The following is a 144,179-nucleotide window of genomic DNA, read 5'->3' as shown; positions in this document are numbered from 1 at the left end:
AATCCTCAAGAGGTGGGTGGACAAACGAAACACCACAAATTCTGACAATTTCCAAGCATTGATTAGGCAAGAATGGGCGGCCATCAGTCAGTATGTGGCCCAGAAGTTGATTGACAGCATACCAGGGCGAATTGCAGAGGTCTTGAAAAAGAAGGGTCAACACTGCAAATATTGACTCTTTGCATAAACTTAATGTAATTGTCAATAAAAGCCTTTGACACTAATGAAATGCTTGTAATTTTACTTCAGTATACCATAGCAACATCTGACAAAAAGGTCTAAAAACACTGAAGCAGCAAACTTTGTGAAAACCAATACTTGTGTCATTCTAAAAAATTTTTTGCCATGGCTGTACATGTGAGTTCTTGCCAGGGTCGTAACTAGGGGTGTGCGGCCGGTGCGACCACTCGGAGCTTAGGGCTCTGTCACCATCCCATGATCCCTGCTTCTGGCTGGAGGCTGCCTGGAATGGCACCCTATAGCCAGCACCATTGGATGCTACAGGCACGCACCCTGCCATAATTACAACTGACCGAAGATGCTCTGGGCACTGCTGCAGCTTCAAGTGCCGACGGCCCCATCCCCTTATGTGCTTCGTCATGACGTCACACGGGTTGGCACAGGGCACTCAGAGCCCTAGTTACGGCTCTGGTCCTTGCTATCTTATCATTTGTAATTGCTAACCCTGTTCTATTGCTTATCCAACTTGGATGACAAATGTATCATTACACACACAGATTTCTAAACAGTCACTCTTGCACAGGAAACCCTGAATGAGTTGGAGGATGGGATACCGGCACTCGGGATACCGGTGGTCAGAATCCTGATGCCGGCATCACGACAGAGTTTGGAAACCGACACCTGGCGCGTAAGTATCCTAACCCTACCCCAACTTTCCCCACACCCTAAACATAAGCTCCCCACCAGTGCCTAAACCTATCACTACCCCCTAGTGCCTAACTGTAACCCTCCCCCCCAGTGCTTAACAACTACCTTCCCCTAACCCTAGTGCCTAACCCTACCCCACTACTTACTGTTGGGATGCCAGCGCTGGGATTCTGATTGGTGTCTGGATTCCGGCACCGGCATTCTGAGCACCGGCATCCCAACAGACAGTATTGCAACTGCATCTCCCCTGAATACACTGTTATGTAAAGACAAATACAAATGAATTACACACGCATTTAGATGCAAAGTAATAAATGTACATTGTATAACATATATTACAGAGTGGAGTATAGATGATTACAACATATACTGTACATCTATGAAACACACAGGTTTTTAATGTAGCCAATAAAATAGGTGAGATCCAGATCATATACATATTCAATTACCTGGGGAAGTGGCACACTGTGAAATATAGAAACAGATCACACATGCTTATGGATGCAAAGTAATTTATGTGTATCATAATATGTTTACCATAGAGCGTGGATGCTCTGAGACTAAATTGTGGGAGATGTACAGTATCAAGCCTTATATAAGGTGAAGAAATGGACAAGTGGAGTGGTTTCCCAACCACTCCCCTTCCAGCTAGTATTTATAAAATACATTCTATAAAATTATAGGTACACGCTTATTGGTTGCTATGGGCAACTTCTCCACTTACCTGCTTAGCCATTCTTTAGAATGCTTGATACATCTGCCCTAAAATTTCTAAGATGAATCAAGATACAACAATCGGTATTATTACATGTAACTAGTGGCTATAGTGCTTGAAATGGTACATATATTGTCCAAGCAGCCCGAATTTTGGTACACCATTTATTCTTATTCAACGTAACAATGCAGATACTAGAACAGACAAAGCGATTAGGAAACTCCATCCGGCATCCCTGACAGACACTATTTTAAGTGAATAATATTGGAGGAAAACCTGTGGACTAAGGCCCTGATTCAGAGCCAGACGCTCTGACAGAGCGCTCGCTCTGAATCAGGGCCGTCCCTGCTCTTTTTTGGAGCGGCCTCCTGGCCGCTCGCATACCTGTGAGTGACCACCCACAACTATAGCGAGTGGCCAAAATGACGGTAGGGTCTCACTGCCGCAAGCCCTGGAGTGCTTTTGGCTCTATCAGAGCCAAAAGCACTCCCACTGACATCACTAGTGATGTCAGTGGGGCCCATGGGAACGCCTCCATCTGGGCAGCCACGCCCCCGGCACGCCCACCAAAGGGGGCATGCTGTCAATCACCATCGACAGCACGCCCCCATTGGTGCGAGACCCATACGATGGCTTGGCCATCGTTATTCGGGTCTCGCGCATGCGCACGACGGACCTGGGTCCGTCGTGCGCATGCGCACTTGGGCAACATCGACCCACTTGCGAGCACTCAGCGCTCGTGAGCGGGTCTGAATCAAGCCCTAAGTACCTTATTCGTACTTGCCGGCAATCTGGCAGCCAGGTCAGCAAGGTGGGAGGTGTGACGAGGGGCATGTCACTCGATTGGGGGCAGAGTGAGGGGGCATGACTGCGCGATTGCGTCATTGCTGCCCCTCCCCTGCTACACAATGCCGAGATTACCAGCATTGTGAAACAGGGGGCGGGGCCATGATGACGCAATGTAGCACGAGTCACGTCATTGGCTCTCCCCCGACCGTCCACTTGCATTCTAATAGTGGGCAGATGTGGTGGGGAAGTGGGTGGCGGCCAGCCGGGAGTCTTGCCCACTCTTCCGGGAGCCTAGGCAAGTATGACCATAATTAATTTTATTATTCTCATTTATTTATATGGTGCCATGTGTTCCGCAGCGCCTTACAAAGTACGTAAATAAATAGGTGGCCAGTGACTTACAGTATAATAGAATGCAGGACAAGAACATGGATAATATACATTGCTACATTAGCAACCTTAACACCCACATAGCAGCAGAGCAACCAAGTGTTAGGTGCCCTAGTGAGGAGTAAGAAGTAGATGAAAGTGAAGTAGAGAGAAGCAGAAGAGGGTAGAGGGCCCTACTCATGAGAGCTTACATTCTAAAAGGGAGGGGCAGGTGTGACACAGATGGGGTAGATAGGGAGGAAGGAACATGTAGCAGCAAGTTAGGATGAGAGCTGGAAGGCTTTAATGAAGTAGTGGGTCTTGAGAGCCCGTTTGAATGATTTTAGTGAGGTGGAGAGTCTGATGGGGAGAGGGAGAGAGTTCCAAAGGTAGGGAACAGCACGGGCAAAATTTTGGAGGCGGGAGTGGGAGGAAGTAATCAGTTGGCATGAAAGGCGGCGTGCATTAATTGAACGAAGAGCGCAGGCAGAAGAGTGAAGGGAGATGAGATTAGAGATGTAAATGGGAAAGGTTTGGGTGAGGGATTTGTAGGCGAGTGTGGGAACCTTGAATTGGGTTCTGAAAGGGAAGGGGAGCTAGTGGAGAGCTTGTAGAAGAAGGGAGGCAGATGTAGAGCGTTTGGAGTGGAAGATGAGCTGAGCAGCAACATTGAGGACAGTTTGGAGAGGAGAGAAATGGGAATTGGGGAGGCCGGATAGGAGGAGGTTACAGTAATCCAATCTGGAGATGACCAGTGAGTGTACTGTATAAGGGTTTTAGTAGCATCCTGGGTGAAATAGGGTCATTTGAACGCTGTTACCTGTTGCAGATATGTCAGGGGCGTTTCAATAATGGGTGCAGAGTGTACGGTGCACCCGGGCCAGCGCTGTAGTTCAACAAAAATCACTGGGAAAATGGCGGCGGCGCAGTGCTAATGTCTCTGGGAAAATGGCGCAGGTGCAGTAGATTCTGGCCGCTGTATCGCTCTAGAGAGTAGGGGGCCCGCACTGAGGGCCTGATTCAGACCCGCTCGTGAGTGCTGAGCGCTCGCAAGCGGGTCAATGTTGCCCAAGTGCGCATGCGCACGACCCGAATAATGATGGCCAAGCCGTCGTTATGGGTCTTGCACCAAAGGGGGTGTGTTGTCGATGGTGATTGACAGCACGCCCCTTTGGTGGGCGTGCCGCAGGCGTGGCTGCCCAGACGGTAGACGTTCCCATGGGAACGTCTACCGTCTGGGGCCGGCCCCACTGACATCACTAGTGATGTCAGTGGGAGTGCTTTTGGCTCTGATAGAGCCAAAAGCACTCCAGGGCTTGCGGCAGCGAGACCCTACCACAAGGGTCTCATCGCAAGCCCGATGGTCGCGATGGTCTTGACCATCGTGACCATCATTTTGGCCGCTCGCTATAGCTGTGGGTGGTCACCCACAGCTATGCAAGCGGCCAGGAGGCCGCTCCAAAAAGTAGGAGGGACGGCCCTGATTCAGAGCGAGCGCTCTGTCAGAGCGTCCGGCTCTGAATCAGGGCCTGAGTCTGCACACAGGCCCCTTCCTCTCATAAAACGCCCCTGAGATGTATCCACATACACCTTTGCTCAAATCGTGCCAAATAGCACAGTTAGGGATACCATGGACTTTGCAACTTAAATACGAGTCTTATTCGCATTGCGAATGCGACAAAAGTCGGAATCCTCTGTGAAAAGGCAAAAGACAGGGGGCCTGATTCAGACCCACTCGCGAGCGGCTGTCCGCTCGCAAGTGGGTCGATGTTCTGGACTGAGCATGCGCACGACAGAGGGAGCTCCGTCGTGCGCATGCGCCAGACGCGACGAGCGAAGGAAAGTCCTTCGCTCGTTGTGTCTGGTCAAAGGGGGCGTGCTGTCGATGTTGATTGACAGCATGCCCCCTTTGGTAGGCGTGCCGGGGGCGTGCCTCCCTGACGGGGGCGTTCCCACGGGAACGCCTCCCGTCAGAAGCCGGCCCACTGACATCACTAGTGATGTCAGTGGGAGTGATTTTGGCTCTGATAGAGCCAAAATCACTCCAGAGCTTGCGGTTGAAAACCTCAACCGCAGGCTCCGGCACGCAGATTCGATGGTCGCGATGGTCACGACCATCGCGGCCATCAAACTGCACGCTCGTATAGCCTGTGGGTGGTGACCCACAGCTATACGAGCGTCCAGGAGGACGCTCTATTTTCATGGAGGGCGGCCCTCATTCAGAGCGTGCGATCTGCTCAGAGCGTACGGCTCTGAATGAGGGCCAGAATTCCAATAGGAGGGGACTGTGCCATGCCTCACAGCACATATCGTTATGCTTAATCTGCAACTTTGTACCAATTCCTTTGTGACAAAAGTAGTAAACTTGTGTCCCTTGTGTAAGCAACCTTGGAATGCAGCCCTGATGTGAATACGTTGCCAAATTTAGGAAAAAGTATGAATTGCTACCCATGGTGGAGCATCTAACTGATACCAAGCGTCTTGTGTCATATGGCGTAAATTGCTAGGTGAAAGAGGACACATCTGTACATGTATACCAGAAACTGAAACACATACAGGCCCTAACTATATAAGACAATTGATAGTGCCACACTGATACCCAGACCATTTCAAACCACACTTTCCTTTCTTACTTTGCACTCTAATTATATTACTTTATTTGATTATATAATATTGCTAAATTATATGAATGCTGTGGTGTACAATTTTAAGGTAAATTAATAGATGTGATTTTGTAAATGTTAACTATGGGCCTGATTCAGACCCACTCGCGAGCGGCTGTCCGCTCGCAAGTGGGTCGATGTTATGCACTGAGCATGCGCACGACGGAGGGAGCTCCGTCGTGCGCATGCGCCAGACGCGACGAGCGAAGGAAATTCCTTCGCTCGTTGTGTCCGATCAAAGGGGGCGTGCTGTCAATGTTGATTGACAGCACGCCCCCTTTGGTGGGCGTGCCGGGGGCGTGCCTCCCTGACGGGGGCGTTCCCACGGGAACGCCTCCCGTCAGAAGCCGGCCCACTGACATCACTAGTGATGTCAGTGGGAGTGATTTTGGCTCTGATAGAGCCAAAATCACTCCGGAGCTTGCGGTTGAAAACCTCAACCGCAGGCTCCGGCTCGCAAATTCGATGGTCGCGATGGTCTCGACCATCGCGGCCATCACAAAGCACGCTCGTATAGCCTGTGGGTGGTGACCCACAGCTATACGAGCGTCCAGGAGGACGCTCCATGAAAATGGAGCCCGGCCCTCATTCAGAGCGTGCGCTCTGCTCAGAGCGTACGGCTCTGAATGAGGGCCTATGTATTATACCTGCTCCCTTTTTCCCTTGTAAGGAATAGACAATGACAGGTATAATAGAGAACAAAATGTTTTTTTTTCTACCAAAAGGTCCTTGATAAGAAGCAGTTCTGACAGGGCAGGTACAAATCAAATGACTCTAAGGGCCTGATTCAGACCCACTCGCGAGCGGGTGTCTGCTCGCAAGTGGGTCGATGTTATGGACTGAGCATGCGCACGACGGAGGGAGCTCCGTCGTGCGCATGCGCCAGACGCGACGAGCGAAGGAAAGTCCTTCGCTCGTTGTGTCCGATCAAAGGGGGCGTGCTGTCAATGTTGATTGACAGCACGCCCCCTTTGGTAGGCGTTCCGGGGGCGTGCCTTCCTGACGGGGGCGTTCCCACGGGAACACCTCCCGTCAAAAGCCGGCCCACTGACATCACTAGTGATGTCAGTGGGAGTGATTTTGGCTCTGATAGAGCCAAAATCACTCCGGAGCTTGCAGTTGAAAACCTCAACCGCAGGCTCCGGCTCGCAATTTCGATGGTCGCGATGGTCACGACCATCGCGGCCATCAAAATGCACGCTCGTATAGCCTGTGGGTGGTGACCCACAGCTATACGAGCGTCCAGGAGGACGCTCCATTTTCATGGAGCCCGGCCATCATTCAGAGCGTGCACTCTGCTCACTAGTGATGTCAGTGGGCCGGCTTTTGACGGGAGGCGTTCCCGTGGGAACGCCCCCGTCAGGGAGGCACGCCCCCGGCACGCCTACCAAAGGGGGCGTGCTGTCAATCAACATTGACAGCACGCCCCCTTTGATCGGACACAACGAGCGAAGGACTTTCCTTCGCTCGTCGCGTCTGGCGCATGCGCACGACGGAGCTCCCTCCATCGTGCGCATGCTCAGTCCAGATCATCGACCCACTTGCGAGCGGACAGCCGCTCGCGAGTGGGTCTGAATCAGGCCCTTAGTCCCATATTATAAGCAGAGTCCAAAGGAGCTTCTGTACTGTCTTTCTTTATTAGAAATATGTGTGCCTTTAGTTGCAGAAATTCCTCCTCAGAGGAAAGTGTGAAAAATAGGAGCTTGCAAACTGAGACAGGCAGACATTTTATGCTCTTTTATACCTGTCCTCTAACCTAAGTGTCTGAATGCAAAGATCTGACTTATTATTACAAAGTGCAATAAGCTCCTCTAGTTGTGAAGGTAAAGCTTGATGTCATCTTCAATTTAGCATGTTCAGATAGTCATTGCCGTAGATGAGCCACTAGAGCCTCATTTTCCAGCTGATCTCAGGTGCAAAGATGTCACCGGCAACCTGTGTCACTGAAGACTTGGGAAAGTACAGACAAATAGGGTCTAATTTAGTTAGGAGTAAATCTAGATAGCAGCATACTTCAAATGTGTGGACAGAGGGCCTGATTCAGACCCGGTCGCAAGCGCTGAGCACTCGCAACCGGGTCAGTGGTGGCCCAGAGTGCATGCGCAATCCGTCGCTCCGGGTCTCGCACCAAAGGGGGCATGCTGTCGATGTTGAGTGACAGCACGCCCCCTTTGGTGGGCGGGCCGGGGGGGTGGCTGCCCAGATGGAGGTGTTCCCATGAGAACGCCTACCGTCTGGGGGCGGCCCCACTGACATCACAAGTGATGTCAGTGGGAGAGCTTTTGGCTCTGTTAGAGACGAAAGCTCTCTGGGGCTTGCGGCCACGAGACCCTACCACAAGGGTCTCGCGCAAGCCCGATGGTCGTGGTGGTCTTGACCATCGTGACCATCATCCTGGCCGCTCGCGTTAACTGTGGGTGTCAACCCACAGCAATGCGAGTAGCCAGGAGGCCGCTCCATAAAAAAAAAAAAAAAGCCCTGATTCAGAGCGAGCGCTCTGTCAGAGCGTCCGGCTCTGAATCAGGGCCAGATTTCGAAATGAGAGCATGTGCAACCCAGCATAACTCTAAATTGCAGTATTAGCATAAGGCAGACCAAAATGTGTATGCTGTGTGCAGAAGAACTGGGGGCACAATATGCAGCAATTGGCTTAAACCACAGGACTGGGGGGATGGCCCAAGTGTCAGTCATATATTGTGTAGCCTATAAGATTAAAAAAAAGGGTATGTTAACAGAGACTTTAAGATATCTTGCCTTACTGGGCCTAAGCCTCTTTGGCCCTGATTCAGACCCACTCGCAAGCGGCTGTCCGCTCGCAAGTGGGTCGATGGTCTGCACTGAGCATGCGCACGACGGAGGGAGCTCCGTCGTGCTCATGCGCCAGACGCGACGAGCGAAGGAAAGTCCTTCGCTCGTTGTGTCTGATCAAAGGGGGCGTGCTGTCGATGTTGATTGACAGCACGCCCCCTTTGGTGGGCGTGCCGGGGGCGTGCCTCCCTGACGGGGGCGTTCCCACGGGAACGCCTCCCGTCAGAAGCCGGTCCACTGACATCACTAGTGATGTTAGTGGGAGTGATTTTGGCTCTGATAGAGCCAAAATCACTCCGGGGCTTGCGGTTGAAAACCTCAACCGCAGGCTCCGGCTCGCAGTTTCGATGGTCGCGATGGTCACGACCATCGTGGCCATCAAACTGCACGCTCGTATAGGCTGTGGGTGGTGACCCACAGCTATACGAGCGTCCAGGAGGACGCTCCATTTTTATGGAGGGCGGCCCTCATTCAGAGCATGCGCTCTGCTCAGAGCGTACGGCTCTGAATGAGGGCCTTTGTCGATGCAACTTTAGAGTTGTAAGGGCCTGACTCAGACCCGATCGCAAGCACTGTGCGCTCACAAGCGAGTCGATTGTTAGGCAGTGCACACAAAGCACTCGCTCCGGCGCTCGCATCCAAAAGGGTCGGCTGTCGATGTTGATCGACAGCTTGCCCCGCTTGGAAGGCGTGGCGGGGGGTGGCTGGGCAAACGGAGGCATTCCTGCAGGAACGCCTGCCGTTTGTGGGCGGCCCTACTGACATCACTCGTGAGTAGGTGGAGTAGGTGGAGTAGGTGGACTTCCTGCTCTATTAGAGCAGGAAGTCCACTGGGGCTTGCGGCAATGAGACCCTACGGCAAGGGTCTCATCGCAAGCCCGATGGTCGCAATGGTCTTGACCATCGCGACCATCACCTGGCCGCTCGCATAAGCTGTGGGTGGTAACCCACAGCTATGCGAGCAGCCAAGAGGCCGCAACTAAAAAAACAAGCGCCCGCCATGATTCAGAGCGAGCGCTCGCTTTTCGCGAGCGCCTCTGAATCAGGGCCTAAGTTCAAAGTTGTATTTATAACTGTTTCCTTGTGCACTCGCCTTTGTGACTATTTTAGTGCTACACCACCTTTATGGGGGCAGCAGACACCTCCCATATTATATTTCTGTTTTTCTGTACCTTGTTGGTTTGTGCTCACAATGCATGTTTATTTTGTAGTGCATTGTAAGTTTTTGTTGTGTTCTTTTCCATCCTTTCTTGGCCACCATACATTTATTAATAAACGTCCTAATATTTACAATCGATTTGTTATTTAATAAATAGCTGACCCAATTTAATCCAAAATCTCGTGTCCGTGTATTTATTTTAGTTTTAGATTTATTGGTTTTAGTATCATCCCTATCAGCCGATAGTAGGTTTTTTGGGCAGTATTTTCCTGGCAAGCAAAACCTTTTTGCTTTCTTTGTATGGCAGCATCTTTTCTTCCAGGTGTAAATTTGCATTCTTTAACTGGATTTGCTTCTAACTCTAAATGGGGCCAATATTCTGATATCGACCAGAGGTGACTCTTTCTTCCACAGGAGATACCAAAGCCAGTCTTGGAGAGCTGCATTACATTATCTGTTCCAGATGGAAATGTTGAGACTACAATCTGCATTCCTAAAGCTCAAATTGGACGAAATGAAGGAAGTCTCTGCAGAAATGTGGTCTTCCAGCATGCCAGAGGTTCCAGTTGAGGGGCCAGGAACACAAAGGAGCATACTATCCAGATGCAAAACTCATCAAGGGCTCTGTCTCTCACAAATAGAGTGCTTGCTCTGAGAGGCGTGCCGCATTGAGGCTCACGTGTTGTTCTTTGGTAGAGACAAACAAAATATGTAATGTTGTTGCTCATTACAAACAGGAGATTGGCCTGCCAGGAATAGGTAGGGACTAAAACCAACCTGAACCGAAAAACTGCACCCTGCTTGATGATGCAGACCCAGGGGTATAATTACTAAAGTGAGAGTTTTTAGAAGTGAAGAAGTTGCCCATAGCAACCAATCAGATTCTACTTAACATTTAACTATCACCTAGAATATAATAGCTAGAATCTGATTGGTTGCTACGGGCTACACTTCCAGTTCTAAAAACTCTCACTTTAGTAAATTAACTCCCTGAGAGAGCCCCAGTTAGAGACTGGAGAAGGTAGGATAATTCAGGTTAAAAACCAAGGACAGAGGAGGATGTTGAGGCCATTAGCCAAAGTGAAGGGTAAGAGAAATCAGGGTGGTTGCATTTGTACAGCTATAAAATAATACCTCTTTTATACCAAAGTTCCGGGTCTGAACCGGGAGTTGGAACAGGGTTCCAATCCGGATCAGACCCGGCGTGGTACTAATAACAGGTGTCGAAATCCCGACGCCTGTCATTATCCATACACCGGAAGACCGACGCCCAGCATACCGAACGAAGGTAAGCCAGGCTCCGGGCAAGGACAGCCGCGGGGGGGGGGTTAGGTTTTAGGGCTCCTGGGGGGACTTAGGGTTAGGCACCCCACCTGGGAGGGTTAGGTTTAGGCTAGGGGAAGGGGGGGTTAGGGTTAGGCACCCCCGGGGGGAGGTTAGGGTCAGCCACCCCCTCAGGAGACTTAGGTTTAGGCTGCAGGGAAGGGGGGGTTAGGTTTAGGCACTTAGGGGGATTTAGGGTTAGGTACTTGGAGGGGAGGTTAGGGTTAGGCACCCCTAAGGGAGGGTTAGGGGGTAGAATTAGGTTAGTTTATTCTTACCTTTTGACGATCGGGATTTTCACCCTTGCCGGCCAGCGGTAATACCTACTACACCCGTCAAGTATGCCCTGTAGTAGTGCCCATTATGCAGTGCCTCCTTTAGTTGTGCCCATTATGCAGTGCCCCCTGTAGTGCCCCCAAATGCATGTCACACAAACATTACACACACACTTACCTTGTAGCAGCTGTGATGAGGTGGGACCTGGCAGGCTGGCACCATGTCATTAGGCCCCTCCCCCTAGCAAAAAAATGCCACAATTTGCAGGTCAATAAGGAGGGGCGGGAGCCAAGATATGCAATTCTAAAGGAATCACGTCATATTGGCTCCGCCTCCTCCTGATTGATGGCATTTTCCCGAGAGGGGGCGAGGCTTAAGAAGATGGTGCCTGCTCTCCAGTCTCTTAGGGGGAGTTTCTGGGTTTCTGGGTACTCAGAAACCCCCCTGCATGCACTAGTACACCCCCCCCTTAATCCGGCATCCATGAATCTAGGTTTGTTGTATTTCACTGGCTCCATGAGTTTGTAGGGCTACTAATGGCAGAATATAATATGGGTGTTTGGGGCAGTATACTAGGGCTGTAAGGGACCTCAAACATTCCTCATTCACACTTGGGGGGTGATTTAGAGGTGGATGCAGGGAAGATATCGAGTACAAGTGGCCAATGGTTTCCCTCTACGCATGCTTCCAAGCAGCATTGCGCATGCGTCCTAATGGTTTCCGGACAGAGTCACAGATCGAAATTGCACGCAGCACCAATGTGGTCATTGGGAGGGTGGCTACCAGATGCGGGTGTGTTGGTGTCACCGACTGCATTGACTCCGGCGGCCATGTTCAGTCGGACATTCTGCACCTGCCATAGGTGTGGCCATTACTGTGTTGATAGTGCATCTTTGTATGCACAGTGGTCCTGATTCAGACCCGCTCGCGAGCACACAGCGCTCGCAAGCAGGTCAATGGTCCCCCACTGCGCATGCGCACACCAGAGCCAGCTTCAGCATGCGCATGAGCGAGACCCGGCCAGCGACGGGCGCTCGGTAACTATGGGTCTCGCACCAAAACAGGGCGGCTGCCGATTTTTATTGACATCCTGCCCCGTTTTGGAGGCGGACAGGGGGGTGGCTACACAAACGGAGGCGTTCCCGAAGGAATGCCTGTCTGTTGTGGGAGGCACCACTGACATCACCAGTGATGTCAGTGGTGAGCTTCCGGCTCTATTTAGAGCCGGAAGCTCACTGGGGCTTGCAGGAACGAGACCCTACCACAAGGGTCTCATCGGAAGCCCTGATGGTTGCGACCATCGCGACCATCACCTGGCCGCTCGCATAAGCTGTGGGTGGTCACCCACAGCAATGCGAGCGGCCAGGAGGCCGAAACAAAACCAAAAAAAAAAGCCCTGATTCAGGGGGTCATTCAGACCCGCTCGCAAGCGCAGGACGCTCGCAAGCGGGTCGATGTTCCCCCAATGTGCATGCACACGACGGAGGGAGGTCCGTCGTGCGCATGCGCGAGACCCGAATAACGACGCCCAAGCCATCGTTATGGGTCTCGCACTAAAGGGGGCGTGCTGTCGATGGTGACTGACAGCACGCCCCCTTTAGTGGGCGTGCCGGGGGCGTGGTTGCCAGACGGAAGCGTTCCCATGGGAACGCCTACCGCCTGAGTCCGGCCCCACTGACATCACTAGTGATGTCAATGGGAGTGCTTTTGGTTCTGATAGAGCCAAAATCACTCCAAAGCTTGCGGCAACGAGACCCTACCACAAGGGTCTCGTCGCAAGCCCGATGGTCGCGATGGTCTTGACCATCGCGACCATCGTTTTGGCCGATCGCATATGCTGTGGGTGGTCACCCACAGCTATGCGAGCGGCCAGGAGGCCGCTCCATTTTAACGTAGGAGGGCACTGCTCTTTTGTTGATGCACGTGCAGCCACAGTGCACACAAGTCACAAATACAGAAAATATTATTTTTTTTGCTTTGGACTGGAGTGTACTTTGGGGGTTACAGCACCCTTTAACGGTCAAGCCACCCGGCCCTTTACTTATGACACAGGCGCACGCTTGGCACTACTTTGTTGATGCACGTGCGGCTACTGCGCACACAATTCACAAACACAGAAAATAATTTTTTTTTTGGTTTGGACTGGAGTGTACTTTGGGGGTTACAGCACCCTTTAACGGTCAAGCCAGCCGGCCCTTTACATATGACACAGGCGCACGCTTGGCACTACTTTGTTGATGCACGTGCGGCTACTGCGCACACAATTCACAAACACAGAAAATAATTTTTTTTTGGTTTGGATTGGAGTGTACTTTCGGGGGTTACAGCACCCTTTAACGGTCAAGCCAGCCGGCCCTTTACTTATGACACAGGCGCACGCTTGGCACTACTTTGTTGATGCACGTGCGGCTACTGCGCACACAATTCACAAACACAGAAAATAATTTTTTTTTTGGTTTGGACTGGAGTGTACTTTGGGGGTTACAGCACCCTTTAACGGTCCATCTAGGAGTGGCACTGCAGTGGCAGACAGGATGGCAGTTTGAAAAAGTAGGCCCCAAACTATACATAATGCAAAGAAAAAAAAGAGGTGCAAGATGGAATTGTCCTTGGGCCCTCCCACCCACCCTTATGTTGAATAAACAGGACATGCACACTTTAACAAACCAAACATTTCAGCGCCAGGGTCTGCCACACGACTGTGGCTGAAATGATTGGTTCGTTTGGGCCCCCACAAAACAAGCTGGCAATTAATCTGTCCCTGCACAAACTGGCTCTACGGAGGCAAGATGTCGTCCTCATCCACCGATTCCTCACCCTCTTCAGTGTTGTGTACATCCTCATCCTCACAGAGTATTAATTCATCCCCACTGGAATCCACAACCACAGGTCCCTCTGTACGTTCTGGAGGCTGGTCTCCCTGGAAGAGTTGATAATTCATTTTATGAACATCATCTTCTCCACATTTTGTGGAAGCAACCTCCTACGCCTTTCGCTGACAAGGTTCCCGGCTGCACTAAACACTCTTTCGGAGTACACACTGGAGGGGGGGCAACTCAGGTAAAATAGAGCCAGTTTGTACAGGGACCTTCAAATTGCTTCTTTTTCCTGCCAGTACAGGTACGGACTGTCTGACATGCCTACTTGGATGCTGTCACCGATGTAATCCTTTAACAGACAGACGCACGCTTGTCGCTGCTGCTTTGAGGATGCAAGTGCGGCTACAGCCCACACAATTCACAAAGACAGAAAAAAATATATATATATTTTTATTGTTTGTGGAGCGCACTTTGAGGGTTACACCACCCTTTAACAGACAGACGCACGCTTGTCGCTGCTGCTTTGAGGATGCAAGTGCGGCTACAGCCCACACAATTCACAAAGACACAAAAAAGAAGAAGAATATATTTATTGTTTGTGTAGCACACTTTGAGGGTGTCACCACCCTTTAACAGACAGACGCATGCTTGTCGCATGTTGCTTTGAGGATGCAAGTGCAGCTACAGCCCACACAATTCACAAAGACAGAAAAAAAAAGAAGAATATTTTATTGCTTGTGTAGCACACTTTGAGGGTGTCACCACCCTTTAACAGACAGACGCACGCTTGTCGCTGCTGCTTTGAGGACAGTATCATATGCAGTGACAGTAGACTTGTCAGAAATTGTTCGGCACGTCCTTCAGTCCGGACCAGATGTCCAAACCAGCCCTTGACTTATGACACAGGCGCACGCTTGGCGCTGCTACTATGTTGATGCACGTGCGGCTACATCGCACACAAGTCACAAACACATTTAAAAAATAGTTTTTTATTTTTTGGAGCACTTTGAGAGTTACACCACCCTTTAACAGACAGACGCACGCTTGTCGCTGCTGCTTTGAGGATGCAAGTGCGGCTACAGCCCACACAATTCACAAAGACAGAAAAAAAAAGAACAATATTTTTATTGTTTGTGTAGCACACTTTGAGGGTGTCACCACCCTTTAACAGACAGACGCACGCTTGTCGCTGCTGCTTTGAGGATGCAGGTGGAATCTAGATGGGATTTGGAACCGGGGACACACTACCTCCATCAATTGTCTAAATCCCACTGCACTAATGGCGGATACTGGACGCACGTCTAACACCAACATAGCAGTCAAGGCCTCAGTTATACGTTTTGCTTCAGGATGACTGCTGTCGTACTTCATCCTCATCGCTAGGGACTGTTGGAGGGTCAATTGTTTAGTAAAAGTAGTGATGTTCCTACTTCCTCTCTGGGATGATGAACAACTCCCAGCAGCAGCAACAGCACTAGGAGGAAGTGGTTCTTGATCTTTCCCTATTTTATTTTTATCGGAGAAAGTTTGGTCCTCCATTTATGTTATATTGATATATACGTGCGGCTAAAGCACACACAAACACAGAAAATATTTTTTTATTTTTGCTGGAGAGTAGTGCACTTTGTGGGTTACACCACCCTTTAAGAAATGAGCCAGCCGGCTCTTTACTTATGGGACACAGGCGCACGCTTGGCGCTGCTCTTTTGTTGATGCACGTGCAGCCACAGTGCACACAAGTCACAAATACAGAAAATATTATTTTTTTTGGTTTGGACTGGAGTGTGCTTTGGGGGTTAGAGCACCCTTTAACGGTCAAGCCAGCCGGCCCCTTTCTTATGACACAGGCGCACGCTTGGCACTACTTTGTTGATGCACGTGCGGCTACTGCGCACACAATTCACACAGAAAATAATTTTTTTTTTGGTTTGGACTGGAGTGTACTTTGGGGGTTACAGCACCCTTTAACGGTCAAGCCAGCCGGCCCTTTACTTATGACACAGGCGCACGCTTGGCACTACTTTGTTGATGCACGTGCGGCTACTGCGCACACAATTCACAAACACAGAAAATAATTTTTTTTTGGTTTGGACTGGAGTGTACTTTCGGGGGTTACAGCACCCTTTAACGGTCAAGCCAGCCGGCCCTTTACTTATGACACAGGCGCACGCTTGGCACTACTTTGTTGATGCACGTGCGGCTACTGCGCACACAATTCACAAACACAGAAAATAATTTTTTTTTTGGTTTGGACTGGAGTATACTTTGGGGGTTACAGCACCCTTTAACGGTCAAGCCAGCCGGCCCTTTACTTATGACACAGGCGCACGCTTGGCACTACTTTGTTGATGCACGTGCGGCTACTGCGCACACAATTCACAAACACAGAAAATAATTTTTTTTTGGTTTGGACTGGAGTGTACTTTTGGGGGTTACAGCACCCTTTAACGGTCAAGCCAGCCGGCCCTTTACTTATGACACAGGCGCACGCTTGGCACTACTTTGTTGATGCACGTGCGGCTACTGCGCACACAATTCACAAACACAGAAAATAATTTTTTTTTTGGTTTGGACTGGAGTGTACTTTGGGGGTTACAGCACCCTTTAACGGTCAAGCCAGCCGGCCCTTTACTTATGACACAGGCGCACGCTTGGCACTACTTTGTTGATGCACGTGCGGCTACTGCGCACACAATTCACAAACACAGAAAATTATTTTTTTTTTGGTTTGGACTGGAGTGTACTTTTGGGGGTTACAGCACCCTTAACGGTCAAGCCAGCCGGCCCTTTACTTATGACACAGGCGCACGCTTGGCACTACTTTGTTGATGCACGTGCGGCTACTGCGCACACAATTCACAAACACAGAAAATAATTTTTTTTTTGGTTTGGACTGGAGTGTACTTTCAGGGGTTACAGCACCCTTAACGGTCAAGCCAGCCGGCCCTTTACTTATGACACAGGCGCACGCTTGGCACTACTTTGTTGATGCACGTGCGGCTACTGCGCACACAATTCACAAACACAGAAAATATTTTTTTTTTGGTTTGGACTGGAGTGTACTTTGGGGGTTACAGCACCCTTTAACGGTCAAGCCAGCCGGCCCTTTACTTATGACACAGGCGCACGCTTGGCACTACTTTGTTGATGCACGTGCGGCTACTGCGCACACAATTCACAAACACAGAAAATATTTTTTTTTTTGGTTTGGACTGGAGTGTACTTTCGGGGGTTACAGCACCCTTAATGGTCAAGCCAGCCGGCCCTTTACTTATGACACAGGCGCACGCTTGGCACTACTTTGTTGATGCACGTGCGGCTACTGCGCACACAATTCACAAACACAGAAAATAATTTTTTTTTTGGTTTGGACTGGAGTGTACTTTCAGGGGTTACAGCACCCTTAACGGTCAAGCCAGCCGGCCCTTTACTTATGACACAGGCGCACGCTTGGCACTACTTTGTTGATGCACGTGCGGCGACTGCACACACAATTCACAAACACAGAAAATAATTTTTTTTTGGTTTGGATTGGAGTGTACTTTCGGGGGTTACAGCACCCTTTAACGGTCAAGCCAGCCGGCCCTTTACTTATGACACAGGCGCACGCTTGGCACTACTTTGTTGATGCACGTGCGGCTACTGCGCACACAATTCACAAACACAGAAAATATATTATTTTTTTAGCACTTGGGGGGAGCACCCCTGATGGACAGAGCACCCCCTGGACAACACTACAGCACCCCTTTAGGGCTGGGACACTGCACAGGACTTTGGAGTGGACACAGCCCCTATGGAGAACTGACTGCACAACACAGTCCAGCCAGCCCCTATGGACTTTGAAGTAGTGGACACAGCCCCTATTAACAACAGCAGCACAGCACAACACAGCCAGCCCCTATGGACTTTGAAGTAGTGGACAACAGCAGCACTAAACTACACTACACTACACAGCCCTAACTCCCACCCTCCCTCTTCACTGTCCACAGCCGAGTGAGAAAATGGCGCCGACGCGGGTACCTTATATAGGATCCAAAACCCGCGAGACTCGGAAGGCGGGATGATGACGTTTTGCCTCGATTTCAGATCCGAGTCAGGCGGGAAAAGTCGAGCCTGACTCGGATCGGACTCGGATCGGGGGGGCTCGGGTGGGTTCGGATTTCAGAAATCCGAACCCGCTCACCCCTATTTTAAAGTAGGGGTGTGCACCTGCCCCTTTTCGTGTTTTGTGTTTTGATTTTGGATCTGGATCTTTCTTCGTGTTTTGGATCTGGATTGGTTTTGCCAAAACCACCCTTCCGTGTTTTGGGTTCTGGGTTTTGTGTTTTGGATCTGTATTTTTTTTTAAAAAAGCATAAAAACAGCTAAAATCACAGAATGTGTTGGTTTTTCTGCTCCTATGCTATTATTAACCTCAATAACCTTAATTTCCACTAATTTCCAGTCTATTCTGAACACCTCACACCTCACAATAGTGTTTTTATGTCCAAAAGGTTGCACCGAGGTAGCTGGATGACTATGCTAAGCGACACGATTGGGCGGCACAAACACGTGACCCATCTAGGAGTGACACTGCAGTGGCAGACAGGATGGCAGTTTGAAAAACTAGGCCCCAAACTGTACATAATGCAAATGCAAAGAAAAAAAAGAGGTGCAAGATGGAATTGTCCTTGGGCCCTCCCACCCACCCTTATGTTGTATAAACAGGACATGCACACTTTAACAAAGCAATCATTTCAGCGCCAGGGTCTGCCACACAACTGTGGCTGAAATGATTGGTTCGTTTGGGCCCCCACAAAACAAGCTGGCAATTAATCTGTCCCTGCACAAACTGGCTCTACGGAGGCAAGTTGTCGTCCTCATGCTCCTCATCCACCGATTCCTCACCCTCTTCAGTGTTGTGTACATCCTCATCCTCACAGAATATTAACTCGTCCCCACTGGAGTCCACCACCACAGGTCCCTCTGTACGTTCTGGAGGCTGGTCTCCCTGGAAGAGTTGATAATTCATTTTTATGAACAACATCTTCTCCACATTTTGTGGAAGCAACCTCCTACGCCTTTCGCTTACAAGGTTCCCGGCTGCACTAAACACTCTTTCGGAGTACACACTGGAGGGGGGGCAACTCAGGTAAAATAGAGCCAGTTTGTACAGGGGCCTCCAAATTGCCTCTTTTTCCTGCCAGTACAGGTATGGACTGTCTGACATGCCTACTTGGATGCTGTCACCGATGTAATCCTCCACCATTCTGTCAATGGTGAAAGTATCATATGTAGTGACAGTAGACATGTCAGAAATTGTTGCCAGGTCCTTCAGTCCGGACCAGATGTCCAAACTTGGTCCTGCCTGCCCTGCATCACCGCCAGCGGGTTGCTTAGGATAGTTTTTTCCTGGCAGCCCCAGTTACGGGAGAAAATGAAGAAGGAGCTGTTGACGTGTCACGTTCCGCTTCAGCTGACAGTGCTTTCACCAGCAGGTCTTTGCACCTCTGCAGGCTTGTGTCGGCCGGAAAGAGAGACACCACATAGGCTTTAAACCTAGGATCGAGCACGGTGGCCAAAATGTAGTGGTCTGATTTCAACAGATTGACAACCCTAGAATCCTGGCAACGCGAATGAAGGGCTTCATCCACAAGTCCCACATGCCGAGCGGAATCGCTCCATCTTAGCTCCTCCTTCACTTGCTCCAGCTGCTTCTGCAAAAGCCTGATGAGGGGAATGACCTGACTCAAGCTGGTAGTGTCTGAACTGACTTCACGTGTGGCAAGTTCGAAGGGCTGGAGAACCTTGCACAACACGGAAATCATTCTCCACTGCGCTTGAGTCAGGTGCATACCCCCTCCTTTGCCTATGTCATAGGTGGATGTATAGGCTTGTATGGCCTCTTGCTGCTCCTCCATCCTCTGAAGCATATAGAGGGTTGAGTTCCACCGCGTCACAACCTCTTGTTTCAGGTGATGGCGGGGCAGGTTCAAGAGTGTTAGCTGGCGCTCCAGTCTTCGGCACGCAGTCGCTGAATGGCGAAAGTGGCCAGAAATTTTTCGGGCCACCCAAAGTGTCTCCTGCACGCCCCTGTCGCTTTTCAGAAAATTCTGCACCACCAAGTTTATTGTGTGAGCAAAACATGGGACGTGCTGGAATTTGCCCAGATGTAATGCCCGCACAATATTGGTGGCGTTGTCAGATATCACAAATCCCCAGGAGAGTCTAAGTGGGGTAAGCCACTGGGCGATGATTTCCCTCAGTTTCTCTAAGAGGTTGTTGGCGGTGTGCCTCTTACTGAAACCGATGATACACAGCGTAGCCTGCCTTGGAACGAGCTGGCGTTTCTGAGATGCTGCAACTGGTGACGCTGCTGCTGTTGCTGCGTAAGGTGATACATCTACCCAGTGGGCTGTCACAGTCATATAGTCCTTAGTCTGCCCTGTTCCACTTGTCCACATGTCCGTGGTTTAGTGGACATTGGGTACAACGGCATTTTTCAGGACACTGAGGACACTTTTTCTGACGTTTCTGTACAGTCTCGGTATCGCCTGCCTAGTGAAGTGGAATCTAGACGGGATTTGGAACCGGGGACACACTACCTCCATCAATTGTCTAAATCCCACTGCACTAATGGCGGATACCGGACGCACGTCTAACACCAACATAGCAGTCAAGGCCTCAGTTATACGTTTTGCTTCAGGATGACTACTGTCGTACTTCATCCTCCTCGCTAAGGACTGTTGGAGGGTCAATTGTTTAGTAAAAGTAGTGGTGTTCCTACTTCCTCTCTGGGATGATGAACGACTCCCAGCAGCAGCAACAGCAGCAGCGGCAGCAGGAGGCATAGCAATGCAGGATCCTCCGGAGGAATCCCGGATAGGAGAGTCAGTCATGCCAGTGACATGGCCTGCAGGACTTCTTCCGATCCTGACTAAGGAGGAAATTGACGAGGAGAGAGTTGACGGTGTGGTTTGCAGGCGCTTGGATACAACAGGACAACGAGATTTAGGTGTTCCTGGACTGCTTACGGTCTTAGCCAAAGTTTCTGAACTTGACAGTAACTTTTTATGAACGCGCTGCAGGTGCCGTATAAGGGAGGATGTTCCTAGGTGGTTAACGTCCCTACCCCTACTTATTTCACCTTTACATATGGTACATATGGCAAGACAGTTGTTGTCCGGATTTGGATAGAAATATTGCCAGACCAAAGAGGTGGAATGTTTGGTCTTCTGCCCAGGCATGACCGTGATGTGCTTTTTCATCCCACGGACAACAACTGTCTCCCCCGGAGCCTGATTTAAACAAACCACATCACCATCAGAATCCTCCTCGCCAACTTACTCCTCAGCGCCAGCTACACCAGTATCCTCATTCTGTTGTACTTTAACAGTGACATCTTCAATTTGCATATCAGCAAGTGGACTGTGGGTGCTCCTTTCAGCACTTGCAGGGGGCGTGCAAATGGTGGAAAGAGCCACCTCTTCCCGTCCAGTGCTGGGAAGGTCAGGCATCGCAACCACCACCACACTTGGACTCTCCTTGGGGATTTGTGATATCTTCTTAGAACGCACAGTTCTTCGCTGTGCTTTTGCCAGCTTAACTCTTTTGATTTTTTTAGTGGGAGGAGGGCTTTCATCGTCATGTGAAGCTGAACCACTAGTCATGAACATAGGGAAAGACCTTAGCCATTCCTTGCCACTCCGTGTCGTAAATGGCATATTGGCAAGTTTACGTTTCTCTTCAGATGATTTAAATGTTTTTTTTCATGGTCATTTTCCTGAACTTTGTCATTTGGGATTGTATGTGCCCTCTACTATGACATTGGGCATCGGCCTTGGCAGACGACGTTGATGGCATGTTATCGTCTATGTCATGACTAGTGGCAGCAGCTTCAGCACTAGGAGGAAGTGGTTCTTGATCTTTCCCTATTTTATTTTTATCGGAGAAAGTTTGGTCCTCCATTTATGTTATATTGATATATACGTGCGGCTAAGGCGCACACAACCACAGAAAATATTTTTTTATTTTTGTTGGAGACTAGTGCACTTTGTGGGTTACACCACCCTTTAAGAAATGAGCCAGCTGGCTCTTTACTTATGGGACACAGGCGCACGCTTGGCGCTGCTCCTTTGTTGATGCACGTGTGGCTACTGCGCACACAATTCACAAACACAGAAAATATTTTTTTATTCGGTTTGGAGTGTACTTTGGGGGTTACAGCACCCTTTAACGGTCAAGCCAGCCGGCCCTTTACTTATGACACAGGCGCACGCTTGGCATTACTTTGTTGATGCACGTGTGGCTACTGCGCACACAATTCACAAACACAGAAAATAATTTTTTATTTGGTTTGGAGTGTACTTTGGGGGTTACAGCACCCTTTAACGGTCAAGCCAGCCGGCCCTTTACTTATGACACAGGCGCACGCTTGCCACTACTTTGTTGATGCACCTGCGGCTACTGCGCACACAATTCACAAACACAGAAAATATTTTTTTATTTGGTTTGGAGTGTACTTTGGGGGTTACAGCACCCTTTAACGGTCAAGCCAGCCGGCCCTTTACTTATGACACAGGTGCACGCTTGGCACTACTTTGTTGATGCACGTGCGGCTACTGCGCACACAATTCACAAACACAGAAAATATTTTTTTATTTGGTTTGGAGTGTACTTTGGGGGTTACAGCACCCTTTAATGGTCAAGCCAGCCGGCCCTTTACTTATGACACAGGCGCACGCTTGGCACTACTTTGTTGATGCACGTGCGGCTACTGCGCACACAATTCACAAACACAGAAAAAATATTTTTTTTTAGCACTTGGTGGGAGCACCCCTGACGGACAGAGCACCCCCTGGACAACACTACAGCACCCCTTTAGGACTGGGACACTGCACAGGACTTTGGAGTGGACACAGCCCCTATGGACAACTGACTGCACAACACAGTCCAGCCAGCCCCTATAGACTTTGAAGTAGTGGACACAGCCCCTATTGACAACAGCAGCACAGCACAACACAGCCAGCCCCTATGGACTTTGAAGTAGTGGACACAGCCCCTATGGACAACAGCAGCACAGCGCAGCACACCACAGCACAACACTACACTGCACTACCCCTACACTACACTACACTACAACACTACACTATACTACGCAGCCCAGCCAGCCCTAACTCCCACCCTCCGTCTTCACTGTCCACAGCCGAGTGAGAAAATGGCGCCGATGCGGGTACCTTATATAGGATCCAAAACCCGCGAGACCCGGAAGGCGGGATGATGACGTTTTGCCTCGATTTCAGATCCGAGTCAGGCGGGAAAAGTCGAGCCTGACTTGGATCGGCCTCGGATCGGGGGGGCTCGGGGGGGTTCAGATTTCAGAAATCCGGACCCGCTCACCCCTATTTTAAAGTAATTAGAAGCCTTACTGTGGGGCATAAAATGGTGTCAGGGGCAAATATGTAAGTGGCACTTTGGTAATAGACATTACAGTGTGTGGCATAATGTGTAATGGGCCTCACGGTGTGTGGAATAATGTAAGTCACTATACCAGGGACGTGTGACTAGTGCCTTATGGATGAACATGGACAAAATTCAGATACGGGAAGGGAGGGGGCACAAAATTACAGCCTTGCACCGGGCGACAGATATCCTAGTTTCGACCCTGATTCTTCTATAGTTAAATGCTTTTGCAGGGTGATCCGTGTGATGGTATTTGTGATACTGTAACATCATCTGCACTATCACTGTGTCTTTAAATGCCCCACTACAGGTATATTGAAGGAAGAGACATTTAAAAAATAACAATGATTAGAAAAAATTCCGTTAATACTAGGGGTGTGCACCGGCCACTTTTCGTGTTTTGTGTTTTGGTTTTGGATCTGGATCTTTCTTCATGTTTTGGATCTGGATTGGTTTTGCCAAAACCACCCTTCCGTGTTTTGGGTTCTGGGTTTTGTGTTTTGGATCTGTATTTCTTTTAAAAAAAAGCATAAAAACAGCTAAAATCACAGAATTTGTGGGTTTTTCTGCTCCTATGCTATTATTAACCTCAATAACCTTAATTTCCACTCATTTCCAGTCTATTCTGAACACCTCACACCTCACAATAGTGTTTTTATGGCCAAAAGGTTGCACCGAGGTAGCTGGATGACTATGCTAAGCGATACGAGTGGGCGGCACAAACACGTGGCCCATCTAGGAGTGGCACTGCAGTGGCAGACAGGATGGCAGTTTGAAAAACTAGGCCCCAAACAGTACATAATGCAAATGCAAAGAAAAAAAAGAGGTGCAAGATGGAATTGTCCTTGGGCCCTCCCACTCACCCTTATGTTGTGTAAACAGGACATGCACACTTTAACAAACCAATCATTTCAGCGCCAGGGTCTGCCACACGACTGTGGCTGAAATGATTGGTTCGTTTGGGCCCCCACAAAACAAGTTGGCAATTAATCTGTCCCTGCACAAACTGGCACTATGGAGGCAAGATGTCGTCCTCATCCTCCTCATCCACCGATTCCTCACCCTCTTCAGTGTTGTGTACATCCTCATCCTCACAGAGTATTAACTCGTCCCCGCTGGAATCCACCACCACAGGTCTCTCTGTACGTTCTGGAGGCTGGTCTCCCTGGCAGAGTTGATAATTCATTTTTATGAACAACATCTTCTCCACATTTTGTGGAAGCAACCTCCTACGCCTTTCGCTTACAAGGTTCCCGGCTGCACTAAACACTCTTTCGGAGTACACACTGGAGGGGGGGCAACTGAGGTAAAATAGAGCCAGTTTGTACAGGGGCCTCCAAATTGCCTCTTTTTCCTGCCAGTAGAGGTACGGACTGTCTGACATGCCTACTTGGATGCTGTCACCGATGTAATCCTCCACCATTCTGTCAATGGTGACAGTATCATATGCAGTGACAGTAGACATGTCAGAAATTGCTGCCAGGTCCTTCAGTCCGGACCAGATGTCCAAACTTGGTCCTGCCTGCCCTGCATCACTGCCAGCGGGTTGCTTAGGATACCTAAGTTTTTTCCTGGCAGCCCCAGTTGCGGGAGAAAATGAAGAAGGAGCTGTTGACATGTCACGTTCCGCTTCAGCTGACAGTGCTTTCACCAGCAGGTCTTTGCACCTCTGCAGGCTTGTGTCGGCCGGAAAGAGAGACACCACATAGGCTTTAAACCTAGGATCGAGCACAGTGGCCAAAATGTAGTGGTCTGATTTCAATAGATTGACCACCCTGGAAACCTGGCAAAGCGACTGAAGGGCTTCATCCACAAGTCCCACATGCCGAGCGGAATCGCTCCGTCTTAGCTCCTCCTTCACTTTCTCCAGCTGCTTCTGCAAAAGCCTGATGAGGGGAATGACCTGACTCAAGCTGGCAGTGTCTGAACTGACTTCACATGTGGCAAGTTCGAAGGGCTGGAGAACCTTGCACAACACGGAAATCATTCTCCACTGCGCTTGAGTCAGGTGCATACCCCCTCCTTTGCCTATGTCATAGGTGGATGTATAGGCTTGAATGGTCTTTTGCTGCTCCTCCATCCTCTCAAGCATATAGAGGGTTGAGTTCTCTTGCTTCAGCTGATGGCGGGGCAGGTTCAAGAGTGTTTGCTGGCGCTCCAGTCTTCGGCACGCAGTCGCTGAATGGCGAAAGTGGCCAGAAATTTTTCAGGCAACCCAAAGCGTGTCCTGCACGCCCCTGTCGCTTTTCAGAAAATTCTGCACCACCAAGTTTGTTGTGTGAGCAAAACATGGGACATGCTGGAATTTGCCCAGATGTAATGCCCGCACAATATTGGTGGCATTGTCAGATATCACAAATCCCCAGGAGAGTCTAAGTGGGGTAAGCCACTGGGCGATGATTTCCCTCAGTTTCTCTAAGAGGTTGTCGGCGGTGTGCCTCTTACTGAAACCGGTGATACACAGCGTAGCCTGCCTTGGAACGAGCTAGCGTTTCTGAGATGCTGCTACTGGTGACGCTGCTGCTGTTGCTGCGTAAGGTGATACATCTACCCAGTGGGCTGTCACAGTCATATAGTCCTTAGTCTGCCATGTTCCACTTGTCCACATGTCCATGGTTAAGTGGACATTGGGTACAACGGCATTTTTCAGGACACTGAGGACACTTTTTCTGATGTTTCTGTACAGTCTCGGTATCGCCTGCCTAGTGAAGTGGAATCTAGACGGGACGGGGACACACTACCTCCATCAATTGTCTAAATCCCACTGCACTAATGGCGGATACCGGACGCACGTCTAACACCAACATAGCAGTCAAGGCCTCAGTTATACGTTTTGCTTCAGGATGACTGCTGTCGTACTTCATCCTCCTCGCTAAGGACTGTTGGAGGGTCAATTGTTTAGTAAAAGTAGTGGTGTTCCTACTTCCTCTCTGGGATGATGAACGACTCCCAGCAGCAGCAACAGCAGCAGCGGCAGCAGGAGGCGTAGCAATGCAGGATCCTCCGGAGGAATCCCGGATAGGAGAGTCAGTCATGCCAGTGACATGGCCTGCAGGACTACTTCCGATCCTGACTAAGGAGGAAATTGACGAGGAGGGAGTTGACGGTGTGGTTTGCAGGCGCTTGGATACAACAGGACAACGGGATTTAGGTGTCCCTGGACTGCTTACGGTCTTAGCCAAAGTTTCTGAACTTGACAGTAACTTTTTATGAACGCGCTGCAGGTGCCGTATAAGGGAGAATGTTCCTAGGTGGTTAACGTCCCTACCCCTACTTATTTCACCTTTACATATGGTACATATGGCAAGACAGTTGTTGTCCGGATTTGGATAGAAATATTGCCAGACCAAAGAGGTGGAATGTTTGGTCTTCTGCCCAGGCATGACCGTGATGGGCTTTTTCATCCCACGGACAACAACTGTCTCCCCCGGAGCCTGATTTAAACAAACCACATCACCATCAGAATCCTCCTCGCCAACTTCCTCCTCAGCGCCAGCTACACCAGTATCCTCATCCTGTTGTACTTCAACAGTGACATCTTCAATTTGCATATCAGCAAGTGGACTGTGGGTGCTCCTTTCAGCACTTGCAGGGGGCGTGCAAATGGTGGAAAGAGCCACCTCTTCCCGTCCAGTGCTGGGAAGGTCAGGCATCGCAACCACCACCACACTTGGACTCTCCTTGGGGATTTGTGATATCTTCTTAGAACGCACAGTTCTTCGCTGTGCTTTTGCCAGCTTAACTCTTTTGATTTTTTTAGTGGGAGGAGGGCTTTCATCGTCATGTGAAGCTGAACCACTAGTCATGAACATAGGGAAAGACCTTAGCCATTCCTTGCCACTCCGTGTCGTAAATGGCATATTGGCAAGTTTACGTTTCTCTTCAGATGATTTAAATGTTTTTTTTCATGGTCATTTTCCTGAACTTTGGCCCTCATTCAGACCCGGACACAAGTGACCGTTCGTACGTTCGGCGTACGTAAAAAAATATTTAAATTCAAGCACACGCTCGTATTTTCGCTCGCAGCCAAACATCCTCCCCAAACTCAAGCGACCCCTCCTCTAACTAACGAGTGTGCCAAATAGCGAGCGTACATCCCCGAAGTGGCTTGAAGGGAACGCACGCACTAGTACTACCAGGAAGTTGGACTGTCAGATTTCGATTAACTGCTCGTTTATTCTGCCTACCTCCCTCAATCGTAACATGCCAATCAATATATCAATTAGCTTAATTGTTTTTTTTGTTTTTTTTTAACACAATGCAATAAACTTTATTCATGTCCGTGTTTGTGTTTACCCGCAGAATACGTACGGCTTAAACATTCGCTTTTCATTGTCAAAATACATGTTAGCCTCAATTAAATAATTGTTCTATGTGTTTTTCAGGCCGCATATTTCCCGGAGTTCATTTCTTTATGTAAATTTGCTTACGCATGTCACTGCATCAAGCCTATCATAAGTCTCAACAGATTTCTGGCCCTGTCGAACACATGACTCATACACTAACCAATAGAATTGCTCCTGTTAATTATCCAAATACATTAGCCAATCATAAAATTTTGGTGCACTTTATCAAAAATGATTTTTATGAAAAACACCATTGCCATCATGAGAGCTTCCGCATTCACCAGGCGCGAGCTGCTGGTGCTTACGGAGGTGATGGATAGGCGGATCACCAGCCAGCCTCCACCCATCACCAACCGCGAGAAGCATTCCGCATATGCGGAGGTACGGGCCCGCCTGCGCTCCTTCGGCTCACGCCGCCATATCGGGCAGCTGGAGCGCAGGTGGTCGGACCTGCAACGGCGGACGCCCCGCTTGCTGGCACGCTTTCGCATGCAGATCGCAGAAAGTAAGTTTTCTGGATTGTGGTTTTCATGTTTGTCTTTGTGGCCCTAACTGCGTGTGCATGTTTTCCCTGTATTTCATATTAATTCATTCTCCTCATATCTGCATGGCCATGTTTTCCCTGTATTTCATATTTATTCATTCTCCTCATATCTGCATGGCCATGTTTTCCCTGTATTTCATATTTATTCATTCTCCTCATATCTGCATGGCCATGTTTTCCCTGTATTTCATATTAATTCATTCTCCTCATATCTGCATGGCCATGTTTTCCCTGTATTTCATATTTATTCATTCTCCTCATATCTGCATGGCCATGTTTTCCCTGTATTTCATATTTATTCATTCTCCTCATATCTGCATGGCCATGTTTTCCCTATATTTCACATTTATTCATTCTCCTCATATCTGCATGGCCATGTTTTCCCTGTATTTCATATTTATTCATTCTCCTCATATCTGCATTTTTGTTTTTTTTTGGGGTGGATTTGAAATTGTTTTGTGGCGCGGATTTGTGTTGAAAATAACCACAATTTGTTTCACATCTTTTAGGGGCCCAGCAAAGACTACGCCGTCAGCGTCCGGCCAGACGTCGCTCACGGCCACTCTCCCCAACCCCCAGCCAACACTCCAACTCCAGTCATTCCCCTATTCCCCACTCCTCCCCAGCCTTCCTAGACCCTCAGCCTGAAATTTCGGGCCTCCTTCCCCTCCGTCCCAATTCCCCCTCTCCTCCAACCACCCCTCTTAGAATGACCCCCTCCCCGGAGTCGGTCATTACCCCGCCCCGATCTTTGGGGAATGGAGCCACCTCCGAGGAGGACGATGGAGTGCCTTCCGTAGCTGGCGTAGGATCTTCCAGTATGTTTTTCTTTGCGGTTTTTTATCGACACAAACTGTTTGTATGTAATCATGTGTGGTTCCTTTTTTGGGGGTTTTTGGCTACACCTTTGGGGATTTTGGCGATTGCCTTTACCTGTTACTGCTGTTTTCCACATACACATATCACACCTGTCAGAATTTGTACATAGGCCTTGTATTTTTGGCCTACACCATTGTAGTTTGATGTTTTTTAATGCTGTTTTTTTTTTTTTTTTGGGTGGAGTTTGGTTTTGGCTTTTTTTTTAATGTGGTTTCACTATTGTTGTATTAATCCCCACACTTTTCTCACCCACAGAGGAACAGAGGCGTCGGGCCGAATTATCCGCCTGTGTGGCCCAGATGCGCAACAATATAATCGGGGTGCTGGTGGTCCTTGATTGTATGTCGGTCCTCCTTAGGGATTAGTTGTTTTTTTTTGTCCCATTATGTAAATAAATTGTTATTTTTGAAGTTATGTTCTGGCTCCTTCGTTTTTTCTAAAGCACAGATTGTTTACCCTGACATAAGTAGACTGTTCCTGCAAGGATTTCCTTTTTTTTACACTAAGAGTGTGTGTTGTATTATTATGTCAAAAAGCCACAAGAAACACCTAACAGTAACAATCTGATTTCCCTTTTTTGGTGTAGTCACAATTAGATATTTCTACATTTTACAGGTTCCTAGTTGGTGTGCAAGCTGCTTAGGCCAATCTTACGAAGCAAAATGATTGTACAGGCTTCCTTTTGGTGTTGGTTTGGACCCTGAATAAAAAATACATTTTTGCTCAACTGGCGTCAGTACTGGATTACCCCTTAGTCAAATGTAACGTGTGTGAACCTGGTTACACTTGCTGGTAACGTTCCAAAAAAGGTACAACATTTCACTCTCAAAACATTTATTATCAACATAACTGAAAAATCAAAGTGGTCACTCACAAACAAAACACACAGTGATAATCTCAAATACAACACATACCAAAAAAACCACATCACAAAGCAAAAAATCAAGAACTGGTTGACGAAGGACCATGCCAACATGATTCCACAAATATGGCGTTGCAATAAGGGTTCCAGAATATATCCCCAAAATGTCCACATACAGGTTTTGTAAGGGTAGCAGGAAGTAGTCATCGTTGGAGTGCCAAAGATTATGTTAAAAAACAGAAGATGGAGAAAAAAATAAACAAAAAATTAGATGTTCTCAAACAAACACAACCACATTAGGTATCAACACTGTTTTTTTTATAATAATTACCTAAAAAATCTGGCCACCACATCATCGCGTATGGCCCCCCCACATACTGACCTCCGACCAACCTCGGGGGGGCCATCCTCAGGTAAGGCATCCTCTGGCTGCATTGTGATACCACTCCTTATGGCGATGTTGTGAAATATCCCACACAGGACCACAATTTTTGAAACCATATCCGGCAAATACATGAGCTCGCCACCAGAGCGGTGGAGGCATCTGAATCGGCCTTTTAAAAGGCCGATACAGCGCTCCACCACTTGCCTGGTGGCTGTAAGTGCGGAATTATACTCACTTTGTGGCCCTGGTGTGGGAGCCAAATAAGGAGTGAGCAGCCAGGGTGTGCAAGGGTAGCCACTGTCTCCTGTGAAAAAGAATAGTCAACATCAGGCTCACTCTGTATGAAGCTTAACATTGTTATGTACTAAAGGTCTCCACTTACCCAGAAGCCAGGCATCACCAGCTTGTAGGTTGGTTAATTTGTGCCATATCCCTGATTGCCAGATGACGAAGGAGTCATGTGCACTTCCTGGTAATTTTGCATTCAGGGACAGGATCTGGAGGGAGGCATCACATACCACCATTACATTGAGGGAGTGATAGTGTTTCCGGTTTCTAAATATTGCCTCCAGCCGTGCTGGAGGCTGAAGTGGTATGTGAGTACCATCCACAACCCCTATGATGTGTGGGAAGCCAGCTATTTGGTAAAAATTGGCCTTGGCCACACTAAGGGCACCCATATCCAAATGCATTTGAATAAAATGATGGAGGTGCTTGAAAAGTGCCTCCATCACTGCCCTCAGGATCCGGGAAAAGGAGGATTGGGAGATGCCCGCCACTATTCCCACCGTTGTTTGGAACGATCCTGAGGCACAGAAATGTAACACCGCCATAAATTGCGTAAGTGGTGGTATTGCTGTAGGACTGTCAATTTGCCGCTCAAGATCACTCTCTATTAATGAGAGAGTGTCTATGATGATTTTTGGAGGAAGACGGTATCGTCTTAAAACCTCATCATCGGGCATTCCAAAAAGGGTGACACGTGTTTGAAATATCTGGGGCCTTGCACGCCTACGATGCCTACGCCTGGGACGAGATTGAGGTTGGTCGGCTTCCGGGAGCAGGGCCAGAACAATCCGACCCATATCAACCTGAAATGGCAACATTGGAATGTCAGGCTTTTTACCCCACCCAAAAATAAAAAATTTTACTTAGCTTGAAAATACCATCCATTGATGCTTACATGCCGGGGTATTGTCATGATATGTTGAAACTGGAAATAATCACAACATAAATATACATCATTTTATGCTGGCCATGTCATTTTCAAAAATTTAAGCAAGAAAAAACAGAAAAGGGGACACACACACATATTTGGGCAAAGAGCAAAACGACGTGGCGCACACTACGTCAAATTGAGGCCAAATGTAAGCAACCAATGCTCCCGAAAAAACACAAACAATTTTAAGGGATGAATAAACATTTCACAAAGTGCTAATTAGTTCGCAAATACAAGTCACAATAGTAAGTAGTAAAAATGCGCTAATTAGTTCGCAAATACAAGTCACAATAGTAAGTAGTAAAAATGCGCTAATTAGTTCGCAAATACAAGTCACAATAGTAAGTAGAAAAAATGCGCTAATTAGTTCGCAAATACAAGTCACAATAGTAAGTAGTAAAAATGCGCTAATTAGTTCGCAAATACAAGTCACAATAGTAAGTAGTAAAAAAGCGCTAATTAGTTCGCAAATACAAGTCACAACAACGCCGCGTAAATAAAAAAAAAAAAACAGATTTCGATTTTGCAGAAACAAACGTTACATGTGTAAGGCCAACCAAAGTTGCCTAAAGACAAACAAGAACATTTCCAAAACAGTTTAACAAATGAACTTACCAAGAGATAATATATAAGAATCCGGAACAAAATGTCTTTGGGGCAGAGCCAAAATAAAACCTAAGAGAGATGAAAGGACGGGAAAAATTATTACAAAAAACATCACCAGAATGAGAGCCAAATTGACCCAAAGTTAGACTTCCCCAAACTTACCAAAACTGGAAACGACCAAAAAAATTAAAAGGGAAAAAAAACGAACGGAAAACAAAAAAAGAATAAATCCAACCAAAAAAATACAAAAAACGCTAACTCAAACACCAGCCAACAATCAACTCCAACCAACTTAACCTCCAACATTCAATAAACGCCACCTCGAATCGAGACGCCCCAAGCCATAAATAGTGTTTCGTTTCCCGCACAAATTAAGGAGGGATCATAGGAACGCACAATCAATGATGCGGGCGCAAAATAAGGACGCATGTATAAATACGTCACGAGACAAAAACACAATTCTGGTGTATTTCTTGTTTGAAGCTCACACATGGCTACAGACCAGGGAAACAATGCACAACAGTCAGGCGGTAAGTATTTCATGCATTTTGACTCAATGATTAATTAAAAACATAATATTGTGCAAGTTGTGAAGTTGAGAATTCTGCATATTTACACACATAGGTGAGGAGGATGACATGGAAGAGGCTGCTGGGCCCAGTATTCCGGGCAAAGCTGCCAAAAAGAAAAGGCAGCCACAATTCACAAGAAAGGAGATGGAGGTTTTGATTCAGAAATGTGTGGACATCCTGCCACAGGCAGACAGGAATATGAGTGCTAGCCAGAAGTGGAGAATGTGGGAAGAGGTAGCCGTGGATGTCAACAGGGTGGGTGATTATGTCCGTCTAGCCCGGGATGTCAAACGGTGGTAAGTAAACACTTGACCACCCTAACACCAAAAACAAGGAACGTTTAAAACATTACCTAAGGAGGAAAAATCACCTTGCAAACACAAAATGAGGGACCAAACCTAAACATGATGACATTATTGTTACAATAGTCCAAAAATAACACATTGCGGCCAAAAATACACCCCCACAAATGTACGCTAATTGATTGTGTAATCCAGACATTAGCAGCTATGATTTCCACCTGCGTTCGGTTTTGTGCTATCCAAAAAAAATGCTTTCCAAACACATACCAAGCCGGTTTGCAATCCAACACTAATTGAGTTTCTGACAAGCCGTGATTAATCGATGCAACATCGTGGAGTGCCAGGACGGAGGAGAAGGCCATCGCCACTGTGGTCGAGTTATCCAGCCCCTAAGCTGTGCGAGCATTTTGAAGGGAAAGTGAATCATCCAGTGACGTATGAGTTGGTACGAACACATTTGACGTTCGCATTTGGTAATGTATGTACCCCCAAAAAACGCCTCGCCACGCCTGCGTTTTTCAATCTCCACCCCGGCAACACCCCAAAATGCCCTGTTCTGTCAATCACATTTGACATGTCACTTCCTGTACGCTATTTGACAAATGAGACAAAAAAAGCTCGCAATCTGCTGTACGCACATGCGCAGTGTAACACCGACGCATGCGCGGTTACTCAACATCGGAACGCAACGAGCGTACTGCTGTTAACGAACGGCTCTGAATCAGGGCCTTTGTCATTTGGGATTGTATGTGCCCTCTACTATGACATTGGGCATCGGCCTTTGGCAGACGACGTTGATGGCATGTTATCGTCTATGTCATGACTAGTGGCAGCAGCTTCAGCACTAGGAGGAAGTGGTTCTTGATCTTTCCCTATTTTATTTTTATCGGAGAAAGTTTGGTCCTCCATTTATGTTATATTGATACATACGTGAGGCTAAGGCGCACACAAACACAGAAAATAATTTTTTATTTTTGTTGGAGACTAGTGCACTTTGTGGGTTACACCACCCTTTAAGAAATGAGCCAGTCGGCTCTTTACTTATGGGACACAGGTGCACGCTTGGCGCTGCTTCTTTGTTGATGCACGTGCAGCTACAGCCCACACAATTCACAAACACAGAAAATATTTTTTTATTTTGTTTGGAGTGCCCTTTGGGGGTTACAGCACCCTTTAGCGGTCAATCCAGCCAGCCCTTTATTTATGGGACACAGGCGCACGCTTGGCACTACTTTGTTGATGCACGTGCAGCTACTGCGCACACAATTCACAAACACAAAAAAATATATTTTTTTATTTTGTTTGGAGTGCCCTTTGGGGGTTACAGCACCCTTTAGCGGTCAATCCAGCCGGCCCTTTACTTATGACACAGGCGCACGCTTGGCACTACTTTGTTGATGCACGTGCGGCTACTGCGCACACAATTCACAAACACAGAAAATATTTTTTTATTTTGTTTGGAGTGTACTTTGGGGGTTACAGCACCCTTTAACGGTCAAGCCACCCCGCCCTTTACTTATGACACAGACGCACACTTGGCACTACTTTGTTGATGCACGTGCAGCTACTGCGCACACAATTCACGAACACAGAAAATATTTTTTTATTTTGTTTGGAGTGTACTTTGGGGGTTACAGCACCCTTTAACGGTCAAGCCAGCCAGCCCTTTACTTATGACACAGGCGCACGCTTGGCACTACTTTGTTGATGCACGTGCGGCTACTGCGCACACAATTCACGAACACAGAAAATATTTTTTTATTTTGTTTGGAGTGTACTTTGGGGGTTACAGCACCCTTTAACGGTCAAGCCAGCCGGCCCTTTACTTATGACACAGGCGCACGCTTGGCACTACTTTGTTGATGCACGTGCGGCTACTGCGCACACAATTCACAAACACAGAAAATATTTTTTTATTTGGTTTGGAGTGTACTTTGGGGGTTACAGCACCCTTTAACGGTCAAGCCAGCCCGCCCTTTACTTATGACACAGGCGCACGCTTGCCACTACTTTGTTGATGCACGTGCGGCTACTGCGCACACAATTCACAAACACAGAAAATATTTTTTTATTTTGTTTGGAGTGTACTTTGGGGGTTACAGCACCCTTTAACGGTCAAGCCAGCCGGCCCTTTACTTATGACACAGGCGGACGCTTGGCACTACTTTGTTGATGCACGTGCGGCTACTGCGCACACAATTGACAAACACAGAATTTTTTTATTTTTTTTTTGCACATGGGGGGAGCACCCTGATGGACAGAGCACCCCCTGGACAACACTACAGCACCCCTTTAGGACTGGGACACTGCACAGGACTTTGGAGTGGACACAGCCCCTATGGACAACTGACTGCACAACACAGTCCAGCCAGCCCCTATGGACTTTGGAGGAGTGGACACAGCCCCTATGGACAACAGCAGCACAGCACAACACAGCCAGCCCCTATGGACTTTGGAGGAGTGGACACAGCCCCTATGGACAACAGCAGTACAGCACAACACAGCCAGCCCCTATGGACTTTGGAGGAGTGGACACAGCCCCTATGGACAACAGTTTCACAGCGCAGCACAGCACAGCACAACACTACACTGCACTACACTACACTACACAGCCCAGCCAGCCCTAACTCCCACCCTCCCTCTTCACTGTCCACAGCCGAGTGAGAAAATGGCGCCGACGTGGGTACCTTATATAGGATCCAAAACCCGCGAGACCCGGAAGGCGGGATGATGACGTTTTGCCTCGATTTCAGATCCGAGTCAGGCGGGAAAAGTCGAGCCTGACTCGGATCGGCCTCGGATCCGGGTGGCTCGGGGGGGTTCGGATTTCAGAAATCCGAACCTGCTCACCCCTAGTTAATACAGGTAGGAGAGATTATAACAAGTATTTTTTTCACCGCCCCCAATGGCTAATACATATAGAGGTCGATGTACTAAGTCTTAGAGGGGTCTATTTACTAAGCCTTGGATGGAGATAAAGAAGGTGATTCAGACCTGGATGCAACGCAGCGCACTTTCACAGCTGTCAGGGCCGGGTATGCAAATTCCGCGATCGTACGGCCATGCATAAGGACAGCCTCTATGTCTTAGAGTGCGACGGCAGAGTCATCGCACGCCGGTGTAAAGACGCCCACTTTTCTTTCTTAGCCCACGTCATCTCCAGGAAGTGTATGATTAATCAGTACCATCGAGAACCTTCGGAGCTGCACGCAGTCCTTGAGGTAGACCCTTACCCTGCCGCAAGCACTGCGATCACTGCAGGCTGAAATCTAACCAGCTGACGTGTACAATGATGCTTCCATGCTAATTATGGACAGCCATTAAACGTTGTTTCAACGCCCAGACACGCCTGCATTCGCAACACCACTCCCCCGTTCACAAGCACCTTTCCCTGTTGCCACCCACAACTGGCACTATCTGTCACTTCAAGTAGCATCCTGTCTGTGTACTATGAGCCCACAATTCCCGAACGCAGTGAGTGACTTGCGCATGCGCATATTAATCGAGACCATCGGCAACCATCGAAACTGGTCGTAGAGTTTAAGGTTGACCATACCCTCTCTTAAGCTCTACGATCATGTCAGTGTAAAAACCTCCCATGTCACATGTGCCATGGCGCTACTTTGTTAATTATGCACTTCCATAAACCGTATGCACTCCCATAAACCGTATGCACTCCCACAAAATACCGTCCGCATAATTAGGCACGCCTGCGTTCGGATCTCCACTCCCCCGTTTTCAAGCACCTTCCCCTGTTACCACCCACAAACGCCTCAATCTGTCACTCAAACTACCGACCTGGCTGTGTTCAAGGAGAGAGAAATTTCTGATGCGCACGCGCATTGCGAACTTTACGCATGCGCAGTGTAGCGAACATCGGTGGTGTACGACCGTGCGGCCGCTTCGACCGACTCTGAATGAGGTCCTTTATCTGGCCGGCTGCCAGCCGCAGATGTCGCCGGCATACACTGTTAGATTTCTCTCACAGTGTATTCGGCAGACATCTGCACTCCGCCCCCATGGGAGGAGACATTTCCCTGTTCCTTCCATAGGAAGGAACACAGGAAATGTTTGTCTGTCGGCCGCGGCTGGGCATACATTGCCCAATGCGGCCGACAGTTTACCGGGAAATATCGCATTGGACGGGCATGCTGGACAATCCGGCATGCCCGACCGAGCAATATTTAACCCTCGGTCGCCCCCCCACACGCTACAATTATCGGGGCGATCCGCCAATATCAGGCGGATCGCCCGATAATTGTAGCGTGTATGGCCTGCATTAACAGGCTGTGTTTGAAAAATGACAGTTAGGAGCTGATTGGGTGTTATCTCCATCCACTTTACCTCTCTCCACAGCTTAGTACATAGGAGCTGATTCAGACCCGCTCGCTAGGATGTGTTCGCTCGTTGCTGGCTGATATTTGCAATCTGCGCATGTGTATGCATCACAGAAAGCGTGCGTGAACCAGTGCGAGAGATCAGGATGCGTTCGCTCGCTGCGCATAGACTGCCCAGCAGAGTGAGTGACAGGAGAAGCCGTTTGTGGGTTGTGACAGGGGTTGGTCTACGAAAACGGGTGAGTGGAGGTGCGAACGCAGACGTGCCTGAGCGTTTCAACGTCGTTTCAGAGGCGTGCATAATTAACATGCAGCGTCATTGTACACATCACCTGGTTGTATTTCACACTGAAGTGATCGCAGTGCTTGCAGCATGGTATAATCAACCTCAAGCATTGCGATCGCATCCCATGGTCCTCGATGTATCGAAGGTTTCAAGCACTTCCAGTAGATGACGTGCGCAAGTGGGCGTCTTATGAATGGCTAGTGGGCGTCTGCAAACACAAAGTGATCACACGCCAAGACATAGTGGGCGCGCTAATGCCTTGCCGTGCTATCGCCTGCCTTGCTGGGCACACGCAGGATTTGCATATGCTAGGTGCGAGCAAAAGCATCTAGCGACCGGGTCTGAATGAGCTCCATAGACCCCATAAATGGATCTGTGATGGCGCAACTGTAAAATCCTACGTTCTCATACATTCCACCACCCAATGAACTACCACCATTTTCATGTCTGTGATCCTCATCCCAAATGTTCAAATATATCATACTTTATAGCATGCATCAAAATACAGAAAAGTCACTCCAGGCATGTGCCCCACGGTGTGTGATCACGAAGTCTCAGGACAGATTGAGCCAGATTGGTTCTTTAATGTATTGGGCTTGAAAGTCGATGGTACGACTTAGTGAACTGAAGATGTGGTTTGGGAACAGATAGTGCAGCAAGAACTGGTAGCAGAGCTTGGAGTACAAGTGATGTGGATTTGAGAGCCAATGGTGTGGCTTGTGAGCCGATGATGCATCAGGAGCTGATTGCAGAAGTTTGTATGCACGTGCAGTGGCTTTGGAGCCGATGGTGCGGCTTGGAGTCGGTTGCAGAAGACAGTACACAATTGATGCGGCTTTGAGAGCCAATGGTGTGGCTTGGGGCCAGTAGCAGAAGAAAGAACACACTTGATGTGGCTTTGAGAGCCCATGGTGCGGCTTGGAGCCGGTAGCAAAATAAAGTTCACATTTGATGCGGCTTTGAGAGCCGATGGTGCGGCTTGGAGCCGGTAGCAAAATAAAGTTCACAATTGATGCGGCTTTGAAAGCCGATGGTGCGGCTTGGAGCCGGTAGCAGAAGAAAGTTCACAATTGATGTGGCTTTGAGAGCCGGTACACGAGTTTGTGTACTGCAGCTTTGAGAACCGGTACATAAGTCTGTATACTGTGATATGGCTTGGAGAGCCGGTGGCAGCATGGAGGCCACTGATGCGGCTGAGAAGCCGGTAGAGTGGATAGGGAGATAATGGCAGCATGAAGGCTGCTGGTGCGGCTAGGGAGCTGTTGGAGAGGCTGGAAAGCCGGTGGCAGCATGGAAGCTGCAGGTGCGGCCAGGGAGCCGTAGAAAAGGCTGGTGATTTGATGGCTGCACGGAAGCTGCTGGTGTGGCTAGGTAGCCATTGGAGAGGCTGGAGAGCCGGTGGCAGCACAGAAGCTGCTGGTGCGGCTAGGGAGCCATAGGAAAGGCTGGTGAGTCGGGAGCCGTTGGAGAGGCTGAGAGCCGGGCGCAAGGTAATTCTGCTGGAGTACCAGAAAACACTTCCACGAGGTGATACAGAATGCTGACAGTGCGGCTGAGCCAAGAGGATCTACAGAAACTCTATAGTCGGCGTGGCGGCAAAAGGCCAGCGCGTACAAACAGGAGAAACCAATCACACCCTGGTGTGGACAACAGGTGACCTCCTGAGACGTGCAGATCGCCTAGCAACTAAGAGAACCGGAACAACACTGTCATAAACTGCTTGAGGGAGACAAGTCATGACCGCGACTTGTAACACCCAGGAGTCACGGGAGACTGCCCCGCACCCCCGAAAGAGCAGGCAGATCTTCCGCATCCCGCCCACTTCCTAGTGAAGTGGGCAGGATGGGGAAATTTTCCAACAAATTTGCGAGTCCGTAGGGAGGGGGCGGAGCTACATGCAGTGAATCGCATCATTTAGTCCCGCCCCTCATCACAGACTCGCAAATCGCGGGTTTTCCCTGTAATGGGAGCGGGGCCTATTGACGTATGTAGTTTGGCCCCGCCCCCCGACGCTAAGAGCAGGAGCTCCTCTCCGGCTGCTCCCGGAAAGGATTCTATAAAAGTCGGTAAGTATGGCCTTAACATTACTTTTGGAACTTTTTGGGGATTGTGCAGTTTCCAAAACAATGAGTAGATTTCTGCAATTTTTACATGTAACATGTAAGCATGTTGTTCAGACATGTTGTGGGATCCGCAATTATATGGTAGTAATGTATTCTGCTTGGTCCAGACTTTTAAAACCTACACTAATTTTAGCCATTAGTGTTGCATACAGCATAAAAATTGACACAACAAATTAATTGTTTTAATTTTTGACTTCAGTATTTTAGAAAGTGTAAATAATTCAGTTACTAGAATAATAAGAAACTTACTGATGTATATTAATGTCTATCTGAGGTCTAAAAACCTTACATTTCTACAGTCAATCTGATGATGGTGTAATATAATCCGCCAGCATGAGTAAAGCTGTATATGAATAATTAACCATAAAGCAGCTTATAAAAGAGAAAGACTTGTATCAATCCTTTTTACTAGTGTAGAAAGAGCTTCACCTTCCAGTATGTTTAATAAATTCCAAAGGGATTATATTTCTTCTGTGATTCAGCAAACTGTATTTATTTGCCATGATTTGGCAGACTGAGACTCGTACATCTATTTTAAGTAACAATTACTCTGCCTCTCCAGGCTAATAGTATTGCTTGTTTTTTCCAAATCCCAAAGAAAATAACAAAGAGCAACAACTTTGTAATGTAAATTCCAACATCGTGTGCCTGTAACTGGATGCCGAAGATTATTTACACATCTACATGGAATGCAAGCGCTATGTATTGCAATGATACCTTTTTTTCCCTATAGAATGTCCTTATTACCTCTTTGTCTGTCTGTACCCAGTCTTGTTCTATTACTGTTTTGTTCCCAACTGTATAGTGCAATGGAATATGCTGGCACTATATAAGTGACTGTTAATAAATACAGTAGGTACTCATATATAGCTTTAGACACTTTCAGGAAGTTGATTGCACTTCAATTAACATAGTAAAGTGCCTCCCCCACCCCCTTTATTAATGAATAATTTTGCAGACAGCTCACACTCCGTAGCTGAGCATACTGCAGTCATTTCCATTTGCAGCTGGGTTAGTATACTGTAAGTACCTGGAAACTGGGAGTTCGCTCACACTGTGGGTTACATTTTCTGAGGGAGTGTGATATTATAAGGGCACGGTCCCAAACAGGGGGGCAGGGTGGTACACCACACCCCTCTGAAGAAATCCTAATGGAAGAAACGCGTTAGGGACTGCTATCTTACTCACCTCTATCTTTGCTCATTGCTCCGGTGAACCACCAGCAGCTCTGCTTACCTTTGCACTGATCGTGACCGCCGCAATACACACTTGTGTGGCCTCTCAGCCTACTAGCATACAGCTCAGCCGTTGACTTTGGATACCTAGTCGGGAGACACTTCAGCTCCCGCATCTTCGTTAGACGGGACGTCCAGGTGTAGTAGCCGCTATAACCCTAATTAGAAATTATACCCTTAAGCAGGAAATCGTGATCGCCACAGTGCATACCTGTGTGGCCGATCAGCGTACCAGCACACAGCGTAGCTGCTGACTTTGGAGGCTTGGCTGAGAGGGACTCCAGCTCCTGCACCTCTGGCGGACGGGACGTCTGGGTGCAGTGGCCGCTGCGGTCCCCATTGGAGATCGTGTCTTAGGTGGGAGATCGCCTTGATAAGAGACTGCATACAGCTATATTTTGCTGAGTCCCTCATTACTATATTGTCTCCTATATCTGCAAGACTACGCCTATGGATAAAAGGACCAACAACTAAAAAGTGAGTAGTATGGACGGCTTTATCTTATGCTGAGTGGGAAATAGTCACTGTTTATTATCACACAGTGCTAGACACACTAAAATGTATTTTCCCTGATGCACATTATTGCTACAAAAGACTGTGGATTACTTATAAACACAGTGACATATATATGTGGTGGACTTTGTGATAGGAGCTGCTAGAGAAACATATATGATAACCCAAAGTGGTATCACCGTATACGGAAATTTGCTACATGTTTTAAATTCTACCTTAATATTGGATACAAATTAATATAACAACATTTTGAACAGTTGGACTCAAGAGTTTACTTTTTAGCTGCTGTAGCAATGAAGCCTTATTGAGGGAAAATCACACTGATATTTTTCATACCAATATTGCTTTATTTGTGTTTTTTACTAGCCGGATGCGGCTGTACTATATTAAACTGATTTTTTGTTATGTTTTAATTGTTTATGAGTTAACATGCTCTTTGAATGAGAAATTTCTCTATTTTTAAAAGTGATACTGTGTTGCATTTGTATACAACCATTACGATATATATTTTTTTTTAATTCAAATATTTCTGTTTTTTAACCTATTATTATTTATTATTTTTTGTTATTTTGGTACTAATTTTTGATGTTTAGTTGATTATCATTGGAATTGGGTAGCCCTTAAGCGCAGTAAAAAGTTTCATTTTTCTGCCTAAGATGGCTGCCTCATCTGGTACCTTTTGTTGGTGAAATATATAACCCATGGAAGTTCTTTTGCAAAATGATTGCACTAGCCCTGCAATATGTTTATTGTGCTCTTTAGGTTCTGGTTGTTTTTAATTATCTCCGTGTGGTTTTCTATTTTCCGCAATACCTAATCCTTGAACAATGGGCCTGATTCAGACCCGCTCACAAGCGCTTGAGCGCTCGCGAGCAGGTCGATGGTGTGCTCTGCGCACACGCAGCGCCCACACTGCGCGTGCGCATGCCCCGGAGCGAGAGAGAAAATCTCCCGCTCCATGGCTCACTACAAAAGGGGTGGCTGTCGATGTTGATCGACAGCTCGCCCCATTTTGTAGGCGTGGCCGGGGAGTGGCTTCACAAACGGAGGCGTTCCCAAGCGAACGCCTGCCGTTTGTGGGCGGCCCCACTGACATCACCAGTCACCAGTGATGTCAGTGAGAGAGCTTCCGGCTCTATTAGAGCCAGAAGCTCTCTGGGCCTTGCGGCCACGAGACCCTACCACAAGGGTCTCATCACAAGCCCGATGGTCGCAATGGTCTTGACCATCACGACCATCATCCTGGCCGCTCACTATAGCTGTGGTTTTTTTTAATCTTGTAACGGAGCAGCGGCCCGTGATTAAGCTCCGCCCCTGCATTTGGCTCCACCCCCTCATTATGCTGCTAGCCTGCTGCCACAGAAGCAGCAGTAACGTATATACTGTACAGTATGTATATCTGTGTCAATGTCTGTGTGTGGGTGGGTGTTTGTATGTATGTATAAATATATATATATGTATATATAATTATATTTACACATATATATAAATATATGTTAAAATATATATACATACACATATCTACTAGGGGTGAGCAGGTTCGGATTTCTGAAATCCGAACTCCCCCGAGCCCCCCCGATCTGAGGCCGATCCGAGTCAGGCTCGACTTTTCCCGCCTGACTCGGATCTGAAATCGAGGCAAAACGTCATCATCCCGCCTTCCGGGTCTCGCGGGTTTTGGATCCTATATAAGGTACCCGCGTCGGCGCCATTTTCTCACTCGGCTGTGGACAGTGAAGAGGGAGGGTGGGAGTTATTATTATTATTATTATCATTTATTTATATGGCGCCACAGGTGTTCCGCAGCGCCTTACAAAGTACATAGACAAAAAAGTAACCATTGACTTACAATACAATACAATACAATACAGGACATGGATAAACATTGCTATATTAGTGACATTAACGCCCGCATAAGCAGCCAAGTGTTGGTTGCCCTAGTGGCTAGTAAGAGATAAAGGGCTGGCTGGGCTGTGTAGTGTAGTGTAGTGCAGTGTAGTGTTGTGCTGTGCTGTGCTGCTGTTGTCCATAGGAGCTGTGTCCACTCCTCCAAAGTCCATAGGGGCTGGCTGTGTTGTGCTGTGCTGCTGTTGTCCATAGGGGCTGTGTCCACTCCTCCAAAGTCCATAGGGGCTGGCTGTGTTGTGCTGTGCTGCTGTTGTCCATAGGTGCTGTGTCCACTCCTCCAAAGTCCATAGGGGCTGGCTGTGTTGTGCTGTGCTGCTGTTGTCCATAGGGGCTGTGTCCACTCCTCCAAAGTCCATAGGGGCTGGCTGGACTGTGTTGTGCAGTCAGTTGTCCATAGGGGCTGTGTCCACTCCAAAGTCCTGTGCAGTGTCCCAGTCCTAAAGGGGTGCTGTAGTGTTGTCCACGGGGTGCTCTGTCCATCAGGGGTGCTCCCCCCATGTGAAAAAAAAAAAATTCTGTGTTTGTGAATTGTGTGCGAAGTAGCCGCACGTGCATCAACAAAGTAGTGCCAAGCGTGCGCCTGTGTCATAAGTAAAGGGCCGGCTGGCTTGACCGTTAAAGGGTGCTGTAACCCCCAAAGTACACTCCAAACAAAATAAAAAAATATTTTCTGTGTTTGTGAATTGTGTGTGCAGTAGCCGCACGTGCATCAACAAAGTAGTGCCAAGCATGCGCCTGTGTCATAAGTAAAGGGCCGGCTGGCTTGACCGTTAAACGGTGCTGTAACCCCCAAAGTACACTCCAAACCAAATAAAAAAATATTTTCTGTGTTTGTGAATTGTGTGCGCAGTAGCCGCATGTGCATCAGCAAAGGAGCAGCGCCAAGCGTGCGCCTGTGTCCCATAAGTAAAGTGCCGGCTGGCTCATTTCTTAAAGGGTGTTGTAACCCACAAAGTGCACTACTCTCCAGCAAAAATAAAAAAATATTTTCTGTGTTTGTGTGCGCCTTAGCCGCACGTATATATCAAATCAATATAACATAAATGGAGGACCAAACGTTCTCCGATAAAAATAAAATAGGGAAAGATCAAGAACCACTTCCTCCTAGTGCTGAAGCTGCTGCCACTAGTCATGACATAGACGATAACATGCCATCAACGTCGTCTGCCAAGGCCGATGCCCAATGTCACAGTAGAGGGCACATACAATCCCAAATGACAAAGTTCAGGAAAATGACCTTAAAAAAAACCATTTAAATCATCTGAAGAGAAACGTAAACTTGCCAATATGCCATTTACGACACGGAGTGGCAAGGAATGGCTAAGGTCTTTCCCTATATTCATGACTAGTGGTTCAGCTTCACATGACGATGGAAGCCCTCCTCCCGCTAAAAAAATCAAACGAGTTAAGCTGGCAAAAGCACAGCGAAGAACTGTGCGTTCTAAGAAGATATCACAAATCCCCAAGGAGAGTCCAAGTGTGGTGGCGGTTGCGATGCCTGACCTTCCCAGCACTGGACGGGAAGAGGTGGCTCTTTCCGCCATTTGCACGCCCCCTGCAAGTGCTGAAAGGAGCACCCACAGTCCACTTGCTGATATGCAAATTGAAGATGTCACTGTTGAAGTACAACAGGATGAGGATACTGGTGTAGCTGGCGCTGAGGAGGAAGTTGGCAAGGAGGATTCTGATGGTGATGTGGTTTGTTTAAATCAGGCTCCGGGGGAGACAGTTGTTGTCCGTGGGATGAAAAAGCCCATCACGGTCATGCCTGGGCAGAAGACCAAACATTCCACCTCTTTGGTCTGGCAATATTTCTATCCAAATCCGGACAACAACTGTCTTGCCATATGTACCATATGTAAAGGTAAAATAAGTAGGGGTAGGGACGTTAACCACCTAGGAACATCCTCCCTTATATGGCACCTGCAGCGCGTTCATAAAAAGTTACTGTCAAGTTCAGAAACTTTGGCTAAGACCGTAAGCAGTCCAGGGACATCTAAATCCCTTTTTCCTGTTTTATCCAAGGAATCGGTGGATGAGGACGACATCTTGCCTCCGTAGAGCCAGTTTGTGCAGGGACACATTAATTGCCAGCTTGTTTTGTGGGGGCCCAAACGAACCAATAATTTCAGCCACAGTCATGTGGCAGACCCTGGCGCTGAAATGATTGGTTTGTTAAAGTGTGCATGTCCTATTTATACAACCATAAGGGTGGGTGGAAGGGCCCAAGGACAATTCCATCTTGCACCTTTTTTTTCTTTGCATTATGTACAGTTTGGGGCCTAGTTTTTCAAACTGCCATCCTGTCTGCCACTGCAGTGTCACTCCTAGATGGGCCACGTGTTTGTGCCGCCCACTCGTGTCGCTTAGCATAGTCATCCAGCTACCTCGGTGCAACCTTTTGGACATAAAAACAATATTGTGAGGTGTGAGGTGTTCAGAATAGACTGGAAATGAGTGGAAATGAAGGTTATTGAGGTTAATAATTGAATAGGAGCATAAAACCCCACAAATTCTGTGATTTTAGCTGTTTTTATGCTTTTTTTAAAAAAAATACAGATCCAAAACACAAAACCCAGAACCCAAAACACGGAAGGGTGGTTTTGGCAAAACCAATCCAGATCCAAAACACGAAGAAAGATCCAGATCCAAAACCAAAACACAAAACACGAAAAGTGGCCGATGCACACCCCTAATATCTACAGGTGTGTATATACAGTATATGCATGTGCGTATATATGTAAAAGTTATGTATGTATAATATATATGTATATATATATATATATACACGATGCAAAAAGGAGATGGCACTCCACGACTGATAAATAACTGCAGACAAACCAGTGTCTTAGACAGTCAACGTTTCAGAGCTCAGGGGCTCTTTTATTAAGACAATATCAAAAAGTTTACAAAAAACACACATATATATACACATACCTGAAACTCATCACCACAGTGCACATCCCACGCTGGCCCTCCGGAGTCCCGATGACGTCATCGGCGTGAGACACGCTGGCGCTCGGTGACTCGCTAGGGGGCGTGTACCTAACGTGAACAATCACCATAGAAACCCACTAACAAAGAATTAAACAGCACGGCAATGATCTGTGGACAAAAACAGATAATATCTTACTGAAAAACACTAATACATATAACAGATACAGCATGATGTGATGTAAAGGAGCTGTATGTTAAAAATAAACACAATGAAAAGACATCATGCTCAAAGCCTAACAGATAGAACAAAAGATAAACTGGAGTACCTAAAATGGACAGTATACTAGATACCTCATAGCATATTGCAACAAAACAAAAAAATAATGTACTAATAATAACAAAATACTCCTAGGCAACTAGAGAATCATAAGAAACAATTAAGAGACAGCATTTCATTTAAGCCTCCTGGATGCACAGTTTGCAAAGTGTAAATCCAGAACGATTCCTTCTGTAATAGAACTCTGTCTCTATCTCCACCTCGATGATTGGGTGGTACCCAATCAATCATTTTAAACTTCATTGAAGACAAGCTGTGATGATGATCCCTAAAATGTTTTGCTACAGGCTGATCTACAACTTTACCTTCAAGCGCAGCCCTGATATGTGAGCGATGGAGAGCCATCCGCTCTTTAATTTGTCTAGAAGTCTTGCCTACATAATACATGCCGCATGGGCATCTGATAAAATATACCACAAAACGGCTGGAACATATTACGGAATCTCACAATATCTAGACTACTATCTTCAGCCATTGCTATCTACCAAAAGTACATTTCTTAAGGATACTACCTCCTTTATCCTGAGACTTCAGGATTTATCACCATTGCCTAATCAGTACTTGTTGTGTACCATTGATGTCTGTAGTCTGTACACAAGTATCCCGCATGAAGCTGGCATACAGGCTACTCGTTCCTTTATCTCTAATCATGATAACTACACTGGTCCCAATATAGATTTTTTTATATCTTTATTGGAGTGCATTTTAACAAGGAATTATTTTCTATTTGATAAAGGTTTTTACATCCAGCGCTCAGAATGTGCTATGGGCTCGTGTGTGGCACCGAGGTACGCAAACATATATATGTTTTACTTTGAGGATGATTTTTTCTTTGGTGATCCCAATATCGCACAACAGATCGTGGGATATTCAAGATACATAGACGATATATTTCTGTTATGGTCAGGTTCATTGGAGGGATTTCAACAACTTATGGCAGACTTGAATAACAAAGTACATCCCATTAAATTTACATATGATTGTAGTTTTCAAGCTGTCCATTTTTTGGATGTTACAATCAGCCAGAATGACAGCCATGAACTATTGACCTCCTTGTATGTTAAACTGACGGATCGGAATACTATTCTGCAAGCTGGCAGCCACCATCCTCCGTCCCTTAAGAATGGTTTGCCTTATTCACAATTTTGGAGAATTTTGAGAATATGTTCTGACCCTAATGATGCTGTCAGGCAAATAGATAGCATGGCTCAGATATTCTTGCAACGGGGCTATCATTACAGTACTTTGAAGCGTGCGAAAGACCGCATGCTTGCCATGTCCAGGATACAGGCTTTGCAAACATCGGTACCTAAACAATAACATAATAGGGTAGTGTGGACTCAAGAGTATACATCAGCAAGTACCAAGTTGATGAAAGCAGCAAGAGGGATTTGGCCTATAGTGTCTAAAGATCCTAAATTACCATCGTTACAAGATTTCACCATTTTACCCTCATTCAAGAAACGTCGTAGCATTAAGGATATGGTTGTACATAATGACATTAGTTTATTTACGCTACCCAAAATGCCACATTTCTTAAGCCAGTCTGCAGGCAATTACAAATGTCTAGGATGTATCACCTGTAGCTTTTTAGAAGTAGGTGATACTTTTTTCTATCCTAGATCAGGTAAAAAGTTTGTTATCAAATATCCCTTGACATGTTCCAGCCGTTTTGTGGTATATTTTATCAGATGCCCATGCGGCATGCCTTGGGTGAGGGATCCGGGGCAGGCAGGGAGATCCGAGCTTGGCTCGGATCGCCACGGATCCCTGAAATTCGGGTGGGTTCGGTTCTCTGATCACCGTACCCGCTCATCCCTAATAAATTCATACAGCATTTAAAAGGTACTGTAAACTCCACACGAGAGCCATACTAAATGATGTTCAGAGACTTAGATTATATGCTACAGAATAAAATTCCATAATTCCTGTAGCAAAATACATGTTATAAAGTCAAATTATGAAACGAAACAAAAATAACATTTTTAAATTTTTATTATTGACCTTGCAGATGGCCCAAGAAGAATGGTGCATCTAACAATAAACCAAACAGGACAATGCTTTTATTCTTCTTTGGTGTTTTAGGTGTAGAACCTTGAGAGATCTTGGCTTTTCTAATTCCGTACCTGACCTGTAGAGGGCGAATGCTTTGCAAAAATTGTGTTTTTTAATTACTGAAAAATTAACAGTAATTAATTTCGATTCACAAATTTTTTTAGTTGCCTCCGCCATGTTTTTATACGCTCGTATGTAAAATTTCACGATCTTGGCTTGTAAACTGTGGATTTGTATAGAAAAACAGACAGAAGGACAAATTTTCACTTTTATATAGTAAATAGAGAGATAGATAGATAGATAGATAGATAGATAGATAGATAGATAGATAGATAGATAGATAGATAGATAGATAGATAGATAGATAGGACTTTATTTATGAAGCAGCGGCTTTTGTAAGCCACCGCTTCCCGGCAGGAGAGAAGTGAGAATTTAAAACGGCAGTCAGTGCAAAGTGTTATTTTATATTTTCCCCTCCATCCTGCCAGGTAGTGGAGACTTACAAAAGCCACTTATTCGTAAATGGATCCCATAGGCGATGATGTATCAAGCAGTGAGAAGAGTGGAGAAGTGAACCAATGGAGAAGTTGCCCATAGCAACCAGTCAGCTTTGAGGTAGCATTTATCAAGTACATTCTATGAAATTATACGTAAGAACTGATTTGTTGGTATGGGCAACTTCTCCAATTAAGTTCTCAGGTCTATAAAGTTCTACAGGAGTAACCTTTGCTAACTATAACATTGTCTAATAATGTGTAGAGAGTGTGATACTGTGCTCTATGTATTGAGATCCATATGATAATCCCTTGCCTGTTTGCTATCAGCTTTCTTTATTTATATGTCCTACCTGAACGGGACATGGAATAATGGACATATGGCAGTGTGCAGTGAGCAAATACTAAAGACAAAGATTTGAAGACATTTATAGATGCAAACAGAACGATTTACCCTCTTCTACAAAATAAAAAGTATGTTTAAGTTATGCTTCTTTTTGCCATTAAAACATAGAACATGCAGTAGCTTACTGTGGATAGGAATAGTTTATAGTGCATTTTAAAATAATTATACACTCTCTAATGCTACCTACATGTGTAGAATGCAAGAATAACCACATGCGGTTGAATATGTAAAATTCCAGTGATTAATATAATTTCAGCGTATTCATATTTACACCTGTTTTGATAAATTAATCACAAAACACACATTTATCACTTAATATGAAATGTGGTGATTAAAGTACTTCTCCACTGGGAGAGCTCATTTGTTTAAGTTGAAACAAAATAAATAATTGCCATTCATAAATTAGAGATGCAAAGTGTTCTGCTGCTGGATCAAAACATGAAGTAATGATCCTGTGCCTCTCAGCATTATACAGAATATGCTCCAGGCAAATTATAACTTCTGTTTCTCATATATTAAACAAGGGTATGTTATATCCAGATTATGGTCCTGATTCAGCAGAGGACTGAATTGCAAAGCCGCACACAAGCATCTTTGCAATTCCGTCCTGCAAAAATGCAAATGCAGCAGGTGACTCACACCTCCTGCTGCATCTGCAAAACCAGCGTTGTGACCAAGGCCGCAGCCTGGGATCACGATGTTGGGTGGCGCCGACCAGCTGAGTAAAGGCGGGTATCCACTTGCCGATTAAAATGAGCGATTGAACAATAACGACGTCGTTATCATTCAATCGCTCATCAATCGTGCAGAAATCGGGCATGAAAATGTCGGAAATGACCAGCGATGTGCGCTCCCGCTGGTCGCTTCCTACAACATCGCATGAACATGCTGAATCTGCCAATAACGACAGATTGACCATGTTCAGGGATGAGGGAGGGTGCCTACACTGAACGACATATTGTTCAGTGTAGGCAGTGCAGGGGTAGAGGAACGACAGCACGATTACAATGTTGTCCACTATCTGCTAGTGGATACGCACCTTAAGCCTCAGTTTACGCAGGATGGCCGGCATGCGAGGCCAGGAATCTGCGTCCATGGGCACAGATGCTGGTCTTGCAACTCCTGTAAAACGGGGGCAACTCGTAAATTAAGCAGAGGCATACGGGGGTCTGCGTATGATCACGTAGCACATGTTCTGCCCTTGTCTCGGCTATTTCTGCCCTGCCGTGCCCTGATGCTGCAGTCTGTTTCTATAACTCTATAGTCACCAGAGCCCTAAACATGGGAGCACCAGCCATCACATATCAACTCCGAAGACCCACACACTGGCACTCTAAACAGACCCACCACCTAGAAAAGTACTTATCATGCCAATTGCTGATTGAGATCTTACTCCAATGCTAATTTCCTCCACTACACTATTTTCTATCCCGCGCACCTTTGTACAAAGCAAAGCTACATTAAGGCACTTCTATGCACCCGGTCACCAACTTCGTCACCTCTGACACCTTCAATTCTTGTCTCTTCTCTTCCTCTAACCCCTCAACTCCATTTGTTCTCAACAACTCCGCTCCCTCCCACAAATTGGTATGCAATCGGGAAGCCGGCTGACGTAAGCCCTACAGCCGGCTTCCCGACTGCTTTACCCCGGCGAGGGTTAAATGACAGGCGTCTAATTCTAGACGCCTGTCATTTTACCGACGCCGGGAGACCGGCGCCTGGCATCCCGATCGAAGTGATGCCGGGCGCCGCTGCGGACAGCAGCGCGGGGGGGGAGGTGGGTTAGGCTTAGGGCTCCCAGGGGGGACTTAGGGTTAGGCATCCCCTGGGAGATTAGGGTTAGGCTAGGGGGAGGGAGGGTTAGGGTAAGGCACCCCCCGGGGGACTTAGGTTTAGGCTGCGGGGAAGGGGGGTTAGGTTTAGGCACTTAGAAGGGGGATTAGGGTTAGGTACCGGGGGGAAGGTTAGGGTTAGGCACCCCTAAGGAGGGTTACGGGGGTTAGGTCAGGTTAGTTGATACTTACCTGGGGACGATCGGGATTTTCTGCCGTGTCAGCCTGCCGCTGTTGGGATTTGAACCGCCGGACTTGTGTCCGGCGGTAATTCGTATGTATTCCCCACAAAATACTTGCTTTCACTTTGCTCATCTCTTCAACCTGTTTTTCGATACTGGCAATCTCCCGTCCTTCAAACATGTACTTTGCTATTTGATTTCAAACTACATCAGCCGCTTGTGTACAACCGCTTGACCCATTTTTTCTCCACTCGCTCCCTCACCAGTCTGCAGTCGGACTTTCACCATCTACTCTCCACCAAGCCTTCACTTGCAACACCTATGCCAGCTCTGCGGGCACTTCAGTTCAGCATAGCTGCACAGCCGCCCCAGCAGTTACAGGCGTCAGCAGGCTGCCCTGCCTCTCACAACATCACAGTCGCCGACCAGCCTGAATCAAATACCTCCGGAGTCCAGACAGGTGGACATCATTGAGGGAGATGGCAGCCCCAACCTCAACCACACCTTCCACCCCGCAAATCTCCTCCTGCAACCTCCCCCCTTCACAGTGCTAAATAAAAATGGTCCAGCTGCTCTGATGCAGAGGGGAGATTAGGCAGCCTGCTGTGCCGCCCCCAGCTAGTGGCGCCCCTAGGCACGTGCCTCATGTACTTAGTGAGAAATCCACAATTGGTTGCCGCCTTTCGCATTTGCAAAAGACGGCAATGAAAGGCCAGTTCGCTCTCCGCCAGTACGGTTACTTTTTCAAGCGCAGTTCTTTTTATATAAATATGGCCTTAAGAAGATGGCAAATAACTAATACTAAGATTTTACTATGTACAGCCCACTGAAAAAAAATATAAGCGGGCACCGCACTTTGGCGACCTGAAGGTCTGAAAGCTAGACGTTCAGTCTTTCAGGTCGCCTACTGGATAGGAAAGATACAGAGGGTAACATTGGTGACAGGTGATTTATCTGTCTTCTACATTATGTACTCTACATTATGTACTGTAGTATATGGAACATTTTGCTGTAGTAACAGAACTAGAATGCCGGGATAAAACTGCCAGAACACAGTGACATGCGAGGAGCAGAAGTCAGGGTGGTACTAGGTGTTATATAGTGTGTGTGTATATATATATATATTACAGCCATAATATATGTTGTACAAGGCGGCTGTCTCCTGCAGTACAGGACGCAGCTGGCTGTGAGCTGAGGTCAGGGTGGTAACTAGGAGTCATTAAGTAATAATACATGCTGTACAGTGCACTGAGATGAGGGTGGGCCACTGTTGGCCTCCGGCAGTGAAATAGACAGTACAGGACGCTGCACCACTATGTTGCTGGTCCAAGCTGTGAGCGTGACAGTAAGAAGCCGGGGGGCGGGGCCTGGTACAGGCGACTAGGGGCGGGGCTGGCTGCTGCAGCGGGGAGTGTGGTGTTGCCATGTCACCCAACAGCTTCCGGCATACACTAAGCAGCCGTTACACTGCTACGGCGGGGGGGAGGGACTAGCAGGCAGCAGTCCTGCCCTGTGCCCGACACCGCTGCTGCAGGTCCCTGCTGTCTCCCATAGCACCACCACTACGCTGCAATAGCTGCCATGTGTCCCGGGGAGGCATGCTGAGGGTTGTAGTTCTACTTTTACATGCAGAGCTGCTTACCTCTGCTGCTTGACCCCCTAACTCCCTGCATTTATCACATCTCCTACACTACTGCTGCCCAGTGTATTCTATACAGTAGGAAATCTGCAGCACTTAGGAATCACAGGCAGAGCTCCCATGCTACAATGTAACACTGCACACATTACTTCTTATACCCAATGTAGAGGATCTGCTCATCCAGCTGAATGAAAATGGCAGGTGGGGATCCTCATAGCAAGGAACTGACTCTGATGGATAAACAGGTGACCAGGTAAGCACTGTATACATGGTTATACAGTAAAACAGTTATTCTCAAAATACTGTATGGTACGTCTCCTTTCCATCATGTAAGTAATTATGGATACTTGATAAAGGATGATAATAACTTTGCTTAGGAAGTGATTGGAGAGATGTACAGTATGTAATCTGGTTCAGAACTCATATGACTACACAATGCAATTTGGTCCACAGGACAAACCTTGTCTACTCTGTTCCTTGTTATGTACCCATTAAAAGGCTGTCAGAACAGGAAATGTGGTATGCTGCATTGAAAACCATTCCCCTATGGCTACAACATATATTATGATATATTCAGGAATCTTGCATGCATTGTATGAATATTATTATTAGTACCTATTTAGACTTCCGTGGTAGGCTGCTGGCCCTTTGCTAACATACTAACTCTGTGCTTAGTTTATAGCTTGGTCCTGTTATGCCATTTGCCTGGCACAATGTATTGCCGACTAGCAGAGCTTAATAATTTTATGTGTTTTACTAGCTTGCTGGACATCTCCTTGAACTCCGACCTCCTGTCCATCAGTTTACATTGTAATCGCATCTCGATGATTGAAGGGCTCGCATACCTCCACAATTTACAGCATTTGGATTTATCATCCAACCTTATAACCAGGATTGAAGGACTAGACTCCTTGATACGTCTGCAAAGCTTGAACCTGTCATGTAACAAGCTCATGAGAATAGAAGGTTTGTGTTATTGAGTTTTGGATACCCCCAACTAATTAGGGTTTACCTCCTGTGTCATCGTTACTGGACTATAGCCATAATTTGCCAGCCCTGACTGATGTCTAGGGGAAGAGTGTGAGCTGTCAGTGCTGGTCATGCTCCGTACTGACCACTCTTTATAGCCTTCTTTTAGTTGTATTCCGCCATCAGTGAGTACTGGTAGGCAGACGGTGAGAGTGTGGAGTTCTTACAGTGAACACAACTCCTTGCTTTTTCTTTTTATCCTTATGCTGGGTAGACACCTGAGCGACCCGCCAGCCGACCGTCACGCTGACCAAGTGACCGATTTGGTAAGCATATATACTTACAAACGTTCACTTGAATTGTCTGGCCAGACATCACAACTGAGCGGGCTATTTGAAATTTGCCTGCCCAGTTGTAATGTCATTGTCGGCGGTTCCTGTGGCCAGTGTAAAAGTTTGGTCGGTTAGTTACCCGTACACACTGGCTAATACGCACAATATAACTGTAATATATATTGTGTCGCCGTGCAGCACGGCAGATGCTATGTATATGTGAATTACGACGTTTACGGGTATATTGTGTCTACACACGAGCCAACACACTGAGCGATATATCATTCGTCGGCTGTATGAACGATATAATGCATAGAGTACATAGGGACTGAAAAATCACACACGCTGTAAGATATTCCCAATATCAGCTCACTAAAGGGTTCTGTACCCCACAATCCAAAAATAACAAAAATGTGTAGTGGAGCGCTCAAACTGACAGAGTTGATGAATCTATAATGCTCTTTACATATAATACACATATACTAAAACCATATATTCCAATAAAAGTCCAAACCGTCTATAAATATGGGAAGCAATCGGGAAGCCGACTGCCTATATACCGGCAGCCGGCTTCCTGACTGTCTTATCCCGGCAAGGCTGAAATGCCGGGCGTCTAGATGTAGACTTAGGGTTAGGCACCCCCCTGGGAGGGTTAGGCTAGGGGGAGGGTTAGGGTTAGGCACCCCCGGGGGAAGGGGGTGGTTAGGGTTAGGCACTTAGAGGGGGGAAGTTAGGGTTAGGCACCCCTAAGGGAGGTTAGGTTAGTGGATACTTACCTATCCAGGATCGGGATTTCCTGCGCTATCGGGCTTCCGCTGCGTCGCACTCTGCTCCTGTCGGGCTGCCGCTGACGGGAATCGAACCGCCGGCCTTACGGCCGGCGTATTTCATACCCTTTCCATAAATATAGTATTGCTTAATGAACAGATGACATATACTCTATATAAATAGAAATCATTAAAGGGCCCATCTGGTAAATAAATAAATAAACAACAAATATATACTCATTAGTAGAGAGGATGGTATATTCTCTTGGGTCCATTGGTATTAAGGAGATACTAAATATTAAATGTGGAATGTTAGGTTCAAGAAGCAGTAACAATGTCTCGATAATAATATAAGCCAATGTGGGTGAAAAACACTCCTAGAATGCTGGTTCCAAATATAATACCTGACCAAAGGGGGGATAATGGGCCTGATTCAGACCCACTCGCGAGCGGCTGTCCGCTCGCAAGTGGGTCGATGGTGTGCACTGCGCATGCGCACGACGGAGGGAGCTCCGTCGTGCGCATGCGCGAGACGCGACGAGCGAAGGACTTTCCTTCGCTCGTTGTGTCTGGTCAAAGGGGGCGTGCTGTCGATGTTGATTGACAGCATGCCCCCTTTGGTGGGCGTGCCGGGGGCGTGCCTGCCAGACGGAGGCGTTCCCAAGGGAACGCCTACCATCAGAAGCCGGCCCCACTGACATCACTAGTGATGTCAGTGGGAGTGATTTTGGCTCTGATAGAGCCAAAATCACTCCTGGCCTTGCGGTTGAGAAACTCAACCGCAGGCTTCTGCTCGCACTGGCGATGGTCGCGATGGTCAAGACCATCGCGACCATCATCCTGCACGCTCGTATAGGCTGTGGGTGGTGACCCACAGCTATACGAGCGTCCAGGAGGACGCTCCATATTTATGGAGGAGGGCCCTGATTCAGAGCGAGCGCTCTGGTCAGAGTGTCCGGCTCTGAATCAGTGCCAATATCTGTTCAATTGGCAGTTTGGTTCCAAATGAAGCACTCTGTGTGTAACACAAGACGCGGCTGTAATAAATCCTCAAGTCCTGGCACTCATGGAAGGCGGCTCTAATGGCAGAACACCACTGGTACCTGATGATCTTTGTTATCTCCGGATATCGGCAGGTAAAATCGTATAATCTAGCAGGAGAAGAACACAAACAGCCTCTTCTCTTGCAATCAGCCCTTCACGCCAGTGAGTGGTGGGGAGCGGTGATGGCCGGCTAGATGTATTCGGCACGGACCCGCTGATCAGAGCTCTCAGCAGCAGGTCTCTTTAGCCGCCTCCTGATGATCAGGCAAGTGAGGACAATAATAAAAGGTTGGGATGTTCGGCGGCTCTCAGTACGGCAGTTGGTGTAGCTGCTATAATAGTAGACGGAGATAATAGGTGGAGATAGCAGCAACGAATCCTTAAGGATTCGTTGCTGCTGTCTCCACCTATTATCTCCGTTTTTCACCCACATTGGCTTATATTATTATTGAGACATTGTTACTGCTTCTTGAACCTAACATTTCACATTTAATATTTAGTATCTCCTTAATACCAATGGACACAAGAGAATATACCATCCTCTCTACTAATGAGTATATATTTGTTGTCTATTTTTTTATTTATTTATTTACCAGATGGGCCTTTTGATGATTTCTATTTATATAGAGTATATGTCATCTGTTCATTAAGCAATACTATATTTATAGACGGTTTGGACTGTTATTGGAATATATGGTTTTAGTAAATGTGTATTATATGTTAATTCATCTGAATAAAAGAGCATTATAGACTGTCAGTTTGAGCGCTCCACTACACATTTTTGTTCTTTTATAGAGTACATAGGCCTGATTCAGCAAGGATCGCAGTAGCAAAGACACACGCAATGGGTCGATTAATTTGCATTGCGCATGCATCGCAGTGCGCGAACGAGCAATTGCGATGGGAAATGCGTTTGCAGAGGCTGCGCAGACTCAAAGCAGAGTGATTGACAGGAAGTGCCGTTTGTGGGTGGTGATGGGGGGTGGTCGAACGCAGGCATGCCAGTGCGTTGCAACGCCGTTGCAGGGGCTTGCATAAATTATCCACTGCAGTACCATACCCAGCCTGAGGGCTCATAGCGTGTGCTGAAGTTAGCAATTCCTGAGTGAGGTCTGACCTGCCTTACCTGTGCGTATGGGTCCAATGTTATTCTGTTACGCATTAATTCGCTATGTTGTATACGGTTGTGTGTAAGGGGAAGTGGGCGTCCTTATGATAAACTGTGATCGCAATGCTATTGCAAACTTTTGCTAATTCGCTGATATTAGCAACTGCGGTGCGTGCGTTCTAGCAGAATAGCGATCCTTGCTAAATCAGACCCCTAGTGCGTAGTGTTCACAGTTGCTTCATTCATAAATAAACCCTCAAGCCTGCATTATTAATACAGGTTGAGTCTCCCATATACAAATATTCCGAAATACGGAGTATTTTTAGCATGACTGAGAAAGTGAAACCTTTGCTTTCTGATGGTTCAATGTACACAAACTTTGTTTAAAGCACAACTTATTAATAATATTGTATAAAATAACCATCAGGCTGTGTGTATAAGGTGTATATGAAACATAAATGAATTTCATGTATGTACACAAACTTTTTTTGATGCACAAAATTATTGAAAATATATAAAAAAAATGACCTGCAGGCTGTGTGTGTGTATGTGTATATATATATATATATATATATGAAACATAAATGCATTCTGTGTTTAGATTTGGGTCCCATTCCCAAGATATTTCATAATTTTATGCAAATATTCCAAAATACGGAATATTCCGATATCCAAAATACCCCTGGCCCCAAGCATTTTGGATATGGGAGACTCAACCTGTATAACCCTTTTTTTTTAAATTATTGTTACAGCAAGTAAGTAATGATAACTTACGTCACTTGTTATTTCATAATTTCTTTGTTATTTCTGAGAATATTGTTATTTTTATTTGCTATTTGATCTAGTGGTTAGCTGCTTTTCATAAGCTTGTTTGATTTCTGTTTCTGGTTTTGTCATGTTTAATATTTTTGACTTCATATTGTTGAATATAAGGAACATTTTTTACAAAACATGAGGTAATTTTATTTATATGTTGTAGTTATCCTTTTAGAATTCCAGTTTATCTTCATCTAGTTTGGAGCATTTTAAACTTTAAACCTTCAAGAATAAAGACTTCATTCATATCTGAAATTGATGCATAAATAATAAAAAAGATCCCAATAGAGCAGACTAAATATATATTAGAAAAATTAAAATCAAAAGATCAACAATATTAAGGCAAAAATTGTATTATGTTATCTTAATTTATCTTGCACCATATTTATTGTCTAGACAAATATCTATTATAATTCTAAATGGTTTATTAATATGGGCAACATATATTACACACGTCAATGAGTCCGGCTCTCCCAGGTGTAAAATAATATGCCTCGGTGCCCGCATGTAGAAATTAGATACTTATCGGTAAGATGCAGCACTCGTAGGACTTGTGAGAAGTATTTATTGCAAAAGTTAGACAATCGGCAAAGTTTCAGTGCCTATATTGTGGCGGCACTGTCTTCAGGCTTCATGTCCACGAGGAACAAAAGTGTTGGGTAAAAAATAACCTCTATAATCTCAGCAAAATGTTTTAGGAAAGCTTTTCTTATTTCATCGTTTTAAAGGGGAAAAAACTTCATAAAAAGCAAGTTGATGGCTTGAAGTTAAGTATACAGCGTAGGCTCTTACAGCACTAAATGCTCTCTATCTTTTCCAACAAACAACAGTTCTTTAAAAGTTATATTTTTACTGTCATTTTGCCTCCGAAATTATAACCTGTTCTAAAGATGATGGATTTTATCTTTGAGAATCTGGTGATACCAATTTTTTTTGGGATTGTACAAAACAACTTCCCTTAACTCCCATTTGAGAAAAAGAAAACATAAATGCTATAATATTGCTGGTGTTCTCATACATTGCTTTGACATTGAGGAGTTAGCGGCAAAGTCTAGAAACCAGCTGTGTGGGGCAGTATAATAGAGTATAGATACATTGGCATGCACAAAACTTGCGTAATCAAAAACTTTTCCCCAATAATGACTGTAAGGAAGATCTAGAAGAGTAACTCAGTATATTTCGAAGGCCAAATGGTGGGCCCTCAAACCACTAGAAGGGCTGCACATTTCCATTCAATTAAAAAATAAAATGGACCTCTTCACGTGCCCCTCAGTTCTGCCAACATGCCACTCACACATCGAGAAATGTTCCTTTTAGACCTCATCCACGTGCTTAAATACACCTACACAGCCAGAGCCTGCTGAGGAAGGAGGATGCGCACGTTGTGCTGAATGCACTGTACTTTGGGCCTGATTCAGACCCACTCGCGAGCGGCTGTCCGCTCGCAAGTGGGTCGATGTTCTGCACTGAGCATGCGCACGACGGAGGGAGCTCCGTCGTGCGCATGCGACAGACGCGACGAGCGAAGGACTTTCCTTCGCTCGTTGTGTCTGATCAAAGGGGGCGTGCTGTCGATGTGGGGGCGTGATGTCGATGCTCTGATAGAGCCAAAATCACTCCGGAGCTTGCGGTTGAAAACCTCAACCGCAGGCTCCGGCTCGCAAATTCGATGGTCGCGATGGTCTCGACCATCGCGACCATCACAATGCACACTCGTATAGCCTGTGGGTGGTGACCCACAGCTATACGAGCGTCCAGGAGGACACTCCATGAAAATGGAGCCCGGCCCTCATTCAGAGCGTGCGCTCTGCTCAGAGCGTACGGCTCTGAATGAGGGCCTATATGCCATAACTTAAGACCTAGCATTATACAAGCTGATGATAATATTGAGTAACAATATAGACTTTGTGTGATTTGCACACCTTGAAGTTTGGATAATTAAAAAAAATCATACTTGTATTTATATGGCGGCTGGTGTGACCCTATTGTCTATCGTCTGAATTGCGCCTGATTAGTACTTGGATGGGAGACCACCAGGGAATATTGGGTGTTGTAGGTAATATTTAGGAGCAGAACGGGACTAAGTGTATAATAGCAGGGACATAAGTGATTACATTTGATTTGGTTTATGTTGATTTCAGGATCACCACGGGTACAAAACTCCTGTATGATGTGAATAAATCTAGAATTTATAGGAGCACGATCACCCGGAATTATTTTGAATATTTATTTCGCCGTATCCATTTATTTTATTAAAATGAGGAGATCTGCAGCTTTTTAATAATGACAAATCAAATGTAATAAAATGTAACCTTTATTAAAGAGTACCCCAACAACTAGAATATCCTAGACTATACCTCTTTATAATAAGCGTCCATTCTACTAACACAACAGCTGCAAAAGTACCAGATACTATTTTATTATATTATAGGCTCAAGAAGTCCAATTTACTGTGCACAGTGTACTATCTACAGTAATAAGCACAACAGAAAACCCCATTTTCTACGTAAGGGTCCATAGGCTCCACAGGGAGACCTGTCAGGGTTGCACGATTTAAATCAAACGATGTAGCTGTAGCCCTCGATCACAGATGCCCACTTGCTGGCTAATCTACTTGATCCTAGGTACAGGGGAAAAAAATCTTAGTCCTGCTGAAATTGAGAGTGCTATAGCGTTTGCTCATGCCAATAATAGTCAAGTTATGCTGGTCATCATCAACTTTCGTGCATCCATGAAACCATTTGCACCATTCATGTTTGAAGTGTACACTTTAGTATCTCCTCTAGCCTGGTGGATGTCCTATGCAGCTCAACTTCAGTTAGATACTACTGTAGTAAATCTTCTAAAGCAGATGTTCACCGCAGTTTCATCAATTCCAGGAATTTAAAGGATTTTTTCAACGTACGGTTTTGTACAATCCAAAACACGCAACAGATTAGGAAATGAAAAAGCAGATAAGCTGCTTGCATGCCTACAGAGCCTTTTGAGGGCAAACGTGAGGGCGTGGACAAAGACATGTACATGTTTGGCTCAGACTCAAACAACTGATTTGAGTGAAATTCAGAGTCTATGTACTTCTTGATGCAACTGTTTAGTGTGTATTTATTCTATTACTGTGTTCATTTTGTTACTGTTCTCACTTAAATTGTTCATATATTACTAAACCAAGGTGTAAACATCTAAAATTAAACCGTTTACTTTAAAAAAAAAAAAAAAAAAAAAATCCTATTTAAATCAAATATATCCAATTTTTTTTTTTTTTTTAAATCTGATCTGTATGAAACCCTGCTTGGGGTATAGGTGGTGATGAGAGTCATCCGGGCACCACGCAGTTAAAATTTTCTCCCAGGATGCACTGGGTCTCCCTCCTATACCCTGCCCCTGGACCAGAGGCACCTCAGTTTCGTTGAGTGCCCGGCCGGAGTCGGGTCACTGCTACGTGGTGGGGCTGATTAACAGCCCCTGAAGAGTTAATTATTTTTAAACAAGTTTATCTTCAGGTGCGGACAGTACAGGGGATGTCCGAGCTGCCGCTCCATCACCCCGCCGATGCCGGTAGTGATCCGGGGATCTCGGCAGGCCTCCGGGGTCTTGGTTAGGAGGGACCCCAAAGGATCCCTGTACTGCGGACAGGCGCTACGGGGACCAAGATAAGCGGCGGGTCACCCGCTGAGACGCAGTCATTTTCCCCGAGGGCTGGGGATAACAGCATGTGGAGCCAGGCACTGAGTCCTGTGCTTCCACTAGGCCACCAGGGACGACAGGCTGGAGTGATGCAGAATCGTCCAGCATCCCGAGGGTTAAACGCTGGCCAGGGACAGGCTGCCTTCCCTGTCTAACAGCCGGCTCCTCCTCTCAGCTCAGCGCACCTTTCCACTGTGGTCTGGCTATGCTGAGCTGCTCTCTTCCTCGGGCCACACCACCTCTGAGGTCTCCGGCGGCCATTTTCTTGGATGGCAATGTCGCAGTTCTCTCTGGCCAGCGTGCGCCTGGTCCCCCTGCATTCCTCTCCCTTTTGGGTCAGTGTATGCAGCACTATTGCCTGCCAGACACTGAAGGTGCCCACACACTAGGCAATATTTTACACGGTCAGCCCGATTCCGATGCATCGGGACGACCGATCGTGTAAAATACGTCCTAATCGTGAGTCTCTAATCACAATTACGATGCCGATGTGTGTACCCGCTGGTCGTACATCGCATCTTCAGATCTTGCCTGCTGCAGGCAAGATCTGAAAATCTCAGTCACGATGCACTGGAATAGTATAGGATGCACGATAGATCGTGGGTCAATTTGAATAGTTTTTAACACCAAATCGTGCCCACGACTGCAGGGGGAGAAATCTGACACGATATTGGATCGTGACCTGAACGCCTAGTGTGTGGGGGCACCTGGAGTCATCGTAGTTGATTATAGTGCCATGGTGCAGGTTCATTTCTGCATGGTATGTGACTTATGCTAGCGCTGTCTGTCTGTGTCTGTTTTTTTCCTAAACTGTAATTTCTTCCAACTGTCTCGATCTCTGATTCATGCACTGCTTACAGGTGTAGTCAGGGTGTTTCTGATATCTCACATATATAAAGCTAGGTATATGTGAGAATTGTCACATACTGTTGTACGTTGCACTCTGCCATATCTGAGCAGTAAGCTTCTACAGCTTGCCCAAGCGTCAGACTGGTCCAGTAATTTGCCTTCCCAACTAGTATTATATATACTTAGTGGTGGCATTAATACTCAGTGCCGTATTGTGTGCGATATTGCTCTACAGCTACGTCTGGGAGGGACAATAATGTGTGCTCTGCTGCACCCACTCTGCTATTTTGCAGTTCAGGTGCTGCAGGTTTAATTGAGGACGAGATGGTACAGGATGGATTATGTGGTATAATCCACCAGGACCTTTTAATGTCTCGGTCCCTGTGCAGGAACCCCTTTGGGCTTCCTTTTATCTCGGGTCCTGGCTACTATCGCAGGCCGCTTAGCGGTGCCAGCTGTTTTCCCCCTCTACGGAGTTACCACAGCAGTCTGTTTTTTCTCCCTCTCAGGGATTGCCACAACAGATTACTGCTATGCAGACTTCTCCTGTGCCCCCCGCCAGGGGTAGATGGCGGCTACCCCTACTGCTCTACAGACTTGTGCAGGAGGAGTAAGGCGCTAAGCCATCTAGGCATCCTCTTAGTCCATACAACTCTCTGAGATGTCATCTGATAATACAGAGATTGCGGATGTCTCTCTCCCTGAATCCCCTCCGATGGAGTTGGAGACTCGGTTTGGAGTTACTATTCCTGCTTTGGTGTGAACTGTCAGAGTCGTCTGGGTCATAGAGGATGTCGAACCAGCTCCTCTGTTCAAGCAGGCACTGTTTGTACAAATAAAGGGCTACTTCTGTGGAACTACCTTTATTGGATCATTTAGTTGATCGCAGGGCTACAGCCTGGCGAACGCCCGGTAAGGGACGTTTGGCTGCGTGTTATCCATTTCCTGATGTTCCTTGCACAAAATGGAACTCATCCCCTGCAGTGGACATGTAATATGGTTAATTACAAGTGCTCTGTTACCTATGCCTTCCATTTCTTCCCTGAAGGTTAGGAAGGTGGAGGTTTGTCGGAAGTCTATACACCTTCCCTCAAATACTTCTAAGCCTCAGAGGTTTTTTGGTTGGTAACATCAGAGTTGCAGCCACACATATTGGGAAGGCTGTTCTGGATATCAGTCTCCTGACTTGCAGTGTCTCTGCTGCAGCTGTGTCGGCTCGCCCTTTCCTGTGGTGGCGTTCTTGACTGCAGAGGCTGATTCCAAGAAAGGCCTACAATGCTTTCCATACGCTGGAGAAGTATTGTTCGGTCCTGACATGGACAGGATTGTGGATGTGTTTGCAGCGGTTAATTCTGCGTTTATGCCTTTAGCTGCAGCTTCAACGAAGCCTTGCACCTTCTCCTTTCGATCCTTATGTCCTCAAGGTTAACTCAACAGGTCAGGCCTTCCCAAGGTGGTCAGCTTCCAGTAGGGCTGTCAAACCTAAGAAACAGACAGCCCTACTGGAAACGAGACGGGCCTCCACTCTGGGGAAGGCCGACTTCTTCAGTTCACCCAGTGTTGGTGTCAGACCACCGTAGACACATGGATAAGAGAAGTAGTCTCTCACAGGAAGACAAGGCCATACAATCCTTGCTTCAAGCAGACGTCATTGTACCTGTCCTGTTGCTCCAGAGGGGAATGGGTTGTTCCAATCTCTTTCTGGTTCAAAATACGACCGGATCCCAGCGGCCTATCCTCAATCTTAACTCCCTGAACAAATTCCTCAGGGTACCTCGGTTCAGGATGGAAGCCCTACGCTCAATATTATTAGCTATGGAACCTGGGGATTTTATGGTGTCTCTGGATATTCAGGATGCATGTCTGCATATTCCAATGCTTCAGCTCACCAGCATTTTCTCACTTTGGCTGTACTGCAACAACATTTCCATTTATGGGCTCTGCTATTTGGCCTATCTACTACACCTCAGTTGTTTACCAAAATTATGGCAGCGATGGCAGCCCATCTGCGGCTGCAGGGGGTCCGCCTGTTACCATACCTGGATGACCTTTTACTGTTGGCAGGATCTCCAGAGGGACTTCACTACCACATACAGCTGACTATATCTATGCTACAGATACATGGGTGGTTAATCAATTGGACGAAGTTCTTCCTGATCCCATCCCAAAGGATGCTACATCTGGGATCTCTGTTGGATTCACAACAGCAGCGGATCTTTCTGTCTATGGAAAAGATTTCCACTTTGCAGACGCGAGTATGCAGATACCTCCACAGTCGCAGAGGGTCCATCCACTCAGCGATGCAGTTACTGGGTTCCTTGGTGTCGATGTCGACATGGTGAAATATGCCCAGTTTCATTCCCGGCCTCTGCAGAAATTGATCCTCTCCAGGTGGGCCGAATTTCCCCATCGGATAAAGTCGCAAATATTGGTGCTCTCTCCAGAGGTGCGTTGATCTCTTGCTTGGTGGCTGCAGATAGGCCACCTCACCAGGGGGCGCCCCTTCTGGGTTCCAGTGTGGGTCCTGACAACGGACGCCAGTCTCTGGGGTTGGGGCGCAGTGACAGGTCCACACTCATTTCGGGGACGGTGGACAGCAGAGGAGTCTCCCCTACCAATCAACATATTCGGATATCCAGAGCTTGGCTTTCCTGCAGGTGGGTTTGGATCTTGGTCTCTGAAAGTGCATTTATCTGCTCTGTCAGTGTGGTTCCAGCGAAGAATTGCTCCTCTTCCTGATATCCGCACTATCCTACAGGGTGACCTTCGCATTCGGCCTCCCTTCGTCCCTCCTGTGGCGCCTTGGGATTTGGCTGTTGTCTTTAGGGCCCTCCAGGGCCCTCCATTTGAACCCCATGAAGGTTCTCAAATGGCTTACAGCTAAGACCTGTTTTTCTTCTGGCTATTGCTTTCGCCAGAAGAGTGTCAGACTTGGGGGCTCGCTTTTGCCGTCCCACATTTCTTGTCTTTCAACAGGACAGGGCGAAGCTTCGGACTCGCCCTGGATTCCTTCCTAAGGTGGTTTCTAGCTTCCACATTGATGGGGAAATTATTGTTCCGGCCTTTAATTCTCTAGACCTCTGGGCAGGTGAGGCCTCATTGGATGTGGTACGTGCCCTCAAAATTTCTGTGGGCCGTACCAGTTCCCTTCGGAGGTCAGACTCCTTGTTTGTCTTCTATGGCTTTCACAAGAAGGGATGGCCAGCCAATAAGCAAATTATGGCGATCTCTGAGGCTTACACGCATGAGGGCCGTCCAGTATCGCTCTCTGTTACTACTCATTCTACTCGGTCTGTGGGTCTTTCGTGGACAGCTCACCGTAGTGCCTCAGCTCTTCAGCTTTGTAAGTCGGCCACGTGGTCTTCTGTCCAGGCCTTTCTGAGGTATTATGCATTTGATACCTCTCATGATGCTTCCTTTGGGCGACGGATTCTCCTCTCTGCACAGGAGCGTCCCCACCCTTAAAGGGACTGCTTTGGGACATTCCCAAGGTCTCCCTGTGGAACCTATGAATCCTGAAGTAGAAAATGAGAGATATGGCAAGAACTTACCTTTTGTTATCTCTCTTTCTACGAAGTCCACAGGGCACCCACCCTGACGCACCTGTGCTTCAGATGGGCTTCGCTCTGGTCACCGGTTTTCCTTCTCCTCCTGTGTGAGAATGTGAAACTTGAGTGTTCCAGACTTTCTTCTCTCACTCTATTATCCTCCTCCGGCCTATAGCTTGCTACGAAACTGAGGTGCCTCTGGCCCGGGGACGGAGTATAGGAGGGTGACCCAGTGCATCCTGGGAGTAAATTTTAACTGCGTGGTGCCTGCATGACTCCCATCATCACCTATACCCCAAGGTCTCCCTGTGGACCCTATGGACTTCGTAGAAAGAGAGATAACAAAGGTATGTTCTTACCATATCTCTAATTATTTCAAATGTAGATTAGGAAAAATTTAGAGTTTAAGCTTTACCTTAGCTCAGTAATGCTATTGCCACAGAAATGTTCACACACACACAGTAATGCTGGGTACACACTGGCAATGTATCGTGAACAGTTGATATATCGTGATCGTATCGCTGGATTTGTACCCCCGATGTGTCTGTGAACTATGTCATTTACAGACATATCGCATTGGCTGTGCAGCACAGCCGATGGTCGATATATCTGTAGATATATTGGCACATCTGGCTGTGTGTATGGGCGGTCCGCCGACTGCCCGTACACTTGCTGCAGCAGAACGACATATCGAGCAGCTGATCGGTAAGTGTGTATACATACCTGAATCGGCTGCTCGGTCGGTGCTGGCCAGTCTGTGTACCTGCTGTGTACCCAGCTTATGAGCGGAATGCTCAGAGATGTGGTGTGGTCTCAATCGAATTTGTATACATAAAATAATACGATGGCTAAATGTACGCCCCAATTTCGAGTGCATGTTCCTTCAGACAACTTAAAAACATGTTGCCTGATCATGACAGTATCCATTTTAAACTTGATGTCCGGTATTGTTCATTCTAGCACCCTGCACCTGTCACAACCCTTGCAGTTCCTCGTTCCTGCCTGGGGTGTCGCTCTCTGCTCTGGTGCTTCTAGCACACTCTGGTCTTCATATCAGCAGTTTGTTGCATTAGCTGAGTGTGCTAGAAACACCATAGCAGAGAGCGATACCCCAGGCAGGAAAGCGGTATTGCACGAGTTGTGGCATGTGCAGGGTGCTAGAATTAACACTGTCTGTGATATGACTTATTGTGGGACAGCTAAACCAAAAATACAATGTGCCTTTAAATAGACTATAAAGGTCACTAATATAGATTGAAAAGTTTTCATGATATTCTAAAAACAAAAGGTTGTTTGAGCTAAAGTTGTGAGAGGGGAAATAATTTGTTACAGTCTTTATCGCAATCTGATTTCTGCCTCTTGGATACTGGCTTTGCATAAGCAGACTTTTACTTAAGTGATCATGCATGTCAGACCTGGTAGAGTCACATAACGGTTACATGCGTTAATTATGATAGCTGAACTCTTAGTAAACATCAGTGTACATGAGGCCTAAAGGAGGCTGCAGGCAAGTTCTTTTAGCCTTATTTTACAAAACAAGTAGCTGATAGCTTAAAGCAATAATTTGCTGCACAGCAAATGTAAATATATAATTCACCAGAAAAGATCTTTTGGGTGATAAAATGACTTGTTGTCAATATTTGTACATGATGGTAATGAGCTGAAATGTATATATCTGATCAAGTATTGTTTCAATGCAGGAATCTGAATTTCTCCAATGTTTTTTGTTTAGCTGGATTACTGTTGTTTTGTAGTATGGCTTTGGGTACAGGGCTAAAAGCGAGTTTCTGAAAGGTTTAGATCTCTGAGATTTCTGAGCGTATCATCTTATGTGTTGTCTCCAGAGCTGAGCGCAACTAATGCTGGGCATACACGGCCAGATAAAATGCCTGTCAGACCGACAGACATTTTATCTGGCAGCCTGCCAGCCGCAGATGTCGCTGGCATACACTGTGAGATTTCTTTCACAGTGTATCAGCCCGACATCTGCGCTCCGCCCCTGGGGGAGGAGACATTTACCTGTTCCTTCCGTAGGAAGGAACACAGGAAATGTCTGTCGCCGCGGCTGGGCATACACTGCCCGATGCGGCCGACAGTATACCGGGAAATATCGCATCGGACGGGCATGCTGGACAATCCGGCATGACCAAGCAATATTTAACCATCGGTCACCCCCCCACACGCTACAATTATCGGGGCGATCCGCCGATATCAGGCGGATCGCCCCGATAATTGTAGCGTGTATGGCCAGTATTAGACACGTCTACACGTGCAGCTAACTGAGATACAGATGTGTCCACATACATTTATCTTCCGTGCGCTACAAATCGCGTTACACATAAAGCGTGAGCGATTTGTGACTCTGTAGTGCCCAACATCATTTCGTGCGACTTTTTCTCTTCAAATGCGTCATATAGGCACGTGATGCGAATCTGCTGATTAAAATAATATGTGGCATGCTTTTATTCTTTGAGCGACTGCGGGTTTAACTGTATGCGAAATGCTACATTACAGGAGCAGAAATGCTGAATATACTGTATATGGAACACACATGCTGCCTGAGCTGAAGAGAGCTGCCTATGCCACACACAGGATCCTGGCAGGAATGGCTGTCACCAGGCAGCCCAGCAGAGATGTTTGGGAAGTCAGGCTTTCTCCTCCCGTGCCACTTTCTATCCCACTCCCATGCCCACCCTGCCGTGGACCCGTACCTTCTGTGCTATAGCGTGTATTTTGCAATCACTATATATATATATATATATATATATATATATAATATCCTGTTTATGCATTGTTTAAGGAATGTCATTTTTACCTCACAGTCTACATATGAACTGAATGAGGAAGCAGTTAGTCTGACACATGCCAGGTTTTCTTACAGCAAATTTGGACTTCTTGATATGCATTGCTTTCCCTACACTTGATATATTCTCATTTATCTCCTTTCTCGCAGGATTTTATTTTCGCAAACATATTGTCTCTTGTTATTAAACATTTTTGCTATGATATGTTTTCCTCAGGGCTACAGAAGTTATTAGATCTCAGGAAACTGAATGTATCTTATAATCGCATACATGACCTTAATGGTAAGTTGATGTGTATCCTCTGTTTCCTCATTTCCTTTGTTAGTTTGCAAATTGCCAGTGAAGAGGTTTATTAATGACAGTACATTCAAACATTGGCATCTTAATGCAATGGAACACTCCATCATTCCTATTTGTGTAATGGTTTGTGACAGCAACATCCTCATGATATTGTCACATTGTACACGTTTAGGAGCTGCTCTGTATTATCATAATGTTTACAATATTGTGCTGAGTGTTTTACCCTTTCAAAACAGAAGCCTCTTGAAATAGAAGTGTGTGTGTGTATATATAACTTATTTTTCTCTGACATTTTCGGACAACCGCGTAATTAAATATCCCCTCCCTGTACAGCAAATAGGAAATTGCTCTGCTACTTGAAGCAGAGAGTTGCGTCTCAGTGGCAGAGTGGCAAGCTTAATCACAGTTATGCAGTGAAACTTTGTAGGTACTATTCAAGAACTTATTATGTAATGTGTTGGGTGCAACTTCACGTGGCTTCAGGCAACAGCAGTGTTTCAGGCTGAGAGTCCACTGTACAGGTGGGTTGTAGTGGACAATAGCATTCATTTGTTCTGCTACCAGTCACTCTTTTAATAGAGACTAATGGGAAGAAAACTGAGCATGTCTTGGAGGGACAAAATGAATTGTGCTTAAAAATCTGGGTTGTTGAGCTCTTTGGTGCGGCACAGGGTTTATTAGATTTTAACATTAGCAGGTTAGATATTAAGCCAGCATACAGTAAGTAGACATTTATATGTGATACATGGCCCCAGGTCAGTGTACAGAGGATATGTTTGTGTTTGCTATCCATACCCAGCTAGATAGTACTGTATGATAAGGGTAATGGTGCGTACAGACGTAGCAATCAGCCAGCGATACGATATCGCTGGCTGAGCATCATGCACCCTCCCTGGTGTGCTGGGTGATTGATATCAATCACCTAGCACACCACATACTTACCGTCGACTATAGCGACCAACGATCACGGGTTCCTATAGTAACACGCTCGATATCGAGCAAGTTGACCAGCATGCACGGCCGATGGACGATATCGCTATCGTGCATACGTGGCCGCGCATCGCTGGTCAATGGTAAGTTTGTAGGGTCATTTTTAATGAGCGATTATAACGATAACTATATTGATATCATTATCATTCAAATCGTCCTTTAAAATCGGTACGTGTGTACGCACCATAAGAGGGACTCTCGCCATAAAAATATCTGTTGTGTAGATATACTTTAAAGCAGGCTTGTCCTATATATGGCAGCATTCAGTATGTTCAAAACCAGCCCTGCATCATGTCTCATCTCCATAGGCTGCATGTTGGTGTGACCCCAGCCATGATCCAAGCTGCTACATTACAACTGAGCTGTACAGATTGCTACGTTGCACCTTCTGATGCAGCCAGGAGATATGGTCCATGGCTGAATAACACCAATAACTGGCTCTGTCTTACACAAATGACTGAATGAAGCCTGAGAGTACAATAAATGACACGTTTTTGAGAGGGAACAATAGAAAAAAAGACAATGCTTCCCTCTTTGTCATTGTATTTCAGTCAGTTGCATTGTAGTCATTGATGGTATGCATATGTGTAATAATTTTGTTTTCCAGGACTTATTCCACTACATGGATGGAATCATAAACTAAGCCACCTATATCTCCATAGCAACTGCATTAATAGCATAGACCACGTAGTGCACAGTATGGTGGGACTGCACTCTTTACATTACCTTACATTAAAGCAGGATGAGATGGGCAACCCTGTTTGTGACACAACAGGTAATCAGCACTTGCATTGAAATGACTTCCTATAACTACAGCAAAACAACTATATTTGTATTATGTTAGTCAGTAATGTTCTTTATTAGCCAAAAGTTGAAAGTAAAAAGGCACACACATCCATGTAATTAAAGAAAAAAAATGTTCTCATATATATATATTTTGAAGCTCTTACACCATGACAAAATCAATATAGCGTCATACTCAAGAGAACAAAAAGTATAGTTATATTATTCTTTTAAATTTGTACAACAGAAAGTGGGAACAGATAAATAATGAGTTGTAACGCCCGATTCATTAATGGTTATTCAATAACAAAATCAAATTCCCAATGCCCTGTAACCATGGAGATACATGCATAGAAACGCGTAAATCTAAGGGGAGGGCAAGAAACACTGCGGCCAAAGACCCAAGATGTTCTACCAGACCGATACCTCTTTGTAACTGAATTGATGGGGTCCATACGCTCATTGTTAAGTACTAATACTATAGAATAATGCAGTCTAGTGTAAATTATAAGGCTATTTAATCACTGAGGAGTTAATAAGCCAGAGGCTGTAGACCAAATGCTTTTATATAGGTCACAGAAATCCATTACAGTGTAGATTGCATTGTTTCTTATGAACACTGGATGGGCGACATAATAACTCATTGTTTAATTGTATTTACATCTATTTATCACACACTCACACATACGTATACACTGTTCGTAATCATTTTTTGCTTTTCTGCGGTGTCCTATATCTAGCACCACAACCTACCCTTGTGCTTATTTTGTTTAGGGCACAGCAGAAGCACAAACCATAGAATGGTAGCTGATAACTATTCTGTGAGCAGTGCTATTAGTAATTTCCTTTGCCGGCTTTGTACTGAGCTTAGTGCATCAGTGAGACGTTCATCCCCTGTCTCGTTTTGTTCAGTGTGTAAAGGAGATGGCATCAGCTGACAGCGCAGGTCACAGTGTCCGTAACACCAGCTATATCAGTATGAGGTAATTGCAGCAGCTGTGGAAGTGACACCTTATGACCTCAGAATGTGCGGACAGTTAAAACATTATTTACATTAACAGTGTCCATACTGTATGTAGTATACATGTCCAGCCACACTGTGTACTGCCGTTTGTCACTTTGCAGGAAGAGATGTGTTAGGAGATAGTAATCAGTTAGTGGGTTTCTAGCTGCTGATTGGAGGTGTGTGAGGCTTCATCAATCAAACAATACTACAACAAGAATAGATTGCCCTCAGAGGCCCAAAATACCAAGTGCCCTCCCAGTCTGTCCCTATTTCTGTACAAAAAACAAAGAGCCAAGAAGGGCTAGTTGTTGGGGCACTATTTCTGTAACATTGATGGCTCCCAGAGATCACCCTTGATGTCTCTCCTGTAATCTGTCACTGATTTTATTCCGCTTTTATTAGCGCACTGTGTAACCTTTCATTTCACCTCATGTAATTTGGATGTCTTTATAGTCCATTAATAACCTATTATTTGCCTTTAGGATACAGAGATACAGTGCTTGGAAATTTGCCACAGTTAAAAGCTCTTGATGGTGTAAATAGGTCAGGTGAACCCGTTCTTGCATTTGATATAGATGCATTAGATCTTCCCAATCTGGATTTCCTGGAATATTTGGTTGCTTGCGATAATGACAGTGGGAACAAAGAATTAAAGGTAACATTTTTCCACCATTAACTGTGACTTTGCTCAACATTTCCTTAATTTATTTCATATTTTACAGCAAATACAATTTTATGCAGAACTTTTTTTCAGAAATAGTTAGAGGTGAGTGGATGAAGGTGTTTGAGGTGAGTGGATGAAGGTGTTTGAGGTGAGTGGATGAAGGTGTTTGAGGTGAGTGGATGAAGGTGTTTGAGGTGAGTGGATGAAGGTGTTTGAGGTGAGTGGATGAAGGTGTTTGAGGTGAGTGGATGAAGGTGTATAAGGTGAGCGGATGAAAGTGAGTGGATGAAGGTGTTAGAGGTGAGTGGATGAAGGTGTTAGAGGTGAGTGGATGAAGGTGTTAGAGGTGAGTGGATGAAGGTGTTAGAGGTGAGTGGATGAAGGTGTATAAGGTGAGTGGATGAAGGTGTTTGAGGTGAGTGGATGAAGGTGTTTGAGGTGAGTGGATGAAGGTGTTTGAGGTGAGTGGATGAAGGTGTTTGAGGTGAGTGGATGAAGGTGTTTGAGGTGAGTGGATGAAGGTGTTTGAGGTGAGTGGATGAAGGTGTTTGAGGTGAGTGGATGAAGGTGTTTGAGGTGAGTGGATGAAGGTGTTAGAGGTGAGTGGATGAAGGTGTTAGAGGTGAGTGGATGAAGGTGTATAAGGTGAGTGGATGAAGGTGTTTGATGTGAGTGGATGAAGGTGTTTGAGGTGAGTGGATGAAGGTGTTTGAGGTGAGTGGATGAAGGTGTTTGAGGTGAGTGGATGAAGGTGTTTGAGGTGAGTGGATGAAGGTGTTTGAGGTGAGTGGATGAAGGTGTTTGAGGTGAGTGGATGAAGGTGTATAAGGTGAGCGGATGAAAGTGAGTGGATGAAGGTGTTAGAGGTGAGTGGATGAAGGTGTTAGAGGTGAGTGGATGAAGGTGTTAGAGGTGAGTGGATGAAGGTGTTAGAGGTGAGTGGATGAAGGTGTATAAGGTGAGTGGATGAAGGTGTTTGAGGTGAGTGGATGAAGGTGTTTGAGGTGAGTGGATGAAGGTGTTTGAGGTGAGTGGATGAAGGTGTTTGAGGTGAGTGGATGAAGGTGTTAGAGGTGAGTGGATGAAGGTGTTAGAGGTGAGTGGATGAAGGTGTTAGAGGTGAGTGGATGAAGGTGTTAGAGGTGAGTGGATGAAGGTGTTAGAGGTGAGTGGATGAAGGTGTATAAGGTGAGTGGATGAAGGTGTTTGAGGTGAGTGGATGAAGGTGTTTGAGGTGAGTGGATGAAGGTGTTTGAGGTGAGTGGATGAAGGTGTTAGAGGTGAGTGGATGAAGGTGTATAAGGTGAGTGGATGAAGGTGTTTGAGGTGAGTGGATGAAGGTGTTAGAGGTGAGTGGATGAAGGTGTTTGAGGTGAGTGGATGAAGGTGTTTGAGGTGAGTGGATGAAGGTGTTTGAGGTGAGTGGATGAAGGTGTTTGAGGTGAGTGGATGAAGGTGTTTGAGGTGAGTGGATGAAGGTGTTTGAGGTGAGTGGATGAAGGTGTTTGAGGTGAGTGGATGAAGGTGTTTGAGGTGAGTGGATGAAGGTGTTTGAGGTGAGTGGATGAAGGTGTTTGAGGTGAGTGGATGAAGGTGTTTGAGGTGAGCGGATGAAGGTGTATAAGGTGAGCGGATGAAAGTGAGTGGATGAAGGTGTTAGAGGTGAGTGGATGAAGGTGTATAAGGTGAGTGGATGAAGGTGTTTGAGGTGAGTGGATGAAGGTGTTTGAGGTGAGTGGATGAAGGTGTTTGGGGTGAGTGGATGAAGGTGTATAAGGTGAGCGGATGAAGGTGTATAAGGTGAGCGGATGAAAGTGAGTGGATGAAGGTGTTAGAGGTGAGTGGATGAAGGTGTTAGAGGTGAGTGGATGAAGGTGTTAGAGGTGAGTGGATGAAGGTGTTAGAGGTGAGTGGATGAAGGTGTTAGAGGTGAGTGGATGAAGGTGTATAAGGTGAGGGGATGAAGGTGTATAAGGTGAGTGGATGAAGGTGTATAAGGTGAGTGGATGAAAGTGAGTGGATGAAGGTGTTTGAGGTGAGTGGATGAAGGTGTTTGAGGTGAGTGGATGAAGGTGTATAAGGTGAGTGGATGAAGGTGTTTGAGGTGAGTGGATGAAGGTGTTTGAGGTGAGTGGATGAAGGTGTCTGAGGCGAGTGGATGAAGGCATATATCCGTAAATAGACTACCAACATTTAAATTAACATCGTTACTATGATCCCTAGGTCATAACACCTTCAGCCATAAAAAAAAAGTAATTTTTCAGAAAATGGTGACATAACACTTTCCGGTCCCCTGCAGCCAGTGTACGGGCAGTTGGCGGGGCACCAGTACACACAGCCAGACGTGCCAATATATCTGCAAGATATATTAGTATCGGCTGTGCTGCAGGGCTGACCTGATATGTCTGTGAACGATGTCGTTCACCGACATATCTGGTGTACACAACCTCTGATCCACTGTAGATATATCGCTAGTCGGTGGAACGAGTGATATATCGACTAGTCTGTACCCAGACTAAAGTATACAGCAAGATCTTTAAAAAAAAAATCTTTTATTGCCCTGGGGCGGTGACCTTTGGCTTTCTGCCTACAGCTTTTCTGCCATAACCATAGCAACCCAGGATGCATGCCAAATACAGTTTGTGTAGAAGAGCTGTTTGTCACACAAAGTCAGCATTACAGCAGAGGCGTTTCACATAAGACAGTGTATGCCGTCTGTCTTACAGTGGTACCTGAAGTGGGGTACTCCTCTTTTGTCATACATAGGGCCGTATTCAATTTGAGGCGTTAAGTCCGGATTCGCGGTAATTTGGGGTTTTGGGGTGCAACGTTTCGGGAACACCCGTGCAGCCTTCAGACAGTCCTCCAAAGATAATCTGTGTAAAAAAAACAATACAAAAAAGTATTAAGGACACCCCAAAAATTTACTTTGCAAAAGGGGGTGAAAAAAAAAGTTTGGGTACAAACTTAAAAAATAGCGAACATGACTCTGGGGGTGTCCCCAAGTATGCCCCAAGTGTTTTTTTGATTGCAGGTGTTTGCAGCAGGTGGGTTTTTCACGATTTTTTTAAGTCACTTTAGCAACTTTAAAATATGCTGAACCCCATTTTCAAGTACCCCAAATTTGATGCCCATCGTTGTTTTGGCCAAAAAAAACTTCTGAATGCTCTTCTGCATCACCTTATTCAAAGCCGCATTTATGCACCTGCCGCGGATATTAGAAACCCCGACTTCCTTCAGTAGTTAAAAATGGGGGTACCCATAGTGATCCCCCATGTCTGAACATCTGTAGGGGGGTCCTAGGATTATTTCCCAAAAATTCCTGTTTTTACCGCCGATCCAAGTATCGCCGGGTCCCGTTTTCGCCTAGTTTCAAATTGAATACGGGGATACGCAGGCACGCACGCGATACTTTAACGCCTGGAAAACAGGCGAAGCCAATGTTAAGTCCGGGCCACGTTAAGTTAACGCGGCTCGGCTCAAATTGAATACGGGCCTTAGTGTATATTAATTTAACTTTAGTGAATATGTGAACAACATCCATGTTTTTGTCTATCCCATGCCGTTTCTTCCTCATATCTTTGTGTCAGCATTTTTTTGTTTGTATTATCAGGATCCTGCAAGTGTTCCTGCCATAACACCCCGCATTGATCAGGTTTTATCTCAGTACAGAAAGAGGCCTGCTACCCCTGGATCGGGTTATCAGAGCAGTTTTATGGAGGCCACCTCTTCATCAGAGCAACCGTTTGCCGCTCATCATGTCACCAATAACCTGCTCCGTGAAATGAGGATTAAAAAGTTAGAGGATCAAATATCTGAACTTCTCATGAAGGTTTGCGAGTGCATTTTATTACACTGCACAGAAGCCATGATTATAATGCGCAAAATTGCTGATGTATTATTTCTTTTTAGGCATCCAATCCCAAAACAGATAGGCCAGAAAAAACACTGAAGCCAAAGAGAGACACAGACCTGACAACAGAGAGTGACTGCGAGAGCGGCAAAGAGAACGTAAAGACAACGACCACTTTAACTAAAAAAAGCAAAATCCCTGGCTGTCGGAAGAGCAGCCAGATACAGAAGTTTCACAGCCATCAACAGCCAAAGGCCAGAGCTCTGCACAGGTATCCGAGTGACTCTATTATCTCATTATTACTTTGGTTTTTTATTTAACCTAATAAGGCATTTGTAGTAGGACACATCCTGCAACCTGTAGCCACCGTTGTCTGTTCCAACGAATGTCGGTGGCTGTGAGGGGAGACCTTTGATGTGACCGGTTCTCTGCAGCGCTTTAGACTCTGCAGGTCAGCTGTGGCTGAGTCTGGCAGAGAAGCTGATGATTGTTGTATGTGTCTGACTCTGGAGGCAGTGAAAATCAAGAGGGCTGTTTTCACTAGGTTCTTAGATAAGGAGAGCTGTATAGAATGGTTAGTCTGTGGCATGCAGACACTTGAATGATCATGATGCGTTTCTTTATCCTAAGAAACGCGTCAAGTCTATAAAGTGTCTGCATACCATTGGCATGTCTCTAAGGGGAGAGATATGTAGAAAGCCTGGCTATAAAGTGTGGTCATTGAATGGTGGTTGTAGTGTAGTGTAGCTATCCAATATCATCTTGAGCTGCTGGGGGCTGATTAATGTTTCTTTAATAAAATCACCTCTACAAATAATATTGCACTCTAATATGTTCGGTTACTATAAAGTTACAATTGTATAACAGCAGTATAAACCTACACACAGTGCTCAAAGTGGGAATTTAAAAGTGTGGTTATGGAAATTTGAATACAATGACCAAGGGTCGGGGCCGCCTCAAGCCCCCTGTAGCATTTGGGATTTTGCTAATGAGATTAATCCCTAGGTCCCCGGCAGTTATAGGTAAGAAATACTTTTTAGCGGCTGACCTGTATGTGGTTTCTCTGCAACAGAGAACATCTGAAGAAATTGTTCCCACCTGGGCAGATAGTAATTTCAGTTATTTATCACTATTCACTTGGTCTGGAAGACGCCTGCTTGCAGAGGAATATAACCAATGTCGTCATATAGCAGAGGTTCAACCATATAATACATAATGACAGAAATTTTGTGCAAGGCAAAATGTGAACTTACCCTGATCAAACAATTTTATATTATTAATCTGTACTTGCTAATGTGGTACCATTTGTATTAGTAATTGGTGCCTTAATGAAGATTTTTGTCCTCGAGCCTATTCCTTCTAACCCTGCCAGTTGTGGATAATCTCCAGCCACTCCCCCTCAGTTCTGTGCAGCATCACCCTCCATTGTGTCTATCTAGCATACAGCTAGCCCTCTTCTGTCTCTCCAGCTGCAGCCCCCAATGTCTCTCCAGCTTTAGCCCCCCCAATGTCTCTTCTCTTCAGCACCAGCCAGCCACCCATTGTCCCCAGCTACAGCCCCCAGCGTCTCTTAAGTTGCAGCCCCCCAGAGTTTCTCCAACTCCAGTTCCCTTTTCCCACCAGCAAAGCCCCCCAGTGTCGCTCCAGACACCCAATATCTCCCCAGCTACCTTCTGTCTCTCCAACAAAGCACCCCCAGTGTCACTCCAGCCAGCCACCTTCTGTCTCTCCAGCTACCCAGTGTGTCTGCAGCTGCAAACCCTTCAGTGTCTCTCCAGACCTCAAGTCTCTCCAGCTTCAGCCCCCCAGTGTCATTCCAGCTGCAGCCCCCAGTGTCTATTCAACTCCCTTCTGTCTCTCCAGCAAAGCCCCAAAGTGTATCTCCAGCTAGCCCCCTTCTGTTGCTCCATCCCCCTACTGTCACTCCAGTCCATTTCTGTGTCTCAGGCTGTAGCCCCTCAGTGTCACTCCATCTGCAGCCACATTGTCTCTTCAGCTCCAGCCAGCCCCTTCTGTATCTCCAGCAAAGCCCCCAGTGTCTCTCCAGCCAGCTCCCTTCTGTCTCTCCGGAGCCCCACTGTGTCTCTCCAACACCAGCCAGCCCCGTTCTGTGTCTCTCCAGCTCCATTCTGTCTCTCCAGCAAAGCCCCCTAGTGTTTTTTCAACTCCCGCCAGCCCTCTTTTGTCACTCCAGCCCCCTTCTATCTCTCCAGCAAAGCCCCCCAGTGGCATTCCAGCTGCAGGCCCCTTTGTCTCTCCAGCAAAGCCCCCAGTGTCTCTCCAGCTCCCTTCTGTCTCTCCAGCCCCCACATCCCTTCTGGTCCAGCCCACAGACACCTTCTTCTTTGTCTTCTGGCTGTTCTTCATCCTCTTGGACCACGGCTCTTTTCCTTAACGGTGCGGCGTGATGTCATGACGTCACCCGTTCTGCGCCACAATAAACAAGAAAAACATCGCACCGCCCCCCCCCCCCCCCCCCCCCAAGGTGCAGGAAGATACAGGTGCTGCCGGCTCCCTAGATTCAGTACATGCCTGCGCCCTGCTGATCACTGCTGCAGCACTAGCTGCAGTGCCTGGAAGTTGCGGTATGTCATCCACCGTATACCACCCCACTTCGAGCACTGCTTGCACATATGTATACAATATGATTTTTTGTTTAACTTGTCATCACCTTGTTAAACTGCTCACCCACTCGAAGTCTTTGCTCCGTTTACCTGAATGACCTCTGTGATGTGCTTCCTGTCTCCATTGTGTGTTACTGCCAATATTATTTCATAGTGTGTCAAAGCAATGTGCAGGAATAAGGCAGAAAAGTCCCAGCGCTATCAGGAAAGCAGAGGCTCCAAGTAGCGTTTCTTCAGAAAGAACAGACACTGACAGTGTGGAAAGGGTCCGTGCCAAGTTCACTGGGACTCCGACCACTCAGAGAGGCAGAACACAGACCTCTGAATCCAATTCAGTAGAGGAGTCAACATACAGGGTAAAGTTATATATCCTATATTATATTGTATGTAGCAAATTGTACCAAGTGTTCAATGTTCTAATCATTTACCTGTGTCGTTGATTCAGGCACTTGTTCAAGAATTGGACCAGGAGCGAGAGCGAAGGTGGAAAGCTGAACAACTAGTGGTGAAGTTGTCAGAAAATATCAAAGAGTTACAATGCCAGGCAAACGAAGAGAAAGACATTAACAGTATGGCTGTGCATACTACAGACAGGTAAGAAGATTAGTTCTCTCTTTTCTATTATACCTACAGACTAGTAGGGGACAGGGCACTGAAAGTACTAATTCACACTTGTATAATCATAATTTTAAAGTCAACCGGAAATGCACCACAGGTGCGACTTAGCGCGGCAACAGCCACACTTTACAGCAGCCTGGACTTGCTCAAAACTGCTCGCAACCCCATAGGGTTGAGAGTGGGCCGCGAGGGGTGCTTGATGCGGTGGCATTGCTGGCGTTTTAACGCCTTGGCAACGGCAACTCGCACCCTTTACAGGTAATTGGATTGACCCCTTATTTCTTCTTCAGGTTCTATAGGGTACACAGAAGTTAGCTTGGGGGGTATGTGGTTGGAGTGATCCCCTGGCTCCAGGCATTCAGTTTTTCGTTTGGTGTGCAGGAGGGCACCGTACTGAGCAGGGGACTGCCTCGGCACAGTCCCAAGCAAGTTTTTTTTTTTTTCTCCTTCATCCACTAGGGGACACTGGAGTTCAAGACAGTGGGGTATAGACGGTGGTAGAGCAGAGCTTGGCACTTTAAATAATTTAAAAGTGTGACTGGCTCCTCCCCCTCTATGCCCCATCAGCCCCAGTTTTTAGAATGAGCCCGAGAGAGCCGGTCGCACATCTGGCTGTCTCCAGCCTTTTTCATATTTTTTATTTTTCAAGCATTGAGGACAGGCAGACTGCTTGCTGTGACAGTCTGCCTGCTACGGGGGAGCCGCCGGGAGGGCACCACACGGCTACTGCAGCCTGTGTCCGGTGACCCTGAGGAGGGGGCACCAGCAGATGGAGTCATCGGACCCTGCGAGGACCCGCCACTGCTGACACCGGCATGTGTCCGGGTTCCTCGCCGCCCCCTCAGCCCAGCATCCCGGCCGCAACAGCCCGTAAGTATATCCCACCACTCCTGACTAGCTGGAGTGGTGGGCGAAAATGCTGGGCTCAGGACAGCGCGCGCTGCGCGGCTGTTACACAGCCTCCTTCCCCTGCCAGTAAACAGGCAGTGTCGGAGCTGCTGATGAGACCCGCTGCTGCACTCGGCAGTCAGCGTCCGGGTCTCTGGCTTAGCCTAGCCACTGTTCCCCCTCTCCTATTTAAATGAGGGGATGGATAAAGCAAGAGGCCCCTTTGAAGCTCCTATATGCAAGGAGGGAGACTGCTGCGTCCCACTGCTACCATAACGGGAGTCTGCAGCCCCGCTATTATAGCCCTGCATAACGGGGCTGGGGTGGGTCTTAAGGAGCCGCTCAACGCGGCTCTAAGTTGCCGCGCTGGTGCTTGTATGAAAGCACCGGCGCTGGCTTATGCTCATTAGCCGCTGTAGAGCGCGGTACAGCGCTCTTAGCGGTTGGTTGCTGTGCCGGTGCTTATTTGAAGAAGCACCGACGCTGGCTCTCACGGCGCTATGCCTGCCTAGAGAGAGAGGCTGGAAAATAACAGCGCTTGTAGTGCAGAGTCCCCGTTAGCGAGACGTTGTTGATTTACCGCCATTAATGAGGCATTGGGGGCGGGGCTTAGCGGCGACCCGGCCAAGGCCAAAACGCTGGGCTCAAGGACAGCGCGTGCCACGCTGCAGTTAGAGCTAATGAGCACAGCTGTGCCTTTGTACGGGATCCCCCCTCATGTAGTCTGCACTGCAGCAGCATCCCTGAGGTTAGTAAGCGGCTCACTGTAATAATGCCGCTTCCCTGTTCAACGCTCTGGAACATCCTGCCTGAGCAATGCCAGCAGTCAGTTCCAACACAGGTGGGCAAGCGCTGACTCCCCCCCCACCCCCCCCGCCCTCCCCCCGCCCCCTCTGCTCAGGAGAGAGGCTGGAAGACAGGACCCGCCATAGCTGAAATCGGCAGAGTCCGGGTCTCCTGCCCCTTCCCCAGCATGGCTCCACTCCACGCGCTACAGACCTGGGCCCTCCATTTCAGTATTCGGGCTAGGCATAATACAGCACTGCCTTAGCGATTAGCAGCTCTCATCTATTAACAGGAGGAGACGCTGCGTTGCGCAGTTCCTGGCTGTGCTGAGCAACTTTACATGCCCGCTCCTCCAAATGATGATTAAGCCCCCCTCGCTTGTGTAGGAGCCATGATCGCTCCTCCCGTGTTATCGGCATCGGCTGGACCTTCAACTACTCCGCTTTTATGCGGTTCTACTGCGGGGGCAAGTAGCGCTGTGTTGACTGGAGTATATCAGTGGCTCACACAGTGTGGTAATTCAGGAATGCATACAGTCCAGCGACTGCAACAGTGCCCTGCTTCCCTATTATGGGCAGCAGTATCTACCTGCACACAAGCAGTATAGCTCAGTGCACTACCTGCAGCAGGGAGTGGTTTAGCACTGGTTTCCTACGAGACCCCTCCCTTTTTGGGAGTGCTTCAGTAAATAATAGGATGTCCGTCACTGTATGACAGGAGTATTCCCAGCTAAATACGCTGTGCTGACGGGACACGGTCCCGCCATTTTGCCAGACAGTGTAGTGGTTAGCGTTGCTGCCTCGCAGCAGTGAGGTCGTGGGTTCTCTTCCCACCGTGGTCCTAGCTGTGTGGAGTTTGCAAGCAACGGGTTTTACCCCCTGTCATGGCTTCCCCTTGGTTCTATAAAGGGCACCTGGCTTAACCTAATTAAAGATATATAGTATGTATAGTACTTGTACTAGTCATTGTTCTGGTTGCTGGGGCCAAAACTTATGGTTATAGCTTACCCGTAACCAGGGTTAGCACATTATTGCGTCCCATCCCCAGGCTTATGCCTCATAACCCTGAACACGCTCTATCTCGTCTGATTTTGGAAGCTAAGCAGGGTCAGGCCTGGTTAGTACTTCGATGGGAGACCACCTGGGAATACCAGGTGCTGTAGGCTTATATAGGTGCCAGCACATATACTACATTATAGGCTGGTTTTAAAACCTTCCAGTTCTGTATAGTGCTAGCTACTGTGCATAGCTAGTTGTTAGCAGAATGGGAACTAGCCTAAACCCCTGTTTGCACTATAACACCGCGTTATGCGGTTCTGAGAGGGGCCAGTTACTCAGCCGGTGCACATTCCCGGCTAGAGGCGCTGGGCTGACGGGACACAGTGCCGCCATTGCAGCGCAGGGTATTACCCACTGTCAGGCTTCCCCTTGGCTTTATAACAAAGGGTGCCTAGCTTAATCTAATGGCCTGATATCATAGCCTGTGAAGGTTACTCCATGGTGTACTAGCTACTCTGCCTAAACTGAGATCGTCTTTTTGATTCCCTCTTCAAAAAACGGGTTAATCTGGAGCTAAAATAGCTCACCTGAAGCACGCACGCTCATAATATATAAGGCGAGTACACCAGTAACAGAAGTCCCAGGAACGACACCAGTCTGGGACAGCACGCTGCTAACACATCTTGCCTCTACGCCATAACAGAATGACGGCCACATGAGCAGCCTCCCGGCGTGGAGGTAAGCCACGGTATATATATATATGTGTGTATGTATGTATGTGTATGTATGTATGCATGTATATATATATATATATATATGTGTGTGTGTATGTGTATATATATATATGTGTGTATGTATATATATATATATATATATATATATATATATATATTATTTTATACCAGCCCTGCTTTAGAATATATACATGCTGGAGTGAATTTGTCCATCCATGGCGCTAATTATGCTCAGGTTCTATTTTAAATATTATCGTCGCCTACTAAACTTGTATGTAGGTACACGTATGCATATGTGGATATCGCGTCTTATCCTTACCATAACATACTAGCATAATTAAAGATGCTACGATTGGAGGCTGGACGCTCCTGATGCGGTAGTTGGTACAATGACTCCGCTTTACACTATCTCTCCCTAGAAATTGGGTTGTGTGTGTGTGTGTGTGAATATATAATGTTTATACTTCCACATTCATTAGGTTTACCTATTATTCCACGGATGCGTAGCCGTCTGGGTTTACCATAAGCTGTAGGCTATATCCATTCCTATTATATGGTGGTTCTATAAACTAGAATCATGTTCTGCAGCTTACATAGTGATAGTCACAATTCCCTGGGCATTGCTTCCAGTATGGTCCCTATACATGTCCTGGGGCGCGCCCCATTCGGGGGATCTATTCTCATTACAACTACAGTGGTGCACTTGTATTAATATTTCCGAACAGGTACCCTTCTCAGTATCTATTCCGGTACTCCATATTTTTGTTGCATATCTCAATAAAATGAGTCTCAAAAGGGCCTTAGGTACAATTCATACCATGAGGCCTTGGGCCGCCCACAGAACAGGCTCAATTTAGAGTCCTGTTATACGACCACCTTGTCTCCACTAACATTTTATTAGTTTCCACAGTAATTTCTACTGCACTTCTCCAGACTAAGGTCCGTGCTGTGGAGCATTGGTCTTCGCCCACTGAAGCTACTCTTTATACCTAACATGGCGGGTTGCTGTGTGATAAAAGGTCAGTGACATTCTACATAGCGTCCAGAGTGCTTCTGGTCGCTCACAGGTAAGAGCTTACCTCACTAATGCCTAGGAAGATGCTCCTATTTCATGCAACCTGACATACATAACGTTAATCTCCCATACGGAGCCTAGCGGCTGTCCTAGCAGCCCTCTGCTCTTTTAATCAGTTGGCTCTACACTTTAGAGTTTCCCTGGTGTGTGGGTGCATAGTTTGTACATTGAGATTAGCGACACTATTCTACTAGAATCTGTTGGGGTTATGGACCAAAGCGCATCTCTGGGCTAGTGCACATCTTTACATAAGTGTGACAGTCACTATGTTCCACGCAGGGGGCCTGGTTGGGTTTTTCTGTTCAGTATATGTTGATATTTTATCACACTAATAGGTACCTGACGGGTACTTGCATGGTTGTCCTGCTGCCCTGGCCTTGCTGTGTGGGATGCTTCCCTATATTGGTAGCTCTCCCTGGGTGGGGTTACATTCGTGCTCCTTTACTGCTAAGTTCCTGGTTGTTTTCACACTATGTTCGGGCCGGCAGTTGGTACTGACTACGCACTTCCATCAGGTTGGAAGTTGTCTTTTTATCCCTGTTTTCAGTATGGGTTATACTGCTGTCTGACCCTCTGAAAGGAATTGTAGTCTCCATCCTCTCGTATTCGCCTCTGCCTCATGTCCCGTGGGATCTCCACACGTTGGAGACTTCTATGGTATAACCTTTCCGCTGGTTCACAACTTTGTTGTAGTGGGACCTCAAGGATCGTTCCAAGCGATTGTTCGGTCTTGTCTTTGACCTCCCAGTATACTCTTTATTGGGAGTCTGTGGACAGGATCAACTTTGTATCTGTTGATTGGTATTGTCATACTTCTATCTATATGATTATGACCAGCGGTGCTGGGATTCTGCTGTCTGCAGCTGTTGCAGTTTCCTGTGCAGACTCTAGTACGATTCACGAGTTTTTCTCGTTTTCTGCCCTTCTCCTATGGATTCTTGTTGGGGCTCTCTGCTACCAGCTGTCTGGTTTGGTCTATTTTCAGCCGCTTCTCAACTGTGATTGTTTTCTCGCCAGCCGTTCTGTTCATTTTGGCTTCCGCTGTGCGTACGCTGTGGAAGTTCTTCTGTGACTGTCTCCTGAGGAGTAGTGTTTGTCTACTGTGCTCTACGACACTTGATCCTCTGCCTCTGCTGGGCCTATTGTTCTTGGCAGTCCCTATTTCGGTTTGGCCGAGGGGTCAGCAAGTTCTCCGCGCTTCCCACCCAGGAGGTTGGCTTTGGGACGTCCCCACTGTCTTGAACTCCAGTGTCCCATAGTGGATGAAGGAGAAAACAGGATTTTGGTACTTACCGATAAATCCCTTTCTCCGATTCCACAGGGGACACTGGACGCCCGCCCAGCGCTGCGTACCTGACGTTTTGTTGGGTTCATTCTATGGTTGTGTGACTGCATGGTTCCCTGTTATGGGTTCCACTGTTCTCATTCAGTCAGTCTTGTTCCGTTCTGTGGTCTTCTCCTTCTCCTCGTTTTCTTTTCTCTTGTCCTCCGTCTCCTCTCGGGCTCAGTTCTTAAACTGGGGCTGATGGGGCATAGAGGGGGAGGAGCCAGTCACACTTTTAAATTATTTAAAGTGCCAAGCTCTGCTCTACCACCGTCTATACCCCACTGTCTTGAACTCCAGTGTCCCCTGTGGAATCGGAGAAAGGGATTTATCGGTAAGTACCAAAATCCTGTTTTTTTTTTTTTTTATGAGTAAGCAGCACTAGGCGTCCGGATGAACACCCATGCTGCTGCTCAGTCTACCTCTGCCGGTGCCAAAACACCAGTGAAGGGAACTGGTGATCAGCGGGGTGACGCTGATCCTGGGACTGCAACCAAAAACATTGGGGATGCAGGTAAGGTGGTTCACCGTGGCTGCTGACGATGGGGAACCACGTGGCAGTCCGTGCCTCCGGTGGTGGGGACCTGCCGGGGTATGCTGTAGTAAGGAGCCAGGTAAACTGTCTCCCCAACTAGACCACTGGGACATGAGAGATCCTGACAGCCGGGGGCGGTAACGGCGGCGGCCATGATATGTCAGTGTGCCGGGTGGATCCATACAGCAGAGGGGAGGTACACTCTCCCCGGCGGCCCCTCCCCCGACCCAGACGCTGGTCCAGATGCGAGGTTTCCCGCGTCAGGGTTGCCTCACCCAGCCTTCCCTGTATATGAGACGGCCAGAGACCACTCTCAGGTGCTCTCGATGGCTGCAATCTCAGGTGCTTTGATCAGTCTCCCCATATACTTCTACTTAGGTGGCCAGGTTATACAGCGCTCCATATCCTACTTAGCCTTGTGTGCTATTCGTAATTGACTAAGAGCTTATTGTATATATATATTTTTACATATTGTTTGCATTGCATGTGACTGGTGAAATCTGCTGTGTGTTATACTGCCTTTTTATTTCTGAAATGACTGTCGGTTATAGCTATCACTGCTGTTTCTCCTCATAAGCCCTCTGCTACAGCTGTGTGGGTTATTGTGGGTGTGAAACATTGTCACATTGTGTATACTTTGCATAACATTAGAGATCTTGTTAGGTCTAAAGAAACTGAAAAGCAGGTGGCTGAAGCCCCTGTGCTGGTGTCATGCATGGCCTGTAAAGCGGGTTTATCCCCTCAGGATTTCATGCAGAATGGATTATGTGGTCAGTGTTATTAGGAGTCACCACATCAGTCAAATATACCAGCTTCTGGGCAGGAACCCCCTTGAGCTTCCTTTTCCCAGATCATGGCACAGGTTGTAGACCGGTTATCTGCTCCTGCATCGGCCTCTACTATGGGGTACCCTCAGCAGCTACAACCTGCTATGTTTATGCCCCCTATGCATCCATCTTGGAGAGCCGTTTATGCCCACCCAGGTCAGAATATGATTTCGTCCCCTGCTGCATTTCTGCAATCGCTGCTAGCAGCTAGGCCGGTACATCCTAAAACCAGAAGGCGGTCGGCTTCTTCTTAGTACTCCATCCAGCCTGTAAACTTTGGTGCATCTTCTGATGAGTGTGAGGAACAGGACTCCTCTCAAGAGTCTTTCAGGAGAGGAAGACCATTTGCCAACAGCGGCTGTCCCCTCCTTGATTAGGGAGGTCAAAACTGTGCTAAACATAGATAATGAGGAACCTGAACTAAGAGAGGCTCCAGTTTTTAAACGCCAGAAAGTGGTAAAAGCTGAATTTTCCATATCTGAGCACCTCTCTGAACTTATGGGAGAAGCATGGAATTCGCCAGATATACTATTCCATGTTACAAAAAAGGTTACAGCCTTATGCTCCCTCCCACCAGATAAGTGCGCTAAGTGGGATGTTCCACCAACGGTAGACGCACATGTGGCACATCAGGTCAGGAGCCTGTCTCAAGGAGGTCTTTGCTCTGTCAGGAGCTGTTACCCGCCAGGCCATGACTATGGACAAAGGCAGTGGAAAATACACTTCCAGAAGCTTCCAGAGAACAGCTGAAAATTATCTCCTATATTAAGGAGGCTGCCTCCTATCTAGGAGAGGCGTTATTGGATGCCGGTTTTCTCTCCTCTAGGGCTTCAGCTGCCTCAGTGGTGGCTCGCAGAGTCCTATGGTTAAGGGACGGGAAAGCAGATGCAGGGTCCAAGAAGGCCCCGGAATCCCTTCCGTTTGCGGGACGCATTCTATTTGGCGCAGAATTGGATAAGATTGTAGCTACAGTAGCAAGCCTCCAAGGCAGCGGGCCTGCTTTCAACAGCTACTCCTAGACCTAGGCAGTCGTCCTTTCGAGCCTTTCGTCCACAAGGAAAAGTAAGGGGGTCAGTCTTCCTTTAGAACCAGTTCTCGTAAGAAACCAGGTCAGACGATAAACCCCGCTGCCTGATGGGGCGGGCCTCCCCCTGGGGAATCCCAGGGTAGGAGGCAGACGACTTAAGTTTTCCGACACTTGGCATCTTACAACAACAGACGCCTGGGTTTGGGGGGTGGTCTCTCAGGGGTACACTCTTACCTTCTGGAGAAGTCCCCATCAGAGATTCTTCTGCACAACTCCTTCAGAGGTGTTTGCAAAACCCTTGGCCCTCCAGCAAGCATTCATTCCCTGCTTGAGTCGGGGGTAATAATTCGGGTTCCAGTGAATCAACTAGGAAGGGTTATTATACCAACCTGTTTTTGATCAAAAAACCCAATGGATCTCACCGGCCTATTATGAATCTAAAAAGTATCAACATATTTATCTGGTTACCAGGTTCCGTATGGAAACCCTTTGGTCAATTGTGTTGCCAATGGAACCAGGGGATTTTATGGTTTCCTTGGACATTCAAGATGCATATCTGCATGTGCCGATTACACCGTCCCACCAACGGTTTCGACGGTTTGCGGTTTTGCAGGAGCATTTCCAATTTGCGGCACTGCCTTTTGGTTTGGCAACAGCCCCTCGGGTGTTTACCAAGATAATGGCAGTAATGATGGCCTGCCTCAGGCACCAGGGAGTCAGAATACTGCCATACCTGGACGATCTCCTAATATTGGCACAATCTCCACAGGCGTTGCAGCATCTTCTCCGACTGACAATTGCCTGTCTACACAGACACGGCTGGATCATAAATGTGAAGAAGTCATCGCTTCTTCCAGTACAACAGATGGTGCATTTAGGTGCATGCTTGGACAATATTGTGGCACTTCTGTTGCGGATTCACAGGTTTCATCACAACCAGTCAGTGTCTGTTCACTCAGCGATGCAGGTTCTGGGATCCATGGTGTCCACCCTCCGCGGATGGGGAGCAGTGACGGGTCATCATACTTTTCAGGGAAGATGGATGACCAGGGAAATTCTCCTGTCCATAAACGTCCTGGAACTACGTGCAGTGTTCAGAGCACTCATTCAGAAACAGGAGGTACTGAAGGTCAGGCCTGTCCAGCTACAGTCCGACAATGCCACCGAAGTAGCCTATCTCAACCATCAGGGAGGCACGCAAAATCAAGCTGCCATGGCGGAAGTATCAAACATTCTGGTCTGGGCAGAATGTCATCTTCCAGCAATTTTGACAGTGTAAATACCAGGAGTCCTCAACTGGGAAGCAGACTTCCTAAGTCGGCAGGATATACACGCCGGAGAGTGGGTTCTTCTTCCCCAAGTATTCAGAAGTCTTGTGGACAGGTGGAGGCTACCAGAGGCAGACCTCATGGCCTCAGGCCACAACCACAGGGTCCCCAGGTACAGGTCCAGAACTAGGGATCCCGCAGCCAAATTTGTGGACGCTCTAGCAGTGAATTGGAACTTCAAGCTAGCTTACCTGTTTCCTCCGTTTTCCCTTCTCCCAAGGGTCATCAGGAAATTCAAGCAGGAGGGCGGAACAGTAATACTGATAACCCCTGCTTGGCCCAGACGCCATTGGTTTACCGACCTTCAAAGTCTCTTCATAGCCAAACCGTGGTCTCTTCCTCTATGGCTGGTCCAGTTAAAACAGGGTCCCTGCCTGTATGCGGACCTTCCCCATCTGTTTTTCACGGCGTGGCTCTTGAGACTTCCATCTTAAGAGCCAAGGGTTTTTCCAGTTCTGTAATTCAGATGATGCTGAGGACGTGTAAAACTTTCTCGGTTTTTGACAGCAAAGACAGTTTTTCTTCTGGCTATCTCCTCTGCCTGTAGGGTCTCTGATTTGGCAGCTCTTTCTTGTCGTTCTCCCTGATTTTTCATCAGGATAGAGCTGTTCTTCGTACCAGGGTGGGTTATCTTCCTAAGGTTGTATCCCGCTTTCATGTAAATTAAGAAATTGTGGTTTCAGACTCCTAGTCGTCTTGCCTTTCTAGGGGTGAAGCTTCTTTGGATGTGGTACGCGCCCTACGTATTTACGTGGATCGCACCGACTCCATTAGGAAATTGGATTCTCTTTTTATGTTGTATGACTGTCATAAACGAGGCTAGCCAGCTAACAGACAAACCTCTGGCTAGGTGGCTTCGTATGACAATTTCTCAGGCCTATTCACAAGCTGATCTCTCTGTTCCCAACACAGTGACAGCACATTCTATGCAATCTGTGGGACCATCGTGGGCGTTTCGTCGTGGTGCCTCTGCTGAACAATTATGCAAGGCAGCCACGTTGTCTTCCGTCCACACTTTTGTCGAATAGTACACATTTGATACATTTTCCTCTCAGGATGCTTCCTTTGGGTGTCTGATTCATCTTTCTACTAAACAGGAGCGTCCCCACCCTTAAGGGAACTGCTTTGGAACATCCCCAAGGTAACTTCTGTGGACCCTATGGAACCCGAAGAAGAAATTAAGAGTTATGGTATAACATACCTTTAACTCTTTTTCTTCGCGGTCCATAGGGTCCACAGGACACCCACCCTAATGCACCTGGTGTTATTGGGTAATGCTTTTTCTTTTGTATTTCTATGATTTCCTCTTCCTACAGAGAGTGTTTCTGAGGTACAATTGTCCTTCCTTCTCATCTTTTCCTTCTCCTGATTTGGGCTTGGTAACAAACTGAATGCCTGAAGCCAGGGGCGGGGTATATATGGAGGAGGACCCAGTGCATCCCGGGAGCTGATGCTTTTAACTGTTTGGTGCCTGGATCACTCCAACCACAAACCCCCCCCCCCCCCAAGGTAACATCTGTGAATCCTATGGACCTCAAAGGAAAAGAGTTAACAAAGGTATGTTATACCATAACTCTTAATTTTGCTTTAGATTGTGTTATTAAAGTGATAATCTCATTTGATAATGTGGTCTCTCAAATAAAACTCAGTGTGCGTGTGTATGTTCAGGGATGAGGGAGGGTGCCGCCACTGAACGATATATATCGTTCAGTGTGGACTGTCGCTATGGGTCTCGCACCAAAGGGGACGTGCTGTCGATGGTGAGTGACAGCACGCCCCCTTTGGTGGGCGTGCCGGGGGCGTTGCTGCCCAGACGGAGGCGTTCCCATGGGAACGCCTACCGTCTGAGTCTGGCCCCACTGACATCACTAGTGATGTCAATGGGAGTGCTTTTGGTTCTGATAAAGCCAAAAGCACTCCTGGGCTTGCGGCAGCGAGACCCTACTGCAGGGTCTCGTCGCAAGCCCGGTGGTCATGACCATCGCGACCATCTTTTTGGCCGCTCGCATAAGCTGTGGGTGGTAACCCACAGCTATGCGAGCGGCCAGGATGCCGCTCCATTTTTAGGTAGGAGGGCCCTGATTCAGAGCGAGCGCTCTGGTCAGAGCGTCCGGCTCTGAATCAGGCCCTCAATGTCCACTGCACGATACAATGAACAATTGAACGATAATGATATCGTTCAGTCGTTCATTATATCGTCTAGTGGATACGCGCCATTAGACTAAAAGCAGCTGAACCCTAATGGCACAGGCAGGTGCGTTTAAAACTCCTGTCACCTATATAATCCCTTTAGCCTTGTCTTGACAACTTGTCCCCTGCCCCTCGGTATAGTTCTCTGCTAGAATGTACCTGAATTGGGATGATCGTTGGAGAAGACATGAAAAGTACTTTTATACAGCAGCTTTTATGTATAAGAGTCTCTTATGTACAGCGGCAGTGTTACAATTGAACACTCTTTATGAGACTGCATCACAGGAGATAAACTAATTGGACATTTAATTTGATCATGCTGTATTGTAGGATTAAAGAATTATTTTTTAAGGAAAAAAATGAAAAAACTACGCTACAAGCACTTTTACGCCAACTGAAAGAAGAAAATAAGAGACTCGCAAATGATGTTAAAAAATCTGCAAGCAAAGAAGAAGACTATGAACGAGCTGTAAAAAAGATGGAAGATGAACTGTGTAAACTGGAGACGCAGAGGATACAGCAAGAAGCATTGGAGGTATAGCATGTACTGTATGATAGAATCACACTATATTATCAATGTTCTGTAAAAGGTCTGCTTCGCCTAAAATACAAGTTACAGCTACTGACAGCATTGACAGATATGTATGTAAATGTTTTAGCAGCTTAGAGTACAAGAAATGTGATTGTAGAAGATATTTCCCTATGGTTTGCAGCTTTCCTATCGCTAATCCCATTGAAGAACTCTATAGTCTACCACTCAGCAGCCTGAAATGGCTCATTTCACGATATAGCTCATAGCATAACTAGCAGCCTGAAATGGCTCATAGCATAACTAGCAGCCTGAAATGGCTCATGGCATAACTAGCAGCCTGACATGGCTCATGGCATAACTAGCAGCCTGACATGGCTCATGGCATAACTAGCAGCCTGACATGGCTCATGGCATAACTAGCAGCCTGACATGGCTCATGGCATAACTAGCAGCCTGACATGGCTCATGGCATAACTAGCAGCCTGACATGGCTCATGGCATAACTAGCAGCCTGACATGGCTCATTTCACGATATAGCTCATAGCATAACTAGCAGCCTGACATGGCTCATGGCATAACTAACAGCCTGACATGGCTCATCGCATAACTAGCAGCCTGACATGGCTCATGGTATAACTACGGCTGCTTTCCACCGCACAGCCCATGTAAATAAAATGGGAAATTCCAGAAGTTCTGACAAGTTATGGAAATTTTTACTATTACTCTTTGAACATTATTAACCACTTAACTGGCTAGCATGTTTCCAAAATGATTGATTTTTTTTCTATTATCAAACTATGTAAATACTAGCAATTTGAATCTGATGAAGTAATTTTTTTTGCAAATTTGTTAATGAAATTATTCTTAATCAATTTTGCATAGCTATTTACATAACTTGATCGAAAAATAACAATTGTGGGGGCATTTTGAAAAAAAATTGTTTTCTACATTTTTTGAAAAACAAAAAACAACTTTACTGTGTTTAAAAAAAATATATATATATATATATATATATATATATATACTAGCTGGAGTACCCGGCGTTGCCTGGGATTTTAAGAATGTTTGTTTATACATCATCCTCCAACAAACCTCTCCTTAGGCAGGCCTCACGAAAAGTGTGACAAACTTCCCCATCCACAGTCCTAAGGTCTTTAAAGGAAGTAGGACCTGTAACGATGTAAAGCATTAAAAATTTGTCGGATGTACAGTGTAAACACGGCCAAAAGCTTCTGTTGCTCTGATACCAGGATGACTGTGTACTTCCTGGTTGTTGGATCGCACTATGAAATGCACAACAACTACTTCCAGTTCCTTGTGCAGCTGTTTCCGGCATTCAGGGTCTCCACGGTGTATAAGATTCATCCAATCGGTTTTACCCTTCAGGGGCTGACAAGGAATGAACCAGAAGTAGCCTCTGTGCATTCCATAGTGCGGTCCAGCAACCAAGGAGGTGGACGAAAAAGTTTGGTCGCCATTGTTGACACCATCTAGTTGTGTTAGCTGATGCATGAGCAAGTGTGAAAAAAAATTTGTGCTGCAGAGCTGCGTTTTTGCATCCCAGTATAGTTACCATCTTTATGGGCCTGACTGTAAATCAGATGGATCTCTACTCATGGATGCAGATATTAATTTTTACCATATGCAGACTCATAATCAGCCTGGCTTAATATCAATAGTGGATTCTCAGTGCAGGTTTGCTGACTGTGTTGACAGTGCAAGGGTGTTCTCAATGCAGGGTGCCGGCGGTGTCGGCAGAGTGGGGGTGCCAGCGGTATCCTCAGTGCATATGTGCTGACAGTGTCGGCAGTGCAGGGGTGCTGGTGGTGTCCTCAGTGTGTGAGTGTTTGCAGTGTGGGTGTCACTTAGGGTGTCCTAAGTATGTGGGACAGCATTGCAGGGGTGTCGGCAGTGGGGATGCTGTCAGTGAAGGTGTCGGCAGCAGGGGGGTGCCGGCGGTGTCAGGCAGCGAGGGATGGCGGGCGCCATCTTATTTTGCTTCATGTGTGCATATTAAATGGGCTTAATGCTGCTTGGCTTACAGCCATGACAGACGGCTCTCTCAGCCAATCAGCGTTAAGCCCGCTCAATACAAAACCTCACAACCCAACAGCGGCATCGCGAGGTTTTGCCTCAGGTGAGGGATCCGGGGCAGGCAGGGAGATTCGAGCTTCGCTCGGATCGCCCCGGATCCCCGAAATTCGGATGGGTTCGGTTCTCTGAGAACCGAACCCACTTATCCGTAATAAATTCATACAGCATTTAAAAGGTACTGTAAAATCCATGCGAGAGCCATAGTAAATGATGTTCAGAGACTTAGGCCCTCATTCAGACCCAGTCGCAAGCGCTGAACGCTCACAACCGGGTCGATGTTTAGGCCCTGCGCACGCGCAGCAGCCGCACTGTGCGTGTGCAAGCCCGGGAGCGAGAAAATTCAAGCGGCCGCCCTCATTCAGAGCGAGCGGTCGCTTCTTGCGACCGCCTCTGAGTGAGTGCCTTAGATTATATGCTACAGAATAAAATTGCATAATTCCTTAGTATGTAGCAAAATGCATGTTATAAAATCAAATTATGAAATGAAACAAAACTACAATTTTAATATTTTTATTATTAACCTTGCAGATGGCCCAAAAAGAATGGTGTCCAAATCTGCATCTAACCATAAACCAAACAGGACAGTGCATTTATTCTTCTTTGGTGTTTCTCCTTCATCCACTAGGGGACACTGGAGTTCAAGACAGTGGGGTATAGACGGTGGTAGAGCAGAGCCTGGCACTTTAAATAATTTAGAAGTGTGACTGACTCCTCCCCCTCTATGCCCCATCAGCCCAAGTTTTAGAATGTGCCCGAGAAGAGCCGGTGCACATGGGGCTGTCTCCAGCCCTATAGTTATTTTTTTTATTAAATAGAAGCTTAACTAAGCATTGAGGACAGGCAGACTACTGCTGTGACAGCAGTCTTTCTGCACCGTGGGAGCCGCCAGGGAGGGTACCACCACGGTTACAGCAGCCTGTGTCCGGTCACCCTTAGGGAGGGGTAGTGACAATTGTATCCACAGACTCTGCGGGGCCCGCCACAGCTGAAACCGGCTTGTGTCCGGGTCCTTGTACTTTCCCCTCAATGCCCAGCACTCTGGCCACAACAGCACTGTAAGTATAAAATACCTCTCCTGATTAGCAGGAGAGGTGTTAATTGCTAGCTGGGCAGTGACATATTGCCACTATAGGTGCCTCTGCGTGGAGCTAATAATTGTAGCCGCGCCAGGGCTTGTACTGTAGAAGCTCCGGCGACGGCATTGATGGGGGCACTTAGACACCGCTTCAGCGCGGCTACTGTAATATAATAGAGCCGCTCAGCGGCTGTCAGTAATCACCGCGCCGGTGCTTACAAAGAACACCGGCGCCGGGTTGATTTCCCGTGCGCCAGTTAGATGCCGCTTCAGCGCCATTAATAACAGCGCCATGTCCCTCCTCTTGTTACAGGAAGAGACGCTGCACCTCTGATTACAAGCAGTGCAGCGCTGACAGGCCCGTCGCAGTCCGTGTCCTCCTACCCAAATGGGGAATGGGAGGTGTAACGCCGCGGTAGTCGCGCTAAACGCCCGCCATTAGTGGGAGCTGTAGGAGCCACGGCTTGCAGGGTCAGTCAGGACTCTGGTTAGGGGAGCGTGGCGATGGCAGCGGGAGAGTCTTGATGTACCGCGCACCCTCCCGCCCTGTACTCCACAGTGGCCCAGGCAGCAAGTACAAGATTCCTCTTACGCACCGCACTGAGGCCCGCCATTCCAATAATAGGGCACTACAGAGCTGCTTCCGCCTTTTCAGAAGGCGAGTTAGGTTATACATAGCTGAGGCACGGTCAGAGCTACAGCAGACCAGCTGGACATAGAGCAGCGCGGTTCTGCTATCGTTGCGCTATAACACAGATGGTATAATGGTTAGCATGACTGCCTTGAGCGCTGACGTTGTGGGCTCGGATCCCTCCACGGCCCTTACTGTGTGGAGTTTGTATGTACTCCCTGTGCATGCAGCACTGCCTTGGCTATTAGCAGCTCTCCTCATCTAAATCTCAGGAGGAGACGCCGCATCCCGCAGCTCCTGGCTGGGCTGAGCAGGCTTCCCTATTAGCTAGTCTATAGCATAGGGCTAATAGCCTTAACATTATATCTAATGCAGCGCTGTATGACCGTCACGCCCTGCCACAGCAGCCTACGGCCACACCACCCTGAACACGCCCAATCTTGTCTGATCTCGGAAGCTAAGCAGGGTCAGGCCTGGTTAGTACTTGGTTGGGAGACCGCCTGGGAATACCAGGTGCTGTAGCCTTAGAACACAGTGCTTCCATGAGCCCTCTCCGGTCTAGCAGGAGAGATGTTCAGTTAATGAGGGATTTTGCGTCAAGAGCCTTGAATGCTCCCCCGTTTTCCTGGCACCAACCGGATCTTCAACTACTCCGCTTTATGCAGTTCTATTAACGGGGCTAGCAACGCTGTGCTGACTGGAGTGAAACACTTCGCACACTCAGAGCGGTTTTTCAGCGCCCCCTGCTTCCCTTTTTAGGGGCAGTAGTTACAGCCAAGCAGTATAGCTCAGTGCACTACCTGCAGCAGGGAGTGCTTTAGCGTGGGTCTACTACGCCCTCCCCCTTCCACGCTGGGAGTGCTTCAGCGCAAACGGTAGGGATGCCTGTCACTGGATGACAGGAGTATAGTGATAGCTGGTTTGCTAGCAGTATGGGAACTAGCCCAATCCTCTTTTTTGCAATAACACCGCGTTATGCAGCTCTGGAGGGGCAAGTTATTCAGCCGGTGCACATTCCCGGCTAGAAGTGCTGTGCTGACGAGACACAGTCCCGCCAATTGCAGCGCCTGGTATTACCCCCTGTCAGGCTTCCCCTTGGTTCTATCACAAAGGGCGCCTAGCTTCATCTAATGGCCTGATATCATAGCCTGTGAAGGCTACCTCATGGTGTACTAGCTACCTTGCCTAAATGTATAGTATGTATAGTATTAGCCACTGTGCTGGTGCTGCGGCCAGAACTTATGGTCATAGCATACCCTTAACCCAGGGTTAGCACATTTTGGCGTCCCTTCCCCAGGCTTATGCCTCACATTGGCTCGCCTTAAAGAGGGGCAGTACTCTTCCCATGCATATATGTGGAAGCACGTATACTACATTATAGGCTGGTCTTAAAACCTTTCTCACCAGCTTCTGTGCTTACCTTAGAAGGTATGCATATGTGCATCTATATAGATTTAGACCCTTTGGTAGCACATACAGGAAGAAGTTAGTGATGCACGGGTAGTGGTTGGCATGACTGCCTCACAGCACTGATTTCGTCTTTTTGATTCCCACTTCAAAAAACGGGTTAATCTGGAGCTAAAATGGCTCACCTGATAAGGCGAGTACACCAGTAACAGAATGGTCCCAGGATCGAAACCAGTTTGGGACAGCACGCTGCTAATATCCTGCCCCTACACCGTAGCAGAATGACGGCCACACGCGGCACATGAGCAGTATCCCTGAGTGGAGGTAAGCCGCAGGTGTGTATATGTATGTGTGTGTGTGTGTGTGTGTATATATATATATATATATATGTGTGTATAGAATATATACATGCTGGAGTGAATTTTGTCCTTGGGCTCAGTTCATTTCATGGCTCTAATTATTTCTCATGTTCTTATTTTAAAATATTATCGTCATCTACTAAACTAGTATGTAGGTACACGTATCCATATGTGGGTATCTCTTCTTATCCTTACCATAAGAGCAGGGGTAGGATCTGTTCTTATCAGTTTTATGTCTGATACCTAGCATATTGATGGAAGGATGCTGCCATTGGAGGCTGGACTCTCCTGATGGGGTAGTTGGAACAATAACTCCGCTTTACACTGTCTCTCCCTGGGAATTGAGGTGTGTATGTGTGTGTGTATATGTGTGTGTGTGTATGTGTGTGTGTATGTGTGTGTGTGTGTGTATATATATATATATATATATATATATATATATTATATATATTTAGCTATGTGTGTAGATAAATATAATATATAGCACAATCATTAGGTTTACCTATAATTCCACGCTTGAGAAAGCCACCTGGGATTACCAGAAGCTGTAGGCTATATCCATACATATTATAAGGTGGCTCTATAAACTAGTCATATGCTGTAGCTTACATAGTGATAGACACAATTCCCTAAGGCATTGCTTCCAGTATTGACCCTAGACATGTCCTGGGACCTTCTTGTACAGTATGTCCACACATGTATATAAAGATATGCACTTACACCCTTCTGGGGTTATAGTTCGGTTCCCGTCAGTCTATATCTACGGCGCCCAGTTTCGGTGGACCTATTATTTACAATGGTGCACTTGGTAGCAAACTTATTAGACGTCCATTCCTTGTATGAACACTTGGGATGGCCAACGCGTTCTATGTCTAAGTACAAGTACCCTTCTCAGTATCGATTCCGGTACTCCATATTATTGACGCATAACTCAATAAAATTAGTCTCTAAGGGGCCTTTCTGTACAATTGATATCATGAAGGCCTAGGGCCACCCGCTGATATAGGCAGGGTCAGGCCTGGGTTGTATTAGATTGGTGGGCATAATACGCACTTCACCATTATAAATATTTATGTAAGGGTACTTACACTAGCAGACCATTTTTGGGGGTATATGTGTAATCTAACACGGCTATACAGATACACATCTCTTATGGAACAAGCTCAGGTATAGAGTCCTGTTCTACGACCTTCTTGTCCCCACTAACATTTTGCTAGTTTCCACAGTATTTTATACTGCACATCTCCAGACAGGTATGTCCGTGCTGTAGAGCAATTGGTCTTAGCCCACTGAAGCTACTCTCTATTCCTAACGTGGCGGGTTGCTGTGTGATGAAAAAGGTCGGTAACATTCTACATAGCGTCCAGAGGGCTTCTGGTCGCTCACAGGTAAGAGCTTCCCTCACTAATGCCTAGGAAGATGCTCCTATTTCATGCAACCTGACATACATAGTGTTATTCTCCATTACGCACCCTAGCTGCTGTCCTAGCAGCCATCCACTCTTTTAATCAGTTGGCTCTACACTTTACAGTTTTCCTGGTGTGTGGGTGCATAGTTACAACATTGGATTAGTGACACTATTCTACTAGAATCTGTTGGGGTAATGGACCTAAGTGCACCTATGAGCTAGTGCACATCTCTACATAGAAGTGTAACGGTCTCTATGTTCCACGCAGGTGGGCCTGGTTGGATTCCTGTTCAATATCTGTTGATATTTGATCACACTGACAGGTACCTCATGGGGTACCTTCATGGCTGTCCTAGTGCTCTAGCCTTGCTGATGGGATGCTTCCCTATATTGGTAGCTCTCCCTGGTTAACTGTTGCATTCGTTCTCTTTTACTGCTAGGGTCTGGGCTAGCAGTTGGTACTGACTACGCACCTCCATCATGTTGGAAGTTGTCTGTTGTTTTCTTTTTAGGGGCAGCGTTTCAGTTGCTGTTTTATCCCTTTTTCAGAATGAGTTGTACTGCTGTCTGACCCTCTGAAAGGTATTCTAGTCTCAATTCTCTCGATTTCACCTCGGCCTCATGCCCAGTGGGATCTCCACTCATTGGAGACTTCTATGATCTGACCCTTCCGCTGGTTAATAACTTTGTTGTAGTTGGACCTCAAGGATGGTTCAAGGCAACTGTTCAGTCTAATCTTTTGACTCCCTGCATACTCTGTTCAGAGTCTGTGAACAGGATTAGCTCTATATCTGTATATTGGTATTGTTATACTTCTGTACATACGATTATGTCCAGCAGTGCTGGGATTCTGCTGTCTGCACCTGTTGCAGCTTCCTGTTTAGACTCTAGTATGGTTTCTCGAGTTTGTTCTCGTTTACGGCCCTTCTATGGATTCTTGTTGGGTCTCTCTGTTACCAACGGCCCGGTTTGTTCTATTTTCAGCTGAGATTACTGGTTCTGACGTTTCTCAACTGTGTTTGTTTGTTTTCCCGCCAGCCGTTCTGTTCCTTTTGACTCACGCTGTGCGCTGTGAAATTTTATGTGACTGTTTAGTGAGGAGTAGTGTTTGTCTCCTGTGCTCTACGACACTTAGGGGTTTATTTATCAAGCAGTGAAAAACTTAGTGAATCGGACCAGTGGAGAAGTTGACCATGGCAACCAATCAGCTTTGAAGTAACATTTATAAAGTACAGTCTATAAAATAATAGGTAGGAGCTGATTGGTTGCCATGGGCAACTTCTCCACTGGTCCACTTCACTAAGTTTTTCATTGCTTGATAAATAAACCCCTTAATCCTCAGCTTCCGCTGGGCCTATGGTTCTTGGCGGTCCCTGTTTCGGTTTGGCCGAGGGGGTAGCAAGTTCTCCGAGCTTTGGGACGTCCCCACTGTCTTAAACTCCAGTGTCCCCTAGTGGATGAAGGAGAAAACAGGATTTTGGTACTTACCGATAAATTCTCCTTCAGTCGGTCTTGTTCCGTGCTGTGGTCTTCTCCTTTTCCTAATTTTTCTGTTGTCCTCAATCTCCTCTTGGCCTCAGTTCTTAAACTGGGGCTGATGGGGCATAGATGGGGAGGAGCCAGTCACACTTCTAAATTATTTAAAGTGCCAGGCTCTGCTCTACGACCGTCTATACCCCACTGAACTCCAGTGTCCCCTGTGGAATCGGAGAAAGGGATTTATCGGTAAGTACCAAAATCCAGGTTTTTTTAGGTGTAGAACCATGAGAGATCTTGTCTTGTAAACTGTGGGCTAAATCCTTTTCTAATGACCTGTAGAGGGCGAATGCTATGCAAAAATTTAGTTTTTTAATTATTTAAAAATGTAACAGTAATTTCGATTTAAAATTTTTTTAGTTGCATCTGCCGTGTTTTAATACGCTCGTATGTAAAATTTCATGATCTTGGCTTGTAAACTGTGGATTTGTATAGAAAGACCGGATGACAGAAGGACACATTTTCATTCATATATAGTAGATAGATTATGACCATTGCTTACAGTGGCTTGGCCTAGAATACCAAGGCACACCTCAACAACCAGTTTAGTGGCTGACACACTACCCAATAGAAATGGTCAGCATATATTTGTGAATCCAGAGGGCTTTTGGATCAATATTATTATTTGTGGACATTACAAACAGTAAAAAGAATAAATAACCTGTATTCAATTGATTCAAGTAGGTATAGTTCATTACAGTTTAATTAATCTCCATTAAGTCTCCGATATATTTTTCTTTTAAAAGTTTTAGTGTAATCTGGTTTATGTATTGAAATCATTGCAAAATAGTAATTATACAAAGGACAGCATCAACAAAATACTTTTTAAAACATTTTTAAACTTAACATTAAGGCTGCGTCATATATTTTACTGACATTTAGAAAAAAAAATTGTATTGCTGGAACCTTGAATTGTTACCACATTTAGGGGTCTATTTACGAAGTTTTGTTAGGCGATAAAGTGAACGGTGATAAGGTACCAGCCTATCAGCTCCTAACTGCCATGTCATAGGCTGTGTTGAAATATGGCAGTTAGGAGCTGATTGGCTGGTACCTTATCACCGTTCACTTTATCTCCTACAAAGCTTAGTAAATAGACCCCTTAGCCTTTCTCTCTTGGGGGCAGATGTATTAAGCTCTAGAAGGTGATAAATTGGGGAATTATAAAGTACCAACCAATCAGCTCCTAGCTGTCATTTTTCAAACCCAGCCTGTAAGATAACAGTTGGGAGCTGGTAGATTATCACTTTCCAATGGTATCACATTCCAGAGCTTAATACATCTCCCCCTATGAGTTATGTACAGTATTTGTATTACTACTGACAATCTGGACCTATCATATATTAGCATATAGTCTGAGCCAGGCTATTTCAGTGGGCAAGCAATATTCCTGAGAACTCCCTTATAGACCCACAGTGGACCTGTACACACAGAAAATCCAAATAATAAGAACAGAGAGATATTAATTCATCTTATTTATTTAATTGTGTTTCCTTGTTCATAATGCACTGCCTTTTTACCTCAGCTACTGCCTACATACATAATGGAGGCAGCCATCTTGTGAGTTAGACTAACATGAATTGATTGGCTGCATACTCATTAATATGTATCAGCAACAGCACTAGTCCTTGGAGAATTGATTGGATGTATTTTTCTGAATATTCGCTAAGCACAAATTGCACTGTGTACAGGTGATGGATGACCCTTAAAAAGTACAATACACAAAAGTTTAAGGAGTGCAGTCACCTCCTTTTGCTCTTAATAATGAAAGTATAAGATATGAAATCTATTTAATTTTTGTCTTTTTTTTTTTTTTTTTTGAAGATATTGAGAATAATAAAATTAATACTTCTTTCGAGCACAGATGAAACACATGCAGGAAGCCGAACGTAAAGTATCTGCCTCCCAAAGAGAAATAGAGTTGCTTCGGGCATCTGTACGTCCGCACAAAGATAAAATCCAGCAGCTCCACGAATTGCTTACTTCCAGGGAGCAGGAACACAGGTACTTGTGATTGTCAACAGCTCACACACATGAAATGTGGGGCCAACAGCGCTTGCTCTCATCAGTGGGATCTCCTGCTGTGAAAATCATGTTCAAAAGCAGTATATGAAATGCCGCAACCTCCACCGTGCTGGATACTGTCCTGCCGTGTCCATTTGTTTGTGAAGAGAACAGTACTGTGGTAGATGGGGAAAATAAAAAGGAAAATAAAAATATTTTCTTCAATTTATTTGTTGTTGCAGCTTTGGGATCAGTGTTCATATTGTAAGTGTATACTTTGGACAGGGCTTACAGCAGTTACTAATTCTACATTTGATCCTTTTTATACATTATATTTAGATTAGATTTATAGTAAGGTATTCTATTGCCAAAAGCAATGATGTGTTCTTATCTATAGTAACCAATCCGATATCCTACAGATGTGTTATCATACACTTATACTTTGTGCGCCATATGGTGCGAGACACCTGACGTGACTTAGCCACTTCGTCACAGTAGCGATTCCCGTACTTTTTTCCAAATTTGGGGTCAATCCAATTACATGCGAAGGGTAAGAGTTGCCATTACTAAGGCGCTAAAACGCAGGCAACGGACTTGCACCTCGCACCCTTCATGGTCCGCTCCGAGCCCGAATTCGCATAATTTTGCACGGCGCCCTACTTGGCTATAAGCACTTTTATGCGAATTCGGGCTGCTGTAACGTGCGGCCATTGCCGCGATGACTTTCGCCCACGAATACATTGCGTACAATTGAATTGACCCCTTTGAGCCTTAATTTGATAAGTGTACCAAGTAGCTAATAGTGTGCTAAGGCCTCATTCAGAGATGTACGCAAACCCGATGGGTCTCTACTGTGCACGTGCCGGTCTTCTCCAAAACCGCAGCCTGAGGGATTGTGTGCAGCCGTTTGGGGGCGGGGAGCGGGTGGAGCAGGCCTACCATCCCAGAAACGGAGCGTGACGCCCCCGTTTTCTGGGAGTGCTGAGGCCAAGGTTTGAGTCTTCTGACACAGACTTCCTGACCCCAGCTGAGCAGTTCCATTGCCCATAAGCTTACTCAGATGGGCGAATTTCAGTCGTAATGGTGATCTGATGCTGCGTCTTAGGGCGCAGCACTCGGATCGCAGATGCTGGCAGGAGGCGTCTTTTTTTCCTACTGATACCTCCTACCTCCTGCTGCATTGCCATATGTTAGCATCGCTGCTGTATTCAAAGATGCTAACGGCGCCCATCACTGAATCAGGCCCTAAATACTGTACTAAGGATTAGTATTGCTTCTCGCAAAGGAATTGGTGTAAAGTAGCCGTTTAAGCACAATGATGCGTAAACGAGTCGCTCATATTGGACCTCTGTCTTTTGCCTTTTTACCAAGATTTCGTACTTTTTCCTGAATTTTGCTCCTTAATCCACGCTAACGGTGTACCAAGTGTTTAGGACTAGTATTTTTGTTGCAGCTGTATTGGCATAAAGTAGCAGATTAAGATGTACGTTTTAAAGAAAAACTTGCTTGGTGCGTCTGAAGGCCCGTACGACATTTATGAACGATAACGACATCGTTGATCGTTTTATCGTTCAAATCGTCCAGTGTGCATGCACTAAACGAAGAACGATGTGCGGATCGTTAATGATATCCCCATTCGTCTGTACACGCAGCTCAATCTGGGGATATTGTTAATGACGCCATGCTGCCGAATGCAGCATGGCCCTGCTCCCCCTCCCCCCCCCCCCGCCATCCCGTCGTCGTTACCGACATCGGCAAGTGTGCATGCATTCGATGACTGATCCCCCGCCGGGCCTGCTGCTGCTGATTTTGCTCATACAGCATATCGTCCAGTGTGTATGAGCCTTAAGTCATGAAGTGCATGGCATGCAGAAGTATCTATTTGGCGCAATTTGAGGATAGGTGGATGTGGGCACATCTGTAGTCTAGTCAGGCTAATTAAAGCTGACATTTGGTTGTTTGCAGTGGCTTACACCATGTCATATCTTTGAATCATGTTATTACATTAGGCCTTTTGTTGGCTTTTATCCTGCTTTTGGTTAGTTTGCTGTTGATGGTTACACACTAAACCGATATATCTGCAGTTCGATGGTTGTTCGTACACACTGAACAACCATCATCTGTGTTCAGTGTGTAGGCGGGGGTGGGCCACGCTGACCAGGGGTCTTGACATCCCATAATTCAGGCCAATTATTGACTCTGGGCCTGATTCAGACCCGCTCGTGAGCGCAGAGCACTTGCAAGCGGGTCGATGGCCGGGCAGTGTGCACGCACGGAGTGTGCGAGCCCCTTAGCGAGTGAATTTTCACTCGCTGCGGGACTCACTGCAAGACTGGGCGGCTGTCGATTGTGATTGACAACTTGCCCCATTTTGTAGGCGTGCAGTGGGGGTGGCTGGGCAAACTGAGGCGTTCCTGAAGGAACGCCTGCCGTTTGTGGGCGGCCCTACTGACATCACCAGTGATGTCAGTAGTGAACTTCCTGCTCTAATATAGCAGGAAGTTCACTGGGGCTTGCGGTGGACGAGACCCTACCACAAAGGTCTCGTCGCAAGCTCGATGGTCGCGATAATCGCGACCATCACCAGGCCGTCCGCTAAACCTGTGGGTGGTCACCCACAGCTTAGCAAGCGGCCTGGAGGCAGGGAGGGGTAAAAAAAAAAACACCCTGATTCAGAGCGAGCGCTCAGAAAAAGCATCCGGCTCTGAATCAGGGCCTCTGTTCTAAGATATGCATTCAGGTCTTACCTTTTCCTTCTCTCTATATCCTGCTAGTAATATCCTCCAGAGCTGCCTCTGTTTCCAAAGCTCACAAAGACTTGGAGCCACTAGCCGTTACTGACCAGTGATGTGTGTTTTCACTCCTAGAAAGGAACTTGATACAAGAGTAACATTAAATGGGCCGGAATTCCAAGAAGCTGTGGCTAAGGAAGTGGCCAAAGAAGAGCGTCACCATATTCAGCAGATGAAAGAGTTCCAAGAGAAAATAAGTGCACTGACGCAACAGTACGCAGATCTAGAAGATGAGTTTCGTGCCGCTCTCGTTATAGAAGCAGGAAGATTTAAAGAGGTACTGCTATGTGGTCAATCTGAAACACTAGTGCTTTCATTAATGAACGTGTTTTATCCTAATGATATATTTAAGCTGGCCGGAGCATTTGTAGCCTACAAATAAACGGAATAGAGAATCTGACCCTCACCATCCTGAGTGTGCGACCATTTGTTGTGCAGATATGCAGTTACCTACTTAATTTTAGTTCTGGACATTTGAGGGACTCAACTACATTGTCACATGTATGTGCAGGATTATCATGCATGTGCAGAATTATGGCGGAATCTAATAGGTTCCGATTTGAGAAAAGTGGAACCTATTACTGTACATTCTGGCCAATGTGTCAGGCTGTGCTACTTGTTCATGTGACCTGGTTTTACACACAAAGAAGATGAGCCTAATGTTATCAGATACATTCTATAAAACACTCAGGTCTCTATTCCCTTTTTTCCCCCACCTATATGGCGTTCCTACTTAGTCCCCATCCCTAAATGACCAGTATTCCTATGTACACCGCACTTGCTCTCTGTACGGTACTCGCATTGTAAAATGTAAATATGTTTGGCGCTCAGCTGGCCCACGAGTTAGTTATTTGCAAACAGTCGGGCACCCGGGCAAGCTGCAGGTGTCACTGAATCTTCCAAGTGTAAAAATAATAATACTTTACAACCCCTGAGAACAAATTTAAACCTGAAATATTTTTACACTTTTTAATTTAGAATTACTGATTTTTATCTGAATTTAGCAAAGAAGTTAAAAACAATAATATGTAATTGTAGCAAGTGCAAATGTTTGCAGTAGCAATTAATCAATTGGAAAAGTGGGCAATCACAGAAAAGATCAATGATCTACAGATGTGTCCTCATACATGAGCCAAACAGCCCTTCTCTGCACACCAGGTCCCACCAGATTCGGCTTGCGCCGTGCGTCTTTTTCAAGACTATTTAGTTTAAATGTGCATCTTATTTGCAACACGCTGCGACAAAACCGATTCACGAGACAGTACTGATTTATTTGATATGCGACATTTATATATATATGTGTGCGTTTGAGTCTGTATACAGTATGAAGTGCTATGATGCGACAGCCACAGCTTTTTTTATTCTCACCCCAGGTTCTGTTGTTCAGATTCAGTCGCACACATATCACAGTTCTTTCCTGGTCGCTTCCCATCTATGGAACCGCTGTCTTAGTGTCTCTACATCCTTCACTCTATTCCCACTGTCTACAGACCTACAGTACTCTGTTCTCGTCTCTCTGCTTTTCTCACTGTACAACTCATCTCTCGTGGAACTAATTCACCCATCCGGCCTCCAGTACCATACCTACGGTCACAACATTGAAGTCTGTCTCTTCCCATCACCTCTCCCTTTTTGCACTCTTTTATGCAACCAACTGTCGCTTTGCTGTCTCCATCTGGGTATCCAAACCCAATGCTACCTAAAGCTGAGCATGTCCAAAACAGGGATTTTCTTCTTCAGGGTCCATAGGTTCCACAGGGAGACATTGGGGTGTAGGTGGGACCTGGAGGACCGGACACCAACAGCAATGCTTTTCAATCCCAGTATGCTCCGGTCCTTCCCCCTATACCCCACCACAGCCTGAAGGCACTTCAGTTTCGTTGGTGTCCAGCAGAAGCTGTGCCACCATTATAACCGGGCTGCACTAAGCATGATTTAATTTATTTTATCCTTTTACCATAACGGGCGAGCAGTACCAGACTGTCCTCCGGACGGCTGTGCTGTCGCCCCATCACCCCTCCGCAGCGCCGTGACACCAAGGCTGTGCTAGGTACTCCCGGCTGGGCACCAAGTGGGACTAGCTAGCAGGTTTCCTGAACCCCAGACTGCAGCCCGAAATCCAGAGGACCGCTAAGGCGGAACCACATTCGCGGGGACCTGTGTCTAGGTGCAGTCTTGCCTCCAGTCTCAGGAGACAGACCGGAGGCACTGATGTGGACACTGGTTCGCCCACGACCCCACTAGACCACCGGGGCACAAATATACTGGCGCAGAGGCATATTATAAAGGCCAGGGGACCTGGTAATTAACCTCAGCCAGGGGATGAGGCGCTCTCCGTGCAGCCCCTCCCGCAGCTCAGGGTGCCTTTCCACTACGGTCTTGGTGTTTCCTTAGCTGCTCCTCCATCACCCTTCGCCCCCTCAGAGACGCGCTGCAGCTATTTTATGCAAGCAGGTCTCTGGGAAACACTGGGTCCAGTCACCCTGTATACCTCTCCCATGGGCCAGGATATACAGCGCTATATCCTACTAACCACTGCGGTATGTGTAGTTGATTTTAGTGCCCATTGCAGACATGTAATGTTTTTTCTGCATTTGTATGTGACTTGTGCTAGCGCTAATCTCTATTTTCTATACTGTCGTTGTATACCTGTCCCTTTTTTCTACTATACCCCGATACTAAGGTATAGGGGGTTTATTGTACCTCACATCTTCTATAGCACGGTTGCACACTACATTGTGCCATATTACACATACTGCAGGGTGTTCACTGCACTGTATCATACTGTGTATTCTATTATTCTTGTGGCTATGTCTGGCAGATGAAAGAATAAAAAGCAGCCTGAGGCTGCTGCCCCTACTCTGTTGTCTTGTTAAGCTGGGTACACACTGACAGATACATTCCACAATTGATCGGCCAATGTATCCGCTGCCCGTCGGGCAGTGTGTACCCACAATATGTCGCTGAACATCGGCGTTCACCGACATATCGCATTGGCTGTGCTGCACAGCCGACAGACAGATATGTCTGCAGACATATCTGTCCTTCGGCAGGTGTGTACGGGCCTGTACACACACAGCGGAAGCCGCAAGGAGGGGGGCGGGACACGCGTCCTGGCCGCCGGGACCTGCGGGCAGACACAGATGATGGTTGTTCAGTGTGTACGAACAACCATCATCTGCAGATATTTATACAGATCACTCGATCTGTAGATATATCTGTATAGTGTGTACCCACCAGTAGTCCTGCTCAGTGGTCTTAGCCCCAGGGGACCTCATTCAGGATGGTCTTTGTACTAATTGTTAACCTCAGCCCCGGTGTCTCTCCCTCAGAACCCACCCTGGACGACCTTTTCACAGATGCTGGCAAAACTTGCAGACCACATAGCAGTCCCCGTGGTGGTTCACCCTGTGAGATGGCCATAGCAGGTACTCCCTGCATTGCCTCCCCCATGGGTAGACGTACTGTCTACGTCAGTACAGAGTTTGACTAATACCTCTACAGTTTTTCTGCAAATGCTGCAAAAGGAAAAGCCTTTACCTACTAAACATGCTCTGTTATCTTCCCAGTCCACTCAGTTATCTGATTCTGATAAATCATCTGGGGAGGCAGAAGACGCAGACCTCTCTCACTCTGACTCCATCTCAGGAGAGGAGGAGCCACCCTCTAAGCTAGATATACCTGCTCTTGTGAGAGCTGTAAAATCTATTTTACAAATAGAAGAGGATGAACCCACTCTTAATGCTGGGCATATACTATACAATTATCTGTCAGATATATGTCCAGTCTGGCTGGTTAGAATGAAAATCTTGTAATGTATGGGAGCAAATGACAATCTATTATATGGCTTTAAACTAGGGATGTGCAGGCTCGGATTTACTCGGTTCTTATCGCCACTTTACCGCAAGTTCGGATTTATTATATTGGCTATCCAAAACACATGATAGGCGATAGCCAATAAAATGCAGTTTTGAGATGCGAGTAAATCCGAGCCTGCACATCCCTACTTTAAACACTGGAAAACAGACAAAAACAATTGTTCAAATTAGTTACATTTGTTTTATTTAACCAATTTGGCTGAAGGTCCATTTTTGTCTGTTTTCCAGTGTTTGTGAACAAATGTTCGATTGTCATTTGCTCCCATACACTACCAGATTTTCATTCCAACTAGCCAGATTGGACAGATATCTGACAGATAATTGTATAGTGTATGCCCAGCATTAGAAAAATAATGCAAACAACAAAAGGTAGTTTTACCAGAATTACCTCAATCGGACCAGCTATCTGATCACATGAGTGAAGCATGGAGTATGCCTGGTAAAAGGTTTCAAATTCCAAAACTCTTCAGTTCCTTTTACACTCTTCCAGCTACTACTTGCACTAAATGGGAAGTTTCCCCAGCAGTGGATTCTCATGTAACATGTCTGGTTAGAAAAGCCACATTACCCATTCATACCGCAACCTACTTGAAGGAGACTACAGATAGACGTCTAGAAGCTTGTCATAAATCTATAAACTCTCTTACAGTAGCTATTATTCGTCCTGCTAGGGCTACGGCCTGGATTGCAAAAGCCATTGAGAGTTGGGCAGAGGCCCTAGAAGAGACATTTCCCCCTGATGCTTCAACTGTCCTATGTATCTCACATAGGGATGCAGCCTCCTACTTAGGTGAAGCAGCTATTGATACGGCTCTCCTGGCCTCCAGGATATCTGCCACTTCGGTGGTGGCCTGCCGTATTGTTTGGCTCCGTTCCTGGAAAGCAGATTCAGACTCAAAACGGCCCCTGGAGTCTCTGCCTTATTCGCGAGACATCCTATTTGGTCTACAATTAAATAAAATTGTGACTACTATGGCAGCTTCCAAGACCACGTTCCTGCCGTCTGCATATGATACAAAACCTTGGATGTCATCCTTTCAGTCCTTTCGCCCTCAAGGCAGAGCCAAGGGTCAGTCCTTTCCACGGCAGCAGACATCAGCCAAAGCCTCCAAGCCTAGGGCCAAACAAGCCTGGGCTACTAGACGTCCACCTGCCAAGTCTGAGGACAAGCCTGCAGCCTGGTGGGCGGGCCTCTCCCTGGGGGAGAGGCCCACCCTCTTCAATTCGCCCAGGTTTGACATCAAACCACGTCAGATGCCTGGGTAAGAGAAGTGATCTCTAACGGATACACCCTCTCCTTCCTCAGGTGACTTCCCAAACAGTTCTTTTGCACAGAACCTCCATCGGACTCAGCCAAGGCCCTGCTGCTCCAAAAAGCCATTCAGTCCTTACTGAATTCACGAGTAATAATTTAGGTCCCTTCCTCACAATGGGGCAAGGGCTATTATTCTTTTCTTAGTTCAGAAGTCCAATAGGTCTCGTCGGCCTATCCTCAATCTCAAATCTCTGGAAAAGCTTATCCGGGTGCCCAAGTTTTGAATGGAAACCCTCCCTTCTATTATCCAAGCTATGGAGCCTGGATATTTTATGGTATCCCTAGACATTCAGGATGCTTACCTACATGTACCTATAGTTCATCACCAATATCTACGGTTTGCTACACTGCCGCAACATTACCAATATCGGGCTCTGCCGTTAGGCCTCTCAGTGGCCCCGCTGGGTCTTTACCAAAATCATGGCAGTTATTGCGGCCTTTCTTCATCATCAAGGGATCAGACTGCTCCCATAACTGGACGATCTCTTGCTCTTGGCCAGCTACCCAGAGACTCCTCACCGCCATCTGCAGGTAACCATTGCCTTTCTACAAATGCACGGTTGTCTGATCAACTGGAAAAAGTCTTCCCTGATAAATTCTCAAAGGATGGTACATTTGGGAGCCCTCCTGGACTCTCGAGTTCAGAGAATCTTCCTAACAGCGGACAAGATTTCAGCACTGCAGCACAGACTACGCAGACTGCTTCACAATCGCAGCATGTCGATTCACTCTGCAAAGCAGGCATTGGGATCAATTCAGGCACCTACAACACCTGATTTTTTCCAGGTGGAAGGGGGTACCCAATCTGCTCAAATCCCAGACGATGAGCCTCCCCCAGAGGTTCGCCTGTCCCTAGCCTGGTGGCTACAGACTTCCCATTTGAAACCGGGTCGTCTCTTTAGGATCACGGACTGGGCTTTCCTCACCACAGATCGCAAGCCTCCGAGGGTGGGGCGCAGTAACCAGCCAGCACTCCTTCCAGGGCCAATGGTCCCCAGTCGAGGCAGTGTTGCCAATCAACATTCTGGAACTTCGAGCCATCTACAGAGCTCTCACTCTGGCTCAGAATATTCTGAAAAACAGGCCAGTACAAGTACAGTCTGACAACGCCACGGCTGTGGCCTACCTGAATCACCAAGGGGGCACTCGAAGTCAGTCAGCAATGACAGAAGTGTCCCGCATTCTCACTTGGGCCGAACGCAATCTCCCAGCCATCTCCGCAGTGTTCATCCCGAGGATTCTCAATTGAGAAGCGGATTTCCTCAGCCGTCACAACGTGTATGCAGGAGAATGGTCTCTACAACCAGAAGTCTTTCAGCTTCTGTTAGACAAATGGGGTCTTCCAGCAGTGGATCTCATGGCCTGAAGACACCACAACAAACTTCCAATTTATGGAGCCAGGACAAAGGACCCTGACGCAGCCTTCATACCCACCCGCCTTATCGGTGAAATAGAACTTCCATTTGGCATATCTCTTTCCTCCAATATCCCTACTTCCTCGAGTGCTTCGGAAATTCAGACAGGAGGGGGGCACAGTCCTATTGATAGCCTGGCTTGCCCTGATGTCATTGGTACTTGGATCTTCTAAGGCTCTCCATAGACGATCCTCTTCAACTTCCTCTACGAGTAGACCTGTTGTCTTGGGGTCCATGTCTACATCCGGACCTAGCCCGTCTGTTTTTAATGGCTTGTCTCTTGAGACATCCATCCTAATGGCTAAGGGTTTCTCTGGCTATGTGGTCCAGACCATGCTCAGAGCACGTAAACCAGCCTCAGCCAGGATTTACCACAGAATATGGCATACATACAGTATTTCCAACGGTGTGCTCTATGAAACTATGACCCTCATGTCTTTAAAGTTTTTCTTGAATTCTTGCCTTTCTTCAGGCTGGACTGGATCTAGGCCTCCGCCTAGCATCTCTCAAAGTGCAGGTTTCTGCTTTATCTATCTGGTTTCAGCACAGAATTGCTCCTGTACCGGATGTTCACACCTTCATGCAAGGTGTTCTACGGATACAACCTCTCTTTGTCCCTCCTGTAGCTCCATGGGGTTTGTCAGTGGTGCACAAAGCACTTCAGGAACCTCCATTCGAACCCCTGGAATCGGTGGATGTCAAATGGCTCACTGCGAAGACTGTTTTTTCTGGCTATAGCGTCTGCCTGTAGTGTATCGGATTTAGGGGAGCTTGCTTGTCACTCCCCCTTTTTGCTTTTTAATCAGGACGGGGACTGTTCTTCGAACACGCCCAGGCTTCCTTCCCAAGGTGGTTTCTCGCTTCCACCTGAAATTGTGGTTCTAGCTTTTAATTCACCAGACCTCAAAAAAAGTAATTAAGAGAATTTACATTTAATTCAAATAATGAGTGTTGGGCTAATTTTAGTTGTTCCCTCATATAATTGGATTTACAAGTAGGCCCCAATATTTTCAAACATAGTGCCTACTCCTGTGTAAAATTATTTTTCACTATGAACCCATTATACTCCCACTTTTAAATTTTGACAAACATTTAACATTAGTATAGAGTATTTCCAGAAATTTTTGGAACTTTTATGTCGACACACTTTTTGAGATCATCATGATTAAAAAATTCAGTTTGAATTTGGAAAAAGTCTTTCCTCGCAAAGTGTTGTATATCATAGGAAAGGACATAAAAACACCACTCCCACCTCTCTAGCTCAATTAGGAGAGCTGCTTTGGTGATCTGAAAATATGCTGGTTTTGCATTTTTGACAGATTTTTGAAAACTTTACATATTTTGGAAACTGCATGAGATATTTAAATAAATTTTAGTATTTTTCTTAGACTACATATTTACTCTCCATATACCAAATTTTAACAAAATCTGAGATGGCGAGGTAAAATTTTAACAAATAGGGGGCAATTCAAATGTTCTGCCAATGGCTTTTTTTTTTTTTTTTTAAGACGCCCGAAAGTTCAATTCAATAGTTGCTTGTCAGGGCGCGATAGCCGCCGGAGCCGGCATTTCTGCACGCACTCAGATGGGTGCAAGCAGAAATATGTCCAAAACACCCTGGTTAGGGTGCGCTAACCGCAGATACATGTTCTCACCACTTTGTAAATTCCTACACTGGCTCCCCATGTTCTCCAGAATCCAATTACTTTCCCCCCTTCCCCCCATCCCGACCTGTCCAATCCAGCCCTCAACATTATCATTCCTTCATACTTCACAAATTTAATATTCAAATACATGCCTTCTTGCCCTGTTAGATCTACCCCAAATCTGTGATTCGCCTGGTCTCCTGTAATTAACTCTTGTCCTCCGCCTGCTTGACTTCTCCCGTGCCTCTACCCACTTATGGAATTCCCTACCATACCCTTGCAGGTTCCCCCACAGCCTTCAAATCTTTAGATGCTCCCTAAAAACCCATATATTTATTATAACGAACTGTCCTAATCACCACTGTAAGATACACTTGCTTATCTTGCTTCAACTCTGCCCTACTCCAATGAGACATCTTGTAAATCTAGGATAATAGAAATGTGTTTGTGCAGTCTGACGACGGGCAATAAAGCCCGAGTTGCAGCGCCTGGATATAGATACAGTATATATTATATGTGTGTGTGTGTGTATATATATATATATATATAAGAGAGAGAGAGAATGGTGCAGCACTCCAGACGTCTTGGTAATAAAGAACTCTTAGACAGCATATATGAAAAGGCAACCTTTCGGTGCCGTTTATTGTGGCACTTTCGTCAGGCTAAATACAAATTCATACATCTTACCTTAAATACACCAACGTGAAGTGAACGCCGGGAGCGGGACCAAGCGCCCGTTCGATTGGCACACAAAGGATGACGTCATCAACAGATGCGTCAGAGTGCTACCATCACCATAGTTACCCATAACAAAAAAAATAAACGCACAAAACAAAAGACAAATCAAAAAACAATATCAAAAGGAACAAAACAAACATGAAAACAAAACCCACGATCATGTTAGAGACCCAGAACCATAATATAATAGTGTGTATAACCAACAGTTATAGCATAGATAATGGTACAAAGAACGAATATGATGCAGAGACCAATTGAATTTATCATAATAATAGCTTACAGGAAAATGAATATAGAAAACTACTGAATCCTAATTGCTCATTAAGTCCCTTGGGAACAAGGGTACCCAGGCGGAAGATCCAGCGAGTTTCTAATTGAAGCAACTTGAGTGATCTATTACCGCCACGGACAGATAGTGGAACCTGGTCAATCATCCTGTACTTCAATGTGGTAAGAGGATGATGAGCCTGGAAAATGTGACGCGCAACAGGCTGGTCACTGTTGCCATTAAGAAGAGCCGCTCGGATGATCTGTGGGCTGCCATACGTTCTTTGAACATACGGTCAGTTTTCCCAATATATGACAGCCCACAGGGACAGAGCAATTGGTAGATGACAAATTTAGAGCAGCAAGTCAATCGCTGGCGTATAGATAAAGTGCGTCCTGAATGGGGATGTTGAAAAGTATCACCCGAAATCATATATTGACAGGTGGTACAGGTGCACTTGATGCATCCTTTCTTTGAGGTTAAAACATTTTAGCACTAGGTGCACGTGTAATATCAGATTTAACCAATATATCACGAAGGTTCCTACCCCTAGTGTAGCAGGGCATCAAGGTTGAGCCTCTTAGTCCCAATTCAGGATCAGTTTTTAGAATTGGCCATAGGTTCTTAGATATATTATTAATTCCTGAACTAGCAGGATTAAATTGGCGTACCCATGGGGTCCTAGATGTATTATCTGTCTTACGGTTATATTGTAATAAGGTATTGCAATCTAGTTGTAACACTTTCTGTTTAGTTTGCTCCAGTAAGTTAGAATGATATCCTCTTTGTTTGAATTTATCTATCATGATATCCGTTTGTCTTTCTGCTATAATGGGGTCAGAAGTAATTCTTTTAATCCTTAGTAGTTGGGAATAAGGAAGGCCACGTTTTAATGGTTTGGGATGGAAACTATTATATTGTAATAAGTTCTTCCTGTCAGTAGGTTTAGAATAAAGTGTTCTAAATAAAGTTATTGCTCCTAGTGTACGTTAATTTAATGGGATGGGATTTAATATTATGTTGTTCAATTATCTCAATAAGACTATCCTTAGGACCTTTCCAGAATAACAAAATATCGTCAATATACCGATAGTAGAAAGTGATATTAGCAGCAATGTGAACATCCGTAAAAAAAATATCCTGTTCCACTTCGAACATGAATATATTAGAATAGGCGGGGGCCACGCTAGAACCCATGGCACATCCCCTGCCCTGGAGAAAAAAACGTCCATCATAATAGAAAAAGTTTTTTGTCAACACCATCCGCAGTAATTCTAGGACAAGCTTCAAATCTGGACCATGATAGTCTGGATGACCCGCAAGATATTTGCCAGCAGCCGCCATGCCCATATCATGCGGGATCACTGTATACAGACTTTGAACATCAATACAACACAGCAGAATATCATCAAATGTAGGCAAATCATTTAGTTTAATCAATAGACTCGTGGTATCAAGTAAAAATCTAGGATATGACTGGATACAAGGTTGTAAGATAGAGTCCAAAAAGAGAGCCACAGGTTGAAATAAATAATTTTTTGCCGATATAATCGGACGTCCCGGAGGTTTCACAAGTGATTTGTGTATTTTAGGAATTATGTACAACAAAGGTACAACTGGACCTAACGGAATCAGGGCATCTCTAATTTTACTTGATATCAAATCCCCTTGTACTGCACCATCCAAGAGATCAAACAGTTCCTTCTTGTAAGAAATAGTCGGATCCCGCGGTAATCGGCTGTAAGTATCAAGATCCAATAGCTGACGGTCAATCTCATCCTTATAATCCTGAAAATTGAGGATGACAAGGGCACCCCCTTTATCCGCAGGTCTGAAGATCAAGTCTTTATTAGACGCTAAAGACTGTAAAGCTTTTTTCTCCTGAATAGATAAGTTATTCCTTACTGCTGGTTGTTGTGAGGTAGGTGTGTGTGTGTGTGTGTGTGTGTGTGTGTGTGTGTGTGTGTATATATATATATGTATGTATATATAAGTGTGTGTGTATATATATATACATATATATGTGTGTGTGTGTGTGTATACATATATAGATATATGTGTGTGTGTGTATGTATACATATATATATACATACTGTGTGTGTGTGTGTATATATATATATATACATACTGTGTGTGTGTGTATATGTATGTATGTATATATATATATATATATATATATAATTTATTTTATTTATTTTTTTATAAAGTCCAAGGTTTAGGGGTCTGTTTGTTTGTCCGGGCTAATCTCTTGAACCAATGGAAGAATTTTGATAGGGTTTTCACTATTCTATACAGCATTGGTCGAGAAAGGTTTAGGTATGTGAACATCTGCGACAAAAGGGAGCCGAGCAGTGATGATTTTACTGAAGCAAGTCACATATAAAACTATTGTGCTGTGTGAGTGAGTGACTGATGCTGGAGGGGTGAGGGCTGCGCTCTAATTGGCTCTCTGAGACAGTGAGAGCCAATCAGAGATAGCAATGTGTCCTGTTGCTTAGCAGCAGTCTAGAGGTGGAGGGAGTCAGGGACTGAGCAGGGTCACGTCTGAGGCAGACATAGTGAGAAACAGCCTCCAACAAACTCATGAAAATGCCCTGATGCAGACACAGTAGCCAGGAAGGAACCAGGGGAGGCATAGCCATCAGGAATTACAAAAACAAACAACCATCGGAACACCATTAAATGATTTCCATTTGATGGTGACAAACATCGGACCGCCTCCATCAAATGGTAAAAACACTGTCATCGGAACAAACACATTGATGGTTAGTAACCACCGGATTCTGATGTCCATCCATACGCTGAACCTGCAGACGACCTCCGGCCACCACTCCAGCGTGATGTTCCCGCTCAGACACAGGGTACAGTGTGCAAAGAGCACGTTGCTCATCGCCAGGTTCAGTGGCTGGGGAAGGGTGCGTATAGAGGCTGCGGAAATATGCACAGGTGCCCAGGGACATGCTGCTGATAATGCCTTCGGTAGCTGCAATACAGATCTCTCATCCATGATCCTCCGGCTTTTCCCAGCACATCCCAGTGGCTGGGCCCCAGCGAGTTGGAGGGAGGTTGTGGTAACACTGGTTAGATTCAGGGGCAGGAGTGGGCGGCAGGGGGTTGTGATGAGATGCAGAGGCCTGTGGTGTGATGCAGGGACTGTGGTAAGAAGCAGGAGTGAGAAGCAGGGGCCTGTGGTGAAATCTAGAATGCTGTGGTGAAATGGAGGGTCCAGTAGTGAGAAGCAGGAGACTGTTGTGAGATGCCTGGGGCAGGAGTGAAGGTGCGTACACACTAGACTATTAAAATGAGCGATTGAACGATTACTTTCAATAGCATATTAATCATTCATAAGTCCAGTAAAATGTTGAAAACGACCAGTGATGCGCGCTCCCACTGGTCGTTTTTGACATCTATCATCGCCTGAACATGCCAATAACGACAGGTTGGGCATGTTCGGGGATGAGAGAGGGTGCCTGCACCGAACGACATATCGTTCAGTGTGGGCACATTATCCACTGCACTAGAGAGAGAACGATTACAGGGGTCTGTGGCCAGACAAAATTGTTCCCGTGTGAAGCCGGGGCGCGTCGCTAGTACATCCATAAACCCTTTGAAAAGATTTAGTGTTATTCATTATTATTATTACAGTTGCACATTCCTGCAGCAGTCATCTAGATAGACTTAAGTACACTTTGCTATAATTGGAGATAGCACAATATCTTATTGAAAGATAAACTTTGAATGCAATAGATGGCATCTTGCTAGTAATAGATTACAGTAGTTATGAGTGAAGAATAAAAAGCAGGGCTTGGCATTAATGCTGTGATTTCCTGAACGTTTAACCGATTTGTGAATTATATTACATAGCAAATAGCATTCATGGTAACGTCTTTGCCTGTGGTAATAACCGCTCAGCTTTTTGATTAACTTGGACATTATGTCAACTACTCAAACATCCTTCACATAAATTAATGTATAGATCATAAATGCAGCTAAGCATTAACAAAGGAAAACATTTTACTGATGGAAAGACTTTTGCAGCTTTATTGATATTGAAAGATTTAAAAAAGTAATATTTTATTAATTATGGTTCTTTAATTACAAAACACACAAAATATGTAATGACAAAATGGAATAAAAAAAAGTCTCTGAAATAGTCTGATACAAGCGTCTTCTAGGTGGAGCTTGGCAGTGAAGTTTGCAGAATCTCTACTGGTTCTATTGCGGAACATGGTTCAGTGTTTCTTATGTATTGTTTCCCAGTTATGTTTAGATCATAAGCCTACGTGGTCCTTTTTTCTTTAATTATATGTCCATCTTTTCTTTTTTCAACAGGTTTGTTACTAAATACAATATAAAGACGGTTGCTTAACCTTTTTATAAAACTACAGGTTTAGGAAGTGTTGCTCCTACAAGCCAATCAGATTTGAGATGTAATTTTCTATTGTACAGATCTGCCATTGGCGCGGCTAATCCCGCTACACGTAGCGTGAGAGGTGCACCCGCAATAGGGTATGTGCACTTAGTGTTCTCTCTAGGTCTGGCAGCAGGTAGGGCGCCGGACCTAAAGATAGGGCACTTCTGCGCACCCTGAAGACAAGCGCACGGGCAAAAAGGGGTCGTGTCTTTATGATGCGTCCCCTTTTTGTCACTCCTGGGGGCCTGCCCGGCACTTACGGACATGCCGGGCAGCCCACCAGCGGTGACCGCTGCGCCGCCGTTTTGACCACCCGCGGGACACTGCGACCCGTGTGTGGAGACTGTCTCAGCAGGGCGCCACGCTAAAGGGCAGGGTGCTTTCTGCCCTTCAGAAATAGGGCAGGGTGCGGCGCCCCGCTGAAACAGCCTAGCGGGAACGCTAGCACTGCGTACGCGACCGCGCCTCCGTAGGAATGAATGGTGCAATCACAGTGCTCGCCATAGCGTAGCCTATGCAGGCGCGGTGAATCGAATCGCACAGTGCGATCCGTGCACACGTTTATGGTGCGATCAACCACAATGTAACTGGGAGCATCTGTAGTTAAAAAAAAATAAATGAATAAAAGCAAATGTAATTGGTGATCTAAGCAGCATTGCCTTTTCTATGCAGGGTCATTTGGAAGCTTTTTCCTATATGTATATTGTGTGAAGGGGTTTTTTCAAATGCATTTTATTGTAACAGGTTAAAGAGGGCTTTGATAATGTCACAGCAGAGTTAGCAGAGCATAAAGAGGTCCTCTCTCGCGGCCGACTGAAAGAGAAGCAGTCAGCAAGTTTGATTCAGGAGCTCACTACCATGGTGAAGGAACAAAAGGCAAGGATAGCGGACATCACCAAAGCCAAGCAAGAAACTACAAGTGATCTAAAAGTAAGTCTGTGTGTCTTTGTAAATTGACAACCAAAAATAAGTTTTTAGTATTTTTTGAATGCAATATTTGGGAAATAAGGCTTTTATGTGAGCATTCCTCTTAATAGTAGAATAATGGGGGCCACTTGACAAGGTACCCCACAGTTGCCTACTCCAGGAAAGCTGCTTGAAACTATAGTTCTGTATAGTTGACTGGGGTGCAGACTAGTCATCCTGTAGAGCAGTGGTTCCCAAACTTGGTCCTCAAGGAACCCTAACAGTACAGGTTTTAAGGATATGTATACGTGAGCACAGATGGTTACATCCAATTGACTGATGCACTAATTAAGCCACCTTTGCTCAAGCAATGAATATCCTTAAAACCTGGACTGTTAGGGTGCCTTAAGGACCGAGTTTGGGAACCCCTGTTGTAGAGGCTTCTAAACTACCAACATTTTTATGTAGAGCTGTACAGTAGAGTACACTGGTCAAGGGTATCTTACTTGGGAACTGCACTATTAATAAGAACCTTTACCAGAAGGTCCAATATACAACAAATTTAGTGTATACTATAACTTTATCTTTATTTGTACAGTGCCCATGGTATTCGTTTATATTGTCGGGTGCATGTTTTTTTGTTCTTATTTTTTACTTTTATCATTTGTAATTCTGTTTTTGCTATGCCTGTAGAAGAAAATCCGTAACCTGGAAGTGGTCGCCGAAGAAGAAAAACGTAAAACGGTCCAAATAGAACTTCTGAAGCAAGAGAAATCCAAGCTTATATCACAGCTCACCGCCCAGGAGTCACTGATAGACGGGTTAAGGGCCGAAAGAAAAATCTGGGGACAAGAGCTAACTCATCAGGGTGAGACGACTGAATTGTCCTTGATTGTTTTAATGCAGAAATTCGATTCTTTCTCAGATTGTTTGCTGACTCCTCTAAACTAACTCTCTGTATTATTAGTAGGATTTTATCCTGGAAGTGAAGATAAACCCTTTAATAAATAGATGAACTAAGCTCTGTAATTATAAAAATATAGATTAGTATTTAAACATCTGGACAAGTCCGTCACCCCAATGCTACTGGCCCATCTTGTATTATATGGTAAAAATAAAAACATTGACCTGGCACATACACACTAAGCAGATATTATACAGTAAACATTCTTTTTTTATATTAGATCTGTTACAAAACATAAACAGTAGCTTATTCATAGCCTCTTCTTACCGGACAGTGTGCTGATGTAGTGGAAAAGCCAGTTCTCGGGTATGTAATCATGTAAGTGCAGTATGTCCTTATACAATATTTTTTAAATCAAACCTCACTTTGTTATAAAACGCGTACTCATTACATAACAGCCGATCTCCACACTCGGGAATTTAATTAGCTGTGGAACGTAGCATGGGGATTTAGCTCCCGACTTACAGTAAGTGCCCAGAGCTATTCAATTACCACCCGCAACTAGCCCCGTGGGTGCACTTGACACCGGTTTCTGCATGCTCCCTCCTTTGGTGCAAACAGAAATCCACAGTAACTAGTGCTTCAGGGGCTAGTTGTGTACTTACCGTGGGCGGCAATTGCATAGCTCCGTGCCCTTAACTCGGGAGCTGTGGATTGCTGCGGGCTGATTATGGGAAATAATTGAATTAATCCAGGAGCTAAAACCCCACTAAAAGTTATGCAGCTAATTAACCCCCCCCCCCTCTTAGCCTTCATTTCTACAGGAAACTGCAACTGTGCGGCACTGGTTGTATTATGTGTAACAGTGTCTCACAAAATGAATGTGATATATTGTAGGTGTCTCTCTGGCCCAAGACAGAGGAAGGCTTGATGCCAAAATTGAAGTCCTTTCCACAGAGATAGAGACGTTGAAAAAGCAAAGTGAACGAGACAACGATGCACTGAGAATTAAGACTAAAATGGTTGACGACCAAACGGAAACCATCAGGAAATTGAAAGAAGTGAGAAATATTTCTGACTGCTTCACAAATTGGGTTGCATTTTCTAAATTGCATCTTAGTGGGATGATCTTTATTAAGAGGTTTAGTAAATCTCCTCTCTCTTCCCAGTAATTGGGACCCCATGGTACAGGCCCTCACATATATCCAGAACCTCCGCCAATCATCTTTGGAAAGGATTATTGCATTAGGAAAGATGTCACACTGTAGGCTGGATTCAGAGTTAGGAGCAAATTAAAACTAGGAGCCATTTGCTCCTGGAACAAACCCATTTGCAATGCAAAGGGTGCAATTTCATTTATTTTTCTACTTCAGGGTCCATAGGGTATCCACAGGATACCTTGGGGTATAGGTGTGACGTCAGTCATCGGGCACCATAGAGTTAAGCTTTCAGCCTCCCAGGATGCACTAGGGTCCCCCTCCTATACCCCGCCCCCGAGCCAAGGCACCCCAGTTTAGTTTGGTGCCCGGCCGGAGTCGGGTGCACCTGTTGGAGTGTGGGCTAGAAGAGCCCCTGAAGATTTTTCTTCATGCAGCTATGGCTGCACATCTGGATGAACAGCATGTACAGTCAGTCCTGACGTCCATGCTGTCTTCCCTACACCCCCGCCGGTACCAGAACGCCGGTACCGATCCGGGGATACTGGTGAGCATCTGGGGTCACAGCTAGCAGTGACCCCAGATGTTCCGGACCATGGCCGGATTCAAGGGGGACAGCAGGTAAGCAGCGGGGTCCCGCGGTGGGTCCCCGCTGTCACATGGTCCAGAGTCCCCAGGCAGGGGGCTCCCTGGGGACTGGCTGCAGCGTGGAGCCAGGTATTGAACCTGCGCTTCCACTACCCCCTGGGACAGCGGACCGCAGCAGAGCGGTAGCGCTGCGGCGTCCCGGGGGTTAAATGCATGCCAGGGGAGCGCGCCTTCCCTGTCTCACAGCCGGCGCCTCCCCCGCTGCACACAGCCCTCTCTGCACACTGCCGACTGGTCCTGTAGCAGCGCTCCTCCCCCAGGCCAGCCTCCTCTCTGCTCCTCGGCGGCCATCTTTCCAACACATGGTGAACGCTGCTGGAAGCGCTGGACGGAAGCATCGTGGTCTGGGTCCCCCCGCATACCTCTCCTCCGATTTGGGTCAGGTCTGTGTATGCTGCGCTGTGTCCTACCAGGCCCTGTGTCTGGGTAGTTGAGTGATCAGCGCTGTTAGTGCAGGAATTGATTTATCTTTGCATTGTATGTGACTGTGCTAGCGCTGCTGCCTGTAACTTTTCTTCTAACTGTCAGCTTTATTACTGTCCCTGTGCTTTCTGCTAAGCCCTTGCGGTGCGGTGCTGCTGGGTGGTCTCTCGCCTATTTAATATATAATTGGTGAGAGGGGTCACATACTTGGTGCCTTCATGTCTGAAAGTGATTTTCCTCTCCGACTACAGTGTGCTACGTGTAAAGTACCGTTAGCGGAGGGGGAGGGTAGCGCGGAGGGCCTCTGCCGGCAGTGTTTGTCTATGGCGCGGCCTATTACGGTTACAGCACCGGTACAGGAGCCGCCCTGGGCTTGTTTCAATCAGGCGCTTACAACCTTAGTGGGCCAGTTAGCTCCGCAGCCCGCGTTTCCGCCGATGGGTTTGTCCCAGCAGTCAGTGGTGTCGTCGCCCATGCAGGGTTTCCCACGACAATTGGTGGTACCCCACAGTCTCCCTATTTCCCCGCTCCCGGTTTCTCAGGAGCCGGCGTGGGCTAACTCCCTGACGAGTTCTGTACAGCACTTGTCGGATGTGTTGCAAGGGGAGTCTGTGATGCGGCCACATAAACGGCCGGTGGCGTCTCTGTCGGCTCCTTATGAGGATGACGAGGGGACGTCTGATGATGGGGAGATTCTGGATCCTTACGATCAGGAACCTCTCCATACTAAGGACGCTGACGCTAAGTCCAAGGTATATATTCCTGGACTTATTCAGGCAGTGCGCACAGCCTTGGTGATTGAGGACGAAGTTTCCCCAGCGGCTAAATCCAAGTATGCCTTTTTTAAAGATGTGAAGGGCGATGCCACAGTCTTTCCTCTTTCGGGTCAGTTAGTGGACCATTTAGAGGAGGCGTGGAAACAGCCTGGCAAAAGATACCAGCCGCAGAGGCGCCTGGCAGTGGCTTATCCGTTCGCGGATAATTATTTTGCAAAGTGGGAATCCCCTCCACAGGTGGATTCTCACGTGACCCGTCTTCTCCGTAGTGCCACATTGCCGATGCCATCCATGTCCTCCCTTAAGGATGCTACGGACCGCAAGGTGGAGATCTGCCTGAAGTCCGCTTATTCCCTTGCGGGGGGGGGGCAGCACGGCCGACTATGGCCATTTGCTGGGTTGCCAGAGCGATGGAGCGCTGGGCGGATTCATTAGAGGCGTCTTTTGATTCCGGCCGAACAGGCGGAGTTGATTGATAATCTCCGTGATTCGGCCACTTATATCAACGAGGCGGCCTTAGACATTAGTACTCTGGTGTCTCGAATTTCCTCAGCAGCGGTGGCTGCTCGTCGCACCTTGTGGCTGCGATCCTGGAAGGCGGACGCAGATTCCAAAAAGGGTTTGGAGGCGTTGCCATTTACCGGAGAAGTTCTCTTCGGTCCGGATCTGGACAAGATTGTGGCCACGCTGGCGGCAGCCAAATCGGCTTGTCTCCCGTCGGCCGCTGCTCCTTCTGGTTCTGGACCATCGTCCTTTCGGTCTTATAGGGCCCAGGGCAGGCCCAAACCACAGTCTTTTCCTCGACAGGCTGGCCCTAAGAAATCGGCCAAGCCCCGGAAGCAGGCATGGAGTACCAGACGTCCAGCCCCTAAGCCAGATGACAAGCCTGCGGCCTGACGGTCCGGGCCTCCCTTTGGGGGATCCCAAAGTGGGAGGCCGTCTGCTGCAGTTCGCCCAGTGTTGGTCGGTCACTACGACAGACACTTGGGTTCTCGAGGTGGTCTCCCACGGGTACGCCCTCTCTTTCCGGCACAGACCCCCGGCTCGATTCTTCACCACGGGTCTACCATCAGACCGGAACAAGGCTACGGAGCTGCGGAAGGTATTGCACACTATGCTCCAGGCTGGAGTTATAGTGCCTGTTCCATTCTCCCAGAGGGGCCAGGGTTTCTATTCAAATCTTTTTTTGGTACAGAAACCCAATGGGTCGTATCGTCCGATTCTCAACAAGTCTTTGCGGGTACCGAAGTTTCGGATGGAGACCCTACGGTCCATCATTCTGGCGCTGGAACCTGGGGACTACATGGTGTCATTGGACATACAGGACGCTTACCTGCATGTCCCTATTCTTTTGCGCCATCAACAGTTCCTCGGGTTTGCAATCCGCAGCGACCACTTCCAGTTTCGGGCGTTACCTTTTGGCCTGGCGACAGCACCACGTGTGTTCACCAAGGTGATGGCGGTCATGGTGGCTTCTCTGCGGCTGCAGGGTGTCCGCATGTTGCCGTACTTGGACGACCTTTTATTGGTGGCAGGATCTCCAGAGCTCCTTCTACGCCACTTGGACCTGACCATTGCGCTACTGCAACGGCATGGCTGGCTAATCAACTGGCAGAAGTCCACTCTAATCCCGTCTCGGCGGATTCTGCACCTCGGAGCCTTATTGGACTCGTAACAGCAAAGGATCTTCGTGACGGGGGAAAAGATCTCTGCTTTACAGTCGAGGGTGCGCAGTTGTCTGCACAGCCGCCGGGTGTCTCTACACTCGGCGATGAGGTTACTGGGCTCCATGGTGTCGGTGTTCGACATGGTGGAATATGCCCAGTTTCACTCCAGACCTCTGCAGCACCTGATCCTGTCCAAGTGGAATGGGCTGCCTCAGTCTCTGAAGTCCCAGACGATTGTGCTCACCCCAGAGGTTCGCCTGTCCCTTGCCTGGTGGTTACAGACGACCCATCTCAGCAAGGGACGTCCGTTCTGGGTTCCAAATTGGGTCCTGTTGACAACGGACGCCAGTCTTCGGGGCTGGGGAGCAGTTTCGGGTCCACACTTGTTCCAGGGCAGGTGGACGCCGACAGAAGCGGAGCTTCCAATCAATATCTTGGAACTCCGGGCGGTCTTCAATGCTCTCCAGCAGGCACATCGGGTTCTCCAGGGTCGTCCGGTACAGGTCCAGTCGGACAACGCTACCACCGTGGCCTACATAAACAGGCAAGGAGGAACCCGAAGTCGGGCGGCTCTCGTGGAGGTCTCTCGGATCCTGGTATGGGCGGAGCGCAATCTTCCGGCCATATCAGCGGTCTTCATCCCGGGAGTGCTAAATTGGGAGGCGGACTTTCTAAGTCGCCAGGACGTTCATCCGGGGGAATGGTCCCTGCACCCGGACGTTTTTCAACTGCTGGTGGACAGATGGGGTCTTCCAGAGATCGACCTCATGGCGTCCCGGCACAGCAACAAGTTGCCGTGTACGGGTCTCACACAAGAGATGAAGGGGCGTCTCTGGTGGATGCTCTGTCCGTCCGGTGGACGTTTCAATTCGCATACCTGTTCCCTCCGGTCTCCCTTCTTCCACGGGTAATCCGGAAATTCAAACAGGAAGGAGGGACGCTCCTGTTGATAGCTCCCGCGTGGCCCAGACGGCACTGGTTCTCAGACCTTCAGGGTCTGTCCGTGGACAGTCCTCTGCAGTTGCCGCTATGACCGGACCTTCTGTCACAGGGTCCTTGTCTTCACCCGGACCTGACTCGGCTGTCTTTGACGGCGTGGCTGTTGAGACAGCCATGCTGAGGTCCAGGGGGTTTTCCAGCTCTGTGGTGCGTACCATGTTACGAGCTCGGAAGCCGTCTTCCGCGAGGATATACCATCGCGTGTGGCATACGTTCTTCCAGTGGTGTCGACCGAGAGGTTATGCACCGCGGGAATTTCGTCTGTCTCGGATACTCTCCTTCCTACAAGCGTGACTAGATCATGGGCTTCGCCTTGCTTCTTTGAAGGTACAGGTTTCGGCCCTGTCTGTCTGGTTTCACCGTAGGATTGCTACAATCCCGGATGTGCGCACCTTTATGCAAGGTGTTCTCCGCATTCAGCCGCCCTTTGTTCCACCTGTGGCGCCTTGGGATTTGGCTGTGGTCCTGAGGGCTCTCCAGGGACCGCCGTTTGAACCACTGGGCTCAGTGGATCTTAAATGGCTAACAGCTAAGACTGTTTTCCTTCTGGCTATTGCTTCGGCCAGACGTGTTTCTGATTTAGGGGCTCTTTCTTGTAAACCCCCTTTCTTGGTTTTTCATGGGAACAGGGCAGTGCTCCGCACTCGGCCCGAGTTTCTTCGCAAAGTTGTTTCCCAGTTTCATGTTAACGAGGAAATTGTTGTTCCGGCCTTTGACTCACCTGGTCTTTCAGTGGGTGAGGCCTCTTTGGATGTCGTGCGGGCCTTACGGACTTATGTTGACCGCACTTCTTCGTTTAGGAAGTCGGACGCCTTGTTTGTCCTCTATGGCTTCCATAAAAAGGGTTGGCCTGCTTCAAAGCAAACTTTGGCGGCCTGGATCCGTATGGCTATTTCTAAAGCTTATCTTCATGAAGGCCTGCCGGTTCCTCCTTCCGTGAAGGCTCATTCCACTAGGTCTGTGGGTCCTTCGTGGGCAGCTCAACGTGGTGCCTCTGCAGTCCAGATCTGCAAGGCTGCTACGTGGTCCTCTGTCCATACCTTCGTGAGGTATTACAGGTTTGACACCTTCGCCTCTCAGGATGCTTCCTCCGGGCGGCGGATTCTCCTTTCTGCACAGGAGCGTCCCCACCCTTAAAGGATACTGCTTTGGGACATCCCCAAGGTATCCTGTGGATACCCTATGGACCCTGAAGTAGAAAATATGAGATATGGTAAGAACTTACCCTTATTATCTCTATTTCTACAGTCCATAGGGTTCCACAGGACTCCCGCCCTGTCGCACCTGTGCTGCAGATGGGCTTTGCTCTGGTCACCGGTTTTTCCGTCTCCCTCTGGTGAGAATGTGATTCTTGTGTGTGTCCAGATCTTTTTTTCTCTCTCTTCCTTCTCCTCCTCCGGCCTATGGCTTGGTAACTAACTGAGGTGCCTTGGCTCGGGGGCGGGGTATAGGAGAGGGACCCTAGTGCATCCTGGGAGGCTGAAAGCTTAACTCTATGGTGCCCGATGACTGACGTCACACCTATACCCCAAGGTATCCTGTGGAACCCTATGGACTTCGTAGAAATAGAGATAACAAGGGTAAGTTCTTACCATATCTCATATTATTTGCATGCAGGAATAATACTGGCTGCTTCTACATTTAGCGAATAAATACTGAGCAGCTTTGTTTTTACCCAGAAGTTTAGAATTAAGCTAGTACACATACCTCCCAACTGTAAATGTATCTGTACATTGTAAATCTGCCCCACCTACAGTACAACATGGTTTTACCAAGCCAAATTGTACTTTTATTGATTTGCTCTTGACTCTGAATTCTTCCCTTTGGTTATAGACTTTCAATAAGAGCCGCTGTATCCAATCTCACCTACTGTATGTAGTGAGCTCAACCAAAGTTCCGTTGTTGGGAAGAAAGTGGATTTAGTGGATTGCGGTGGCTTTACCCTCTCTTTTATGTTTATTTGATTTAGAGGTCCTGGAAAACATTTTGCATTCTACATAAATTTGGAATATTTGAAATAAAGGTTACACTTTTTTTAAACTTTTTTTTTTTTTTTTTTTTGTTAAATCTGTCCTCTCCTTGTAATTTAACCAGTATCTGGGAGGTGGGTGTACTGATACATTTTTCAGAGTACATGGATAACAATGAAGATATTTTTCTGAAACTTATTGCTAGTCCACATTAGTAGCAAATAGTTTTTCAGCGGATAGTCAGGCACGGAACTTTAACTGCTGAACACTTTGTGTGGTCAGGGACTGCAGGAGAGGGATGAACGCATCCGCAAACTGCGGGCAGAAAATCTTGATCTCGAGAAGGCACTGAGAGAGCAGAACGATGAAAGAGCAACACAGTTGCAGGAACTAAAAGAGAAGCTGGAAAGGCAGACGGAGAGGAAGGAGGAAGCCAAGCTACAACTAGAAGAAAAAGACGCAGAGCTGGAAGATGTGAAGAAAGCTTACAGGTAATTAACTAGCCTCTAGAGCAGAGGTTTTACTAAATGTAGCTTGTGCTGTTTGATGTACAATCTGGGCTCATCTCAGGCATTTGCTCTTTCTATTCATAGTGCCTTGAATAAGAAGTGGCAGGATAAAGCGGAATTACTAAGCCAGCTTGAAACACAAGTCAGACAGATGAAAGAGAATTTTGATGCCAAGGAAAAGAAGCTGATTGAAGAGAAAGACAAAAGCCTTCACAACCAGAAGTGAGGAGACGGCTATTTTGGTTTTAAGGAATTTGAATCCAATCTCTTTTTTATTTTTTTTATTTTAATGATTAGTAACCCCTTTTATGTATAATTGTCTTCTATCAAGAACCTCGAACACACATAATTACAACTCAACAAGGGAGTTCAGCAAAATGGCACTGCTTGATGTCTTCAGAGTTCTATTCACTGGGCACATTTAGCACTATTGGAAGAGTACATTGTTGATTACTGCCACCAACAGGCATTCAGATGCTTACATAAAACACAAGGGTACACACATATACTACAGGCACATTCATTCAACTGAGCATGATACGAATTCATGATCAAATAAGTAAATTGGGGACCACTCTAAAGAACTTCTACAAGTAGGAATATCGCAAAGCGTGAGTAGAAGGGATTTAAATGCATTCTAAGCGCTCACTCAGCCATGTGGGAGCTTTAGGAGTTACGTACTCTGCTTAGTTTGGCATATAGATACATGTCGACATTATGCTGTCTAGTTTGAAAATGTCGACATGGTGACTGTCAACAAAACCGCTGCTACAATGGGATGCCGTCAGAATTCCGGACTCCCGACATGCCATCTCGAAGAGATCAAGATACCAACATCGGAATCCCAATCGCCGGCATCTCGATGGTAAGTATGCGGGTTAGACCGGGGATGGGGGGTTAGGGACCACCGGGGGGAGGTTAGGGCTTGGCACTACCTGGGTAGGGTTAGGATTAGGGTGCGGGGAGGGGGGGTTAGGCACCACCCGGGGAGAGGGGCAGGGTTAGGCTACTTACCGGCCCCTGTCAGGATCCTGAACATCAGGATGCCGCTGTCTGTCTTCCCGACAGCCAGTCAAGGTGGAATAGAGCATCAGATTAGGAGGTCTCCATGGCTTGTGCATCCTTGCACAAGAATATAATCATATTAATTGACTCCAAGTACTCAAGACCATCACCACAGTGAACACTAAATACCAGTGATTGACACCTGGGAGAGGGTGGCAGAGAAGGAAGGTCCACAGGATCTTTCTGCACAGGGAAAGACAGGAGAGAGAGGAGTCAAGACCTTGTCCCAGATGAAGGAAATCTTGGACCCGGTGTCTAATTTTTAACCCTGTGGCAACTCTCTTTTGCCAAATGTGATGCCATTGGTATTTAAATACCCATACACTGAGCACCTTATAAGAATCTGACACTTTGAGCTCCAACCACCTTAACCTTGGGGGGCAGAAATCCTTGTGTCTATCATTAGCTGCTGATATATATTCCATGGTCCTATAAAAGTCACTACTTGTGAACCAAGCTTTCTATACGGGGACATTAGTGGATCTCTGTAGGGTGTGAATCACTCTGGTAGCTGCATTTTTTAAAATGTTTTAATAACTATTTTTGTAACTTGAAATGGAGACTCTGAACCATCTATGGATCCAGAATTCTGAACATTGGGTACTAATAATGCCTCACCGAAAAGAAGACATTTTTGAGCAATCCCACCAAAAGTGAAGTTGTGTTAAGTCCGAATTTGGTAGAATGGTTGTAAGTGGCAAAACCAGAGAGGAAGTGTCCAATCCAGTTGTCGTTTTCCAAAAAGTGGAGTTTATTGCAAAATTTAGAGAATGTCGATTGGCAATACAGCATGACTAATCTCAGCATATGCTTTAGTCTGCAATGCTCAATGGGTAGAGTGACATATTTTATAACAATGCAATAGATGTAGTGGATAGCTGGAGGGGCAGCAGTAAATGTCATACAGAATTCTAACCGTATTAACTAGGGGTGAGCGGATTCGGTTCTACTCGGTTCCGTTCGGATTTAAAAACCGAATCTTATTGGGTATCAGCTGTCACGAGTTTTGGATAGCCAATAAGATTCGTTTTTTTTATCCGAACGGAACCGAGTAGAACCGAATCCGCTCACCCCTAGTATTAACCAACAGGTCCAAAATGTATCAATCAAATAGTATGATGCTTCATCTTCCAATTCTTCCTTGACTTCACTGTAGCTGATGTTTAAAGTGTAAACAAATAGCAGATGTCAGCAAACAAAAAAATACACACAGATGTGTTGTTTGTAGAATAAATTTAGCCATTGATTTAGTCCCTAATACGTATTAGATACATCTTTCCGGGTCTTCTTGTAGGGATGTTTAATTAGTTAGTAACGTGTAATTTCAAGTTGGTGTTACATGGTCATCATATAACCTCTTTTCTTCAGGGTCGGATCCACAGGAATACCATGGAGTGTGTGGTTGGAGAGATCCAGGCACCAAACAGTCAAAGCTTTAGCTACCAGAATGCACTGGTCCTCCTTGACATATACGCCGCCCCCAGCAACATGCAAACAGTTTTTTGTTTAGTGCCGGCAGGACCGGTCACACCTTTAGACAGGGGGACTGCTTCCGCAGCCCCAAGCTTTATTTTTAGGAGTTCTTTTATTTATTGTTTGTACTGAGCAAACAGCAAGGCGTCTAGCTACCTCTGCCGGCTGCTCCAGCTAACTCCGCCGGCTCCACAACGTTGTATTTGTGAAGGGTGTCACTCTGCATTACTAGCCATAAACTGATTGTTTGCTGCTGGCTGGTTATTACTATGTCTTCTAAGGGTAAACAGGAGCCTGAGGCCCCTGTGCTGGTTACTTGCAGATCCTGTTCAGCAGGCTTGTCCCATCAGGATTTTGTGCAGGATGTGTTATTTGTTATGTACCACCTCCCCAGTCCACCGTACCAGCCCCTGTCCAGGAGCCACCTTGGGTGTCCTCCTTATCCCAGGTTATGACGCAGCTAGTGGACCACTTATAAGCTCCCATGCTGCCTCCCACCATGGGGTACCCACAGCTATTATAGACTACTTTGTTAGTACCCCCTATGCATCCTCCTTGGATGGATGCTTATGCCCACTCAGACTTCAGACGTTTGAGCCATATTCTGAACTATCAGCAAAAGGCGGACAGACAATTAGCCACCAAAGCACATATCTTCCTCTCAGTCCACCCAGCTTTCAGATTCTGACGCATCATCTGAGGAGGCAGATGATGCACAGGGTTCTCTCTCAGTGTTGCACTCGGCCAAGCAAAACCGTCATTCAGCAGTGGATGTCCTCCCTTTAGTGAGGGCGGTTAAATCGATCCTGAATATTGAGGATGATGAACCGACCCCTAAGCCAAAAACCTCGATGTTTATCAAAAGGTGGTTATGGCTGAATTCCCTCAAACGGAACAGCTCACTGAGCTCATGGGGGAAGCTTGGGGTACTCCTGCCAAACAGTACCAGGACCCAAAAAAACTAGCATCTTTTCACAGTCTTCCAACTAATGAGTGATCCTTCAATTTTCCGACTCTTGGCATCAAACAACAGACGCCTGGGTCCGAGAATTGGCTTATCAGGGGTACGCCCTCACCTTCTTGAGGCGTCCTCCCTAGCATTTTTTTTGTACGGGTCCCCCATCAAACCCTATCAAGGCCCTGGCCCTCTAGGAGGCCATTCACTCCCTGCTGAGTTCAGGAGTAATAATACCGGTGCCTTCGGCTTAAAGAGGAACTGGTTTTTATTCCACTCTCTTTTTGATTCAGAAGCCGAATAGGTCTCATCGGCCTATTCTGAATCTCAAACCCCTCAAAAAAATGTATCTGAGTGCCCAAGTTCTGCATGGAAACTCTGTGATCAATTGTCCTGGCATTGGAGCCTCGGGATTTCATGGTTTATCTGAACATTCATGATGCATACCACCATGTAGCTATTACTCTAACCCACCAGTGGTTCCTACGGTTTGCTGCTCTGCAGTAACATTACAAGTTTCGGACACTGCATTTTGGTCTGTCAACAGCCCCACGGGTCTTTACCAAAATAATGGCAGTTATGGTGGCCCACCTCAGGCGCCAGGGAGTCAGAATCCTGCCATACCTAGACAACCTCTTAGGAATACACCCTGTCCACTCCAGGTCCCTTCAACAACTAATTCTCTCCCGGTGGAACGGTCAGTATCAACTGATCTGGTCCCAGACTATTCTCCTCTCTGGAGGTTCGGCTTTCCCTCTCATGGTGGCTACAGATGTCCCATCTGGACAAGGGTCGCTCCTTCTGGATTCCAGATTGGGAACTTCTCACTATAGATGCCAGCCTTCGAATGGGGCGCGGTAATCGGTCATCATACCTTTCAGGGACAGTGGGCAACCCAGGAAGGTCGCTTGCCCATAAACATTCTGGAGCTGCGTGCAGTGTTGAGTGCTCACTCTAGCACAAGATCTCCTTCAGGGCAAGCTGGTCCAAATCCAGTCCGACAACGTGACTCTGGTAGCCTACCTCAACGATCAGGGAGGCACGCGAAGTCGGGCAGCCATGTGGAAAGTAGCACATATCCTGGTCTGGGCCGAATGTAATCGGCAATTTCGCCTGTATTCCTCCCCGGAGTCCTCAACTGGGAAGCAGATGTCCTAAGCCGTCAGGACATACACGCCGGAGAGTGGGCTCTACACCCGGATATCTTTCAACTCCTGACAAGTGGGGTCTGCCAGACGTAGACCTCATGGCCTTGCGTCACAACCACATGGTGTACAGGTACTTGTCCAGGCCAGAGACCCCTCAGCCATCTTCGTGGACGCCCTGGCAGTGAGGTGGGACTTCAATCTTACATACATCTTTCCTCCGATCTCCCTCCTCCCGAGGATTGTCTGAAAGTTCAAGCAAGAAGGGGGCACTGTGATACTAATAGCCCCAGCCTGGCCCAGGCGACATTGGTTCACCGATCTACGGAATCTCTCCATAGACACTCCGTTTCCACTTCCTCTGTGGCAGGATCTACTAGCACAGGGTCCTTGCCTGCACCCCGACTTACCTCGCCTGTCTTTGATGGCGTGGCTTTTGAGTCATCCCTCTTAAGAGCACTGTGGTCCAGGCGATGCTCAGGGCGCTTAAGCCTGCTTCGGCTCGCATCTATTACAGAGTTTGGCACTCTTACTTCCAATGGTGCTCCCCCAGAGGCTATGTCCCTAGTTTTTAGGGTCTCCTGGGTGCTTGCCTTTCACCAGGCTGGGTTAGACCTCGACCTCCGCCTGGCCTCCCTTAGAGTTCAGGTTTCTGCTCTGTCAATCTGGTTCCAGCAAAAGACCGCTCCCCTGCCTGTTGTTAGAACATTCTTTCAGGGTGTTCTCTGCTTTCAACCTCCTTTTATCCCTCTGGTGGCTCTGTAGGATTTGTCCTCGGTTCTCAGGGCTCTACAGACTCCTCCGTTTGAACCTCTGGACTCAAATAGCTGACAGCGAAGACTCTCTTTCTCCTCGCTATCTCTTCTGCCCGCAGGGTATCTTATTTGGCAGCGCTCTCCTGTCGCTCGTTATTCTTGATCTTTCATCTGGACAGAGCTGTCCTCTGTACCAGGGCTGGGTACCTCCCAAAAGTGGTTTCCTGGTTCCATTTGAATTAAGAGATTGTGATTCCGGCCTTCCAGTCCTTTGAGCTTTCTGCAGGTGAAGCTTCCTTGGATGTGGTTCGTGCTCTTCGGTTCTACATGGATCGTATTAATTCCTTTCAGGAAAAGTCAGATTTTCTCTTTGTGCTGTACAGCTTACATAAGCGAGGCTGGCCAGCTAACAAACAGACTTTGGCTCAATGGCTTCACATGACAATCTCTCAGGCCCACACTCAAGCCATTCTTCCTGTTCCAAACAGGGTTACAGCACAGTCTACTCGGTCTGTGGGACCCTCATGGGCGGTTTGACGTGGCACTTGTGCTGAACAATTGTGCAAAGCTGCCACGTGGTCTTCCTTCCACACTTTCTCAGGTTCTACACCTTTGATACCTTTGCCTCTCAGGATGCTTCCTTTGGGCGTCGGATTCTCTTTTCTGCTCAGGAGTGTCCCCACTCTTAGGGGAAACTGCTATGGGACATCCCCATGGTATCCCTATGGACCCTGAAGAAGAAATTGAGAGTTATGGTAGATTTATCTTTGTTAACTCTTTCTCCGAAGTCAATAGGATCCTCAGGGCGCTCACCCTGACGCACCTGGCTTCATTGGGTATATTTTCTCTTGATTACTGAATCCTTCATCTTCTGGGAGAGTGGTTCTTGAGTAATGTTCTTCCTACTCCTCTTTCCTGCTCCTGCCTAGGGCTTGTTTACAAAACTGTGCCTGTGGCTGGGGGTGGGGTATATGTGGAGGAGGATCTCTCCAACCACACACACCCCATGGTATCCCTGTGGATCCTATGGACTTCGAAGGAATAGAGTTAACAATGGTAAGTCTACCATAACTCTTAATTTCGCTATTTTAAGTGTGGGTCATTCCATGACAAGTGGACCAGTTTTGAAGATTGCCCCGACTTGCTGAGTGTGCTCTGCGGAGTCGGAGACAGTTGCACCCACCCCCACTTTGCGGGCCATTGTATTGCTACTATTATATATTGTGAACTAAAATGGTCCCAAAGTTAGTCAGACATACAGTCAGGTGCATAAATATTGGGACATTGACAGAATTTTCATATTTTGGCCTATATTCACCACCACAATGGCTTTGAAATGAAACAAACAAGATGTGCTTTAACTGCAGACTTTCAGATTTAATTTGAGGGTAATTACATCCAAATCAGGTGAATGGTGTAGGAATTACAACGGTTTCTATATGTGCCTCCCACTTTTTAAGGGGCCAAAAGTAATGGGACAAACTAAACAATCCTAAATCTAACTTTCACTTTTTAATACTTTGTTGCAAATCCTTTGCAGGCAATTACAGCCTGAAGTCTGGAACGCATAGACATCACCAGACGCTGAGTTTCATCCCTGGTGATGCTCTGCCAGGCCTCTACTGCAAATGTCTTCAGTTCCTGCTTGTTCTTGGGGCATTTTCCCTTCAGTTTTGTCTTCATCAATTGAAATGCATGCTCAAGCGGATTCAGGTCAGGGGATTGACTTGACCGTTGCATAACATTCCACTTTTTAGCCTTAAAAAACTCTTTGGATGCTTTTGCAGTATGCTTCGGGTCATTGTACATCTGCACTGTGAAGCGCCGTCCAATGATTCTGAAGCATTTGACTGAATATGAGCATATAATATTGCCCGAAACACTTCAGAATTCATTCTGCTGCTTTTGTCAGCAGTCACATCATCAATAAATACAAGGGAACCAGTTCCATTGGCAGCCATACATGCCCACGCCATGACACTACCACCACCATGCTTCACTGATGAGGTGGTATGTTTTGGATCATGAGCAGTTCCTTTCCTTCTCCATACTCTTCTCTTCCCATCACTCTGGTACAAGTTGATCTTTGTCTCATCTGTCCATAGGATGTTGTTCCAGAACTGTAATGGCTTTTTTAGATGGTGTTTGGCAAACTCTAATCTGGTATTCCTGTTTTTGTGGCTCACAAATGGTTTACATCTTGTGGTGAACCCTCTATATTCACTCTTGTGAAGTCTTCTCTTGATTGTTGACTTTGACACGTTTACACCTACCTCCTGGAGAGTGTTCTTGATTTGGCCAACTGTTGAAGGGGTTTTTCTTCACCAGGGAAATAATTCTTTTGTCATCCACCACAGTTGTTTTCTGTGGTCTTCTGGGTCTTTTGGTGTTGCTGAGCTCTCCGGTGCATTCTTTCTTTTTAAAAATGTTCCAAACAGTTGATTTGGCCACACCTAATGTTTTTGCTATCTCTCTGATGGGCTTGTTTTGATTTTTCAGCCTAATGATGGCTTGCTTCACTGATAGTGACAGCTCTTTGGCTCTCATATTGAGAGTCGACAGCAACTGATTCCAAATGCAAATGTCACACCTAGAATCAACTCCAGACCTTTTATCTGCTTAATTGATAATGAAATAATGAGTGAATAGCCCACACCTGTCCATGAAATAGCTTTTGAGTTGATAGTCCCATTACTTTTGGCCCCATAAAAAGTGGGAGGCACATATAGAAACCGTTGTAATTCCTACACCGTTCACCTGATTTGGATGTAATTACCCTCAAATTAAATCTGAAAGTCTGCAGTTAAAGCACATCTTGTTTGTTTCATTTCAAAGCCATTGTGGTGGTGAACAGAGGCCAAAATATGAAAATTCTGTCAATGTCCCAATATTTATGCACCTGACTGTATATGCCAACATTCATGTAACATTTTATCAAACTTGGAGATGGTCAGGTGGGGGACCCCTGGTCAACTTGGCATGGAATGACCCTCGTTTATCTTAAGAGACTTCGATTAATGAAAGGAATTACTTAATATATGATTGTTAGCTTTGCATGTTTATTAAAGATTGTTAGATCAATAACACAGGATAATGAAACCGAAAATATACAATTTATACTGTTACATTGTAATTTAAAATGGATCGGCTATTGATTGATAGTGGGTTAATTATTTTTCAGTAAACGTGGTGCAGTTCCTGTGGGAACCTGCAGGTAGTGTTCCCGTATGGTGGGGCATTGTTCAGACTCCATTCCCTTCGTCCATTCCAGATCCAAAAGCTTTTATTCACACACACGTTTTATAAATCATACATTTCCTTCACTGGAAATGAGGTATGTTGATAGACTGAACAGTACACAAACCATCTTGATTGTAGACCATTCGCATTTAATTTCTGCAAATGTCTCCCTTCACAGAGTTATAATGGAGAAGCTTCATTCCGTGGATGATGCGTTTCGGAGACAATTGGAGTCTATTCTAGCTGCTCACCAGGCTGAACTTGTTAAGGTGGCCAGTGAGAAGCAAAAGGAAATACAAGCAGCCGATGATAAAGTAAGTGTCGCACATCGGTGTCCTGTAAATGTGAATAGGGTTCGCTCATCCTACACTCACGCTCTTATCGTTTCGCTGGACATAGATGTAGAAAATAGCGCTCATTTGGCATTTTTTTGTTCTGCTTATTTATTTTTTTACTTTTATTTTTGGGAAACACTCTGTGCTTATACCCAGCACAGCAGTGATGTACCCGTAATTGTGGCTTTAACTACAAAGTGTATAAAAACAATTGTGTCTCAAATTTGGGCACTCCTTTCAAAATGCGAAAAGAAGTTAAAATAATCTCTGTGTAGTAATGATTTAAACATGATCTATTTCTGTACATTCTAAAGGTGCCTACACACAGGGCGATATTTTACCCAATATGCCGATACCGATGCATCGGAACGACAGATCGTGTAAAATATGCCCAAATCGTGAGTCCCCACTCACGTACACGATGCGATGCGTGTCCTCGCAGGTCGCACATAGCATCTTCAGATCTGCCGTGCTGTAGGGCAGATCTGACAATCTCAAGTCAAGATGCTCTGGAATAGTTTAGGAGGTATGATAGATTGTGTGTCACATTGGCAGCTTTTTCAGACCAATTTGTGCCCACGACTGCCAGGGAGAGTTCAGGGAGAAATCGTACCCATCGTGGGATTGTGAGCACATCGCTGTGTGTGTAGGCACCTTTATGCACAATAAACAATTGTTTACTGAATTAAACATATTGGAGAACAATAAAACAATGAGAGTGGTGCATGAGCAACATTTGTGGGTACTCTTCAAGACGACTTATTAACAGCTTTAAATATCAATGGGACCATTATTGTATGGGTAGTTGAAGGCTTGTCTATAGGCACAGATTATTTTTTTTTCTGGTTGGGTTACAATTAATAGCATCACATTTACATTTTTATCTCTTTAACCTCTTGCCTGGCTCTGTCACATGGGATGCGACCATAGGCAATTGGACTTTCCCTGCCACGGTCGCATCCCAAGCTACCGCAGACTCTGGCAGACACCTGGCATTTTTATGAGCCAGGACTCTGTCCTGTGGACAAGAGGAAGTCTTTTCCTCCTCAATAACCAGCCAGGCTGTGACGGCAGCAGCCTGTGACCGCCGACATCCCATGTAACTTGTGCACCCCAGAATGCTTTGCCATTGGCATTCTGGATGGAGTTCTCTGAGTGTAGCAAAAGTGCTTGGAGGGGAACATAAGTTCCTCTCTTTCAGCATTGGATCGCTCAGTTGAGTTGCTGTATGATCATCAGCCTCTCGGAGTGCTGCTTGCTGCTCAGAGGGGACTGATAGGTTGTCTCCGAACTGCCTGTCACACGCTCCATTGCGCTCTGCTGGGCATAGTGTATATGGGAGGGGGAAAATGTGGGGGAGGGTGGGGTTGTAGGGGAACCTAAAATCAATGGGGGGGGATCGGTGTAAGTGATAATCATCTAAGGTTACTGGGTGGGGGGTGGAGTTAGTAGTACAGGGGGGATCAAAGCAAACTGGAATATGTCACAGAGGTGGGGCATAATATCTGGGGCCATCATTGCAGGGGGAAAGGGGGATGCTATGGGGGGGGTCAGTTGTTACAGGATATTCTATAAAATGAATAATAAGTGCTAAAGGATTTGGTGGGTTATGCTAAAAAGGTCTCCTAGACATGCCCGCAAGGCGGTGAGAGACACCCACTAGTAATTTTAGCAAAATATTATTAAATATGATTTTAAATGGGCATTATTTACCTAATTAATTAATTTAAAAAAATCTATAATTATTTACCTAATTGATTTAAAGAAATACATTTCTAAGACGGTTTTTAAAACAAAACAATATTTGCTAGTTAAGTGTTAATGGTGCATATTTGGTTATTTGTTACTTCTGGATAAATAACATCTAAAGGGCAGAGGAATACTCTGATTTTAATTATTTACTTCATGTTGAACAGAAATATGTTCTTTTTAAATCAGTTTTCTCTAATTACGCGCACACCTACTGTGAGCAAGTCTCCTTGAAGGTTCAAAGTAACATCTCTGAATACAGATAGTATTTTTTTTCAAAAAAAAAAAAAAAAAATTTATGTAAATTGTGTAAAAATTTTGGAATGTACATTTTTTTCGTTTTTTATCTTGTAATATGTATGGATATTTTTTTTAAGCCTCGACTACAGAAAATGAAAAGCTGCACATTTCTCTCTCATTTGTCACTCAAGATTTCTCTCCGACCATTTACCAAAAATTCAACAAGTCCGTTACCTTTAAATAATAAAAGTTGAACAGCCCATAACTATGGCAAACAGAATACTCATTAACAGAGCACTCACTAAAATACGCAAACTTGTAATAATTTCTAAATTGTGCCAATATTACCCAGGGTTGGCTCATCTGGTTGGTTCTCAGTAAGGTGAAGCTGGCAGCGAGGGCTTTTTGAAGACAAGATGCTAAACAGAAACATGGTATAGCTTATTGCATAGATTTCATTAAACAAATAGAAAAATCAATAAGTGTAGTACTGTGTGATCTCAATCACCTTTGCTTCCTCCTGCGCTTATTGTGTTATCAGAACGTTTGCTGGCAGGCAGGGCCAGATTAAGGTTTGTAGTGGCCCCAGGGCAACCAATTTGTTGGGGCACCCACCAATAAAATTGGCAATGTGATTACAATGTATATTGTGTAGATACTCCCTGCACCACAAATGTGTTGACCACACTGTAGTGCCCCGAGGTCACATATGCCACAGGGCCCTCACACTGGTCATGTAGCTATGCGGGGGGGCCCTGGGCAGGTAGATGTACTCTAGGGGAAAGCAAGAATCTTTTGTCTCATGTACCTAGTCTGCTGCCAGCACTTGCTGTGTCATATTACCCATAAGAGGACATTGAGGTAAGACAAACAGATTGCAAGGGTAAGGGGCATCTATCCCACCCAAGTCAGTGATTGGGGATCAGCCGCTGACCTGATCCTACACTCTGAAATCAAATCAGATTGGACTTTAATAGTTCTCAGCATCACTTGGAAACATACGAGTGTTAGTGTGTCCTGCTAATAAACATACGGATTAAAGAACCCGTCATTAAAAGCCGCAAAGGATACAGAAGGGCCTCATTTTTATCTACCTTATCATTGCAGGTTTATCAAGTAGAAGAGGAAATGCGCCAGCTCTTGCAAGAAACTGCGAACAGTAAAAAAGTAATGGAGGAAAAGATAAAACGGCTTACCAGGGCTTTAAGCGACATTGAGCAAGATTTCTAAGTCTCCAGCTTGAGGTGAAGAGGAGAGGTTGCAAAAATGGCTGCACAGACTTTAGACATACATCTGTTTAAAGGTTTTTTGGTAGATTCGGGGACGTGCAACTCATTGAGGAGTTCACATTTCACTGTCTATTATGTATTATATTTTTACAAATTGTGTTTCTAAATTATAAACCGGTCTTATTTTTACCATGTATATATTCACATGAAAAATTGTTTGTAATAAACATTATTTGAACCAAAAGCCTTGCATTCTTTTACACAGCACCTGTGACCTGCACTGCCATTTTGTGGGATGAACTAATTTTAATAAAAATGCAGCCTAACAGTCTTGTGCTTCAGTAATGTTACTGGTTTCTGAGGAATTGATAGGCTGTATTTCCAGTGATGTCACTGGATTAATGACCCCCCCAGTATGGCCTCTGACCTCCACCCCATGCACAGAGAATACTGAACCCGAGATTGGCCTCTGACCTCCACACTGTGCACAGACATTACTGACCCCCAGCATGGCCTCTGACCTATACACTGTGCACAGAGAATACTACACCCCCAGAATGGCCTCTGACCTCCACACTGCACAGATTACTGACCCTCAGCATGGCCTCTGACCTCCACACTGTGCACAGTGACTACTGAATCCTGTTACCCAGATAATGTGCAAGGTAAGTATGCTACACGATTATGTCCTGTCACCTTCACACTGTGCAGGGCAAGTAATAAACCCTGACATGTCCTGACACTGCAGGGAGGCTACTGAACCCCATTATGGGCCTATTTCTGAGTTAGACCCAGCCGCTCGTCTGCAACTTCATGCAAATACAGCTACAAGCCCTTTCTTGATGTACAGCGGTGTGTCTGCATGTGCAGGGACTGAGACTGGTGCGACTTTAGACACAACCATCTGTTGCACCATTGAAATTTGCACCAGCCTCATGCTAGGTGCGGATTGCTCGTCAAAGTATAGCCTCCAATGTGATCAATGCGCCTGAGTGTGTAACCACTTCAGCGACTCTCCCATAACACGCCTATAAGACGGACCATCTTCGTGCGTCTGCATAACCACCAACTAGTCTCCACCCAGGAATCCCCAATACATTTCCAAGACATATCTGAGACCGTGTGTCTCAAACGCAACTGCGACTCTGTAGTGTTGATTCCAGGTCCAGTGCTGGGCAGGGCATCAGACCGAAAGAAGGGCACTGTCACGTGCCACACTGTTGTGGCCACGAGAAAAGGGGGTCTACCCTTAAGATGTGCCCCCTTTTCATCTCTCCTGGGGGGCGTGCCCAGCACTTATGGACATGCTGGGCTGCCCCCAAGCTCTCCCCTCACACTGAATATATCCTGTGTGCATGCATACGCCATCTATTTGCTGGCGGTGACCACCGCGCTGAAATTCCCCCCCCCCCCCCCCGCGGGACACTGCAGCCCGGGGTTGGGGATGGCACCCGGCAGGCTGTTTCAGCAGGGCGCCAATAGGTAGTGTGCAATTTGGTGTTTTAAAATTGGGCAAGGCGCGATTCCCTGTTTAAACAGCCTAGCGCAGTGGTCGGGGAACAGGGATAAATTACCCCACATGGGGTAAAAATGAAACTCCTGGGGGTAATGGACGGACAGCCAGGCATGCATATGAATCATTCTATAATATAGAATGATTCATATGCATGCCCGGCTGTGCCGCAGGGAGGTTCTAAGCCGGACGCCCACTGAGATGTTATTACCAGTGGGCGCCCGGCTCCTTCCCTGCAGCGCCACGTTAGCCGAAGGCTGGAGTTCTCTTTTGAACTCCCAGCTTCCGGCTTTCTCCATGCGCACTATGGGAGAGACGTCATGACGTCTCTCCCATATTTCCGAGGAGCAGCCGGGCGGACAGGACATTATATTGGGGCACTACTATATGATTTCCTTTCAAATCAAGGGGGTAACGGCGTATCTAAATATATTTTGGGGTAAAAGGTAAAAAAGTTCCCTGACTCCTGGCCTAGCGGAAACACTAACTGTGCGCATGGACTCTGGATGCATGTGCAGTGCGACAGACACGTACAGTAGAGAGAAAAAAATTGTTCAACTGCGTCCCGACCTTGGCAGTGCGTGCAACTCAGAATCAGGCCATGTGTTCTGTCACACCGACCCCATGCAGGGCGACTGGGGCGGTACACCTGTCAGACCGTAACGCAGGTGTCCTAAGGCGAGCTCAGGGAGGACAGAAACCTCCCGTGGAGCAGAAAGGCATGTTCTGTGATTCCCACACCATGCATGGTGCCTACTAAATCTCAATTTGTAATGTGTGCTCCACACTGTACAATGTGAGTACTGAACCCCAATATGTCCTGTCACCCCAAAGCTTCAGAAATGCATTTAAAAAAAAACAATTATACTCTCAACCATGTCCATTTTAATTTTCAATGAAAAAAAAAGCAAAATAAATTCTCTTATAATGTGGTGCATACACATTTTCTAGGGTTTGTGCATCAGATGTTCATATAAAGGATTTTTATTTGAATCACAAATCGACATCCGTTTTGACTAAATTATTGTAGTTTAATTTAAATTAAGTAACATACGGGATTATTGCAATAATGGTCTTTACTCTAGTTCCTGTGGTGCAGCCACAGAGCAGTTCTAGAGCTCTGCAGACGATATCCCATTCAGGTGGCACAATAGATTAAACTGGCAATGGACATCATGCTGTTATATATGGTGCTGTGTAATTTTTGTATTTCCCATTTTGCAAGATACTGGAACTTATAATTACCCGTGGAGAACTCATTTCAATGAACCTTAAAGCCTGCCGAGCCA

The 144,179-nt window shown here is 46.5% G+C and overlaps 1 protein-coding gene and 1 pseudogene across 1 annotated transcript; both read left to right on the top strand.

The window, feature by feature from the left end:
- Positions 1–53,027: 53,027 nt before the first annotated feature.
- Positions 53,028–141,642, top strand: LRRCC1 (leucine rich repeat and coiled-coil centrosomal protein 1). Its single transcript, XM_088471409.1, has 19 exons — positions 53,028–53,502; positions 54,010–54,215; positions 69,387–69,452; positions 71,068–71,235; positions 72,732–72,904; positions 76,527–76,745; positions 76,826–77,037; positions 79,545–79,746; positions 79,836–79,984; positions 92,051–92,255; positions 102,627–102,766; positions 105,634–105,835; positions 119,977–120,162; positions 120,832–121,006; positions 121,940–122,103; positions 128,965–129,173; positions 129,276–129,413; positions 138,003–138,138; positions 141,256–141,642. The coding sequence occupies exons 1-19, from the start codon at positions 53,438–53,440 to the stop codon at positions 141,376–141,378; spliced, it is 3,138 nt and encodes a 1,045-aa protein (XP_088327535.1). The 5' UTR covers positions 53,028–53,437; the 3' UTR covers positions 141,379–141,642.
- Positions 96,459–96,577, top strand: LOC148524951 (5S ribosomal RNA; annotated as a pseudogene).
- Positions 141,643–144,179: the final 2,537 nt, after the last annotated feature.

This window comes from Taudactylus pleione, unplaced genomic scaffold, assembly GCF_031769625.1.
Source record: "Taudactylus pleione unplaced genomic scaffold, aTauple2 ptg000114l, whole genome shotgun sequence".
In the NCBI taxonomy this organism is placed as follows: Eukaryota; Metazoa; Chordata; class Amphibia; order Anura; family Myobatrachidae; genus Taudactylus; species Taudactylus pleione.
Note: the sequence above shows the minus strand (reverse complement) of the source record. Positions and strands in the feature narration are given on the sequence as shown.

Coding starts and splice junctions, on each gene's coding strand:
- LRRCC1 (XM_088471409.1), top strand. CDS start 53,438: ATGAAAATGGCAGGTGGGGATCCTCATAGCAAGGAACTGACTCTGATG. Junction 102,767..105,633: donor TCCAGGGAGCAGGAACACAG/GTACTTGTGATT, acceptor TTTCACTCCTAG/AAAGGAACTTGATACAAGAG. Junction 122,104..128,964: donor CCATCAGGAAATTGAAAGAA/GTGAGAAATATT, acceptor TTGTGTGGTCAG/GGACTGCAGGAGAGGGATGA.